The sequence below is a fragment of the Argopecten irradians genome, chromosome 7, assembly GCF_041381155.1.
Source record: "Argopecten irradians isolate NY chromosome 7, Ai_NY, whole genome shotgun sequence".
Taxonomy (NCBI): domain Eukaryota; kingdom Metazoa; phylum Mollusca; class Bivalvia; order Pectinida; family Pectinidae; genus Argopecten; species Argopecten irradians.
In genome coordinates this window covers 45,935,606-46,056,209 of record NC_091140.1, presented here as the reverse complement: position 1 = coordinate 46,056,209, position 120,604 = coordinate 45,935,606, and the positions used below count along the sequence as shown (strand labels likewise).

Genomic DNA, 120,604 nt, shown 5'->3' with positions numbered 1-120,604 from the left:
CTACTTGTAATAGAGTTCTACATGAATTGTAACCAAATTCTGCCACAAACATCCTTGGGGGAAGGGGAACAGAACTTGTATTAATTTTGGCTCTGACCCCCTGGGGGCAGGAGGGGCGAGGCACAATATGGGAAATAGAGGTAAATCCTTTAAATCGCTACTTGTCATAGAGCTCTGAATGGAATGTAACCAAATTTGGCCACAAACATCCTTTGGGGAAGGGGAACAGAACTTGTATAAATTTTGGCTCTGGTCCCCCGGGGGCAGGAGGGGCGGGGCCCAATAGGGGTAATAGAGGTAAATCCTTTAAATCGCTACTAGTCATAGAGTTCTGAATGGAATGAAACCAAATTTGGCCACAAACATCCTTGGGGGAAGGGGAACAGAACTTGTATAAATTTTGGCTCTGACCCCCCGGGGGCAGGAGGGGCGGGGCCCAATAGGGGAAATAGAGGTAAATCCTTTAAATCTCTACTTGTCATAGAGTTCTACATGGATTGTAACCAAATTTGGCCACAAACATCCTTGGGGGAAGGGGAACAGAACTTGTATAAATTTTGGCTCTGATCCCCCGGGGCAGGAGGGGCGGGGCCCAATAGGGGTAAATAGAGGTAAATCCTTTAAATCGCTACTTGTCATAGAGTTCTGAATGGAATGTAACCAAATTTGGCCACAAACATCCTTTGGGGAAGGGGAACAGAACTTGTATAAATTTTGGCTCTGACCCCCCGGGGGCAGGAGGGGCGGGGCCCAATAGGGGTAATAGAGGTAAATCCTTTAAATCGCTACTTGTCATAGAGTTCTGAATGGAATGTAACCAAATTTGGCCACAAACATCCTTTGGGGAAGGGGAACAGAACTTGTATAAATTTTGGCTCTGATCCCCCGGGGGCAGGAGGGGCGGGGCCCAATAGGGGAAATAGAGGTAAATCCTTTAAATCGCTACTTGTCATAGAGTTCTGAATGGAATGTAACCAAATTTGGCCACAAACATCCTTGGGGGAAGGGGAACAGAACTTGTATAAATTTTGGCTCTGACCCCCCGGGGGCAGGAGGGGCGGGGCCCAATAGGGGTAATAGAGGTAAATCCTTTAAATCGCTACTTGTCATAGAGCTCTGAATGGAATGTAACCAAATTTGGCCACAAACATCCTTGGGGGAAGGGGAACAGAACTTGTATAAATTTTGGCTCTGGTCCCCCGGGGGCAGGAGGGGCGGGGCCCAATAGGGGAAATAGAGGTAAATCCTTTAAATCGCTACTTGTCATAGAGTTCTGAATGGAATGTAACCAAATTTGGCCACAAACATCCTTGGGGGAAGGGGAACAGAACTTGTATAAATTTTGGCTCTGGTCCCCCGGGGGCAGGAGGGGCGGGGCCCAATAGGGGAAATAGAGGTAAATCCTTTAAATCGCTACTTGTCATAGAGTTCTGAATGGAATGTAACCAAATTTGGCCACAAACATCCTTGGGGGAAGGGGAACAGAACTTGTATAAATTTTGGCTCTGACCCCCGGGGGCAGGAGGGGCGGGGCCCAATAGGGAAATAGAGGTAAATCCTTTAAATCGCTACTTGTCATAGAGTTCTGAATGGAATGTAACCAAATTTGGCCACAAACATCCTTGGGGGAAGGGGAACAGAACTTGTATAAATTTTGGCTCTGACCCCCCGGGGGCAGGAGGGGCGGGGCCCAATAGGGGTAATAGAGGTAAATCCTTTAAATCGCTTCTTGTCATAGAGCTCTGAATGGAATGTAACCAAATTTGGCCACAAACATCCTTTGGGGAAGGGGAACAGAACTTGTATAAATTTTGGCTCTGGTCCCCGGGGGCAGGAGGGGCGGGGCCCAATAGGGGAAATAGAGGTAAATCCTTTAAATCGCTACTTGTCATAGAGTTCTACATGGAATTGTAACCAAATTTGGCCACAAACATCCTTGGGGGAAGGGGAACAGAACTTGTATAAATTTTGGCTCTGACCCCCCGGGGGCAGGAGGGGCGGGGCCCAATAGGGGTAATAGAGGTAAATCCTTTAAATCGCTTCTTGTCATAGAGCTCTGAATGGAATGTAACCAAATTTGGCCACAAACATCCTTTGGGGAAGGGGAACAGAACTTGTATAAATTTTGGCTCTGGTCCCCCGGGGGCAGGAGGGGCGGGGCCCAATAGGGGAAATAGAGGTAAATCCTTTAAATCGCTACTTGTCATAGAGTTCTGAATGGAATTGTAACCAAATTTGGCCACAAACATCCTTGGGGGAAGGGGAACAGAACTTGTATAAATTTTGGCTCTGACCCCCGGGGGCAGGAGGGGCGGGGCCCAATAGGGGAAATAGAGGTAAATCCTTTAAATCGCTACTTGTCATAGAGCTCTGAATGGAATGTAACCAAATTTGGCCACAAACATCCTTTGGGGAAGGGGAACAGAACTTGTATAAATTTTGGCTCTGACCCCCGGGGGCAGGAGGGGCGGGGCCCAATAGGGGTAATAGAGGTAAATCCTTTAAATCGCTACTTGTCATAGAGTTCTGAATGGAATGTAACCAAATTTGGCCACAAACATCCTTGGGGGAAGGGGAACAGAACTTGTATAAATTTTGGCTCTGACCCCCCGGGGGCAGGAGGGGCGGGGCCCAATAGGGGAAATAGAGGTAAATCCTTTAAATCGCTACTTGTCATAGAGCTCTGAATGGAATGTAACCAAATTTGGCCACAAACATCCTTGGGGGAAGGGGAACAGAACTTGTATAAATTTTGGCTCTGGTCCCCCGGGGGCAGGAGGGGCGGGGCCCAATAGGGGAAATAGAGGTAAATCCTTTAAATCGCTACTTGTCATAGAGTTCTGAATGGAATGTAACCAAATTTGGCCACAAACATCCTTGGGGGAAGGGGAACAGAACTTGTATAAATTTTGGCTCTGACCCCCCGGGGGCAGGAGGGGCGGGGCCCAATAGGGGTAATAGAGGTAAATCCTTTAAATCGCTACTTGTCATAGAGTTCTGAATGGAATGTAACCAAATTTGGCCACAAACATCCTTGGGGGAAGGGGAACAGAACTTGTATAAATTTTGGCTCTGACCCCCCGGGGGCAGGAGGGGCGGGGCCCAATAGGGGTAATAGAGGTAAATCCTTTAAATCGCTACTTGTCATAGAGCTCTGAATGGAATGTAACCAAATTTGGCCACAAACATCCTTTGGGGAAGGGGAACAGAACTTGTATAAATTTTGGCTCTGGTCCCCCGGGGGCAGGAGGGGCGGGGCCCAATAGGGGAAATAGAGGTAAATCCTTTAAATCGCTACTAGTCATAGAGTTCTGAATGGAATGTAACCAAATTTGGCCACAAACATCCTTGGGGGAAGGGGAACAGAACTTGTATAAATTTTGGCTCTGACCCCCCGGGGGCAGGAGGGGCGGGGCCCAATAGGGGAAATAGAGGTAAATCCTTTAAATCGCTACTTGTCATAGAGTTCTGAATGGAATGTAACCAAATTTGGCCACAAACATCCTTGGGGGAAGGGGAACAGAACTTGTATAAATTTTGGCTCTGACCCCCCGGGGGCAGGAGGGGCGGGGCCCAATAGGGGAAATAGAGGTAAATCCTTTAAATCGCTACTTGTCATAGAGTTCTGAATGGAATGTAACCAAATTTGGCCACAAACATCCTTTGGGGAAGGGGAACAGAACTTGTATAAATTTTGGCTCTGGTCCCCCGGGGGCAGGAGGGGCGGGGCCCAATAGGGGAAATAGAGGTAAATCCTTTAAATCGCTACTTGTCATAGAGTTCTGAATGGAATGTAACCAAATTTGGCCACAAACATCCTTGGGGGAAGGGGAACAGAACTTGTATAAATTTTGGCTCTGGTCCCCCGGGGGCAGGAGGGGCGGGGCCCAATAGGGGAAATAGAGGTAAATCCTTTAAATCGCTACTAGTCATAGAGTTCTGAATGGAATGTAACCAAATTTGGCCACAAACATCCTTGGGGGAAGGGGAACAGAACTTGTATAAATTTTGGCTCTGACCCCCCGGGGGCAGGAGGGGCGGGGCCCAATAGGGGTAATAGAGGTAAATCCTTTAAATCGCTACTACTTGTCATAGAGTTCTGAATGGAATGTAACCAAATTTGGCCACAAACATCCTTTGGGGAAGGGGAACAGAACTTGTATAAATTTTGGCTCTGACCCCCCGGGGGCAGGAGGGGCGGGGCCCAATAGGGGAAATAGAGGTAAATCCTTTAAATCGCTACTTGTCATAGAGTTCTACATGAATTGTAACCAAATTTGGCCACAAACATCCTTGGGGGAAGGGGAACAGAACTTGTATAAATTTTGGCTCTGACCCCCCGGGGGCAGGAGGGGCGGGGCCCAATAGGGGAAATAGAGGTAAATCCTTTAAATCGCTACTTGTCATAGAGTTCTGAATGGAATGTAACCAAATTTGGCCACAAACATCCTTTGGGGAAGGGGAACAGAACTTGTATAAATTTTGGCTCTGACCCCCCGGGGGCAGGAGGGGCGGGGCCCAATAGGGGAAATAGAGGTAAATCCTTTAAATCGCTACTTGTCATAGAGTTCTGAATGGAATTGTAACCAAATTTGGCCACAAACATCCTTTGGGGAAGGGGAACAGAACTTGTATAAATTTTGGCTCTGGTCCCCCGGGGGCAGGAGGGGCGGGGCCCAATAGGGGAAATAGAGGTAAATCCTTTAAATCGCTACTAGTCATAGAGTTCTGAATGGAATGTAACCAAATTTGGCCACAAACATCCTTGGGGGAAGGGGAACAGAACTTGTATAAATTTTGGCTCTGACCCCCCGGGGGCAGGAGGGGCGGGGCCCAATAGGGGAAATAGAGGTAAATCCTTTAAATCGCTACTTGTCATAGAGCTCTGAATGGAATGTAACCAAATTTGGCCACAAACATCCTTTGGGGAAGGGGAACAGAACTTGTATAAATTTTGGCTCTGGTCCCCTGGGGGCAGGAGGGGCGGGGCCCAATAGGGGAAATAGAGGTAAATCCTTTAAATCGCTACTAGTCATAGAGTTCTGAATGGAATGTAACCAAATTTGGCCACAAACATCCTTGGGGGAAGGGGAACAGAACTTGTATAAATTTTGGCTCTGACCCCCCGGGGGGCAGGAGGGGCGGGGCCCAATAGGGGAAATAGAGGTAAATCCTTTAAATCGCTACTTGTCATAGAGTTCTGAATGGAATGTAACCAAATTTGGCCACAAACATCCTTGGGGGAAGGGGAACAGAACTTGTATAAATTTTGGCTCTGGTCCCCCCAGGGGCAGGAGGGGCGGGGCCCAATAGGGGAAATAGAGGTAAATCCTTTAAATCGCTACTTGTCATAGAGTTCTGAATGGAATGTAACCAAATTTGGCCACAAACATCCTTGGGGGAAGGGGAACAGAACTTGTATAAATTTTGGCTCTGACCCCCCTGGGGGCAGGAGGGGCGGGGCCCAATAGGGGAAATAGAGGTAAATCCTTTAAATCGCTACTTGTCATAGAGTTCTGAATGGAATGTAACCAAATTTGGCCACAAACATCCTTTGGGGAAGGGGAACAGAACTTGTATAAATTTTGGCTCTGACCCCCGGGGGCAGGAGGGGCGGGGCCCAATAGGGGAAATAGAGGTAAATCCTTTAAATCGCTACTAGTCATAGAGTTCTGAATGGAATTGTAACCAAATTTGGCCACAAACATCCTTGGGGGAAGGGGAACAGAACTTGTATAAATTTTGGCTCTGACCCCCCGGGGGCAGGAGGGGCGGGGCCCAATAGGGGTAATAGAGGTAAATCCTTTAAATCGCTACTTGTCATAGAGTTCTGAATGGAATGTAACCAAATTTGGCCACAAACATCCTTGGGGGAAGGGGAACAGAACTTGTATAAATTTTGGCTCTGACCCCCCGGGGGCAGGAGGGGCGGGGCCCAATAGGGGAAATAGAGGTAAATCCTTTAAATCGCTACTTGTCATAGAGTTCTGAATGGAATGTAACCAAATTTGGCCACAAACATCCTTGGGGGAAGGGGAACAGAACTTGTATAAATTTTGGCTCTGGTCCCCCGGGGGCAGGAGGGGCGGGGCCCAATAGGGGTAATAGAGGTAAATCCTTTAAATCGCTACTTGTCATAGAGTTCTGAATGGAATGTAACCAAATTTGGCCACAAACATCCTTGGGGGAAGGGGAACAGAACTTGTATAAATTTTGGCTCTGACCCCCCGGGGGCAGGAGGGGCGGGGCCCAATAAGGGGAAATAGAGGTAAATCCTTTAAATCGCTACTTGTCATAGAGTTCTGAATGGAATGTAACCAAATTTGGCCACAAACATCCTTGGGGGAAGGGGAACAGAACTTGTATAAATTTTGGCTCTGACCCCCCGGGGGCAGGAGGGGCGGGGCCCAATAGGGGAAATAGAGGTAAATCCTTTAAATCGCTACTTGTCATAGAGTTCTGAATGGAATGTAACCAAATTTGGCCACAAACATCCTTTGGGGAAGGGGAACAGAACTTGTATAAATTTTGGCTCTGACCCCCCGGGGGCAGGAGGGGCGGGGCCCAATAGGGGAAATAGAGGTAAATCCTTTAAATCGCTACTTGTCATAGAGTTCTACATGAATTGTAACCAAATTTGGCCACAAACATCCTTGGGGGAAGGGGAACAGAACTTGTATAAATTTTGGCTCTGACCCCCCGGGGGCAGGAGGGGCGGGGCCCAATAGGGGAAATAGAGGTAAATCCTTTAAATCGCTACTTGTCATAGAGTTCTGAATGGAATGTAACCAAATTTGGCCACAAACATCCTTGGGGGAAGGGGAACAGAACTTGTATAAATTTTGGCTCTGGTCCCCCGGGGGCAGGAGGGGGGGCCCAATAGGGGAAATAGAGGTAAATCCTTTAAATCGCTACTTGTCATAGAGTTCTGAATGGAATGTAACCAAATTTGGCCACAAACATCCTTGGGGGAAGGGGAACAGAACTTGTATAAATTTTGGCTCTGACCCCCCGGGGGCAGGAGGGGCGGGGCCCAATAGGGGAAATAGAGGTAAATCCTTTAAATCGCTACTTGTCATAGAGCTCTGAATGGAATGTAACCAAATTTGGCCACAAACATCCTTGGGGGAAGGGGAACAGAACTTGTATAAATTTTGGCTCTGGCCCCCCGGGGGCAGGAGGGGCGGGGCCCAATAGGGGAAATAGAGGTAAATCCTTTAAATCGCTACTTGTCATAGAGTTCTGAATGGAATGTAACCAAATTTGGCCACAAACATCCTTGGGGGAAGGGGAACAGAACTTGTATAAATTTTGGCTCTGGTCCCCCTGGGGGCAGGAGGGGCGGGGCCCAATAGGGGAAATAGAGGTAAATCCTTTAAATCGCTACTAGTCATAGAGTTCTGAATGGAATGTAACCAAATTTGGCCACAAACATCCTTGGGGGAAGGGGAACAGAACTTGTATAAATTTTGGCTCTGACCCCCCCGGGGGCAGGAGGGGCGGGGCCCAATAGGGGTAATAGAGGTAAATCCTTTAAATCGCTACTTGTCATAGAGCTCTGAATGGAATGTAACCAAATTTGGCCACAAACATCCTTGGGGGAAGGGGAACAGAACTTGTATAAATTTTGGCTCTGATCCCCCGGGGGCAGGAGGGGCGGGGCCCAATAGGGGAAATAGAGGTAAATCCTTTAAATCGCTACTTGTCATAGAGTTCTGAATGGAATGTAACCAAATTTGGCCACAAACATCCTTGGGGGAAGGGGAACAGAACTTGTATAAATTTTGGCTCTGGTCCCCCGGGGGCAGGAGGGGCGGGGCCCAATAGGGGAAATAGAGGTAAATCCTTTAAATCGCTACTTGTCATAGAGTTCTGAATGGATTGTAACCAAATTTGGCCACAAACATCCTTGGGGGAAGGGGAACAGAACTTGTATAAATTTTGGCTCTGTCCCCCCCGGGGGCAGGAGGGGCGGGGCCCAATAGGGGAAATAGAGGTAAATCCTTTAAATCGCTACTTGTCATAGAGTTCTGAATGGAATGTAACCAAATTTGGCCACAAACATCCTTTGGGGGAAGGGGAACAGAACTTGTATAAATTTTGGCTCTGACCCCCCGGGGGCAGGAGGGGCGGGGCCCAATAGGGGAAATAGAGGTAAATCCTTTAAATCGCTACTTGTCATAGAGTTCTGAATGGAATGTAACCAAATTTGGCCACAAACATCCTTGGGGGAAGGGGAACAGAACTTGTATAAATTTTGGCTCTGTCCCCCCGGGGGCAGGAGGGGCGGGGCCCAATAGGGGAAATAGAGGTAAATCCTTTAAATCGCTACTTGTCATAGAGTTCTGAATGGAATGTAACCAAATTTGGCCACAAACATCCTTTGGGGAAGGGGAACAGAACTTGTATAAATTTTGGCTCTGGTCCCCCGGGGGCAGGAGGGGCGGGGCCCAATAGGGGAAATAGAGGTAAATCCTTTAAATCGCTACTAGTCATAGAGTTCTACATGAATTGTAACCAAATTTGGCCACAAACATCCTTGGGGGAAGGGGAACAGAACTTGTATAAATTTTGGCTCTGACCCCCCGGGGGCAGGAGGGGCGGGGCCCAATAGGGGTAATAGAGGTAAATCCTTTAAATCGCTACTTGTCATAGAGCTCTGAATGGAATGTAACCAAATTTGGCCACAAACATCCTTTGGGGAAGGGGAACAGAACTTGTATAAATTTTGGCTCTGGTCCCCCGGGGGCAGGAGGGGCGGGGCCCAATAGGGGAAATAGAGGTAAATCCTTTAAATCGCTACTTGTCATAGAGTTCTGAATGGAATGTAACCAAATTTGGCCACAAACATCCTTTGGGGAAGGGGAACAGAACTTGTATAAATTTTGGCTCTGGTCCCCCGGGGGCAGGAGGGGCGGGGCCCAATAGGGGAAATAGAGGTAAATCCTTTAAATCGCTACTTGTCATAGAGTTCTGAATGAATTGTAACCAAATTTGGCCACAAACATCCTTGGGGGAAGGGGAACAGAACTTGTATAAATTTTGGCTCTGGTCCCCTGGGGGCAGGAGGGGCGGGGCCCAATAGGGGAAATAGAGGTAAATCCTTTAAATCGCTACTTGTCATAGAGTTCTGAATGGATTGTAACCAAATTTGGCCACAAACATCCTTGGGGGAAGGGGAACAGAACTTGTATAAATTTTGGCTCTGACCCCCCCGGGGGCAGGAGGGGCGGGGCCCAATAGGGGAAATAGAGGTAAATCCTTTAAATCGCTACTTGTCATAGAGTTCTGCATGGATTGTAACCAAATTTGGCCACAAACATCCTTGGGGAAGGGGAACAGAACTTGTATAAATTTTGGCTCTGACCCCCCGGGGGCAGGAGGGGCGGGGCCCAATAGGGGAAATAGAGGTAAATCCTTTAAATCGCTACTTGTCATAGAGTTCTGCATGGATTGTAACCAAATTTGGCCACAAACATCCTTGGGGGAAGGGGAACAGAACTTGTATAAATTTTGGCTCTGTCCCCCTGGGGGCAGGAGGGGCGGGGCCCAATAGGGGAAATAGAGGTAAATCCTTTAAATCGCTACTTGTCATAGAGTTCTACATGGATTGTAACCAAATTTGGCCACAAACATCCTTGGGGGAAGGGGAACAGAACTTGTATAAATTTTGGCTCTGACCCCCCGGGGGCAGGAGGGGCGGGGCCCAATAGGGGAAATAGAGGTAAATCCTTTAAATCGCTTCTTGTCATAGAGTTCTGAATGGAATGTAACCAAATTTGGCCACAAACATCCTTGGGGGAAGGGGAACAGAACTTGTATAAATTTTGGCTCTGGTCCCCCCGGGGGCAGGAGGGGGGGCCCAATAGGGGAAATAGAGGTAAATCCTTTAAATCGCTACTTGTCATAGAGTTCTGAATGGAATGTAACCAAATTTGGCCACAAACATCCCTTGGGGGAAGGGGAACAGAACTTGTATAAATTTTGGCTCTGACCCCCGGGGGCAGGAGGGGCGGGGGCCAATATAGGGGAAATAGAGGTAAATCCTTTAAAATCGGTTCTGTCAGAGTTCTACATGAATTGTACCAAATTTGGCCATAAAACATCCTTGGGGGAAGGGGAACAGTTTGTATAAATTTTGGCTTTGCTCTGGTAACCAAAATGGCCACAAAATTGTTTAATTGTATGTAAATCGCTTTAAAGGATTTATTTTGCAAGTAATCAGACTTGTATAAATTTTGGCTCTGATTTCCCCCACCAGGATATTACAGGTATTTTGACTTTAAATCGCTACTGTTCTAGAGTTCTGAAAGGAATCAAACCAAATTTGGCCACAAACATCCTTCTAAACATGGTTTTATTGTATCCTGTAATTTTTTACCACCTGGGGGCATAAACAAGCAGGAGGGGGGCCATTTGGGAAATAAGGTAAATCCTATTAAATCGCTATGTCCAAGAGTTCTACATGAATGTGAAAACCAAATTTGGCCACAAAACATCCTTGGGGAAGGGGAATTGTATGTTTTGGCTCGTATAAATTAGGGGCATATTTGAAGATAATCCTTTAAAAATTTCTGAGGAAATTTGATGTACACAAATTGCAAGGTACATGTAATTTAATTGGAAAACAGGAAAAATACATTTATAGATTTGGCTAGAATATATTCAGGAAGCGGGGCCCTTAATAGGTAATCAAAACCAATATATTAGGCCACATATTACTCCATCCTAAAAGGGGAACAGAACTTGGTACCTTGGCATGAAAAAATCCTAATTCAAAAATAGGCTACATTTATAAACTTTTAAATCATTCTGAAGTGAAGGCAGGAGGGGCGGGGCACAATAGTCTAGGTAAAAAAATAGAGGTAAATCCTTTAAATCGCTACTTGTCATAGAGTTCTAATGAAATTGTAACCAAATTTGGCCACAAACATACCTTGGGGGAGAAGGGGAACAGAACTTGTATAAATTTTGGCTCTGGTCAGGGAGGGGCGGGGCCCAATAGGGGAAATAGAGGTAAATCCTTTTAAATCGCTACTAGTCATTAGTTCTACATGGATTGTAACCAAATTTGGCCACAAACATCCTTGGGGGAAGGGGAACAGAACTTTATAAATTTTGGCTCTGGTCCCCCGGGGGCAGGAGGGGCGGGGCCCAATAGGGGAAATAGAGGTAAATCCATAAAACGCTACTTACATAGAGTTCTCAAAGAGTAACCAAATTTTAGTATAGGTACTTTGAGAACCAAATTTGTGCCACAAACTTAACAGTTTTTTAGGTAACAGAACTTTATAAATCCAAATTGGGTCTTTTACCCCCTTTGAGAATTTCAAAGTCCAAATAGGGGAAATAGAGGTAAATCCTCATAGCTATTGTCCTAGAGTTCTGAATGAAATAGAGGTAAAAATTGTAACCAAATTTGGCCACAAACATCCTTTGGGGGAAGGGGAACAGAACTTGTATAAATTTTGGCTCTGACCCCCCAGGGGCAGGAGGGGGGGGGCCCAATAGGGGAAATAGAGGTAAATCCTTTAAATCGCTACTTGTCATAGAGTTCTGCATGGAATGTAACCAAATTTGGCCACAAACATCCTTGGGGGAAGGGGAACAGAACTTGTATAAATTTTGGCTCTGGTTCCCCCCCCGGGGGCAGGAGGGGCGGGGCCCAATAGGGAAAATAGAGGTAAATCCTTATAAATCGCTACTTGAACTAGAGTTCTAATGGAACACAAAAAAAAATTTGGCCCACAAACATCCTTGGGGGAATGGGAAAAGAACTTTATATCCAAATTTTTGAATATGCATACCGCGCCATTTTCGCTCTGATCACATAGACAAGATACATCGTACAAAATATATTTGGCTAGACAGAGACAAAAATGGTTATCTACATGTAAATCTCTGATGATACTTTTTAAATAAATATCTCAGACGATATTTAAGTTGCCTTGGATAACCATTTATTTTATAAAGGTCCAAATGAAATACAATAAATAAATCAAGTAAAATAAGCACGGAGAGCAAACTTGACATTATATGCAATTTTGTTCAAAATCATATGTGTATACATGTATTACATATCAATGTGTGATAAAAAAAAAAGCTCCATTGTTCGTTGAAAACATGATGATAAATTTCTGGTGAATCTATAAAACATTTGGTTATATGATTTCAAGGATTACAGAAAATTAAGAAAAAAACAAAAAAGAAAGAAAGGGGTTGAGGTTGAAATAAGACCTGTTTAGTGTGTGTTATAAGTTCTGAATGTCCTAATATGCAATTATGTATACAATTTCTGTGTAGATAATGAAGACAGCTCTCTTGGTTTAATTTGTTGTGATATACATGTACTTGTACATATAGTTTGCCAATGAAACCATATAGCTATCATATTATATGATGTCCAGAATTTGCCTCTGAATCAAATGAATCAGAAACATGCATGATGATGAAGACCTCGGTTGTTTCTCATACAATCATAATCATACACAAATAGCACATACATATACATTGTATACATGTACACATATTATGCATTGAATTTTAAGTCAATAAAAAATGACTGGAGTTCAAAATAGCATATAGTAGTAAATAAGCTGACCATAGCATGTGATTCTCATGTCATCAGAGTAATTGCAGTATTTTAATTTTTTAGTATGTATATAGTCTAACCTGACGGAAAATCTAACTTTATTAGATTATTTTGTTACTTTATTTTTATATATTCAAGCAATCATAATTCCTTTAGTGTGATATTGCTTCAAACACTAAGTGGAGCTGCTAAGAGCTTTTTCCTGTAGACCTTGATTGACCTGGACTAATTAAAGTTAATCAAAACTTTGCAACTTAAAAATAGTTAATAATGAATAATGCAATTAAACAACATGCACAACAGGCTATTGTCTCTACAGATATATGGATATTCTTATATATGTGCAATATGTGTATTACACAACAATTTATAGCTCACCTGGCCCGAAGGGCCGGTGAGCTTATGTCATGGCGCGGCGTCCGTCGTCCGTCCGTCTGTCAACATTTAATTTAAATCGCTACTAGTCATAGAGTTCCACATGGATTGTGACCAAATTTGGCCACAAGCATCCTTGGATGAAGGGGAACAGAACTTGTATAAATTTTGGCTCTGACCCCCCAGGGGCAGGAGGGGCGGGGCCCAATAGGTGAAATAGAGGTAAATCCTATAAATCACTACTTGTCCTAGAGTATTGCATGGATTGTAACCAAATTTGGCTACAAACAAAAGGGGAACAGAACTTGTATATATTTTGGCTCTGACCCCCAGGGGCAGGAGGGGCGGGGCCCAACAGAAATAGAGTAAATAAATCGCTACTTTATAGAGTTCTACATGGATGTAACCAAATTTGGCCACAAACATCCTTAGGGGAAGGGGAACAGGAACTTAATTTTGTAATTTTGGCTCTGGCCCCCGGGGGCCCCCAATAGGGGAAATAGAGGTAAATCCTTTAAATCGCTACTACAGTTATAGCAAGCTAAACTTGGTAGTGTGAGGTGCACTGGAGTGCACATGTAAAGTTAACTCCGGTTCACTCTAGCTAGTGCACTAGAGTTAACATCGTAGTGCACTAGAGTTAACATCGTAGTGCACTAGAGTTCACATTGTAGTGCACTAGAGTTAACATCGTAGTGCACTAGAGTTAACATTGTAGTGCACTAGAGTTAACATTGTAGTGCACTAGAGTTAACATCGTAGTGCACTAGAGTTCACATTGTAGTGCACTAGAGTTAACAACGTAGTGCACTAGAGTTAACACTGTAGTGCACTAGAGTTAACACTGTAGTGCACTAGAGTTCACATCGTAGTGCACAAGATAAATGAACCTGATACTCCTACTTATTGCATAAATTGTACAATGTATAATCTGTTCATTGTATATATTTCATTGAATGGTTTTAAATATCTTTCAATTATTTCAGATGAATCACCAAATGCACTAAGTATTTAAAAATTAGCATAACTAAATTAGTGTGTAAATAACTAATTTATTAAAGAAAATGGTTACTTTTATTGGTGTAAATTATTATATATGGGTTTCATCTGAGTAATTTAGCCTAATATGAGATTTAATATCAAAGTAAAGACTATACCGTAAACTGGAATATGGCTTTACCACATGCATCTTTTCTTTAGATAATTTTTTTCAGAAAATATTTGAATTTATTTATTTATTAGGATCAAATATTTTATACTTGTTTATAATACATTTACTAATAGCTACATTTATTACTCAGATCAAATATTAGGTATTCTAGATATAAATAGCTATATTTATTTTAATATATTTCATGTATTTAATTTTTTTTTTTTTTGATTTTATTATTTATTTATTTGAATCATATATCTTTGTTTTTGCCATTCTAGAAATTAACAGCTATATATAATTGTATTTCACATTTAGAATGTCAGATTTTGTACATTTAGCAGTTTTGTCATTACACTTTTATTATACCCTCATAAGTCGCTTGGTGAATTTTACCTGTACTGGCCAGACTCCAGGCCTAGGGCAATAACCAAGCTTGAGTCTATTTTCTATTCGTGTCATAAAAAAAAAGCTAGGGGTCACCTGTCTTGTCATGCATGACTGCCCCTCCCCTAATCCTGTAATTACACCTATGAAGCCAGTTCAATTATACAGGTGAACAGGTGCCCTATGAGTTTTGATTTTTGAAAAGTTACAGAACTTTGTATTTTTGTCAAGAATCAACAATATAACTGATATATTATAAATTAAGTTGAAATTTATTAAAAAGTTCTTATTATTAGCTACCCTTGTATCCAAATAACTCTGTCAGAGACATACAAATATAGATTTTATATGTCTCTGACTCTGTTAATTAATTCTAGCAAGAAATTTATATGGTTGTTTATTATTCCATATGATAAACGGACCACGTTGATGAGTCTTATTATTTAATCAAATTCTTATTTTTGTTTAAACATATATTTCTACACATGTAATATTACATCATAATATTTGAAATATATTTTGATTGAAATATTAAATTTTGATTTATTTCTATATACCGTATATTTATGTATAAACATATGAAATCTATATCAAAATTAAGCAGCAAAAGTTGTGTACATTTATTAAAAGATTATTAACTAAAAGTGATGATCATCGACCTGCATGTACATTAAAATAATGAGGAGTGTCGCATATAATTCATTTGTGTTTTAGTGTGTACACATACACATAATATACAATATTTTTATCATATACATATCAAGGATTTACACTGATATACATGTACTGTACATCATACATGGGGATACAGGTATACACTGTACCCGCATACATAAATGACTTGTATACTGTAAACTCTTGGCACACTGTTATTGTTATAATATTGTTTTTTTTCCCTCAAAATGAGGATAATGTATTCACATTGTTTTGTGTCTTGTTTTTATTAGCTCACCTGGTCCAAAGGACCGAGGTGAGCTTATGGGATACCGCAGCGTCCGGCGTCCGGCGTCCGGCGTCCATCGTCCGGTGTCCGTCAACAATCGACTTCTTCTCCATAACCGCTGGTCGGATTTCAATAAAATTTGACTGGTAGCATCCTTATGGAGCTGATCCCCCGGGGGCCTGAGGGGCGGGGCCAAAAGGGGTCAATTTGGCTATTTCCATATAAACGACTTCTTCTCTGAAACCAAGCATGGGATAGCACCCATAATGCAATGGTAGCATCCTTATAGGGTGGGGATTCAAAATTGTACAAATGATGGGGCTGACCTCCTGGGGGCCTGAGGGGCGGGGTCAAAAGGGGCTTTCATATAAATTACTTTGTCTCTGAATCTATGTATTGGATAGCATATTTGTATGGTATCAATAGCATCATTGTATGGTTGTGATTCAAAATTAAACTTTGGGAGTCAATTTTGCTTAATTTTCTTATTGTCAGAGTCTTGTGATGATAACTAACAAAAAACCAGGTGAGCGATACAGGCCCTCTGGGCCTCTTGTCTACTTATTTCAAAATGAATATAAGTTATACCACAAATTTGAATATACTTGTATTTGTAAGGTTATACTGGAACATGTGTGTATCACGTACAGGCACTGTAAAACTGAAGTGCACTACCTAGTGCACTAGAGTTAACATTGTAGTGCACTAGATTTAACATTGTAGTGCACTAGATTTAACATTATAGTGCACTAGAGTTAACACTGTAGTGAACTGGAGTTCACATCGTAGTGCACTCTAGTGCACTAGATACCAAGTTTAGTTTGCTCCCAACTGTAGTCATAGAGTTCTGAATGTAATGTAACCAAATTTGGCCACAAACATCCTTGGGGGAAGGGGAACAGAACTTGTATATATTTTGGCTGTGACCCCCCTGGGGCAGGAGAGGCAGGGCCGAATAGGGGAAATAGAGGTAATTCCTATAAATCAATACTTGTCCTAGAGTTCTGCATGGATAATAACCAAATTTGGCCACAAACATCCTTGGGGGAAGGTGAACAGAAGTTGTGTAAATTTTAGCTCTGAGCCCCCAGGGGCAGGAGGGGCGGGGCCTAATAGGGGAAATAGAGGTAAATCCTATAAATCACTACTTGTCCTAGAGTTCTGCATGGATTACAACCAAATTTGGCCACAAACATCCTTGGGGGAAGGGGGACAGAACTTGTATAAATTTTAGCTCTGATCCCCCGGGGGCAGGAGGGGCGGGGCCCAATAGCGGAAATAGAGGTAAATTTTTAGCCCACCATCTCTATTCAATTCGCCTTTCGTCCGTGGTCCGTCCATCCGTCCGTCCGTCCGTCCGTTAACAATTCTTGTTACCGCTATTTCTCAGAAAGTACTGAAGGGATCATTCTCAAATTTTATATGTAGGTTCCCCTAGGACCCTAGTTGTGCATATTGCATTTTCGGACCGATCAGTGAATATGATGGCCGCCAGGCAGCCATCTTGTATTTGGATAGTTATCGATATTTTTCTGCAATTACTGAAGGGATATCTCTCACATTTCATGCATAGTTTCCCCTTGGGCTTTAGTTGTGCATAGTACCTTTGGGACTGATTGGTCAACAAGATGGCCAACCTGTCGCCATCTTGGATTTCACCGCTGATTCTCAGAGAACAATAAAGCGATTTGTCTTTAATATCATATGTTGTATATTTGAAAAAGTTTGAAAAGCAGGGAAAAGATCCTTCTTTCCATTGTCAGACATAGATCATTCTATGGTGGGCGCCAAGATCCCTCTGGGATCTCTTGTTTGAATTGCTACTATTTAGAGTTCGATCTGCATGGATTGTAACCAAATTTGGCCATAAACATCCTTGGGGGAAGGTGAACAGAATTTGTATAAATTTTGGCTCTGGCCCCCCGGGGGCTGGAGGGATGGGGCCCAATAGGGGAAATAGAGGTAAATCCTTTAAATCGCTACTAGTCATAGAGTTCTGCATGGAATGTAACCAAATTTGGCCAGAAATATCCTTGGGAGAATAAGAACTGAGTTTGTATAAATTTTGGCTCTGGTCCCCGGGGGCAGGAAGACGGGGCCCAAATGGGGAATTACAGGTAAATCCTATAAATCGCTACTTGTCCTAGAGTTCTGCAAGGATTGTAACCAAATTTGGCCATAAACATCCTTGGGGGAAGGGGAATAGAACATGTATAAATTTTGGCTCTGACCCTACGGGGGCAGGAGGGGTGGGGCCCAATAGGGGATTTAGAGGTTAATATTAAAATTCCTTCAGAAAAGAAACAATGAACCTGTATTCAGAGCATTACTTGGCATTACAAACTAGGTGAGCGATACAGGCCCTCTGGGCCTCTTGTTTGTGATATGGGACAGCAGTTCTACCCTGTCTGTCTATAAATCTTGGAAGGACAACTCTTAAACCTGATATTCAATTTTGATCAATCTATTCAGGAATTATATGAAACACTAGTACTGACTGTAAATCAATTTCAGGTGAAAAGAAGGATGAAGACGATGAAAAGAAAGATGAAAAAGAAGGGAAAAAGAAGAAGAAGAAAGGAGAGAAGGAAGAAAAGAAGAAAAAGCCAAGAGCAGCTGTAAGATGAATTCAGATGAATGACAGACTGTAGATATGTTTAATATAAAAAGTTTTGATGGGGAAAAAAAGATACTGTATTTTGGCCCAATAAGCACTCAGGGCACTTAAACTTGAAACAAAAAAGGGAGTGCTTAATAGAACCAAATTTGGACGAGCCTTTCATAAAATTACTGCACAAAGTAAGCCATAAAGTAATTTGCAAAAGAAATCAATATAAAAAACTACCCAGTTTTCATCATTCCAGTCTGCATTTAATTTAATTTGATATAAGTGAAAATAAGGCCAGAAGGAGTTGTGGTTGAATTTAATGGGTTGTATATGGTGTGTTTTTGTTTGTAAAAAGTGTAAAAAAAAATATAAGAAACCAGCTTTAATAGTTACATTCTAGCTGAAAGCTTTTACAACTGGTTTATCTACAGTATGAAAACAGATAAAAGATACATAACAATAACAGAATGACAAATGGTCAAAAAATATTTCACCACAATTCTGTAATGGCTAAAAGCCAGTTCAGTTTCTTTTAATTAAATGTTTTGTCAGATCATATTATTGAATGATTGAACTATTGACATGAATAAAAATGATAGTAGAAGGTTGTCAATTTTCATTGCTACATTTGTTCATTTAAATATATAGGTGGCTGCAATCAAGGCTCAATTAGAGGCCATGAGGTTGGAGGAGGAAAGATTACGAAAGGAGGAAGAGGAGAGAGAGAAAAGGGAAGAAGAGGAACGACTAAAGAGGGAAGAGGAGGTAGGAATCCAGTTTGTTTGTGACTACGTCCATGATATTAATTTGAATTTAAAATTCAGATAACTGTGACAATATGTCTTTATACAGTAGTCTTGTTTTGGAGTGTTGACTTCTTATGAAGATGACTACTGAAGTGTGTTGTAAATTTGCTAAATTATCAATTTATCACTGAAAAATTATGAAATGATGTGTCAAGATTTTGATGCGACAAGCATCTTATTTGAAAAGTATTCAAATTCACATAAAAGCAAATTGTCTGGACACAACTGTTTAAAGTCCCTTAATTTTCCAAAAACATTTAAACATAGATGATACATTTTCCATATTTTTCTTATCTACAGGGTTCGCACAGGCTTGAAAAGGCCTGGAATTTTGAGTGTCTGCCTTGAAAGGCCTTGAAATTGATATATGGCCTTGAAAGGCCTTGAAAAATGGTCGTATAGCCTTGAAAACATAATTATAGGCCTTGAATTTACTTAATCTATCACAGACACCTTCTAATTTTGGTGATTAATTGCAGAAAAATCGTTAAAAAAAAAAATCTTAACCCTTAGATGTACCAAGCTTATCACGGCATATTGACAAGAAAATTAAAATGACGTTTGTGGAGTCTCTAGAATGTACCACCTGTTATCGGTAATATGATATTCGGAACACATCTGGTTTTATCAATATTTAATAAGAGAAGAATCAGGGTCTTCTGTGGGTTTGTTATTTATGAGGGGTTAACTGAGCTGGATCAGTCAGCATCATTAGCCGGCTACAAAAACATGGCGGGGAGCCTGGCTATCGTCAGCAGGGGAGGACAATAATGATGACTGCATTTTGATATCATATTAAATTCTGACAGTGAATTGGATTGGTTTAATGGTTTTCTTTAGATATTGTTCAAGGCAATTTATAGTTAAAGATCGGCAGTTTGAGATGGTAAAATCATAGTTAAATATCGGTATTTTGAGACGGTACAATCTTCAACAACACGTGGATATTTAAAGATAAAACCGGAGAGGTACCGTGAGCTGACTATATATTAGGCACAAATTTTTTTTTTAAAAAGCCTAGTAATATAGGCAGGTTTAGCGGACTAAATCTTCAAAAATTGGGGCCTTCTTACAGATGTTGAGATAGGGTGAGGAGGGATGGTTATGAGTTTGATATAGCGATGTATGGGGAAGTAGAGGAATTGAAGCATCTGTAATGTCAATCTTGTTCAAGCAAATTGAAGTTATAACGAAAGACTAAGAGTATGGCTTTCTAGTTTTTATTTGACAATGATGTGATGGTTAGATTGAAATTTCTCAAATAATTTGTTCACTTAAAAATTTCTGAAAATTCATCAGATATCACAAGGACGTATATGAGACTTATAAATCCTTGGATATCAGCTATATAAAGGATTAATGTGAGAAGAATGAAAGAAACATTTTTATTTTCTTGTCAATATGAAATTCTTATGCTTATAATATGGCTATAAATGCCTTGAATTTTATCATCAAAAGCTTTGAAAAGGCCTTGAAGGCTTGGATTTCATATCTTGATTTCTGTATGAACCTTGATCTAGAAAATAAAACCTTCAAAATATCTGAACAAAAATTACACTTCAGAAACGTATCGAGGAAGAGAGGAAGCAAAGGAAAAAGCAAAAAGAGAAAGAAAAGAAAGAACGTTTGAAACAGGAGGGTAAATTGTTGACAAAAACTCAGAAACAGGATCGCCAACGAGCCATGCAGATGCTGGAGGAAATGAAGGCCAGAGGTATGCATATCTGCATAGATATTGGATTAGAAATCTATTTTTTTTTGGTGTTGGGAAATATTAAAGGATGAAAAAATGAAATGGAGAAATTCAAAATGCAAAGGGGTCGGTTTGTACTTGGCTTTTCTTCGACAACTTACATTGATTTCTGCCTTGATATGGATATGTGCAATCATTTTAGGGGTAAAACAAAGGATTTTGAGTATGGCATTAGATCCAATTGGCAAAATGTACTTGTATGATTAAGCTCGAAAGTCTTTACTGTTCTCAATCAGCTCTTGTCTTAAAAAGACAAAAAAGATTACAGAGTCCAATGGAAAATTATGTACATGGTAATCTTGAAAGATTTTGAAATTAGATGACATTTCACTTTTGATTGAAAATGTTGATGCCGTTGTGTTACATTTAGGTATTGATGTTCCTAACAAGGATGAGATTGTGAAGAAACGTCCGGTCTACTCAAATCGTAAAAAGAAACAACAACATCACACAGGTAAACTTTTGTATCTGTTTTTTTTTTTTTTAGAAAGAAAAATATCTAAAAATATCTAAAGTCAGATTTCTGATAACTTTGAACAGTAAAGCCTAGGCCGTTTTCGTTTATATGTTTGGACTAGTTAGACCGTTTGTAAAAGCAGTTATTACAAGAATAAATCCAGATTCATCAAGGCTTGTCTGAAAACAATATAAAATCAACAGGTCTGTAATTAATTCACAAAAGAACAACAAGGTCCAACCAGTCAAACCTATATATATAAACTAAAACAGACCTACCTTTGTGAAACTATGCACTTGGAAAAAATATTGAGATGTAGTCAGAGTTGTTTCCCTTGGTACAGTCTGGCTGACATAGAGATGTATGCCTGAAAAAATTGTGTACATGACTTTTGAAAAGTCATAAGTAAAGAGTTTCTTTAAAGCGTGTTTTTCATGAAAATGGAGATATTTAATTTTAATAGAGATTCATTTCACTTTTACGTTTATCTTGATATATCAAGATATCAAATTTATAAGCTTGACCTATTTTAAAAGATGTCTGATCGATGTAGAATGAAGCTTACCTTTGACCTTGACCTATATCTCAAATTTTGACCTAATTCTCTGTTAAGCAGAGGATACACCTTCGCCTGTAGAAGAGATGTCGCCCTCAGCTTCTATAGAGGAGAAAACGCCCGAACCAGAAACGAAAACCAACGAAAAACCAACAGAGGAAACAGACGATGTGGCTGACGTTTGGGATGCGGAGGATGATACCAAGGATGAATGGGACGCAGAAGATGAGGAGGAAGTGAAAGAAGAGAAGAAGGGAGAGGAAAAAACTGTAAAACCAGGTCAGTGTTGATAAAGTTAATTCTGTCACCCCAGAAATTTCTTCATGGACTCTTCCATTCTATAAAATAGAAGAGTTAAAATGCTCAAATTTGATCAATAGTGACAAAAATAACATCATTCTCTTGTGAAAGAACTAAGATAAAAAAATACTTAAAATATACTTTGTGATCTCAAATTGTCTTAAGACATCTCACAAATAGAAAATTTCAAGTTATTCAAGTGTCACAAGTATTTTTCATTCTTTGGCAAGTTTAATGTTTATAACTTATCTTACAGTTGTAGAAGAGAAAAAAGATGACGAAGAAGAGGACGAGGAGGAGGAAAGTGAAGAAGAAAGTTCAGACGAAGATGATGAAGATGAGGATGAAGACGAAAGTAGTTTAGAAGAAGAGAGTGAAGATGATGATGATTTGACTCCCGTAGAACGTGCCAGGGAACGCATTATGGTTGGTCAATTATATAATGGTGGTAATATGGCTTGAAACCTGCTTTCTTTCTTGTGATATTTACGTTAGTGAATTTTGCAAATCAATATTAACTTGTATCGGAGAGTATTTCATAACTTTTATTCTACCAAAATAAACCCAAAAATTTGTTTTTGAATTTGGGAATGTAAATATCCATATCAGTATTATCTCCATCTACATGTATTATTTTAGATAAAATAGAAAACAACACTGTTGAAGTTAAAAAAGTGTTAACACCCATTCTTAATACTACTATTTTATTTCTGTATGTCTATAGAAAAGGAAAGAAGAGGCAGAAAAGAATCGTACTACAGATGTGCTCCGATCTCCAGTTGTGTGTGTACTAGGGCATGTCGACACTGGGAAAACAAAAATCCTTGATAAGGTAATGTTAAACTGCTGTTGGTGCAGTCTGCAAGTGTCAGTTGAAATTATGTGTCGTCTCAATTATCTAGCTCATTTGTTTGTCTGTAAATACAATGGTAACCATTTACATAATTAGTAACAACTAATTAGTAACAACTAAATTTAAAAGATTATTACAAGAAATCATTATTAGGCTTTTTTAGATCTCCTTCATACACTACTGCAGGATATGCCCTTAAATCACCATTAAATTGAGCACTTAATTTTCTCTGAAATTTTTCTTAAATTTGTCATTAATTTTGTCTTAATTTCTGCTCTTAATATTGATATATCAAGGGTCCTTAAATTCGGATCAACCAGACTTATTCTTTAAAAGTTAAGGACACTTAAATTGGAGGTTTTTAATTTAAGAATCACAATATGTACTTAAAAAGAAAAAAATAAGGACACTTTAAAGATGCTCCACCTCCGACAGAGCATAAATGATATTCATTATTTGAACAATAATTGGTGTTTTATCGTGTATATATATGTCTAATTAACACAAAAAATAATGTAAAATGATTAATTTTGCCTTTGTTGCATGCGCAATCAGTACTTCATTCCATATAGGATATAGTGCCACGGATTTTTTCGGGATGCAATTAATTATTTTTCATATTTTTAACTTGAAGTAAAATTAGAAGCTCAAAATTTTCAATGTTGGTAATGGTGTAAAGTACCTAACTTTTGTAACTGAAGAAAAATACTAAATCGTCTGCTCCTGTTTTTGATAGTCAAAAAATACCATATGTCGGCGGTGGAGCATCTTTAATTTTGCAATTTTTAGATAAATTTTAAGTGCTCTTAAATAGTTCCACACTTAAGAATAAGGGTGTAAAAACAAGTAAGGACACTTAGACTACACTTAAACTATACAATATTAATGGTACTTAAAAATCTTATTTGAAAATTACATATATATTGAGAGCAATTTAAGGACAAGAACTCCCCAACTATGTGCACTTAAAATATCCAAAAGACGTTTCTTTCAATGGTCATATAATTTTAATTAAGGGTTCTTAAAACATTTTGCACCCTTTTTAAGAGCACTTAGAATAACCCAATGCATTTCTTTTTGTGGTCACTTAATTTATTTAAGTAAGGGTACTTAAAGTGAATAGTTGGGCAAAGGAAACCAGTCTAAATACGTTCTTTGGCCTTCCAAAAGTCATTGTATACCATAATGATCGATGGTCAAGTTCTGCTTATGGTGTCCAGTTTTGACCATTGAAATTTTGGGGAAGCCCCGTGTAAATTTAGCACAGTTCTAAATATAAATTTGCCAAACTCTTTGAAAACGAGGCTGCGTGGAAATGTCAACATGGACATGTGTTTCTCAGTCGTGTCGGTTTTGTTTCGTGAGATAAACCACTAATGCGGTATGCAAATTGTTGTTTTGAGATGATACATTTGATGCAAATGAAGTATTCTTACATTAATGACAATGCTTTGTAATCATTTTTCGATAAAAGCATCTTGTACATGGAAATTGACACAAATATTCGGCCGATGCAGAGATGGGGCCCCGGCAAGGGGCAATTATTGCAGCATCGCATTCGTCGTATTTTACATCAACCGAATCATGAAGGTTAAATACAAATAATCGTAACATAATTTCCCATTTAAAACCACACGAAAACGTTCCATAGAACGTCCATGCATGTAGCTGTCAAAGATGTGAAAATAAATTAGCTCATACATAGATATTTTACAAGTACAATATATGTGTTCAATTATTCGTGTAGTTTTTTGCAGAGATTTAATTAAATTATCTATGTCTCTGGTTGTTTTTATTTGTAAACAATATTTGAGTTCTGGAGAGAGATGACATGAATGTCCAGCTGGAAGGAAAGAAACTTTTATGATGTATATGTATCGTACAATGTATATATGTAAACGTACATTCCATGTAGCTGCTATAGAATTACAACTAGGCGTACATTCCATGTAGCTGCTATAGAATTACAACTAGGAAATTCTCTCAAACATTGATAATATTTAATTCTTCACATTCATGTATTTCCAGAAAACAAATAGGCCTACATGTATGTTACTTTCCTTTTCTGTTGTTTCCTGTTCTTTTTTGTGCTCTGGAGAAAAAGATGATTGAGTTGAAGAAAAGTAATTAATTAAGAGAAATGTGTACCACAGTACTTTGTCTGTAGCCGAGGGGTTCTATACTGTTTTAATAGTCCAGTAATTAATAATTAAATTGAAAATTTTAAAATTAAGATGAAATTGTAAATTCCATTTTTGAATGAAGTGGTTCCCCTCCTTTGAGAGTACACAGTGTGTATACCCGTTTTGGTTTTTAGGAATAATACCTGAATAGGAACCTGAAATAACATGACAATCAATCAGGTATGTGTGTGTTGGGGGGTGGGGGTGGGGGGGGGGGGGCTAAAAGACAGAAGAATCATGAGGTTGGGAAGTTGTAACTTGAGTGGAGGGTTGAAATATAGAAGAAATAGCTACACATAACTGGAAGTGGAAGGGTGCTTTATCATTGATCTGGTCATTGCATATTTGGGGTTTACATGGCTTTTTTTTTTGTTATTTAGTCTCATTGATTTTGGAGCAACTTTGAATACATATGGTACTGTATATCTTTCTTTTTTCCATGTGTAGCTATTTCTTCTGTATTTCACCCTCCGCCCAAGTCACAACTTCCCAATAGGTACCACTTTTTTGTTTAGAACTCAAATCAAAGACAGATGTACATAGTACTACATACTACATTTTAGTCTATGTGTTTGTAATCACTGTTACTACAGTATTAATACATAAATGGTCTATGTACAAGTTACACATAGACAATAAATGTGAAATTTGGTTCAGACAAAAAGATTTTTAACATTTCAGATAACTTGCTAGTTTTATGGTTTTATTTATATGTTGAGTCTACTCTCTTGTAAAGTAGAATTTAGAAATCCTAAGACAATGGTATCTATATTGCTATATGTAAAAAAAAATCCTTATATTTTAAAAGTAATTGAAAAGCTATCTCACAAGCCCTGACAAACAAATGGGCCGGCATATGGATGCAAGAATTATAATCACTGGATCTAGAGGACTAATATAAACAAATATTTCTACAAAGTTAAACAATGAAAAAGTATTGCATCATAATTTTATTAAATGATTACAGTTGAAAGGAACATTTAATAAATTAATACTGTTTAAATGTTCTGTTCATGATCTTCTAGGTCCATATTGGAAAAGTTTACTTTCAAGAGCACTCATATCAACATTCTTCAGTCTTCATATGATGCTAATTGTATGTATATGTATACATACACTTGTATACAGGTCCAAGGGATGAACTTTCTGTATTCATGTCACTATGCATGCATGGTGCCTGAAAAAAAAGAGCCAACAATTTTTTATATCTGTTGAATATGACAAAAATTGAAATGATCAATTTCAAATATATATAAATGAATAAATGTAGGTTCATTCTACAGGTTTTTTTTAATTTAGAGAAAACATTTTATAAGTTGTGAATGTGTCACTGATGCATTTGATAGAATCAAATATTGTTTCAAAAAAGATACAAAATTCATTATCTATAGTTCCAACAAAAATTCAGAATAATTATAAATGATACATGGCTGCAGTACATTTCAACTCTGTAAAGTTTGTCATATACACATGAACCAGGTACAGTTGTAATAAATATACAAACACTATTTATTATTATGACCAGAAATAATACTGTATGTGTCCTCCAAATATATCTAAAGAACAAGCTAAAACCTACATGTACTTATATGTATGTGTGTATATCAGAACATATACAATACAATTTTACCAATTAACCTACAATGTAAATCCTATATACAATGTATATGTATAACACTACCAGAACATGTACAGAACAAAAATTTACAAATTAAAAATCTATAAATATATACATCAGAACTGTATGAATTGACCGGTAGCATAATATTATAGATTAATTGAAACAAATCTTAGCTTGATAATGCACTAGCGGTTACATTCTAACTGTACATGCATTACAACGGTACATTTTATAAATATACAGGGCATTCATTACCCCTAAAGAGGCCCCACGAAAGAACCGCTATTTACCCCAGGGTTACGTTTTACGCGATTGGGGAACAGGTATGAAACATGTGACCATATGTGACCACTCATTTATGAAAAAATACTGCTAGGGACTATTTACATAATGATCAAAATACGAAGACTCACTCACTATCAGCTGAGCAGGGAGTACGGGGTAGTAGGCCTAGGTACGTACAGTAGCGGTCCGGAGCCATGTGCTCGTTTGAACTGTTCTCTTCACTATAACAAGTTGTGTTAACACTCTCCATGCGTCGTAATGTTTACCGAGTCAGTTGTTGGGATTGTCGCTGCTCCATTGCCTTTCCTTTCGCATTTTAGGTGAGTCAGTTGGTTGTTTTGGCGGAAACCTTTTGGTTCAAAACTACGATAGCCATGTTTTGTTTACTACGGAGAGTGGTGGATGTTGCGCATGCGTTAAGATTGAACTGCACTCATAGCCGGTCGGGAGGACTTTTAGGATTCCCATAGATATTACAGCGATTTTGACGGAAAGTTTTATTTTTCTAATTCATAAGAAATTATACTGGATATATTAATACCATTTTTACCGATTTTACAGTCACTTGCCCGACTATTCGCTTTAAAATTTCATTTGATGTACATATGCATATTGTAATTCCTAAAAATAAATCTGATATATATATATATATGCTGCCAGTGGCAAAAAAAAATCTTCACTTAATTCCGGTGGAATTTTCCTTGGAATTTCAGTGGTATATTCAGTAAAATTCCTGTGGAACAGTGGTAAAATTTACCAGAATTTCGCTGGTTAAGTAGAATTCAAGTGGTAAATATCTATGGAATTTTCTATCAATCCAATGGAAATTCTCTTGGAATCCTGATATTATTACTCAATTCAATATTTGTTGAAAAAAATAGTGATGGCAATAGGTATAATCCATATATTGTATGTATAACAACAGAAGAGTTTTACTTGGAATCATCTGCCAAGAAAACTTTTTCAGTTCATTCCACTACACCCTCACGAAAGAGACACAACTCTTAAATCCAATGAAGTAGACACCTACAGGTACATTGGTGAATATTGCACAGAGAGATTGTTGGGGACCCATTTAAGTTCCGAAAAGATAATTCTTGCAGATTTCCACATTTGTGTATTTTACCAGCTCCAGTAGAGAGATTATTTAGTGTTTGCTGGCAAAGTATTCCGACCAGACAGAAACAGAATGCATATATGTCTGATGATAATTTTCAGACTCTGATGATGATAAAATGCAATTTATAAATATGAATACCTGGTACCATCATATATTTTAAATTGCATTTTATCATCATCAGAGTCTGAAAAGTTTTAAATGTACATTTTTATTTGACCTAGGTCTAATAAAAATGCACATGTAAAACTAATACACGTACACCCTACCAATACTCAATTGTAACATGTGAAGCATGTTCTATCAGAACTTACTGATAGTGACTTATATACTATACAATTGTGTATATATTTGTAAAAATAAACATCTTAAGAAAATGTAATGTGTAATTGGTAATTAATAACTTTTTGAATGTAATTGTAATTGTAATTAATTACATTTACAAAACTGAGTAATTGTAATTGTAATTGTAATTGAGTTTTGACCAAGTAATAGTAATTGTAATTAATTACATTGCAATGTAATTGACCCCAACCCTGGAATCATCAACATTTTACTGTGCATGTTCATTATGTTTTAATACTACTACAGATAAGTGCTAAGAAAATCTTTTATCAGAGATATGCAGCAATTGATTTCATAATATATTCCAAGTAAATTAGTATTTGTCTGAAATAAACCTGTAGTTATAAAGCATGATAGCTTATATGGACAATATAACTCAATTAATGAAACATGGTCAGTAATTAAGCAATGTCATCAAATCTAGATCGTGACCATTGCCAACCATGGTCTCTATAACCATGGTCATTTTCATTTTTGATGCTGTGAAACAGCATTCTTAGGTATGCTCGGAGAGCCTGTGCACCTCTAAGCAACAAAACCACTCCGCGATGAAAATTTAATGTTGTTTAGTTCATTTTACATATTACTTGATAGTATGAATAAATCGAACATCAGTATTCAAAAACACAAACATTGAATTTGTACATACATATGCACCATAGATGGTGTGTTTTAAGTGTTCAGTTGGGACTCTATGATTTTTGTATTACTCCGCCATATGTGTATTCCCAAAAATCACGAACAACGCATTCTTCGATGTCTTCCTCCGCGGCAGACTTTCGGTGGATTTTGGATTGTGTATGGTTTTTTCAATTTTACGTAATTCATGCTACTGAACGATTAATGTAATGAAATGATAGGAAGATAATTGCAAAAGAAAGTTCTTACAACGGTTATAGATGTTTTTGTTCCGGTTGCATTAACGAACTATATTTGATGATATTATTGCGCAGTAATTGTTAATAGTTTTGAGGTTCTTCCCTTGTTCTGTCACTGGGAGCTAGTTGTGCCTTTTGTTTATCGACAACTGCGTTATATTGAAAGGGAAAAAGTACAAAGTTGGGAAAAAGTACAAAGTTTATCAACATAAACTTACAAAATATAATGATATATAGATCTATATATATACGAGCTACTAAGAGTGACAAATGAACTTATATTGGCGTAATATAATGTAGGGTAGCCTTACGAAGACTTGCTAAAGTCTGATGCATTGCATGAAGTTTTCTTGACGTTATCGTTCTTATGAATTCAAAAGAAATTTGATTGTTATAAGTAACCAAATAATGTACCTTTTATTTGGCAAAAATATCTGGCCATGATTTATTATTATTCAAAAGTCGGCAAAGCAAAAATCATGATAATATGTTCTTCACGATAATATGTCGCCAACCAGTACTGGGTCGCGACCAGTTATCGTGCTTTCTTCGTTGTGTTTTTGGATTTATTCAAAAAGTAGCAACCTTCGAAGACTTAAAATTCACATAAACTATCTGTTAGTCCGAGAAGTTTCGGAAATAACATTCATTTTTAGGTCACCTGAGACGAAGTCTCAAGTGACGGTCCGTCGTCGTCCGTAACGTCCGTCGTGCGTCGTGCGTCGTGCGGTGTGCGTCGTCCGTCGTATGTCCGTAAACAATTTACATTTTTGACTTCTTCTCCAAAACTGCTGAAGCAATTTTTTTTGCACAAACCTTCTTAGGCATAAGGCCAATAAATATTGTGAATTATATGGTCCCCACCCCCCAGGGGGCTGTGGGAGGGGCCAAAAGGGGTAAAATTGAGTAAAATTTCAAAAATCCTCTTCTCTACTCACAGATGTGGTAGAATCAAATACTCTTCATAGATAGAAAGGTCTTAAGGTCCTTTACAAAAATTGTGAATTATATGACCCTGGGGTCTCTAGTTTTCCCCCTGGGGGAGGGGGTTAAGTTTACTATAGTTTATATTGGGAAAACACATTTTTGCTTATTATTTTGGTCATTTGTAATAGGAAATGAGTCAAATGTTGTCAAAATTATCAGTATGAGATTGGCCATTTAATCCTATAACAAATTTTCTATGACTGACCCCCAGGGGCTTTAGAGGGGTCGGCAGAGTGACATAAGGGGTCAATCATAGGCTTAAAGAAACGCTTTATCACATATACTTGTCTGTGTCGAGTGATACTAGAATGTCTGGTACAGATGGTCCACATAGTGTCGTCGCTAAGACGATATCCTTTTCGATACAAAAGAAAGAGTCCCTTAAGGGTGCTTTTACCAAATAAAGATTTGTGAATTTATATGACACCATGCGGGTGGTCTTCACGTTCTCCGCCCTGGGTGGCGGGGGTCCAGAGTCTTTACCATATATGTTTACTATAAGGGGACAGGAATTACTATCGAGATGAAGTAGATGATAATTGTTTTGGCTTTGTAAATTTTAGAGTCATTGGGAAAAGGAGACTTACGAACTCGTGTCAGTATCAGATGGTTTGTAAGATTTATTTATAGTCCGTGATAGAGATAAGCAGAATAGTTAACCTTTGTGATGTATCATATCCTAAGACTTGGGTCCCTTGCCGACCTACACATCCCCTGGGGGTCACGATGGGTGTGGATGCGAAATAACAAAGAGGTCTCAAATATGGCTTAAAACATCAATAAATCTTCATACTCTGCGCTCAATTCGGGTAGAATGTGCGCTAGAAAATTACTATACATATTCACTAAATAGAGAAAGGATCTTGAAAATGGTCCTTTTGTACCTAAAAATTGTGTAAATTTAAATAGAGCCCCTGGGGTTCATCACGATTTGCTCATGCCTGTCAAACCCGGAGAGGGGTTCCAAGTATTCACTGCAATCTAAAGCTTTATCTAAGTGGAGAGAAAAACACCTTTTTATGAAGACGTGTTTTGCTACTCCAAGTTTCACTTAGTAAACAAAGTCTGAGTTCAGAAACTGTGTTGTTGTAGATAGTGGTTTATTCTGCAAAGTCGCTCTGAGCTCGCACGTACATATATTGATGTTGATTGCTCTTTCGTGACTGTACGTGGTGCTGGCCCTCGCAACTCCCGGCTTTGGGACCATCCGGTTTGTAGTGAGTAGGACTATAACTTATTGGGTCAAAATAGGCTATAACTGCTTCAATATGAATCGATCTACTTAAATGTTCGTGGATACTTTGGCTGTCGATCTACGAGATTAAGTCACTTTAGATCAGATGAAAAAGGTCTTATTATATGTGGTGAGTAAAAATTAGTAATATTACGTATGACCCCTGTGCGAGTGTCCTGCTTACCACCCTTTGGGGAGGGGGTCGCAAGTTTAACTATCTAGTTCTTATATATGGCGAAGTAATGCCATTACTGTGAGCATTTTTTGCTCAGATTCTTTCATCGGGAAATGGCTAGTATACAAAACTATTGGTTAGTAATTGTTTAGCCTGAATATAGCCATTTGAACGATTCGTTATCACCAGCATTGGTCACAGGGCCCACGGACCCCCGGTATCCTGGGGATTTGTGTGGGCAGAGGGCGGCGGGCAAAAAAGGGCCAAATTAAGAGGCTTATAACACTTTCACAGTAAAATTTATTGTAAAATTCTGGATCTATTAGTATACGGAGATCCAAATAAGTATGAGATGGACTAGTGGTCTTATATGGTCGCTTGTTTTACTAAAAGTGTCGAGATTATATGACCTTGGGCGTTCCCCACGTTTACCATCCGCCCGTGAGGAGTGGGTCAAGTTTACTGTAGTTTATTATTGGTGATCAAAATCAGTATTTCCGTGAACATTATTTAGCCCCAATCTTTGCTAGGAGAATCTAAAAGTCACAAACTTATAGTGCTGTAAATATTCAAGCTCTTAAGAGTATATGTAGTTATTCTAACACACTATCCATATGCTGTCTTCATAATGACCCTTGCTGAGGGGCGCGCCCAAGGTGGCCCGTTGTGGGATGTGTATCCAAATGTACTAATGTTTGGTCTCTGAACTAATTATGTATAGAAGATTATACAAAAAACTCTACCACGTTCTAGTTAGCGAAGTTTTGAAATACCGTGGAATCAGCAATCTATAACTCTACAATCTAAAGTAGAGAGTCTAATGTTATACAATATCAGCTGAGACCAACTTGCCGAAGAGACCACACGCTTACGCACTGAATCGGGTGATAGTTTTGGTATGCGTCTGCGCGAAATTTACTGCCCGTTTCACTTATTTGCTTCCATTACTGTTACTATGTACTGTTTTGAACTCAGTGAGAGACCGCTGACTCTACAGGCCCACGTGAGATAGCATTCATTTTTTATATTCGAGATGAATCATACGAAATATTGGCAGACAATGCATGCATTAAATCGGACTTGTTCCCGACTTCGACTGTACCAATTATCGTGATTTTTCAACTTAGTAGAATTTTAAGATGCATATGAAGTAAGCTCGATCAAAATATATAATCTAAAAACAGATAGTGTTGTATAACTTCTCACAACAGATAACTTTGATACTCCATGGTAGCATTATAGTTCCTCTCGGCGAAATCCATCCCATGCTCCTTTGGGGTGTCTTCACCGACGTTCGAGCATTTCGGCAAAAAAGCGGACCACTGATTGAGCTTGATCACGGATCGATTATAACGGTAAACCAGAACAAGGATGCATCATTCAATCAATCAAAAGAGCTTGATATATCAATAAACAACAAACATACAAAGATTAAGGTTTACCAGGTATGTTAATAAACAACAAAAAACTTTGTGATTTGTGATCAATGTGTTATTATCATTTTTTCACTTTTCTTTATGTTTAAACCACAGCTACAAGTACAAAAGTTTTACTATTAGGAAATACTAAATCATACATCATCAAACATTTGCTAAGATAGGTGATTAAAATAATGCATGTATTTGAAATTCAAAATCATTGAAACAATAGCGACATTTATACACAATATTTGATTCAGAGACAGTCATATAAATTCATTTTCTGAAATAAATTAAGCCATTAAATTTGTTGGCTACAGATACAGGTATACAGATGTACATTGTTCCTAGTGTAGGAAGCTAAAGTTTGTTGTTAAGTTTTATTTTTTCAGCAAGTATATTATATGTTGACATCTGCATTTATGTATACACACTTATAGCTGCTAATAAATTATCCAGATTTAACATGCATTACAAACGATATTCTCTTCCTCCTCAATACACTCTACACACACAGTGTGGTACCACACATCACAATCATCACACATGATCTGGATCTAGTACAGTACAGTTCTTACGAAGACTTGCTAAAGTCTGATGCATTACATGAAGCTTTTTTTGATGTTACCGACTAGCGTTCTTGTGAATTTAAAATAAATCTGAGTTTTATATGTAACGAAATAATGTACCTTTTTTTTGGCAAAAGTATCTGGCCATGATTTATTAGTCATAAGTCGTCAAAGCAACCCATGTTATTTTCTAAAAAGAAAACCAAAATATATTCGGAAATCGTAATTTTTCTAATGTTATATTTTTCCGATAAATATTCTTAAATGTTAAGTGGATATGAAGATACGGCTATGTTAACTTATGATTTTTTTGTCTTTGAAGAGATGATGAAAATTTAACACTGCACACTTAATTAGTATACTGAATTCAATATTTAAATGAAAAACCAATTTCTTTATTCCTTTGTTTGAGTCCTTCATTCACAGCATCTATGAGTGACCTTGGCACTTTGATTCACCATGGTTAGAATTACAACCATGGTCGGGAAGTGAAACCATGGTCTACATGTACTCTTGCCTATATCAAATGGTTTCATGATATTAGATTTGATAGTGAAACACAGATGTGGGTCTGCATGATTGGCGATCAAGGTGAAGCTGGAAATACTGACAAATATTCTTTCATTCTTACAAAGAATATTTCTTTTCCTCTTGTTACTGCTGGAGATGGACAAACCCTATGGTTTCTCAATAGCAAGAAAATACCCTATCTCTAATTGAGAAATTATGATGAATTTATCACTGAATTGAATATAAATTGGAGCAAGATTAAACTCTCAAACTCAGTTACTCGTAATTCAAACTACATGTAATTCAATTAGAATTTTTATGTATATATAATAAGAGATCTGCCTCACATGATATTTGAACTCGACAAGTGATTACAAATTCAAAATCGTAATCTCGGCTTAACATATATCATAGTGAACAGTTGGATTAGTAGTATACAATGTACTTCAAATTGATGATTTTAGTTATGTGTACTGTATGTATATGTTGAAGATAACAGAAGATTTGAAATAATTTAAACACAAGTAATCTGTGACATACATACCTGGTACTTATATTTCATAACATTAAGAAATAGACTTTTATTCGGTGGATGTTTCAAATGTGTAATCACACATAATATAATAACATATACATGTAAATACAATGAAAACTTGATCATGAAATGCAGGAAAATAAAATTTTCATATTATATCAATGATGTTCATGAGTATCCTTTCAATTGGTTCCATAGAATTAAATAAGGATTCTGTAAATAAAGCCTCTGAAGAATTTTGAACAAGGATATCGCGATGATCGATCCACATTCATTAATTGATTGATTTAAGTACTCTTAAAAATGAAATTACATATATCCCAATACATCATGTATTTTAAGTGTCATTAAAATTAGTGAGGACTATTAAAACTTGCATGTCAAGTTACTGTAAGACTTAAATAATTTAAGGGCTATTAATTAGTGTTAACATAAAAAATAAGTGTCCTTAAACACACCTTAAACGAAAAGCAAACGAGATTTTAGTATTTAATAAATACTCTTAAAAATTAAGTAGATAAACATACGCTTCAATGCTTCTTACTTCTACAATTGAATATCCTTAAATGGTGATATTAAGGGAAAATTCAAAGCATGTGCTCTTTATCCTTAAAAATAGAGAAACAAATTTTAAGAGTCATTTTTAAGATTTTTAAGAAATTAAGTGCTGTTTAAGTGTATTTCAAGACAAAATTAAGGATTTTGTTCTGCAGTAGTGATACAATATTTCATTTCTTCGACAGCTTCGGAAAACTAATGTCCAGGACGGCGAGGCAGGGGGAATTACTCAACAAATTGGTGCTACAAATGTTCCCGAGCACGCCATCAAGGATCAAACAAAAATGTGTAAAGAGGTACGTATAGTTTTTAAGCCTCAAAATTAAAATGGAGAGGAGGACGAATCACCTTACTCACCCATTTTGATATATATAGCAAGTTGTAGTTCAATCTTGTAGAAGATTTTAGTTGTACTTACCTTACAAATTATACAATAGAGTACATATGCAAAGAGCAAATAATGGGAGCCCTTCAGTTTAAGGGAAAGCAGGGATTTCCTCTTACTTTGTTTTGTCATGCAACATAGAAGAGGCTTTGTGTTCTGAAAGTTCACTTTACCTAGCTGTAGGCATCCTAAAATGACTCGATGTATAGTGGTTTAGTTTCCTGGGGAGAACTTTTTCACAGTTTTCTCCTGTACATGCATGAGGAGAAATGTTTGTGCATTTGTTAATTTCTAACAGTAATGATCTATACGTGTTATCATACTAATCCTACTTTCTATTTTATTCATGGACATTTAAGTTGGAATGGGGGAATGTTAACCCCCTATACTATACAGTAACTTGGTGTTAAGTCTCATAGAAAATAAACATGTTAATTTCCCTATGATGTCTGTAAATTATTCCCAAGTCTTTTGACCTTATCATGAGTTAGAAAGGATTGTGAAGATGAGACAATTTTCTGCTGTTATATAATCATGTGTATGTATTAAACATCATTTTACATAATTTTGTATTTCAGTTTTCAAAGAAGGAATTGAAGTTACCAGGATTATTAATCATTGACACACCAGGCCATGAGTCTTTCAGGTAAGTTTGATGATTTTTGTGCATTATTTGAAATAATTACAATCTATTTAATTGAAGTTTCTCCTCCAGACTGGATTGAGAGCGAAACCTTTTATTCTGTGTTCAAGAAACTTCAAAATTATAAATATGGAGTGTTTTATCTTCAAATATTCTGAATTGGTCAGGGATTTTCATTGGAGCCAACATTGAGACCTACTCTAAATTAGATATATCTCCCATTAACACCATCCCCTGTTTACTTCTGAAAGTTTTTCCTTTGTAACACTCAAATTTTTTCCAAAGTGAACCAAAGTACCCCTAACAAAACTAATCAAAGAGAATACCAATAAAAAGCGATCAGAAAATCTTATAGATATCATGTAGCTGATTATTTAAGGATTAACTTGAATAGATTTTTTATGTTATGGAGATATAACACAAAAATCTGAGTGTACTCTAAATAAACCGCGAAGCGGTTTATGATGAAAGTACACTCAGATTTTTGTGTTATATCTCCATAACATAAAAAATCTATTCAAATTAATCCTTATAATTCAATTTACTAAAGATAATCTCTTCAATATTCAAAATTCATTTTGGGACTCTTTTGTCTATGAAATCATTACGCCGTCATCTCAACCAATCAAAAGCAACGTTACAAACGGCGACGCCATTTTTTCCTTTATGGGCTGATAAAGTAAATTTTTAAGCCAATGAAAATGCTCATAACAAGCAAAATTGAATTATTTTTTGAGGTAAACATTTTCGCAATTCAAACCCAAAATTAGGAAATTTCAATTTTAGCGATTTAACTTCAAGTGTATATTTCATTTAACCAATTCCGAATATTTCCTGACCACATTGATGATACACGAAATTGCGACTATAGTGTCAAACTGGCTATTTATTATGGTGTTCTGATGTGAATAAGTTTTATTTTTTGTTTCCAGTAATCTGCGATCTCGAGGTTCGTCTCTCTGTGATATAGCTATTTTAGTCGTGGACATCATGCACGCCCTAGAACCCCAAACAATCGAATCCATTAATCTCTTAAAACAGCGGAAAACACCTTTTGTGATCGCCCTCAACAAGGTAAAATCATTCACCAGGTTATAAATACGATAAAACCATGTTGCCTCCAAGTCAACAAAACCAAGAAAACATTCTATGTGTATCGTATTTTCCGGAGTATAAGCCGCAACTTTTTTCCCTGAAAATCAGTAGTGCAGCTTTTCCGTGGACGAAAACCAAAATCTGACGATGTTTTTGCATTAGTATTACGTCGTGATTCACATGTGAAAATCGTAAGTTTTACTCGCCAGTTTTGTTAAGTTATACATCGATCAAATCACTGTAAAAGTGTTTAAAAGATAAAATATGCAATGAAAATATATTAAAGATGAAAATAATTACTTATCAGATGCATGTGCATTCGTAAAATTGTTTAATTAACGGAAAATCGGCCGACTGAAGCGTGGTTATTTCCAGTCACAACACAAAGGCGGTTTAGTAAAGTTATACATCGAAAAAATCACTGTAAAAGTGTTAAATAATATAATATGTGATGAAATATAATAAAGATAAGAATAATAATGTACCAGATACATGTTCAATCGTAAAATTGTTAAATTCACGGAAAATCGGCCAACTGAAGCGTGGTTGTTTCCAGTCACAACAAAATGGCGGACTGATTTCGCTATTGATTTGCTGCAGGATTGTTAACAAGAAAACAATAACTAAAACGTTAAAAATCATCAAATATCAAACAATAAGTTAAATACATTATTTAAATATTATGTGTGTGCAAGAAATGTCTGCAGACAGCAAGAAAACGATCTTCTGAATTACTGCTAACTTGCACACATGTTACACTCGGTCAACATGTGTATTTTTCGGAATCCTGTCACTGTGATTTCAATGAAATAATCAGCAATCAATTTTATTCGCGTGTTTTACATGTTATATAGAACATTATAGCAATGTTATGAGCATCAAATAGTCTATAACACATCATTTTATCAATCTCTGCAGCGGCAAACACCACGAGGTCATAATCCGGAAGTTTACAAAAATAAGGCTTCGGTGAATTGCATCATGGGATACCTAGTTTACAAACAGTGGAAGAACACTTTAAACAAAGTTGATTGATACAGTAACTCTTTTCACAAAGATATATTGAATACATAAAATATATCAAAAAAGAAATATAATCAATTCCTATGCGTAACGTTGCCGAAGAAAGTATTTTAATGGCGTACTGAAATATGAGCAAAGTAAGCATGAACTCAAACTTGCACATGTATTTCACATATGTCGGTCAACAGGGGAATTTCCCGGAATCCTGTCGCCGTGATTTTAATGAAATAATCAGCAATCAAGTTTGTACACGTAAATCACATGTAATTTAGAACATAATACCGAGTGTAAAACATCGCACAGTCATATTAAAATCATTTAATTGATCTCTGTAGGGGCAAACACCACGAAATAATATCCGGAAATTTACAAAAATAAGGCTTCAGTGAATTGTATCATGGATGGCAAGTTACAGAGAACACCCTAAACGAAGTCAGTTTAAGGTTAATGATGCAAGCCTTGATAATTCTGTAATCCTTTACACATCAATATAATAAATACGCGAAATATATCAAAATGCAGATAAAATAAAATCATATGCATACTGAAGAAAGCATTTTAATCGGCATGTTGAAATATGAGAGAGAGTAAGAGTGAATTCGTAAGGCCGCCATGTTTGTTTACACGCAGGTATAGGCTTACATAATGGCAGAATAAACAACGATCAGAAACATGACCAAGTTTGTTTTGCTAAAGATATTTACATCATAGTGAGTTTTATTTGTTATATATTTACAGTACAAATTTACAGACAGTTTTCGTGATTCTAAACGATAGATAAGCATTACCGAACTTCACTAGAGATCGATCGTTTCTGATCGTATACACAGATGGTTATGTGGGTGCATGGGCCTAACTTTTGGGTGCGGCTTATATTACAGTGCGTCTTATACTGTACAAAACCTGAAAAATTGTTAAAAAAAAGGCCTCTGCGGCTTATACATAGGTGCGGTTTATTGTCCTAAAATACGGTACATGAAATTTTTGTTGTGTAGAAACAATGTTTTCGTGGTTGTTTTGACACCAGGAATATGTCTATCTACTTTTGAAAGTTCCAAACCATGAAAATTCTCTTACCAGTTTTAAGTGATGAAAGTAAAGTACAAAAAATGAAGAAATTATCATTGGAAAAAAATGATACAGTTTTCTAGTTCAGTATTTCAACAAAATTTTAAATGCCAATAAATGAAGGAAATGCAAGGTGCTGAATTATTAAACACTGTTTCATCGGTTGTTATGTTTGTGTTTCTGACAGGTGGACCGACTTTACCAGTGGAAACCCATGCCCCAAACAGACATTGTAAATGTCATTAAAAAACAAAATTCTCAGACTAAAGGCGAGTTTGATCGGCGATCCCGTGAAGTTATCACTCAGATGGCTGAACAGGTAAGTACTGAAGTGCCTGTTGATACTGTAAAACTGACTTGGCGTGCAAATTATTTTTGCACAATCAAAGTAAATACATGAAAACATTTCACCAACTTGCTGTGACAGATCATTAATTATACAAAATTATTATTCTGTGAAAGTTTTATTTCTGGAAACATGATTTGATATGACAATCAGAAATTTAGAAGCAGCAAAAGAACTTTTCTTAACAGTGTTTTAGTGTGCTTACAAAATCAGAATGTAATTGGATGTGTTAAAAATGTCTTATACCAATAGAATAGATTTAATGAGTTGGTACCAAACACATACTGTAATCGGTCAAAATCTTACATCGAGTACAAAATGTATTGAGTGAGTCATAAAGATCTTAGTATACCAAACACTAACATAATTGAATAGATTTTTCAGAATTAGTACCAGATATAAACTATAAATCAGTTGAGTATTAACGATTTTACACCTAAGAGAAAAAGCAATTGTAGGGATTGTAAAAATCTAATTTATGAATGATGATCACCAACAAGGGTAGACATTCACCACTTTTCTTGGTTATTTTTGTTCTGGCTGATATTACTAATCTGATGTCGATGTTGTATTTCTTCCATTACAGGGATTGAATTCAGCATTGTTTTATGAAAACAAGAACCCTAAGGAATATATCTCGCTGGTGCCGACGTCAGCACACTCCGGTGATGGGATGGGAAATCTGATCACCCTGTTGTGTGAACTGTCACAGACCATGTTAGCTAAGAGACTGTCATACTGCTCTGAACTTCAGGCCACAGTAATGGAGGTAAGTATCCTGAAATTCCATTCCATTCGCATTACCACAAACCCTTAGTCTCTGGGTCACGAGTTAGAATCCCATGGGGGGCAGTTGCCAGGTACTCATTGTAGTTTCAGTGAATACTAAATAAAAACTAGTAACAAGTAAAAATGGTGACTTTTCACATCAAGGCCCTCTATCTTTGCGAACAAAAATTAAAAGTTTCTAAAAAACAAAATTGTGGCGTCATTTATGATGTTTGTGATCCACATAAACCCAACACACTTATCAGCTTGACTGTATTCATTCTCCATCATAACAAGCACATGGTATACACAAAAACTGATGACATCATAAACCGGAAGTACCATTTTCAAGGGAGTGTCTATTATGGGGAGAAACCATTATTGTAGTTTCTATATTATCGTTACATCCCCTTTCTTTAGCACTGTTCATAACTCACTATATTCATCAAGATCAGAGTCTCATTCGCGATGGTGCCACTTTTACTTAATTCACAGTCTTCGCTGAAATTATTAACATTAACAAATGAACCATTAAAACAAGAACAAAAAAAAAAAAGTCTTTGGTAAATTGTCCCTTCAATCGAATGACTAGACAGACTAAGTTACTGAACTGTTTATCACTTGCGCATAAAGTAAACATATTATTCAAGGATAGTGGCACGTTTCACGAGACACACAAAGTCCTTCAAGTAACTTGGTCGATGTACTTCTCGAGTCGATCTCCCTAGTGGAACCTCTACGACTGTCTGTTCATGCGTCCTTTGTGGCGGCCTCTCATCTCCTTCATTGACGTTCGTCATCGCTGGTTCAGACACCTCCGATTCCAAAATGGGTTGATTGTCATCCTCAGTGAAGACCTCTGGGGTCTTCTTGAGATGATGCCGATTTCTACGATATACTGACCCGTCCTCTGTTTTGACTGTGTATGATCTAATGTTCACCTTATCTTGCACGCTTGCTTTTGTCCATTCCTTTCCGAACTCAGTTGGTTTAATTCTGACTGTCTCACCAGGCATTAGTTCAGCCAATGCCTTGGTACCTTTATCATAATATTGTTGTTGTTTGTCTTTCCTTCGCTCAATTTCCTTTCGAGTTTGTGAGTTTGGAACCACATTAGGCTCCAACAGCTTTGTTGTTAGCGGTAACAGCGTACGGGTGCGTCTTCCATATAGCCGTTGGACAGGGGACGACTTGACAATTTCCCCTGGTGTGTTCCTCCAATCCAACATGGCCAAGTAGGGATCTGTCTTGTCCTTCTTGGATTTTTCAAGAATACGTTTGGCGGTTTTGATCGCGTTTTCCACTTTCCCATTAGATTGCGGGTATCTTGGCGAACTAGTGACATGTTGGAACTCATAGGCCTTTGCAAAGTCAGAAAATTGTTTCCCGTTGAAAGGTGGCCCATTATCCGACATAACGACACACGGTAGACCATAGTGCGAAAAATGAGCTTTCAACTTTCTGATTACCTCAGTGCCTTTCTTGTCATGGAGACGGTCGACTTCAAAAAAATCTGAATAATAATCAACGGTTAGAAGGTAGTCTTTCCCATCCAAGTAGAACAGGTCAACGCCGACTTTTTCCCATGGTCTACTTGGTGTCTCATGTGATATCAGAGGTTCTCTGCTATTCTCCTGCGAATATGCATTGCACGTGTCACATGCCCGAATAAACTCTTCAAAGTCACGATTCAGATTCGGCCAATATATTGACTCCCTTGCTCTTCGTAAACATCCCTGGAGACCGATATGGCTTGAATGTGCTCTTTCCATCATGTTACGGCGTTCGGAAATTGGCACTACTACACGGTCGTTCTTGAATAACAATCCGTTGTGGACAGTCAACTCTTCTCGAAAAGGGAAGTACTTCTGGACCTCTTGAGAGAGTTGTTCTTTGCTCTCTGGCCACCCACGTTGAACAACTCGCATTAATTCTATAAGACTTGCGTCACTTTCAGTGGCCTGTTGTAGCTTATGAAGCGTTTCAGACGACACTGGCAGATGTTTCACAGTGTTTACGTGTTCAAATTCAGAAAGGCAACTCGCAACACGTGTCTCTTCATCAGTACTTGACAAAAATGCCCTGCTTAACGTATCCGTCATGTACATTTCCGTGCCCTTCTTGTAGACGATTGTGTAGTCAAAACGCTGAAGATTTAGCAACATACGTTGTAAGCGTTTAGGAGCACTAAACAGGTTTTTCTTGTCAATAATCTCTAATGGCTTGTGGTCTGACTCGACAACAACATGTGTTCCATACGTGTATTGTTCAAATTTTGTCATTCCAAAAACCACCGCCAGAAGCTCTTTCTCAATTTGGGCATAGTTACATTCTGTTGCCGTGAGCGCTCGCGACGCGTACCCCACAGGGTGTCCTTCCTGAAGGAGACATGCCCCTAGTCCATTTTCTGAAGCATCACATTGCAGTACCGTTTGTTTTGATGGGTCGAAAAATTTCAATACCGGCGCATCAGACAGTGCTTTCTTGATTTCATCAAAAGCCTTGCCTTGAACAGTTGCGTCCCACATAAATTCTGAATCCTTTTTCAAAAGGTCACGTAACGGAGTGGTCATCTCTGACAATCGCGGTGCAAACTTTTGCACAAAGTTTATCATGCCTAACAAGCGTTGTACTCCAGCTTTGTCTTTCGGAACGGGCATTTCGGTGATGGCTTTCACTTTAGCCGGATCCATTTCCAGACCTTTCGCCGAAATCACATGTCCCAAATACGTCACAGTGCTTAGGCGCAACTTTAACTTGTCTCTGTTGATTTTTATGTTCTCATCACGACATCTGTCAAATAAAGCCTGAAGTTTTCGATCGTGATCATGCTTTGCTTCTTCATCTGTGTCACCACATCCGAACACAACAATGTCATCGTGTATCGCCTTAACTCCTTCTAATCCTTCAAGTGCCTCGTCCAATCTCCGCTGAAATTCCTCTGGGGCAGGTGAAATGCCAAAAGGCATTCTGAGCCATCGATACCGGCCCCAAGGGGTTCCAAATGTCGTCAAATAACTGCTCTCTTCGTCTAACTCAACATGCCAAAACCCGTCCTTCGCATCAACTACCGAGAATATGCGTGCTTTGTTCAATTCGGGAAGGATGTCTTCTATGGTTGGCATAGCATAATGATTCCTTTTAAGTGCCTGGTTTAATGGTTTGGGGTCAATACAAAGTCTCAACTTTCCGTTCGGCTTTTTCACGACTACGATTGATGAGATCCAATCTGTTGGAGTGTTTACAGGTGCAATCACACCAATATTGGTCAGCCTATTGAGTTCAGTTCGAAAATCATCCTTTATCGCCACAGGGGGCCGGCGCACAGGTATTTTCGAAGGTGTAACATGAGGATCTACTTCAAGATGCAGTTTTCCTCTCAACTTTCCGAGTCCTTCGAAAATTGTTCTGTCAGCTTTCACTTTTGACACATTTTCAGTCGATGAATCCGTTGTCAATGGTAACTGACTTGTGACTTGTGATTCAATATCCACTGGCAATGAAGCATTTGATGTGGAGACGATCGGCACGTGAGTGGATGACTTAAGTTGTAGAACTTCCTCCTTTGGAACCTCAGCCCTCGAGTATAGGTTTTGTGTGTTCACTGTTATTAAGTCCATTGCTTGTATAACGCGGGAACCTAAAATTGGCTTCACTTTTCCATCTACAATTACAAACTCGACCGAATACCGTCTCCCATTTTTTGGGTTGATGATTTGAACTCGTCGGGCCCCGACCGGAGACATTTCAGAGTTATTGAACATGACAAGCGTTACATCTTTCTCTACTAAGTGTTCCAACTGAGGATCCTCAAAAACTTCCATATAGATAGATTTGGGCAACGCGTTCACGCTTGATCCGCTGTCGAGTTGACATTCAATTAAAATGCCCTTTGTTTCAATTATGGTATATAGCTTGGTCGGTATCTCCTCATGTTTTATGGTGTTTACCTCCTTTCGATCGATTGTGAAACAAAAGTCATTATCTGAACTGTCGTTTGTAGCCTCCACGTAATATACCTTTGGTTTTAATCTCCGACCAGGACGTCCATTTCCTTGATTTTGTCTTTGACCTTGACCTTGACCTTGACGAGGTCTTGACCTACATTTCTTTGCAAAATGATTCAGCATTCCGCAGATCGCACACGTTTTCTGCCATGCCAGGCACCGTTCGCGCTCGTTTACATGATTGTATCCACAATTGCCACAATTCACTATTTGTTTTTGCGAATTTCTCTTTCCACTACTTGTTTGCGGACGGTCCTGTGGTTGAGCGTTATCAGTTGCTTTCTTTCCGCATACCTTAACCTCTTCATTTGTAATGTCTTTCATGTGTTGAACTGATTTTTCAAATGAACGGCAAATGTCAATACACCTATGCAATGTCAGTGACTGATCCTGCAAGAGTTTTTTTTCTTGTACATTTTCCCGAACCCCCATAACGATCCGATCTCTGATAAGACTTTCCTCTAATGCACCATAGTTACATGTCTTTGCAAGGGACCTTAATGCTGCGACATACGCATCTATTGTTTCTCCTTGTTCCTGACTCCTGTTATTAAAGAGGTAACGTTCATAAGTCTCATTAGTCTGTCCAATGCAGAACTTTTCGAATTTGTCCAACACTTTGTCTACATCTGTTTTGTCGTCATCGTTGTCAAACGTGAGCCCATCGTATATTTGTAATGCATCTGGCCCTATACAAGTTAGCAGAGTAGCATTTCTCAGTTCTTTAGTTTTGTGTTTTAAGCCACTCGCGATCTCATAATTGTCCCAAATACGACGGAATTTTTTCCAGTTAGCACATAAATTGCCTCGTAAGTCTAGCGCTGTGGGAACGGGAAGGTTTGCAGGAGCTTGTACAACAATGGGAACGGCATTTATTTGGGCTTGGGAAGTCATGGGAATTGTAGTAGAGGCTGTGTTTGTAGTACCAGTAGACATTTTCACGGACACGGTGATGTTTGCACTTGAGTTAGGTTTTACCGTTTCACTTTGTGTTCATTATTTGACATTCGTCACTTCGTTTGAATCTCCCAGTCTTACCACACACTTCTGACACCATGTGGCGTCATTTATGATGTTTGTGATCGACATAAACCCAACACACTTATCAGCTTGACTGTATTCATTCTCCATCATAACAAGCACATGGTATACACAAAAACTGATGACATCATAAACCGGAAGTACCATTTTCAAGGGAGTGTCTATTATGGGGAGAAACCATTATTGTAGTGCCTATATTATCGTTACAAAAATGATATACGAAAATGAATACCAATGGCCTAAAAGGATGTTATAACACTAACCAAATGCAAGATTTCCTATGTAAACTATGTTAACAGTACAGATTCATTTCAATGTTTTGCCGTCTGAGTGATAATCAACCGACGGGCGGTAATTAGGACGACTGCGGGAAACATAAAACGACCTGCATTATGAAAACAAGCATTTAATTTTTATCCCCCGCCCAACGCAGTTGGCGGGGATATACAAATGGGTTCCGTCCGTCCATCCGTCCATCCATCCGTCCGTCCGTACAAATGGTTTCTGGAGCATAACTCTAAAACCAGTAGAGATATTTCCACGAAACTTCATACACACATTGGTCTTATGGTCTAGTAGTGCCTTTTGCTATTTTTAGGTTTTCATTTTTTGCATTTTTTCCTTAACCATGGAAACATTGCTGAAAATGGCAGATTTTTGTGTAAGAATCGTTTCCGGAGCACAACTCTAAAACCAGCAGAGATATTTCCATGAAACTTCATAGACACATTGTTCTTATGGTCTAGTAGTGCCTTTTGCTATTTTTAGGTTTTCATTTTCTGCACTTTTTCCGTAACCATGGAAACATTGCTGAAAATATCATATTTTTGTACCAGGTTCATTTCCGCAGCATAACTGGAAAACCGGTTGAGATATATGCACAGAACTCCATAGGCACATTAGTCTTATGGTCTAGTAGTGCCTTTTGCTATTTTAATGTTTTCACTTTTTGTACTTTTTTCTGTAACCATGGAAACATTGCTGAAAATTGCAGATTTTTGTGTAAGAATCGTTTCCGGAGCACAACTCTAAAACCAGCAGAGATATTTCCATGAAACTTCATAGACACATTCTTTTTATGGTCTAGTAGTACCTTTTGCTATTTTTTGGTTTTCACTTTTTGTGCTTTTTTCTGTAACCATAGAAACGTTGCTGAAAATATCATATTTTTGTAGCAGGTTCATTTCCGGAGCATAACTCTTAAACCAGCAGAGATATTTCCACGAAACTTCATAAGACACATTCTTTTTAGGCCCTTTATGACACTGTCATTGTACTAGTTATAAACAGGTTAATAGTTTTTCACCTATATGCTTCACATTCATAAAACTATTCACCTTGCTGTATCTGCCCTTACTTAATTAAGAGATATTTCCACGAAACTTCATAGACACATTGGTCTTATGGTCTAGTAGTGCCTTTTGCTATTTTAAGGTTTTCACTTTTTGTACTTTTTTCTGTAACCATGGAAACATTGCTGAAAATGGCAGATTTTTGTGTAAGAATCGTTTCCGGAGCACAACTCTAAAACCAGCAGAGATATTTCCACGAAACTTCATAGACACATTCTTTTTATGGTCTAGTAGTACCTTTTGCTATTTTTTGGTTTTCATTTTTTGTGCTTTTTTCTGTAACCATAGAAACATTGCTGAAAATATCATATTTTTGTAGCAGGTTCATTTCCGGAGCATAACTCTTAAACCAGCAGAGATATTTCCACGAAACTTCATAAGACACATTCTTTTTAGGCTCTTTATGACACTGTCATTGTACTAGTTATAAACAGGTTAATAGTTTTTCACCTATATGCTTCACATTCATAAAACTATTCACCTTGCTGTATCTGCCCTTACCAGAAAAGAAAGAAAAACATTTGGATTATATTCGTGGCAGTGTTATTTGGTGGATGAAAGAAAATACGAATTTAAAACTGCAGTCAAATTTCAATGATACACTGTATATGTATCTTAAGACATTAGACAACACAGACCTTGAATTTAATACTGCGTGGAGTATAATATTAAAAAAAAAAACGGGAAAATTAACAAAATTAACAGCAAATGTCAAGGCTGTATACCTGATTCAACAATTGAAGCCCCGCTCTACTTGAATTATACTCCATCTTTCTTTAGCTCCACTTCTTTTTTTACTGTTTTTTTTTAACACATAAGTCTCCACAATCAAACTTACTTCAGCTTTGATATCTCTATTGGCGGAGGATCTAAATGACTATGTCCTTGTATATAAATTAATTTGTTGAGAATCTGATGGTATGTGTAGTATTAACTGTAAATTGATAGCTTTTGTGTGTCTATAAAATTATCAATTTCATTTTCCATTCCCATTTTAAAAGTTTTAAGTCGGTTCAGAAAGGTCCCTTTAAGAGTTTGAGTGATTACTGAAAAATGCTTTGTCTGGTTGTGGTTGTTTCTCCACAGGAATTTATTTAATTGCACAGCTTTAACAAAGCCAGTGGAATTCAGAAGTAGTATAAAGGGTAAGATTTTAACATAAAAGCAGTAGGCAGCAGATTGCTTTTCAAAGCTATAATACCAGGTAGAGTAAACATTTATGGTAGTTCAAACAACTGTCTGTGGTAATTACACAGAACCAAATATAAGCAAAATGGTCTTCAAGAAAGTTTAACTTCCCTGCTCTGTGTTTTTGTCTTGTGTTTGATGATTACCTAGGAAAGGAAATTGAAGAAGCTCTATTTCCAGTGTTGACAGTACCAAAATTTGCATTTAATAGTTGTTTTGTTGAAAGTTCTGGTTTTATGTGGTTTAATGAAACTTGACAAAATTTCTGCTTCAATTATGCTGAACACCAAAACTCATTTTGCACAAAGATTTTTTTCCATAGTTCAATTTCATTTCAAAATTGACAAAAATATGTCTTTAAGATTGGACTTCAGCAGCATGTGCTATCCTAGTACCGCAGTACAATTAACTTTATTGTCAGACAAAAATTGAACACACTAATGAACCTGTTGTTTTATACTTTATGGTTGATGGGTCTGTCTTATATTTGTCACCCAAAAAAAATGACGTTCAATCATTACTGTAAACTTACATTTTATTTGCGGTAACTTAATTTTGCGCTTCCTATATAGATATCAAATCAAACTTGAGGTTAGTCTTGAGGGACATCTTTATTGCAATTAAATATTTTCTAATGTACCTGAGATAGATACCATTTTACTGAGATAAAACTTGGCGATTTTCAATTTACTTATTTGATCACAGAATTGTTACATACAAATCACATGCCAACAAAGGTTTGTTAACAGTATACTAATATATACATTGGTGTGAGACGTATGTTATGCCATGGCTGCATATAAGACATTTTTAAAACAGAAGTACTGGTGTACTGATGTTTAATCCCTTTTCAATTTGATTTAATTGAAATACAATTTTGTTGAAATGGTATTTGAAGTACTGGTAACATTATTTTGTTTTCGATCATGCTTATCTATACATTATTTGGTGTGATTTTACTGCATCAATTAATTGATCAATCTGATCATTTGGATTTTCTATTAACTTACAAACTAAGATGGGTTCAATTATTATTGTTTTGAAATGAACTTTAAAAAGTCGCATGTGATAAATTATCTCCCTTTAGGTCTGACTAGAAATGTTCGTTAATGTTTTTGGGGTTATCTCCCTTTTACCATTATGACTGCATATTGGCTGAGTGATTTATGTATTGAGGTCAGTCTGATTTCTTATCACAGCTAGAGAAAGTTTATCAGTATGTGGACAGCCAGATAGTGGTCAAGAACTGGACATTGTGTAATGTTGTTTAGACAATGATAATCTGGTCTTCTTCAAACTGACCACTGGGAGCTAAGATAAGAAGTAAACAATACCTGACCCCAAGGGAAATCACACATTTTGAAAATGTATACAAGGCTGTGTAAAAAGTGAATAAAAAAGGTGCATTGGAACCACTATCATGTATTACTGATAACTAATCGCCAATTTATATAATTACTGGTGTGGAAAATCATCAACAAATTTAAACACATTTGTAAATTACAGTATTTGGAAATATATTATATACGCGTGCTTGCGTGAAACACTCGCTGTTAACTCACCGTTTTTACACATCAAAATATGTCATTAATTCAGCATTCCATGATAAGAAACTTTATCAATGCTTATGTGGAACGTTAAGTCTGCATCCTTCTGCCCTCCTATACAATATCCTGCTTATTATGCTTGATGAAAAATGGAAAATATTTCCCAGTACAATTATACTTCATAAAGCTGAAAATATATAATTATCCCCCGCCCAACGAAGTTGGCGGGGGATATACAAATGGTAAATGGTAAATGTTACTTTGCAAAACTCCACCCATCTTTGTGTATATAGTCTAATATAAATGTCAAGGCTGTATACCTGATTCAACAATTGCAGCCCCGCTCTACTTGAATTATACTCCATCTTTCTTAAGCTCAACTTTCTTTTTCCTGTTTTTTAGCCCACGCTCCGTTAACAATTCTTGTTATCGCTATTTATCAGAAAGTACAGAAGGGATTTGTCTCAAAATTCATATAAAGGTTCCCCTAGGGCCCTAGTTGTGCATATTGCATTTTGGGACGGATCAGTCAACAAGATGGCTGCCAGGCAGCCATCTTGGATTTTGATAGTTAAAGTTTGTTATCACTATTTCTCAGAAAGTACTGAAGGGATCTTTCTCAAATTTCATATGTAGGTTCCCCTAGGGACCTAGTTGTGCATATTGCATTTTGGGACCGATCGGTGAACAAGATGGCCGCCAGGCAGCCATCTTGGATTTTGATAGCTTGAGTTTGTTATCACTATTTTTCAGAAAGTACTGAAGGGACCTGTGTCAAATTTCATATGTAGGTTCCCCTAGGAACCTGGTTGTGCATATTGCGTTTTGGGACCGACCGGTCAACAAGATGGCCGCCAGGCAGCCATATTGTATTTTGATATTTAAAGTTTGTTATAGCTATTTCTCAGAAAGTATTGAATGGATCATTCACAAATTTCACATGTAGGTTCCCCTAGGGCTCTAGATGTGCATATTGTGATTTGGGACCGATCATCAACAAGATGACCGCCAAGGAACCATCTTGGATTTTGATAGTTACTGCTATTTTTCAGAAAGTACTGAAGCGATCTGTCTCAAATTTTATGTGTAGTATATGTTTGAAAAAGTTTAAAAAGTAGAGAAAAGATCCATTTTTCCATTGTCAGACATAGATCATTCTTTGGTGGGTGCCAAGATCCCTCTGGGATCTCTTGTTTTCATACACATAAGTCTCCACAATCAAACTTACTTCAGCTTTGATATCTCCATTGGCGGGGGATCTGAATGACTATGTCCTTGTTTTTGTTATAAAAGAATTCGGGGACTGGTTTCATTCTCTTCAATTGTTAAATACTGTCATAAAATGAAATATTTGTGGGTACTTTCTTTTGTAGTACGTCCGCTTCTAATCACTTTGTGGTAGAAATATTTGTGGCAAGGCCTATTCAGTATAATTTTACCGTTTTAAAAAATGGGCCTGAAATTGGAAATTTGAAGTCATTAATGATGAATAGTATTTAATGTGTCAAAACACGAACAGAGTAAAAAATAATTTTCTTCTGTTACAAAGTCTCTTACTTTACACCATTACCACCGATGAAAAGTTTGAGCTTCTTATATTTTACTTCATTTAAGAAAATATTAAAAATAATTAATTGCTTCCCGAAAAAACTCTATGGCACTACACTCTATATGGAATGAAGTACTGATTGCTCATGTGGTGGTCGAGTGGTTAAGATGTCTCGACATATTACCACAAGCCCTCCACCACTGGGTCGCGAGTTTGAATCCCATGTGGGGCAGTTGCCAGGTACTGACCGCTGGTCGTTGGTTTTTCTCCGGGTACTCCGGCTTTCCTCCACCAACAAACCTGGCATGTCCTTACATGTCCTGGCTGTTAATAGGACATTAAACTTATAAAACCAAACCAAACCAATCATGCACCAAAAGGAAAATAAATTATTTTATATTATTTTTTTGTTTATTAGACACATATGTACACTATTTAACATTGGTTATTTTTGAAATGGTCAAATGGTCAGTTGCTGAAAATAGGGCCTGGCCTCAATTTACAAAGCTATAAGTTATGAACCCTAGCATTATGAATTACTTCTCTCCACAGCCTCAGTGATCCCTGCTGTGTGTCCCTATTTACTGTTCCCATTACACAGAGGTCCCTAATGGCCCAGCTAAGTCCTGACCTAGTTATCCCACCAGGAGTGGCTCACCGACTTTCAAGTGTTATTGACTCCTGAATCGGATGACTCTTTTATCACATATCAAATGTTATTGATGGATAAAAGTAGCTGATCAACTTCCTATTTACTGGATGTTATTGGTCTTAAAAGGTGTTATGTCTTCTGATCCTGCTATAAAATTTACACCTTCCCTATCATTCAGGCCTGCTCATACATTTTACACAGGTATTGCACATGTTGCTTTCTCTACATGTCATTTTATGCCGATCGAACACTGACCAAATCATGGATTCATGAATTGATATTTATTAGTTACAAGATCTCCATGTTAATTTTTTTTTTTTTTTTCGTAAGGGTTTTCTCATCAACTGATACATCAGTAAGTTATCAAAGAACGTCAGAAATTAATTATTCATAGTGATTAAAATCTTCAGCTAATTGGCTAATATAGGCCTGATAAGTTTTCATGCACACCAAAAATAGAGATAATTCTATGTTGTTGTTGACAAAAAAGCCTAAATTGAGATTGTTGTGAAACTTTCTGTTTTCATCTCTGTTCAAAGGACCCTATTGTTAAGGTCCTTAACAGGGATTGGTCTTCCTAGTCATCCATTGGTTGTTGTTGACCCATGTCAGAAGTGACCCACTTACAGCACAATGAGTGATAATGACCCCCTAATTAGACTGACCTACATTTCAACCCCGCCTCACTGCTCATTTCATTCAGATGTTTTATGCACACAGGAAATCAGTATCCTGTTGTATTCGTTTGATGACCTTATCCTTTGAAGATACACAACAAAAAATCTATTATAGAAAGGATCAGTTTATCATGTTATTTTAGAAGCCAACCAAGAGACAAAATAAAAATGGTCTAGGCTATAAATTGCGAGTCAAGGTCTCTGGTTAAACATCCTATTAGCACTTAACAGCTAGGGTTATTTAAGGAAGTGTCAGGTTGAGGAGGTGGAGGAAAGCCAGAGTACTTGGAGAAAAACCACTGGTCAGTACCTGTTAACTGCCCCACATGGAATTTAAACCCATGACACAGACATGAAGTGCTTGTGGTAATATATGTCAGATGTTTCAACCATTGCGGCCTCAAACTGTAGCAAAGTGGTCTTTTTATGCAGGTGGTCATATATTATACAGGTGATATATGGCCTTTCACCTAGCCGACTGGGGTTCGATCCCCGGCACCGACGTGAAAAGGTTAGGGATCACCTGCCCGATCGTGTGAATTTTCTTCTCCCACATTAAGTCCCTTTTGGGCTTATATCCCGGCCATCGAGAGTGAATTGCATAAGTTGTATAACTTATTTCGTAATCAATGTAAAATAAATATAGTTTATATTTTTATATTTTACAAAGGTAATGGTAGCAGGTCTTCCTGTAGCTTAGGGAACGTATATGAAAATATGTATTTAAAAGCTATAAATGACCTAATTTTGATTGCCTTTTTAATCAAATAAATTTGTGGAATGTGTCGTCTACAGGGGTCAGGAAGTGATTAAGGCATTATAGACCTTCGGTTTAGGGGCTTGTAGGGACCATGATTTGTGGGTTAGATATCTGTGGTTCTGACCCCTTATAGTTATAGTCCTGGAGTGGTTAGGACATAAGGGGAGGAAATCCAAAGGGTCAACATAGAGGAGGTGTATTACCTCACATTCAGCAATAATTGGATTAAGTGTACAGATGGACATTATGGCAGGCCATTCATCTGACCATTGGCCACCAGTCCCATTTCCTGTCCAGATAGTGTCCAGCCAATTTGGCCAGGAATGTTGACCATCATCCATAAATCTGCTTAGATCACAATATGCTCTAACAGATTCAAGGTCAAACCCTTACATGAAAGGGAACTTGCATTGTATTTGTGGGGGAATAAATCCCATAATACGATTTGTTATATCAGGGAATTATTGAAGATGTATGATATCAGCTATACTGAGCAAGTATTACATGTGATATTTGTTAGATTGGTCGAGGGTGGGAGGATTTGTAATAGATTATTAAACGGAAATAGTCAGCCATTATCATTGATTGAGTTTTTATGGATGTACTTTGGACCCAATTCAAGGAGAAATTGCCAAAGCAGAGCGTTATCTCTTCTTGTTTAAGTAGGAAAATACATCACCTATATATATCAAAACTTCTTTTAATGTTGAATTCATCAGATAATGTATTGGCTCACTTTTGAGATATGATATAATTTTTTTGCCATTAGATTTTACAGGATTAAAACTTATCGTGTAGTATTTTTTAGTTTCCTCATTTCCTGTGAATGTCATTAAGCATGATTAGTTACAGAATTAAAAGCATCAAACTGGGTTGGTTTGGCTTACTGTTTTTAAGCTTAACATGTTGATTATGTTGTGGATAATTTACTTAGAAGATTCTAAGAAATATTCTACGACACACTATATGGTAAAGTGTTTCTAGAAACATTATATAAGTTAAAGATAAAGGGGGGGATGAAAATTTCATTTGTTGTCTATGTAAATCTCATTCATTCATGTATTCATTCATGTATTCATTCATTCATTTGTTCATCGATCTATTAATTGATTTATGGAGTGGAATGTCCATGTTCCAGTGGTAACCAATACTTAAAACATTTGATTGGCCTATAGAACAACAGAAAAAGAAGAAAAGAAATCTAACTGGGAATATTATTTGTTGTCCGTGTATTGTGGGGTTGTTATGTATTCTGTACCCTATATACCTGGTAGGGTTTGTAGGGCTGCAGTGGGCGGAGTGCCAGTTGGCAGACGGCACAACTATACAATCTCCATTCATGCACTGCCATCAATGAAGAACTCCCCACTGTGTAGCGGCTGCCAGACTCTGTTTTACAATTAAGCACATAGACTTGTGTGCTAGTATGTGGATTCACTATTGATTAGCTTCCAGGCTCTGACGTAAAAAACTACTCAAACACAGGCGATAAATTAACATTCTCTGGTACTGATGTTGGGGCCACAGATCCTGGTCCAGGTTAGCAGGGCATCGCCCACTGAACTATTTTGTACCAAATCAGAAATATTTCATAACAGAAAAGAAAATCAGGAATATTTCATAACAGAAAAGAAAAATAGAAATGTTTCATAACAGAAATAAAAATCAGAAATATTGCCAAACAGAAAAGAAAATTGGAGAAAATCATATGAAATGCAATAAAAGTCCCTGAAAACCTGGTTTCCACCCAAAGTATTTAAGACTGGCCACTATCACGATAATACTTATAAACAACCGAAATTTTATCATTTTTTACTAAGGATGAGAGAAAAATATTCAGAGATGGATAGAGATATCTAAACCCTTTAATAAGATTTTTGCTTGTCAACACTCGGCAAGCCTCGTGCTGACCAGCCGAAATCTTAATTCATTTCAAGATATCCCTGTCAAGTTAATGGTCATGATTGGTCGAAAGGCTTTACAAGTGAATAGTGTGTAGAAATGAAGTGTTTTAGTATGATTTGTTGGTGTGAGCTATGATACGTGGTTGCCTGTTCAAAATCTAGTCCAGCTTTAGCTGTACTGACAGAGATGTCATACAAAGGAAATGGAGCTTACTACAGGACACCAGGCTTCAGGTGGCAGGTCAGGGGGTCATAGGTCAGGGGGTCATAGCATTGGGCTGCAATAGGTAATGGGATTTATTTGGCTAAAGTCTTCAATTTAAGCCCTGAACACTGGATAGGATACCACATTGTAAAAGTCTTACAGGAGCGTCACACTATATTGGCCTTTTGTCTTTTGTCCTGTACCTTGATCCCTCCTTGAGATCAATTGTCTATTGACCTGTACCTTGATCCTTCCATGAGAGATCATTTTTCTATTGTCCTGTACCTTGATCCCTCCTTGAGAGATCATTTGTCTATTGTCCTGTACCTTGATCCCTCCTTGAGAAGTCATTTGTCTATTATCCTGTACCTTGATCCCTCCTTGAGAGATCATTTGTCTATTGTCCTGTACCTTGATCCCTCCTTGAGAGATCATTTGTCTATTGTCCTGTACCTTGATCTCTCCTTGAGAGGTCATTTGTCTATTATCCTGTACCTTGATCCCTCCTTGAGAGATCATTTGTCTATTATCCTGTACCTTGATTCCTCCTTGAGAGATCATTTGTTTATTATCCTGTACCTTGATCCCTTCTTGAGAGATCATTTTTAGCTCACCTGGCCCGAAGGGCCAGTGAGCTTATGTCATGGCGCGGCGTCCGTCGTCCGTCGTCCGTCGTCGTCCGTCCGTCCGTCCGTCCGTCCGTCCGTCCCGTCCGTCCGTCGTCTGTCCGTCAACATTTCCTTTAAATCGCTACTAGTCATAGAGTTCTGCATGGATTGTAACCAAATTTGGCCACAAACATCCTTGGGGGAGGGGGAACAGAACTTGTATAAATTTTGGCTCTGACACCCCGGGGGCAGGAGGGGCGGGGCCCAATAGGGGAAATATAGGTAAATCCTTTAAATCGCTACTTGTCATAGAGTTCTGAATGGAATGTAACAAAATTTGGCCACAAACATCCTTGGGGGAGGGGGAACAGAACTTGTATAAATTTTGGCTCTGACACCCCGGGGGCAGGAGGGGCGGGGCCCAATAGGGGAAATATAGGTAAATCCTTTAAATCGCTACTTGTCATAGAGTTCTGAATGGAATGTAACAAAATTTGGCCACAAACATCCTTGGGGGAAGGGGAACAGAACTTGTATAAATTTCGGCTCTGACCCCCCGGGGGAAGGAGGGGCGGAGCCCAATAGGGGAAATAGAGGTAAATCCTTTAAATCGCTACTAGTCATAGAGTTCTACATGGATTGTAACTAAATTTTGCCACAAACATCCTTGGGGGAAGGGGAACAGAACTTGTATAAATTTTGGCTCTGACCCCCCGGGGGCTGGAGGGGCGGGGCCCAATAGGGGAAATATAGGTAAATCCTTTAAATCGCTACTTGTCATAGAGTTCTGAATGGAATGTAACAAAATTTGGCCACAAACATCCTTGGGGGAAGGGGAACAGAACTTGTATAAATTTCGGCTCTGACCCCCCGGGGGAAGGAGGGGCGGAGCCCAATAGGGGAAATAGAGGTAAATCCTTTAAATCGCTACTAGTCATAGAGTTCTGCATGGATTGTAACCAAATTTGGCCACAAACATCCTTGGGGGAGGGGGAACAGAACTTGTGTAAAATTTTGGCTCTGACACCCCGGGGGCAGGAGGGGCGGGGCCCAATAGGGGAAATATAGGTAAATCCTTTAAATCGCTACTTGTCATAGAGTTCTGAATGGAATGTAACAAAATTTGGCCACAAACATCCTTGGGGGAAGGGGAACAGAACTTGTATAAATTTCGGCTCTGACACCCCGGGGGAAGGAGGGGCGGAGCCCAATAGGGGAAATAGAGGTAAATCCTTTAAATCGCTACTAGTCATAGAGTTCTACATGGATTGTAACTAAATTTTGCCACAAACATCCTTGGGGGAAGGGGAACAGAACTTGTATAAATTTTGGCTCTGACCCCCCGGGGGCAGGAGGGGCGGGGCCCAATAGGGGAAATAGAGGTAAATCCTTTAAATCGCTACTTGTCATAGAGTTCTACATGGATTGTAACCAAATTTGGCCACAAACATCCGTTGGGGAAGGGGAATAGAACTTGTATAAATTTTGGCTCTGACCCCCCGGGGGCTGGAGGGGCGGGGCCCAATAGGGGAAATATAGGTAAATCCTTTAAATCGCTACTTGTCATAGAGTTCTGAATGGAATGTAACAAAATTTGGCCACAAACATCCTTGGGGGAAGGGGAACAGAACTTGTATAAATTTTGGCTCTTGCCGGGGGTGGAGGGGTGGGGCCCAATAGGGGAAATAGAGGTAAATCCTTTAATTCGCTATTAGTCATAGAGTTCTACATCGATTGTAACTAAATTTTGCCACAAACATCCTTGGGGGAAGGGGAACAGAACTTGTATACATTTTGGCTCTGACCCCCCGGGGGCTGGAGGGGCGGGGCCCAATATGGGAAATAGAGGTAAATCCTTTAAATCGCTACTTGTCATAGAGTTCTACATGGATTGTAACCAAATTTGGCCACAAACATCCGTGGGGGAAGGGGAACAGAACTTGTATAAATTTTGGCTCTGACCCCCCGGGGGCAGGAGGGGCGGGGCCCAATAGGGGAAATAGAGGTAAATCCTATAAATTGCTACTAGTCGTAGAGTTCTGCATGGATTGTAACCAAATTTGGCCAGAAACATCCTTGGGGGAAGGGGAACAGAACTTGTATAAATTTTGGCTCTGGCCCCCCGGGGGCTGGAGGGGTGGGGCCCAATAGGGGAAATAGAGGTAAATCCTTTAATTCGCTACTAGTCATAGAGTTCTGCATGGAATGTAACCAAATTTGGCCAGAAATATCCTTGGGAGAATAAGAACTGAGTTTGTAAAAATTTTGGCTCTGGTCCCCGGGGCAGGAGGGGCGGGGCCCAATAGGGGAATTATAGGTAAATTCTATAAATTGCTACTTAATTGTCCAAGAGTTTTGTATGGATTGTAACTAAATTTTGCCACAAACATCCTTGGGGGTAGGAGAGAACAGAAATTGTATAAATTTTGGCTCTGACCCCCAGGGGGCAGGAGGGGCAGGGCCCAATAGGGGAAATAGAGGTAAATTCTATCAATCGCTACTTGTCCTAGAGTTCTACATGGACTGTAACCAAATTTGGCCACAAACATCCGTGGGGGTAGGGGAACAGAACTTGTATAAATTTTGGCTCTGACCCCCCGGGGGCAGGAGGGGCGGGGCCCAATAGGGGAAATAGAGGTAAATCCTTTAAATCACTTCTTCTCATAGAGTTCTGCATGGATTGTAACCAAATTTGGCCAGAAACATCCTTGGGGGAAGGGGAACAGAACTTGTTTAAATTTTGGCTCTGGTCCCCTGGGGGCAGGAGGGGTGGGGCCCAATAGGGGAAATAGAGGTAAATCCTATAATTCGCTACTAGTCATAGAGTTCTGCATGGAATGTAACCAAATTTGGCCAGAAATATCCTTGGGAGAATAAGAACTGAGTTTGTAAAAATTTTGGCTCTGGTCCCCGGGGCAGGAGGGGCAGGGCCCAATAGGGGAATTATAGGTAAATTCTTTAAATTGCTACTTAATTGTCCAAGAGTTTTGTATGGATTGTAACTAAATTTGGCCACAAACATCCTTGGGGGTAGGAGAACAGAACTTGTATAAATTTTGGCTCTGATCCCCCGGGGGCTGGAGGGGTGGGGCCCAATAGGGGAAATAGAGGTAAATCCTTTAAATCACTTCTTCTCATAGAGTTCTGCATGGATTGTAACCAAATTTGGCCAGAAATATCCTTGGGGGAAGGGGAACAGAACTTGTATAAATTTTGGCTCTGATCCCCCGGGGGTAGGAGAGGTGGGGCCCAATAGGGGAAATAGAGGTAAATCCTTTAAATCACTTCTTCTCATAGAGTTCTGCATGGATTGTAACCAAATTTGGCCAGAAATATCCTTGGGGGAAGGGGAACAGAACTTGTATAAATTTTGGCTCTGATCCCCCGGGGGTAGGAGAGGTGGGGCCCAATAGGGGAAATAGAGGTAAATATTAAAATTCCTTCAGAAAAGAAACAATGAACCTGTATTCAGAAAATTATTTGGCATTACAAACCAGGTGAGCGATACAGGCCCTCTGGGCCTCTTGTTCTATTGTCCAGTATCTCGATCCTTCCTTGAGAGATCATTTGTCTATTGTCCTGTACCTTGATCCCTCCTTGAGAGATCATTTGTCTATTGTTCTGTACCTTGATCCTTCCTTGAGAGATCATTTTTCTATTGTCCAGTATCTCGATCCTTCCTTGAGATACCATTTGTCTATTGTTCAGTATCTCGATCCTTCCTTGAGAGACCATTTGTCTATTGTCCAGTATCTCAATCCTTCCTTGAGAGACCATTTGTCTATTGTCCAGTATCTCGATCCTTCATTGAGAGACCATTTGTCTATTGTCCAGTATCTCAAACTTTCCTTGAGAGACCAATTTTGTGTCGCCTGCAATGCAATGGTGACACTTAGGTATCACTATGTCGGCGTCGGCATCTGTATTGATTGTAACCAAATTTGGCCACAAACTTCCTCTAGGGAAGGGGAACAGAACTAATATATATATGTTTGTATAAATTTTGACTCTGACCCTGGAGCAGAATGAGTAGGGCCCAATAGGGAAATTAGAGGTAAATATTTAAACTCATAAGTTTAACATCCTATTAACAGCCAGTGTCATTTAAGGACATGCCACGTTGAGGAAAGCCGGAGTACCCAGAGAAAAACCACCGGCCAGCGGTCAGTACTTGGCAACTGAACTCGCGACCCAGAGGTGGAGGGCTTGTGGTAATATGTCAAGACATCTTAACCACTAGGCCACTGTGGCCCCTTATATCAATGAGATCTCGGATGAGTTTAATAATTGTCAAATTCCGTCAATATTTGCAAGAGTTACGGGACTTTAAAATCGTCAAAACAGATAAATCCATGGTTTCCGCTCGATAACTTAAGTATTTATTGTCCGATTTCAATCAAACTTGATATATATTGCTTTATATCAGTGAGATCTTAGATGGGTTCGATATCGGTCGAAATCCAATTTCAACCAAATTTGGTGTGTTTGACCCAAAATTTTGAATGTAAACCAACTATAATAATCTCCTATCTTTGAAATACAGTTTATAGAACAAGAATTCCACTGATTGAAATTGAACTGGTTGAAATTGGACAATTTTCAACCAAATTTGGTATGTTGGACATCAATGAGATCATTAAATGGGTTCGATACTGGTCAAAATCCATCAATTTTTGCAAGAGTAACAGGACTTGATAACTTCATTTAATTATTAACAATATTTTCAACTGTAAATGGCTATTTTTTGTGATGCTGTGCAGGCGACACATCCACTTCAGTGGAATTACTATTTTTAGCTCACCTGGTCCAAAGGACCGAGGTGAGCTTATGGGATACCGCAGCGTCCGGCGTCCGTCAACAATCGACTTCTTCTCCATAACCGCTGGTCGGATTTCAATAAAATTTGACTGGTAGCATCCTTATGGGCTACTAACTGAAAATTGTACAAATGATGGGGCTGACCCCCCGGGGGCCTGAGGGGCGGTGCCAAAAGGGGTCAATTTGGCTATTTCCATATAAACGACTTCTTCTCTGAAACCAAGCATGGGATAGCACCCATAATGCAATCATAGCATCCTTATAGGGTGGGGATTCAAAATTGTACAAATGATGGGGCTGACCCCCCGGGGGCCTGAGGGGCGGGGTCAAATGGGGTCAATTTGGCTATTTCCATATAAACGACTTCTTCTCTGAAAGTAAGCATGAGATAGCACTCATAATGCAATTGTAGTATCGTTATAGGGTGGGGATTCAAAATTGTACAAATGATGGGGCTGACTCCCGGGGGGGGCTGAGGGGCGGGGTCAAAAGGGGTCAATTTGGCTATTTCCATATAAACGACTTCTTCTCTGAAACCAAGCATGGGATAGCACCCATAATGCAATGATATCATCCTTATAGGGTGGGGATTCAAAATTGTACAAATAATGGGGCTGACCCCCCGGGGGCCTGAGGGGCGGGGTCAAAAGGGGCCAATTTGGCTATTTCCATATAAACGACTTCTTCTCCGAAATTAAGTATGGTATAGCACCCATAATGCAATGGTAGCATCCTTATAGGGTGGGGATTCAAAATTGTGTAAATGATATGGCTGACCCCCCGGGGGCCTGAGGGGCGGGGTCAAAAGGGGTCAATTTGGCTATTTCCATATAAATGACTTCTTCTCTGCAACTAAGCATGGTATAGCACCCATTATGCAATGGTAGCATCCTTATAGTGTGGGGATTCAAAATTGTGCAAATGATAGGGCTGACCCCCGGGAGGCCTGAGGGCGGGGTCAAAAGGGGTCAATTTGGCTATTTCCATATAAATGACTTCTTCTCTGCAACTAAGCATGGTATAGCACCCATAATGCAATGGTAGCATCCTTGTAGGCTGCATGGGGATTCCAAATTGAGCAAATGATAGGGCTGACCCCTGGGGGCCTGAGGGGCGGGGTCAAAAGTGGTCAATTTCCATATAAATGACTTTTTCTCTGCAACTTAACATGGGAATGCGCTCATAATGCAATGGTTACATCCTTATAGGGTTTGGATTCAAAATTTTGCAAATGATGGGGCTGACCCCCCCGGGAGCCTGAAGGGTGGGGTCAAAAGGGGTCAATTTAGCTATTTCCATATAAACGACTTCTTCTCTGCAACTAAGAATGGAAGAGCACTTATAATGCAATGGTAGCATCCTTATAGGGTTGGGATTTGAAATTGTACAAATGATAGGGCTGACCCCCGGGGCCTTAAACGGCAATAGATGCAAGGTCAAAAAGGTCAATTAGGCTACTATTTTCATATAAATTACTTTGTCTCTGAACCTATGTATTGAATAGCATATTTGTATGGTATCAATAGCTTCATTGTATGGTTGTGATTCAAAATTAAACTTTGGGAGTCAATTTTGCTTATTTTTCTAATTGTCAGATTCTTGTGATAATTACTAACAAAAAACCAGGTGAGCGATACAGGCCCTCTGGGCCTCTTGTTTGTGATGCTGTGCTGGCGACACATCCACTTCAGTGGAATTCTTGTTCTATAAACTGTATTTCAACGATAGGAGATTATTATAGTTGGTTTACATTTAAGATTTTGGACATTAGACCAATATATAGTATGGGCCAGCACCCCAATTTAGACCTGTTTACCCTTACGCGTTTTGTGTAATTGTTATGCATTTGACACCTATTTACGCCATTAAGCGCAAACGCGAAAAATTACGCATTTAGCTCATCTGCCGGTAAAAGGTAATTAGTCGAACGCACCTTATACTGTTAATCGGGCACAATCGAATGCACCCCGCCTAATTCACGTCATTGGAAAGCTTCACATCGTGTATGAGCACATGGCAATCAAACGTTTGTAGCATCACGATTTCATAACGAAAACGACAGTAAACGACAGTAAACACGAGGGAGGCTAAGCTGAAGCGGTTTATGGCATGTCTAAACGAAAAAACGAAACTCGAACTGTCAACGCCACAAAAGGAGTGTGGACAATCATTTAAATCCAGTTACACCATCCAGTTGCAATTGAATGAAACTGTATTGTTGCCTCACCAAGAGGAAATCATTTTGTTCATTACATCGTCTGCAAGCCTTACTTTAGATTCAAAGTACTGTGATTATTGTAATTAGCAAATTGTTGTTGATGTAATTATGATAAGGATAAGAATTATTTATTCGTTTACTTATAATTGAAATTCATTAATTAAGTAATTTTGATTATTTTAGTAAGGTCATGTTTGATCAATATCTAATAGGCCGGGATCTAGGGGGGGGTCCACGTGCAACCAACCCCCCCCCCCCCCCCCAACTACTTTACGAACCAATGTTTTTCTGAAGCCTTATGACCCACTGATAACGAAATCGAGAGGTAACATTGTATAAACTGGGATGAACTTCCTGGTATGACGTCATCAAGATGGCCGCCATCTCGAATTTCACTAACAATTGAAAAATAGTCATAACATTAACATTTTTCAACTGAAGTAGACAAATAAGGAATCAAAATGATCATAATAGAACAACAAATTCATATCTGGACCACATAATTCAATATGTGTAGTGATTTCTAGGTAGGAAATGAAATAATCGGATTTTAAGCTCAAAAATGATAATTTTTTAGCAAATTTTTTCATATTTGGCTTGACGCAGCAAAATTTTTTACCAACAACAAATTATTATTCGTTAACAGTTATTTGACCTCTAATCACTCAGTGAAACAATAAAAATATATAGAGATACAAAAAAGAATTATTGTTATACCATTATTAAGTTTACAAAACATCACCGGGTACGTATACTGGGTATATGCTATTTTTCTAACTCCAAACCGCTGACACTACAGTTTCCTGGTGTATTGTAAGTTCCTCAAATAAGTTTGACTATTGGCGATTTATAAGTGGGAAACATGAATGTAAAGTTGACAGAATATCTTTGTAGGACAAGTCACAGTTTCGTTTATTTCCTATGCATAGTATAAGCAAAATGTCAGATGGTTGCCAAAATGTCACATATTTCTTTCACTGGTCCTCAATTATAACCATTATCATTGTGCGTGCTTTCCCGCCTCACTGCACTATCCTCTGACGTGACTCGGCATGTCTGGTAGCTGGTACATGCAGTCCGAATCAGAGTAATCGAGATATCAGTATCCAATTTGTCAAAGCCAGAGCGTCGTCTTCGATGTCGATGAGCTGATGTAACACTACATTCTAGCCTGTCATCTTTCATGACCCATCCATGGCCAGAGTTTATATCAGGAACAACAGGTTCAGGGATGTGGGATCTCCTTCAGCTTCTAACATATCGTATATGCTGTTTCAGACCTCTCAGAAAATTACACCAGATCCAGATTTTTCGAATGGTGGAATGATTCAAGCACCACTCATCAACCTTGTGGACACTCGTGCGACTATAGATGGCACAGGTGATATCGTCGAGGTCTTTAATGAGGTCATAAATGTTAAATTTCATTGGTCAGACTTTCCCCAGTCCCTTGAAGGTACTGGTTGTGTCGCATCTGGTGTATGCGTGGATACACCATTGAAGAATCTCCAGAAAAAGTTTTCTACAGTGCTCTCCAGACTTGGCATAGAGAGGAACTTCACTGTAAACCTCATTTATGACCTCAAAGAATCCACCTGTGCCATCTATGGTCACTAAGGGTTCACAAGAATGAGGAATTGTGCTTCATACGAATTAAGGAAAAGCAACTCAACCCTTCACAGAATGTGGCTCTGGTGTATTTTCCTTCCTACCGGAGAGGTCTGGAACATCATATACGATATGTGAATCACTAGGTTGAAAACAGGATGAGCTCCCACATCCGCGAACCCGATGTTATTGATGTTACCTCTGGCTATGGACGGTTGACATGTTAGAACTACGATGGTAAACCGGTAATGTAATGTCACATCAGCTCATCAACACTCAGGCGAGAAAGCACGCACAACGATAATGCTTATCATTAAGAACTATTGAAAGAAATATGTGATACTGCAGTAACCATCTGACATTTCCTTACGTTATACACAGAAAAATAAAGTTAACAGTGGATGCGCTATTTCTAAAAGAAACAAATTTCGGAAAGTGTCTTAGTATTAATGGAAACAAATGCTTTCTTCAGTTTTAATTTGATACCCTATTAGTTGGCATTGTGCTGTAAAAATTCATTTTGAGACGCTACTAGTCTACAAACTTTCGAACATGAAAATGGATTATGTTAGGAAATTGTCAAGTCCCACTTAGATATTAAGCCAACTGAAAATTCAAATGTGTTAAGATATGAATCGTCAATTGCCAATGTTATCTTCGGGAAGTTCTAAGACATCCGGAAACTGTAGTGTCAGCGGTTTGGAAAAACATATACCCTGTATACGCACCTGGTGATGTTTTGTAAACCAAATGATGGTATAACAATAATTCTCTTTTACATTTCTGTATATTTTTGTTGTTGTTGCTTTTACTAATTGATAAGAAGTCAAATAACTGATTACAAATAATAGTTTCTTTTTGGGAAACAATTATAGCTGCGTCAAGCCAAATATGAAAAATTTGCTAAAAAATTATCATTTTTGATTATTTCATTTCCTACGTAGAAATCACAACACATATTGAATTATGTGGTCCCGATATGAATTTGTTGTTCTATTATGATCATTTTGATTCCTTATTTGTCTACTTCGGTTGAAAAATGTTAATGTTATGACTATTTTTCAATTGTTAGTGAAATTCGAGATGGCGGCCATCTTGATGACGTCATAACCGGAGCTTATACAATGTTAACATTGATTTTTTTTGTTGGTGTTGTTTTTACTGATTGATAAGAGGTCAAATAATTGATTAGAAATAATAGTTTGCTGTTGGCAAACATTTTTGCTGCGTCAAGCCAAATATGAAAAATTTGCTAAAAAATTACCATTTTTGAGCTTAAAATCCGCTTTTTTCATTTCCTGTGTAGAAATAACTACATATATTGGATTATATGGTCCTGATATGTATTTGTTGTTCTATTGTGGTCATTTTGATGCCTCATTTGTCTTCTCCGGTTGAAAAATGTCAATGTTATGACTATTTTTCAATCTTTAGTGAAATTCGAGATGGCGGCCATCTTGACGACGTCATAACCGGAAGTTCATCCCAGTTTATACAATGTTACCTCTCGATTTCGTTATCAGTGGGTCATAAGGCTTCAGAAAAACATTGGTTCGTTAAGTTGTGGGGGGGGGGGTGCACGTGGACCCCCCCTAGATCCCGGCCTATGTTGAACGTAAGAAAATGAAACTTGCTTTTCAAAAGCTTGATTCTGTTTTGATAGTCATGTAAATTCTTTAAATCTGATTCAGTGCATATTGTCAAATGCTATTGATATGGTTTATTTTCGTTTTTGTTTTGGCTTATCGAAAAAGTTGTAATGTTCAGTATGAAAAACATTCTGAAAATCAACAATAATGTGTTTATTATTTAGATATGCAATATCCAATAATATCTTTGTGTCCTGAATTCAGCTGGGGCTCTTTGAAACACTAAAAACTCTATAATGATCTATTATAGAGTATATCTGTATGTACCTGACTGAAGGAGATATTTTTCAAACATAACTTAGTAAAACGTTCATTTCCACAATCAATGGGAGAAGAACATGCACATTAATAATGATTAACAGTAAATGCCTGAAATATGCAAGTTTTATGATATATTCAGATTGAACAGAGGGACATCAATTAGCTAATGAACAAATCTGAAAATTACACATTGGAGGTTAAAATTACACATTTCAATCGTGGCTATTGCACATGGACAATTTTTCGGGTAAACAGGTCTGAATTTATACTGTATTGTCTAGTGCCTTGATCCTTCCTTGAGAGATCATTTGTCTATTGTCAAGTATCGTTACTAGAGAAACCATTTGTCTATTGCTGAATCCCTTGATCCCTCCTTGACAGATCATTTGTCTATTGTCTAGTACCTTGACCCTTCTACTTGCCCCTACCCCAAACCTGTCTTTAGAGACCATCTTTCATTGTCTTCATTACAAGACCACTAATCTATGCCCTAATTGGACATCTCTTTATTGACAAAATCCCTCTTTCTAAAAAAACGATATTTCTAATTAATTTAAATCTGCCCTTATACAGACCATATTTGGATATTTCATTATCTGTTCTTAGGTATAGAACACACATGTCTGCTCCAGACTCAGATTTTTTTATCAATTCATAAATGTTATAGAGAAACTTTTCATGAAAACATTCACTCTCTAAAACAGATGTTTCTAAGTTTTCTGCATTGGTTTAAGATTTCATTCCCTGGGCAAAACAGACAAGTAACAGAATACATGTAATAGAATCATGAATCCCTTGAGTGGTTTATGTTTAAAACACATGTGTTAACAATAGGCTTAGAATTAGACCCACGACCTTACAGGGGATCTGGGGTTTCTGTCAGGGCAGAGCTAGATGTGCTACAGATACACAGGTCAGGCCAGGGTCCCAATCCTGTAACATAATAAAAGTTATATATTATGTAGATGTAAGAGGTTGTAGAAATCCGAGTAAAATACATTTCCAATAAATGTCCATCTCAATTTTATAAATATAAAAAGGGACAGTCTGCTGATTCATTGTATCTCCCAGATACTGTCACAAGCGGGAACATTATCTTACCCATTAGCTAAGTCATTTCTTCACAAATGTATCATTATATATGTTGATATATACTTGATTTGGAGGAAAAATTTTAGAAATATACAGATCTTACAAAAGCACAGGGTCTTGTACCTATAGTTCACAGTCTAATGAAAGTGGAAGTTAAATAGCTTTTCACGGCATACACTCAAACTTGATAAAGAGAAGACGTATATAGAAAAAACTAGTTTTGGTTATTGTTTATCTCTATAATTATCCTCTTTGCAAGTATGTAAGAATTCTAGAGATGGATGAAGCCCTGAGTTCCACCAGAAAAACCATAAACCTATCCTTAGCAACTGGTTTTCTTACCGGCTAGTGGTAAAATGTCAAACACCCTACCCTGTCGAAGAGCTGTAATACAACAGGCTAATCTCAAGAACTGCCCTTGTGAATTTCACAAAATTCATAATCATCATGTTGCTTTCTGAATTTGTATATGTACTTGTCATTAAATGGGTGGAGAGAGAGCAGAAAGTATTACCATTCTGCCCCATTTTGATATTACTTGATAAATGTAGAAAATTTGTTTTTGTTCACAGGTAAAAGCACTCCATGGTTTGGGAACAACAGTTGATGTGATCTTGGTCAATGGAAGGCTTAAAGAGAGTGATCTCATTGTAGTACCTGGAACTGAGGGGCCTATAGTGACACAAGTTAGAGGTTTACTGATGCCACAGCCAATGAGGGAACTCAGGGTCAAGGTCAGTATATAGTCTTAGGGGTCAAGGTCACTATATAGTGTTCGGGAAAGACCTATAGTTACACAAGTTAGAGGATTACTGATGCCCCAGCCAATGAAGAAACTCCAGGTCAAGGTCTATATACATATAGAACTGGAGGGTCAAGGTCAGTATGTCTATAGTTTTTGGGTTAGGCCTATAATAACACAATATAAATGCCCAAGCCAAGGAGTGAACTCAATGTCAAGGTCAGTATATGGTATTAGAGGTCAAGATCAGTATATATATAGTGTTGGGGAAAGGATTATAGTCACACAAGTTAAGAGGATTACTGATGCCCCAGCCAATGAAGGAATTCCGGGTCAAGGTCTATATACATATAGTACTGGGGGTCAAGTTCAATATAGATATACATGTATATATTGTACTGGGAGTCAAGGTCAGTATATAGAACTGGAGGGTCAATGTATATAGTTTTGGGGAGAGGCCTATAGTAATACGAGTTAGCAGATTGTTGATGCCCTAGACAATTAGAGAGCTGAAGGTCAAGATCAGTATATAGTATTTGAGATAAAACCCAGTAAAAGTAACTTCAGTTCTTCATATCTAATCAGCATCAAGTTACTTGTTTCTTATCCATAGCAAAAATAGTGATGTTTTCAAATTTCAAAAATCATAATCGTAAGACTATTGTGTCCAACCTAAAATGATGTAAATGTTGACTTCCAGAGTCAGTGGGAGCATCATAAGGAAGTGATGGCCGCCCAGGGTGTGAAGATCATAGCCAAGGACATGGAGAAAGCCATCGCTGGGCTGCCCCTCTATGTGGCCAAGAACCAGGATGAAGCAGAGTATTATAAGGTAAGGCTTTATCATCTTGACTGGTCTCCATGTTACAATGCTAAGGGATGTTATTATTAGGATTTTTCAAGGCATTATTGCCATAAACAGTAAGATTTAAACCATGAAATAATAAGTGAGGGTTAATTAAATTAGGTCACTGGCTAACAATCTTAAAATCTTCAAATTACTTCTTGTGAAGTTCTGAAATGGCAAAGACCTGGAACTGGACGTGTAGGACGTCGACACAAAGCGCTACCAAGTTTGTTAATATGAATGACCTTGACAGGAATACCTTTTAGGTGAAAAGCCCGTCAAATTGTCCCGGTGACAATTTCTAGTTATTATTATTTATATTCTTATTTCTTCCACTTTCTTCCGCCGGAATGGTTTCCGACATTTTTCTCAGAAACTACTGGACCGATGATCATGAAACTTGGTAGACAGACTCTATAGGGTGAGGGTGGTACATAAAGGCTTTATTTCCGGGATCGGAAGTCCAAGATGGCCGCCAGGGCCCATTTCCATTTTCAGGTTTCGGTCTCCGATCTCAATGAAAATTGGTCTATGGGGGTTTTAAGGGATGGCAAACATCCTGAAAATATTTTTATGAAGATTTTTGGTATTCCAAGATGGCTGCTGGCCCACTTCCTGTTTTTAACTTTTCGGTCTCCGATCTCAAAGAAAATTGGTCTGTGGGGGTTTTAAGGGATGGCGAACTACTTGCAAACATTTTCTTAAAGATTTTAGTACTCCAAGATGGCCGCTGGCCCACTTCCTGTTTTCAGGTTTCGGTCTTCTATCAATGAAAATTGGTCTATAGGGGTTTAAGGGATGGCGAACAACAAGCAAACATTTTTGTAAAGATTTTGGTATTCCAAGATGGCCGCTGGCCCACTTCCTGTTTTTAGGTTTCGGTCCCCGATCTCAACGAAAGTTGGTCTATAGGATTATTTAGGGATGGTGAACAACATGCAAATGTTTTCGTCAAGATTTTGCTATTCAAAGATGGCTGCTGGCTCATTTCCTGTTCATCAGGTTTCGATCTCCGATCTCAATGAAAATTGGTCTATTTAGGTTTCGGTTTTAACCCTTTGCCATATGCAGGTCAGTTGACTTCAGCACTCAGTACAGATGGCTCAAACATACAATGTTCGTTTACAACATTATTGCGCTCACTGGAATATGTGTACACTATGTCAATGGCACTTTTTGTAAAAATTTGCAATGTTTTGGTAAATGTTTTAAAACTTAATTTTGAGGATTAAAAAGTTGTTTTAGACATTATTGGTTAATTACAACTTTGTTGAGAATTTCCTAAATTTTAATTTTGTGCTATTTTCCAAACGAAAAATCTAAAAGACAAATCATGAAATAAGCCTTACAAGTGGAGATCAGATAAATATCAATTTATTTTGATAATTTGATTCATGATTTAATCAATACATGTAAAGGAATGATTCAAAATTGATTTTATCATTTCCATATACAAATTAAGAAAATAAATTTTTAAAATTCTGATTAAAAATTTGTCAAAAGTGTTCATTTTAAGTCCATTTGATGTCTGCATGTATGCAGGAAATGTAATCCAAGGCACCCTTTTTTGTAAGTTAGCACACTAAAGAATCCATAAGAATAAGATTTTAAACTCTTTGTAATGAAATTGTCACACAAAGAATAACATAAACACAGTAAAATGTTACTGAATGTTACTATCGTATTTAAGTGAGTCACTATCCAGGTCACAATTCACAACACAAGTTAATTGTCTCTTCTTGTAGAACACTATTTCTGCATGAACACGAAGTTACTATTGAATGTGGAACTGATTGTGACACCCATCTTTGCACAGATGTACACCACACACAACACATCCATAAGCAGTTTCTTTTCTTTGCTTATGAGCTGTAAGGTGGTAGCGACATCTACGATTTGGACCAGACAGTTGAGACTTAATGTTGCCACAAACATTTTCTTCTGGAACAACACCAGGATTTTCCATTTGCTGGGATCTTCGCTTGCGAGTTGTAAATTCACTGATCAAAGCACGGACCAATTAATTTCGAAAATCAAGTCTGACGCCTCGATACCATTTTATAAACAATGAAGGCTTTGACGATAGAACAATTGATCAAAAACCAAAAAATATATCTCCACCATCTCTTGGAGGCCCCTCCGACATCATATGCCATTCGTAGCTGGTCATGGCGGTTAACCCCACCCATATATTTATTGTAAGTACATACAGTGTCAGGTTGGGGAAGATCCAATACATTTGGACCAACACGACGTGTAGCCCTAGATACTTTTTCTGGATCACTTAGAGTGGACAAATGAAAAACAGGTTTTTTGTCTTTCCAGACAGTTGCGGTCAAAATTGATTCACCCTTTTGTAAGATTTTGAAATCCCCTCTATTCATTTTGCCAGGTTTTTTTAATTCTTTTGGAAAGCCTGAGCGGTAGGGCCGGCATGTACCGCAGGCATAAATACCGTACTCATGTAAATCCTCCATGAGTTTTACACCGGTAAAAAAGTTGTCGAAGTAGACATGGTGGTTGAGAAAATGGATATTATTATTACAAACATTATAGCCTAAACCATGCTCTACCCCATCCTCTTTTTTCCCGAGGTAAATCTGAAAGCAAGAGAGGTAAGCAGTTTCTGCATCACAACATATCCATACTTTGATGCCTCGCTTTATTGGTTTGACGTGCATATATTGACGGAATGATAGTCTGCCTGTGTATTTAACCATGGCTTCATCTATAGATATATTGCATGAATGCCTGTTATTGTTTGAGAAGTTTTGAGACACATGTTCAATAGTTATCCCCCGCCCAACGAAGTTGGCGGGGGATATACAAATGGGTTCCGTCCGTCCGTACGAATGGTTTCCGGAGCACAACTCTAAAACCAGCAGAGATATTTCCATGAAACTTCATAGACACATTGTTCTTATAGTCTAGTAGTGCCTTTTGCTATTTTTAGGTTTTCATTTTTTGCACTTTTTCCGTAACCATGGAAACATTGCTGAAAATATCATATTTTTTTACCAGGTTTGTTTCCGGAGCATAACTCTAAAACCAGAAGAGATATTTGCACGGAACTCCATAGGCACATTAGTCTTATGGTCAAGTAGTGCCTTTTGCTATTTTAAGGTTTTCACTTTTTGTACTTTTTTCTGTAACCATGGAAACATTGCTGAAAATGGCAGATTTTTGTGTAAGAATTGTTTCTGGAGCACAACTCTAAAACCAGCAGAGATGTTTCCATGAAACTTCATAGACACATTGTTCTTATAGTCTAGTAGTGCCTTTTGCTATTTTTAGGTTTTCATTTTTTGCACTTTTTCCGTAACCATGGAAACATTGCTGAAAATATCATATTTTTTTACCAGGTTTGTTTCCGGAGCATAACTCTAAAACCAGAAGAGATATTTGCACGGAACTCCATAGGCACATTAGTCTTATGGTCAAGTAGTGCCTTTTGCTATTTTAAGGTTTTCACTTTTTGTACTTTTTTCTGTAACCATGGAAACATTGCTGAAAATGGCAGATTTTTGTGTAAGAATTGTTTCTGGAGCACAACTCTAAAACCAGCAGAGATGTTTCCATGAAACTTCATAGACACATTGTTCTTATAGTCTAGTAGTGCCTTTTGCTATTTTTAGGTTTTCATTTTTTGCACTTTTTCCGTAACCATGGAAACATTGCTGAAAATATCATATTTTTTTACCAGGTTTGTTTCCGGAGCATAACTCTAAAACCAGAAGAGATATTTGCACGGAACTCCATAGGCACATTAGTCTTATGGTCAAGTAGTGCCTTTTGCTATTTTAAGGTTTTCACTTTTTGTACTTTTTTCTGTAACCATAGAAACATTGCTGAAAATGGCAGATTTTTGTGTAAGAATTGTTTCTGGAGCACAACTCTAAAACCAGCAGAGATGTTTCCATGAAACTTCATAGACACATTGTTATTATGGTCTAGTAGTGCCTTTTGCTATTTTTCTGTAACCAAAGAAACATTGCTGAAAATATCATATTTTTGTAGCAGGTTCATTTCCGGAGCATAACTCTAAAACCAGCAGAGATATTTCCACGTAACTTCATAGACACATTCTTTTTATGGTCTAGTGGTACCTTTTGCTATTTTTAGGTTTTCATTTTTTGCACCTTTTCCGTTACCATGGAAACATTGCTGAAAATATCATGGTAAATGGTAAATGTTACTTTGCAAAACTCCACCCATCTTTGTGTATATAGTCTAATATAAATGTCAAGGCTGTATACCTGATTCAACAATTGCAGCCCCGCTCTACTTGAATTATACTCCATCTTTCTTTTGCAAAATAACATTTACCATTTACCACGATCTTTGATCAATCTAAATATTTCAACCTGCAGGCAGATTATAAACAATCAGGTAAAAAGTGGTTTCGAAAGCATTTAGTGTTTCATGTACATCGACAAAACACATCAAATTAAGAGAATAATTAAAACAGATGACATGGATCGTTTAGCTGTACTTTTTTTAGTAGATTTACAACTTTATCCTTGCGTGTTCAATTGATACAATCATGCGTGCTAAAATTCCTTTCACGGTAAAAAAAATAGTGAGTCCATATTCTTCATATCTTCTAGGTCCAAAATCTGCTGCATAAAGTCCATGAATACATTATTGTTTTTGTCAAAACTGCATCCTACTTTTAAGTTAAATAAGTATCGTTTAGTACAGTAGTTGAGTGATGACATGCTGTGAGAACACGTGGCGACATTACATCTTTTGTACATCTATCTGTAAGAAGTCTACAAATAGTCAATTAAAGAAGTTGTATCACCTGACTGGATATAATGTTTAAAATTGCCTGAAAAATGAACATTATTCTTTATGAAAATGTCACCGTGCCTCATGGGCTATGTCATGAATACTATTACCCAATCACATAACAAGCGATAACAAGTACCTTGATTTGTATTAATTGACTCCGCCCCTTGTCATCACTTCTCTCACTGACAGCTATCCGACTTCAGTAACAAGCGGCCCTTTACTAATAACCTGGGGCCCAGTTGGGGGTCGTTTTTTCTGTGGACTTAGTCGTCTATCTTCATAATTTTGAAGGGGGACTTCTAACACGACCATGAAGATTTGTCTCGTACCATTTTAGAGCTAATATTTTGCGATGACATAGTGACCTTGATGATGCAACATTTCGATTTGATATGGTCCAAACCTAGCTTGTGGAGTGACCGCATTTGTGTTAGGTATTTTAACACAACTAGAAGTGACTGCATGGTTAGCTTGACAAATTTAGACGTGTATATACTAGCCTAAGAATACGGATGTAACCAGTACTAAGGGTCTATTTATACAGGAGGTTTTCGCAGAGCCTTAGCTATAATAATATATATTATATCTAAGTCTTTGGTCTTCGTAATTAAAATATCTTTGCACTATGAAACTTGCGATGTCGATCACCTCACCTTGGTACTCGCCGGCGGAATATGACCAATCCGATACCTGTCTACAGAAATGAAGTTTTACGACAAATAATATAATGAACTTTTTTATTGGTTTCAAAACGAATATAAATCTTTGGCTGTAGCAGTTACGTAATGTTTTCTTCTGCTCTGATCCTACGACATCTGAAACGAGAACTTAAAAGTAGAAAAAAAAATGGAACATTTAATTGACTATTTACGGGAAATACTTTTCATACAAAAAAACGTTGTATAGATAGAAACAGAGACATAGATAATTTAATCATTACTATCTAAATCTATGATAGAAATGAAGAAAAATTTACCAAACCGCAACCAAGGATTTATAAGTCAGGATTCGTCACTGTCCCTTTGTAAACACTACTAAACACCGCGCACGATGTCTATGAACCGGGAATAATAAATATTCTCAACAGATAATTAAACTCTTATCAAGTCAAAAGAAATACCAAAGAAAATTTTACAACGTTTAGTACTTGCTTAAAATAAGGAAGATTCAGAAGATTTTTGTTAAGTTTTTCGTTAAAAATATGACAGCTCATGAATTGACAGCACGCTTCAGAAAGTAAGACAGTAACCCTCGCACCCACAAGCTACATCAAATGCTGCGCCGCAGGATATCAAAGGAAAATCAGGCATCGCTTAACGTCACAGTCAGTGCAAAAAGACAAAAGCTCCTGTACCGTACTTGCCCAAAACCCAGTGTGACTTATCCACCTCATATACGTCCTTGCCACAACCAATCGAAAAATTATCAAGTAAGGTGAAATAAAGGAACAGAATATCAATCTAGTACAAACTAATCAAGATAAAGAGACAGATACGTCTTAATCACAGAACGAAGCCATGTATACAAGGTGGGTAGACAAGCTTTACAAATTGGAAATTGGTAAAAATTAACACGTGAACTTGTGTCATATAATTTTATTTATTTCTAGATTAATGCTCTTCAGCTGATAAGTTTTGCATAATAACGTCAGCCTGGTATTTTCATCGATCTTCTTCTCTGGTCATACAATATCTGAAACGAGAACCTCGGACAGCATTTAGTATCAACACCAGTACAAACAGTAATTCATATTTTACCGCTCGTATCGGAACTCTCCTGAAAAAAGGTTGAAAGATGCATGTTTCGCCAGGTAGCAAGAATGACGAGAAGTGTGGAAAAAAAAGCAAGTAACTGTATATTTGGAGAAAATAAAGTAATTTTAGTGCATGCATGACGTAAACATATATATCACAGGGGTAGACTACAATCGGATAGCTTAGCCCGTTCCACACACCTAATGTTTACCTGTGCAAGCCGTGTGTACTCAGCGCATCCACTCGATAATTACCAACGTCAGTCAGAAAAATCTGTTAATCTTAGCGCAGAAAGTATTAATATAACCGACGAAATACTTAATTCTGTCGCCGAATCTGTTAATTTCACCGTCGCATCGGAAAATTTGACCCCGACTATGTAGCATTAGATAGCCGTGCACGTAAACAAAGGTGGGTACTTGTAACTGATAGCCTCTGATGGTTTGTTAGTCGGCCGTCACTGCGCCAACAGTGGACAGAAAAATACTTAATTTACCAGCAGAATACTTAATTTTTCTGATCGAATTGGAATTCTGAGGAAAAGTGCTAATAACACATATGCTAATTCTGCCGAAACTTGGTAAAAATTAAATATTCTGCCGTTATTCTAACAAGTTTCGGCAAGATTAACACATTTTAGGTTACCAGTGACTGTACTGCTGCAGATTGTGAGGTATTTTGAGTTCATATTTTACTAAGTCACTGTACTACTACAGATTGTGAGGTATTTTGAGTTCATATTTTACTTAAGTCACTGTACTACTACAGATTGTGAGGTATTTTGAGTTCATATTTTACTGAAGTCACTGTACTACTGCATATTGTGAGGTATTTTGAGTTCATATTTTACTAAAGTCACTTTACTACTACAGATTGTGAGGTATTTTGAGTTCATATTTTACTGAAGTCACTGTACTACTGCAGATTGTGAGGTATTTTGAGTTCTTTTTTTACTAAAGTCACTTTACTACTACAGATTGTGATGTATTTTGAGTTCATATTTTACTGAAGTCACTTTACTACTACAGATTGTGAGGTATTTTGAGTTCATATTTTACTAAAGTCACTTTACTACTACAGATTGTGAGGTATTTTGAGTTCATATTTTACTGAAGTCACTGTACTACTACAGATTGTGAGGTATTTTGAGTTCATATTTTACTGAAGTCACTGTACTACTGCATATTGTGATGTATTTTGAGTTCATATTTTACTAAAGTCACTGTACTACCTGTTATTGTATTCAGAGTATGGAGAATTGTCACCGGTGACAGCTGGTGATGTCTAAAATACTTTGCTTTAACAGTTGGAACAGAGAGAAATCTGCTGACGTTTTCATGAGTGATGTGAAAAACAGCAATAATTCATGTGCACTTTCAAGCTCATGACTGTCATGACGAAGTAGAAAAAAGAGTATTGAGAAATGGAGCTTGATTTTGTGTGGTGTATTCTATTGATTTTGACTACTGCACCCATGTTTGTATAGGAATGAAGTCTATGGCTAATGTCCTACTTCTAAACCCGGCTGAAACTAAACCTAAATTGTCCTAAGTTCATTGTGACAATGATATTCAGTCTAGTAATCTATATGTGGAAAGATGGCAAGTTCTGTATTCTTTTTAGCGAGTGTTATATTGTTGTAAACGGAGAAATGCTGCAAGGGCTTACAAAATCCACATACCGTGACATAACTACACTAGGTCAGTCGGGACCTCAAAACCGCAGACTCGTGATACACAAAATTGCCACGGCCTTCTGTTGCTCTTTCAACTTTTCCAAATAAAATAACTTCTTACTAGATATAGGTAGACACAAAAACCACAAGTTTGGGTTTCAATTATTACTCTTTAATTAAAGGTAAATGTTTTCTGTTTAAACCACAATATTTATTTTTCACTCCTCAAAATGAATCACAGGAACAATTTGTATAATAGCTCAGTGATGTAGCAGTTTTTTTGCCAAAGAGATTGTGGGTCTTTATCTAGGAGAGTCGGCCTATTAGCAGTATTGTCTTGCCCGATAAGTGTTATCACATTCGTAATCTATCTAAGGACGGCCCCTAGTGTTAAAGGGGGGGGTATTTGTTGGGAAGGTTGTGAAAGCCGCATTTCAAAAAAACATTTTTTTTTAAATCTTTAGGTAATGTTATGTGTTTGACGGTAATTGATTGTTTATATGAAATATACACCCACCGCTAACGAAAATACAGGTGTGTACTAGTAATTATTTGTACCTGTATTTATGAGGTGTGTCAGTGGTTCTTTATTATAACAGGTATATACTAAAGTACCTTTATTTACAGGTGTTCAAATGGTGACAAGGTCGTAATTAAGGAATCTTTTTGAAAATAGATACTTGAAAAAGAAAATAATTAAAGTCACAATCAACTGATTAGCTAAGTAAGCAAAATTGTAAATGATTGCACAGCAAATAGATAAACAATGTAATTTTCATTGGTAACTTTATTAAGTAATTTTGATAAAATCTTTAGCTTGCATGTATAATTGATATATAGGGTAAATGTGTAATTGTGACTGCATGTCTTACTTGGATAAAAGTTGTAAACTACAGGTGTCTGTATACAGGTGTAGTTGTGTAAATTATCCTGGATATAAGTCGTTAACTACAGGTGTGCGTATACAGATGCAGTCTTACCTGGATATAAGTCCTTAAGTACAGGTGTGTGCATACTAGTGTAGTTGTTTCAGATTTACCTGGATATAAGTCATTAACTACAGGTGTCTGTATACAGGTGTAGTTGTGTAAGACTTACCTGGATATAAGTCATTAACTAGAGGTGTCTGTATACAGGTGTAGTTGTGTCAGTCTTACGTATCTGTATACAGGTGTAGTTGTGTCAGTCTTACTTGGATATAAGTAGTTAACTACAGGTGTGTGTATACAGGTGTAGTTGGGTCAGTCTTACCTGGATATAAGTCGTTAACTACAGGTGTGTGTATACAGGTGTAATTGTTTCAGTCTTACCTGGATATAAGTTGTAACTACAGGTGTCTGTATACAGGTGTAGTTGTGTCAGTCTTACCTGGATATAAGTCGTTAACTACAGGTGTCTGTATACAGGTGTAGTTGTGTAAATCTTACCTGGATATAAGTCGTTAACTACAGGTGTCTGTATACTGGTGTAGTTGTGTAAATCTTACCTGGATATAAATCGTTAACTACAGGTGTCTGTATACAGGTGTAGTTGTGTAAATCTTACCTGGATATAAGTCGTTAACTACAGGTGTGCGTATACAGATGCAGTCTTACCTGGATATAAGTCCTTAAGTACAGGTGTGTGCATTTTAGTGTAGTTGTTTCAGATTTACCTGGATATAAGTCATTAACTACAGGTGTCTGTATACAGGTGTAGTTGTGTAAGACTTACCAGGATATAAGTCGTTAACTAGAGGTGTCTGTATACAGGTGTAGTTGTGTCAGTCTTACTTGGATATAAGTAGTTAACTACAGGTGTGTGTATACAGGTGTAGTTGGGTCAGTCTTACCTGGATATAAGTCGTTAACTACAGGTGTTTGTATACAGGTGTAATTGTTTCAGTCTTACCTGGATATAAGTTGTAACTACAGGTGTCTGTATACAGGTGTAGTTGTGTCAGTCTTACCTGGATATAAGTCGTTAACTACAGGTGTCTGTATACAGGTGTAGTTGTGTCAGTCTTACCTGGATATAAGTCGTTAACTACAGGTGTCTGTATACAGGTGTAGTTGTGTCAGTCTTACCTGGATATAAATCGTTAACTACAGGTGTCTGTATACAGGTGTAGTTGTGTCAATCTTACCTGGATATAAGTTGTTAAATACAGGTGTCTGTATACAGGTGTAGTTGTGTCAGTCTTACTTGGAAATAAGTCATTAACTGCAGGTGTCTGTATACAGGTGTTGTTGTGTCAGTCTTACCTGGATATAAGACATCAACTACAGGTGTCTGTATACAGGTGTAGTTGTGTCAGTCTTACGTATCTGTATACAAGTGTAGTTGTGTCAGTCTTACCTGGATATAAGTCGTTGACTACAGGTGTCTGTATACAGGTGTAGTTGTGTCAGTCTTATGTGTCTGTATTCAGGTGTAGTTGTGTCAATCTTACTTGGATATAAGTCGTTAACTACAGGTGTCTGTATACAGGTGTAGTTGTGTCAGTCTTGCCTGAATATAAGTCGTTAACTACAGGTGTCTGTATACAGGTGTAGTTGTGTCAGTCTTGCCTGAATATAAGTCGTTAACTACAGTTGTCTGTATACAGGTGTAGTTGTTTCAGTCTTACCTGGATATAAATCGTTAAATACAGGTGTCTAAGTTTACAATTGTAATAGTGGAGGTTTCGTTGATTTGTGGGGATGAAATGTGATATGGCAGCCTTTGTTGGGTGTGTGACTATAGCTTTTTGTGCTGGTGAATGGAATCTGATATTTCCTGTCAGTTATGTACAGGTACACCCGCAGGCCAGGTGTGCAGACTTTGTTAGCCTCACTCTACAACACAGGCTTTTTCATTCATCTAAACCTACACTGAAGAAATGTCTACAAAGGCATTATTTAAGAGCTACAGATATATACAAGGTTTCTGATGGTCTATGTCAGGTGTATCACGGGATGCAGACTGAAAAACACAACGGATCAGCAGATACAGGGATTTTGTGTTGGTCTGTACTGAAGCTGTCCAGGCTGAGATCAGTGACTTAACAATGACACCTGGAGAAAAGCCGTCTCATACCTGTCAAAATTACATTGGTCCTCTCTCTGAATTTTGTATTAAAGGGCTGTGATTAATTATCGACAGTCAACTGTAGATAGATTTTATGAATGAAGAAACTGTCTGGTCGGCTGCCCTGTGTGAAGGCCAACAACATTGGGCCTTTTCATCCTGATACAGAGTATTCTGTAGACCCCATACGATACGCTAGGATTAGTATTGTATTTTAGGTAAAATTTGCTAGCACCAGCTGAATGTTTAGTTTTTTTGCGTTATAAATTATTGAAATGTTGAGACAACTAATTACAGTCTGTTGCTTGAGGTGTTTTAGAAACTGACCCATCTATTTTTCGTAATTACCCAAATTAGTTATACCATTACTGAGGAAGGTACTAAGTTTTCCCAAATAGGAGATAAAGTTATGAATTCAGAGTAGCATTTTAGTTGTAGATTGGGAATGAGAGAATAAGAACATCTTTGAGAGAAGAATAAAAATTTAATAAAGACCTTCAATAAAATTTTGGCACAAGGATTATTATGATCTCCGTAGATATAAAGCTTGACAGACAAATGACAAAAACAGAGTGATGTCATATGGAAGGGGATGGAGATTTAAGTGGGAGGACATATGAACTTTTTATTTGGGAAGAGTCCACTAAGACCTTGTAGTTAGTCGTAATATAAAAAAAAATTGTATGAATAAAATAAATATAACATGTCTCTGCCAAAATCAAATTGACCAAGAAAGAATGATTGTATAAGATTGCTATTTCTTGGTATTACCTATTTTGTGGTATCGTGGTATTACCTATCTCATGGTATTGCCTAACTTACCACTAAGCTAGTTATCACACAGTTTGATATAGTGTGGTAATACAAACTATACAGCAGGTGTGAGACAGGTGTATCTGGGCTGGCACTCTAACAGGTACATATGGAGGTCACTCAAGGTCATCCCCGATCTCCACCACCACCACCACACGGCCCTGTGTGTGTGATGGGACTCCCATAACATGTAGGCCTGCATTATAGTCAAAATTAAAATATGTCAGCATGTGTGATTTATGATAGAGATGTGATAAGGAATACACTGAATGGCCCTGTAGACATAATATATTGTACTCTGTCACACATCTAAAGGAGGCTGACCAGGTGTCAAATAATCTACTACCAGGGATGAGAGGTACTTTTGGTTATTCGGGACACTTAACTTTCCAAATAAGGGAAGTAAACCATATAGTTTTTTGTTATCGTGGTTTGAAAATTTTCACCATTTTACAAAAAATTAAAATCTCACTATCTGGCTTTCAGGGTATTTTGCTGATCAAATTTTCACAAACGTTTAATTTATCTGAAAATGACCCTCACAATTTTTCAGGTCAAAGGTTGGGAGCTATTGTTCATATATGGTCCAGAGGTTGGGGCTGGTACGTAGTAGGATGTTCTATAACTAACCACTCTGCCATCAAAGCCTAAAGAGTCTAGTTGTAGACTGTCCCAACTCCTAAACCACTCATCGTACCCTTGTGCCATCCACGTTCTATATACACATGTTTGTGTTTTAAATAGTAGGGGTTGGAGAGCCTACAATCGTCAAATAAAAGAGAAAGTACACTCCACCCTTGTAGGTTGTTGACGTTTCCCTACTCAGGGGAAGTAATATATTTTTAACGACCTATTTTGGTGATGGTTTCCAGGATGTTTGACTGTCTTTGTTTATGATTGTATCATGCTATTGTAATGAATGAAACGGGAAGCATTATGAATTATGGGAAATTTTCCCGTCTTTAAGATGGAAATTTAATTCAACAATATGTGGCAGATCACAAATGGGTTTTTTTTTTTTTATAAAAGAAGAAAAAATCAGAAATTTAATTTTGATAAATGAGTGTTAAAAAAGCGAAAGTTGCACGTGGCAGAATAAAGGTGTAGGGCCTTGTAAAAGACTTTTTAATATGTTTGACAAATCTCAATTGACAGTGTTTGTATTGGGACAGAATCGCAGGTAACGTCCCGGCCATTGCTAGGGCTGCTCCCTACTTATATCATAGGCTGAAGGGTGTCAGGTAGGCTTCAATCTCGGTTGGCCAAACCAGTCATTTCCTCTGCAACATGATACATTGTCATAAATGCAGAATGAATTGAAGCACACAGTACTCGGTACAAGACTGCTACTATGTATACTAAACAATACTTCTCAAATGGTCCCTTTGTTCTTGCTTTCACAAAATTTCTTCTCCATTCTATAAACCAAGTTCCTTTTGCAGCTAATATGCTACTATTTTTCAAGATTTCTTTTCAATACAAATTCGACTTTTGCAGATTTTTAGAAGTTACTGACAATTCCTATCAATACAAACTATCTTTCTTGTTAATGAGCAATGATAAACTTAAGAAAATTTTGACATGGATTAATTACAAAATTTGCAAAAGAAATCCAACATCAAAGAAAGTTGGTTGAATTCCCTGAACTCAATCCCCAAAAAATATTGTTCTAGGGACAAAGCATTAAGGGTTTATATTTTTAGCTCACCTGGCCCGAAGGGCCGGTGAGCTTATGTCATGGCGCGGCCGGTCGTCCGTCCATCCGTCGTCCGTCCGTCCGTCTGTCCGTCAACATTTCCTTTAAATCGCTACTAGTCATAGAGTTCTGCATGGATTGTAACCAAATTTGGCCACAAACATCCTTGGGGGAGAAGGAACAGAACTTGTATAAATTTTGGCTCTGACACCCCGGGGGCAGGAGGGGCGGGGCCCAATAGGGGAAATATAGGTAAATCCTTTAAATCGCTACTTGTCATAGAGTTCGGAATGGAATGTAACAAAATTTGGCCACAAACATCCTTGGGGGAAGGGGAACAGAACTTGTATAAATTTTGGCTCTGACCCCCCGGGGGGAAGGAGGGGCGGGGCCCAATAGGGGAAATAGAGGTAAATCCTTTAAATCGCTACTAGTCATAGAGTTCTACATGGATTGTAACTAAATTTGGCCACAAACATCCTTGGGGGAAGGGGAACAGAACTTGTATAAATTTTGGCTCTGACCCCCCGGGGGCAGGAGGGGCGGGGCCCAATAGGGGAAATAGAGGTAAATCCTTTAAATCGCTACTTGTCATAGAGTTCTACATGGATTGTAACCAAATTTGGCCACAAACATCCGTTGGGGAAGGGGAACAGAACTTGTATAAATTTTGGTTCTGACCCCCCGGGGGCTGGAGGGGCGGGGCCCAATAGGGGAAATATAGGTAAATCCTTTAAATCGCTACTTGTCATAGAGTTCTGAATGGAATGTAACAAAATTTGGCCACAAACATCCTTGGGGGAAGGGGAACAGAACTTGTATAAATTTTGGCTCTTGCCCCCCGGGGGCTGGAGGGGTGGGGCCCAATAGGGGAAATAGAGGTAAATCCTTTAATTCGCTACTAGTCATAGAGTTCTACATGGATTGTAACTAAATTTTGCCACAAACATCCTTGGGGGAAGGGGAACAGAACTTGTATAAATTTTGGCTCTGACCCCCCGGGGGCAGGAGGGGCGGGGCCCAATAGGGGAAATAGAGGTAAATCCTTTAAATCGCTACTTGTCATAGAGTTCTACATGGATTGTAACCAAATTTGGCCACAAACATCTGTGGGGGAAGGGGAACAGAACTTGTATAAATTTTGGCTCTGACCCCCCGGGGGCAGGAGGGGCGGGGCCCAATAGGGGAAATAGAGGTAAATCCTATAAATTGCTACTTGTCGTAGAGTTCTACATGGATTGTAACCAAATTTGACCACAAACATCTGTGGGGGAAGGGGAACAGAACTTGTATAAATTTTGGCTCTGACCCCCCGGGGGCAGGAGGGGCGGGGCCCAATAGGGGAATTATAGGTAAATTCTATAAATTGCTACTTAATTGTCCAAGAGTTTTGTATGGATTGTAACCAAATTTGGCCACAAACATCCTTGGGGGAAGGGGAACAGAACTTGTATAAATTTTGGCTCTGGTCCCCCGGGGGCAGGAGGGGTGGGGCCCAATAGGGGAAATAGAGGTAAATTCTATAAATTGCTACTTAATTGTCCAAGAGTTTTGTATGGATTGTAACTAAATTTGGCCACAAACATCCTTGGGGGTAGGAGAACAGAACTTGTATAAATTTTGGCTCTGATCCCCAGGGGGCAGGAGGGGCAGGGCCCAATAGGGGAAATAGAGGTAAATCCTTTAAATCACTTCTTCTCATAGAGTTCTGCATGGATTGTAACCAAATTTGGCCACAAACATCCTTGGGGGAAGGGGAACAGAACTTGTATAAATTTTGGCTCTGATCCCCCGGGGGAAGGAGAGGTGGGGCCCAATAGGGGAAATAGAGGTAAATTCTTTAAATCGCTACTAGTCATAGAGTTCTCCTTGGAATGTAACCAAATTTGGCCAGAAACATCCTTTGTGGAAGGGGAACAGAACTTGTATAAATTTTGGCTCTGACCCCCAGGGGGCAGGAGGGGTGGGGCCCAATAGGGGATTTAGAGGTTAATATTAAATTCCTTCAGAAAAGAAACAATGAACCTGTATTCAGAAAATTATTTGGCATTACAAACCAGGTGAGCGATACAGGCCCTCTGGGCCTCTTGTTCTAAAGGGGCCTAAGGTTTTTCATATCTGAAGGCTCACATTTATTTAAGCCACTCTGTGTCCTTATTAAAACATACTTGACAATCCCCCCCTATTTAGGGGAGATAATCCTGATTTTGAACGCTTTGTAGGCCATTTTAGTAAGTCCAAATTCTTAAATATTCAAAGTGTCAAAAATTTGACTATACATCAGAAAGAACAGGTCAAAATCAACCTTTAATTTCTTTATAAGGAAATAACAAGTAGACTATTTTGAGGTTGAAAGTTTAAACATGTGAACTTACTCCCAGGGAATTTCAAAAAGGTGGCAAGTATGTGAAAATGTAAGAATCTAAGTACTGATGATAGTAGTCATGGTAGCTAGTCTATAGCATACCAAATACCTCCATCATAAAAGAGTTCCATTTTTAGCAGTATCTGATTTAACATCAGGCAAAACTTTAGGGTTCAATTTCAATATAAAAACAAGCATCCCTCGAGTGTGTTGTGTGTTGAGTGACATATATACACTGGTGCTGACCCTAGTGTGTAGGACTGAAGTGACACTAATGGCCCACGGCCTTATATGGAGATGTATCACTAAACTACAGGACACCATCCATTCACAAACCCCTTCAATTACATATTGGATCTCATGAAGTATATTTCGAAATTGAATTTAAAAAAAAAATAGGCTTGGACATCGGGGGGGGGGGAAATATGGGGGTGAACTTACACAATTGTGTGAGATTTGTACATGACAAGGGTCAGGGGAGTGTGATATGGTAAAGAGATAGAAACAGGCTTATGGTGAAAACTGGGTCAGGAAATGAAGTCAAGAGGAAGACTGTAGGAGCCCCGCAGTGTAATGGGGTAACTTCTCATCAGATATATATTTTCTGGACTTATCAAATACCAACTCTAGTTTGTTTTTCTCAAAACCTTTTCATATTCTATGCCATATATCATATTAAGAATTTCACATACACTTACAAAATATCTATATATAGCCAATGTTGACATCCTCATAAAATCTAAGCATCATTACACCCATACAATCCTATAAGACTCTTTCATATGTGGATATGAAGGATAGGGATATTCTACCCGAGGGTCACAAAATGTAGTAAAACCCGAGGCTTGCCGAGGGTTTTGCAACATTTTGTGATCTCGAGGGTAGAATATCCCTATCCTTTATATCCACTTATGAAAGAGTATTTTTCTTTCATACCTCGACGTTTAATTGCAATTTTACAACTATAATATCCCGCCATTTTGAAATTAATTCGAAGAAATCAATTCGAAGAAATCCACGACTGAAAGTCAATTTCCCATACATGAAAAATTACGTGATATTTTCAACACAAATTCCGTTGTTTGCATCTTTTATAGTAAAACCAGACAAGTTTGTGAACAAGGAAATAGAAATTTTGTTGACGCCGTGACGTCACGAGGCTTTATTGCATGGGTAGCCATGCAATATAGCCTCAGGCGACATGAGTGTGTTGTCCTGGACCAGCCAGTATTACACCCGTAGGTATGAAAGAATAAATTGTCCACATATATCTTTGTAGATATTAAATCCTAAGTTGATTCAGGATTCAAGCGCTAGCAAGAAATTTCAATGTTTTTGTTATTTTTCTTATACCTTTTTACTCTTTTTGGATTCAAATATTTATGTATATATATTTTCTGTAGACGTGCCATCCTAAACTATCCCCATACATCTTGTCCAGCAGTAGAAACTAAGGGCAGACAACCCAGGTATAAAGTATGAATAAAGAGGGAGGGTGGACAAGTCAATTAATGTTACAGAAGTTTTGGAACCAGCATATGGAAAAGATATATTAGTGTGTGCTATCTGTATTACGTAAAGGGAAAGATGTTTTGGTTGATTGTATGTAACATTATGCTTCAGGGCTGAGAATTCTTTCGTACTAATCGGAGGATAGGTAGGGTGGTTCCCCTGGTAATTACAAGGTAAAAAGATCAATTCTCTATAGGGTCTGAAAGAAGGGATCAGAGCTTCCACTAGCTCCTTGTTTTCAAATATGATAGGCTTATATGTGCAGTCTTTAGAACAAGCGTAATGTTTACTCTTGGTGGCAGTACAACATTTTAGAGCAAAGTAATATTGTGATAAGGAGGTATGGAATCCAAATGATAACAGGGCTATGAAAACATACAGGGGAGTGTGGAGGGGGGAGTGTGAAGGGGGAAGTGTGAAGGGTTCATGGGTAGAGGTGAGGGAGGAGGTTATATACTGAATATGTTGATGGACTGATGATTAAAATTTAAAGTACAAAACGGACAATAAAAGATATCACCTCATATATGGGTACACATTATAAAGCTTGTATTAAGAAGTACACACACACCCTTTCCCTCCCAATATTAACAGAGTTATTGCCCCTTATTTTAACATCAGTCTGTAAATTGACACTGTGACCAAATCGTGTGTAAAGGATTGACAACATTGTTTATTATACATCTAGTTTTAGTATAATCGGATATATACAAATAGCTGTTTCCCTTTGTTTCGTTTTGATGATATAAAATTTTTGTACCATTATTATATTCAGACTTGTTGCAGTTTGCTTCATGTTCAACACTTGTTTAGTAATCTATATTTACAGAGTTGTTGTCCTTTATTTGTTTCATGTATACAGAGTTGTTTCCCTTTTATCATTTGATAATAAATAATTTCACTGAAAATATTTTCTCTTGCAGGAGGAACTGTCAACGGCCCTGAAAGAAGTCTTGAATGCCATCAAGCTCTCTGAGAGAGGGGTATTTGTACAAGCTTCTACACTAGGCTCCCTTGAAGCTCTTCTGGAGTTCCTCAAAACTTCTAATATTCCAGTAAGTAGAAACAGCCTTCCTTTGTCCCGCTCTGCTGCAGGTTAAGCATGAAAAAATATATCAAGCATTTAAAGTGACATTTGGTCTATGCTCACACATTGTAAGATATAACTTTGTTTTAATTCTGAATTACAGTGTGTAATCAAATATTTATTTAAATGGACAATTCAGTGTAAGAGTATATTAAAATTTGCATATATATGGAAACAAACCAGTTTAGATAGAAATTAGATTAGTTGGTTTTAGGGGGATATGCCAGAAAAACCCACTGTAGTGAAATGTATATGAAATGTTACTATGTCACTTACTGTACTATCCACCATTACACATTGTGGTCGAATGTCTTGTATGTCGAACCCTGGCCCTTGCCAGTGTAGTAAAGAAATTTTTCTCTAAAACTACTCAAATTGCTCTCACAGTAGTGTGTTTACGTTATCAGGTGCATGTTCTTGTCAAAATATAATTTCACCATTCCTCAGTGGTTATGTATTGCATTTGATTTACATACATGACTTTGGTTCCGTATGGGTACAGCATGCATGTTGTTCCTGTTTATCATATTGATCAACAATTTGGAATTTCAACGGTAACAATCAAAATGCATAACAATGTTGTGGAATTTGTCAATATTTCTTGTTATATGTTTCATATGGAATATAGAACAATACATTTGTAACAGAATAAGCCTCATTGAATTGTCCCTTTAACTAATAATATCAGTAAAGGTATCAATGATTTACATTTAAATATTGATAGTGTATTAAATTTTAATTTTCCATTTGTGGCTCTGTATCAAAGTTTACTGTTCAATGGTGACGGTATAACAAGGTTTCCATATACAAACATAAAACACTGATCATTTGCTCCTCTGTTTCAGTATGCGGGCATTAATATTGGTCCTGTCCATAGAAAGGACATCATGAAAGCATCCATTATGTTGGAACACGACACACAGTGAGTATTTCTGATGGATTGAATTTAAAAGTCTTATTGGATCTTTATATAGAACTGATTTCTGTAATTGATGTTTAAATATCTGGGTAGCATGCTTGCTTATTAATACTCATTCTTTTATAATGAGGGAAAAAATATGGTCAGGAAGATGAACCCCCACCCCACTACCCACCCCACTACCCACCCCATCCCTGTCATCCCCAACACACAGGAAATTGGGAACTCTGTATAGACACCCAAATCTGAACATCCTAAATATCACTTGTTAGTCATCATTCAGTGTGGTGCATTGTATAGGAGAATAGGAGGCTCAAAAAATAGATTCAAAGTATAAAACATTTTCTGATAAAGAAAAAACAAACTACCAAACTTCCCAGCTATTGTTCCTTATAAAAACCTATACTGAGAAGTACAGTGTAAAGAACATGTTGCTGACTGGCAGACTGACCAAACTGTTTGATACTGGACCTGTGGTTGACCACAAAAACGCTAGCTGCAGACGGAAGAGTTAATATAGGCCATGTGGAGAATGTCTGTCTCAATTAAAAAAGCAACAGCTGGGTTCTTGTACAGAGCGCTATCTTAAATAAACCAAGCTCAGAATATAATTATAGGGATTTCGAGCGGCCATGGCAGCCAAAAATAGAAAACCTAAATGGCATGTTGATGGAACCAAAGTGGTGAAATCAAGACAAAACTTAGCCAGACAAGCATTTCAGGATTTGGTGGTCTCTAGTGTTAAAGGTCAAAGGTCAAGAGTCATCTTATTCATGAAGGTCATATCGTTTACTGAAAGGCTCAACATTGGACTGATTTAGATACTGTTTCTTTCAGTTCTCAAGAAATATCTAAAAAAAAAACTATTGTAGTCTGTTTCATAACTGTCAGGATTGTACTCAAATCGTTTTGCATACCAGGACTTATTTGTTTAAAGATGAATGTACAGCTAAAGAAAATAAAATAAAAGTTTTTTTCGATGCTGTTAATGATTGCTTGTTTTAATTGACCCTATATTAGAAATTGCTTGTTAAATGTGACAATGAAAAATTGATTTAAACTAATGGTGTTTATTCTTTTTCTCTGGCTTTCTTAACATTTAAGTTATAAAAAGTTGTATTATATACTCTATAAAAGTTGTATTACATACTCTATAAAATTTGTTTAAGATGCACAAAATAAATTCAGCATTCATGATATCAAGGTTTGAATTGAATGTGAATTTTACCATAACAGTCCAAACCATAGAGTACACAATCTCTCATTGTCTTTTGTTGTCATGGTTACTGTACACATGGTTACTGTACACATGGTTACTGTACACATGGTGACCTGTGGTTTTATATCGAGGTTACAAGTAGTTCTATGGGTGAGGACTAACTGGATATCTGATGTTATTGGTTGTTGTACAGTAGTTCAGTGGTTTTAGGTACCAGCTTCATCACATCCACCTAAGTAACCTAACAGACAGAAATAATCTGTCTTTCACCTTCCCAACCAGAGGTGGCCATCATAAATGTGACCACAAAAATTCAGAATGAGGTCACACTGCCTGTACCGACTAACTACAAGCCTGGTGGTACCTAAAGACCTTCATCCCCACTGCTCTGCCAGTGGTTGCCTTACATTATCACCATCCTCTTGGTGCAGATGTACCAAAGCAGCTGGTTACCAAACCCTAAGATTTTCTCAGCATAATTTTAATACTAGATTATCTCCCCCTAGTTTGAAACTTAGGGATGTCCAGAGACTTTTGAAGAAAGGAAAAAGAAGAGGAAAAAAGATTTTCACTCTATTCAACCCAGAAGGCAGTACAACTGGGAATGCCATATACAGTAGTTAAGGCTGAAATAATTGTATGCAAAGAAAATATCATATATCCAAGCAATATGACCGGATTTGATGCTAAATATTTCTAATATTATAGAGAGCTCTACAACAAAGTATAGATGCAGAATGTAGGTGGTTATTTAATTTTGCAAGAAAGATAATTTTACGATTTTATGATGGATTGCCATGATCACAAAAATTTGATCTACGAAATATTGAGAAATGAACAAAACGTGTATACAAGCTACATATATAGACGATTTTAAAATTACTAAAATTTCATATTTTTTTTTATAGTCAAAATAACTGGTTATACTGACCAACTATCAACTGATTTCAAAGTCATTTAAAGTTCAAAGGTTCAAATTATTGCATCACAATATCGTAATTAAATCAAAATATATTTTCAATTTTGTGATTCATTGATATTAATATGATGATTTTCCTTTTCTTTTCCGCAGGTATGCTGTGATTCTAGCGTTCGATGTGCGGGTTGAAAGAGAGGCTCAAGAGATGGCGGACAGTTTAGGTGTAACGATATTCACAGCAGACATTATATACAACTTGTTTGACAAGTTTATAGCATATAGAAACGCTATCAAAAAGAAAAATCAGGACCTGTATAGACATATAGCAGTTTTTCCATGTAAGGTTAAAATTCTGCCACAATATATCTTTAACTCGCGTGACCCGATAGTGTGTGGTGTCGTCGTAGAGGACGGATTCCTCAAGGAAGGGACACCACTCTGTGTACCAAGTAAAGAGGTAAGAATCTATTTATATATAAAGGTGTTTCCACTGTCTGCCTCATGTCCCGTGTCCCTGCCTCATGTCCCGTGTCCCAATTTCATATGACTTCTCTGCTGGTAGGGTGTTCTAATTGTACCTGCTGCCCCTTCTTTGCATAATCATAAAAGACGACATTTTGTAATTACATCTTTTCTCCTCTTTTTAACCGACTATCTCTTTCCTAATGTCTCCATTGACACCACCTCACTTTTGGCCTAGTTTCTGCTCCTGCTTAGCACTCAGCATAAAAGGAGTGGGACAACTGGTTTACCCTTTGTCAATAGAATGTGACTGAGTAGGGTGTGTGTGTTGTTTGATGTCTTTGGCATCATGCTTCATTGAGATAGCACTGTAAAAATGGCAAGGTCCAACTAGAGACACAACATACTACAGCCTCCCAAAACACACTCATCACACACAACACATTGCATACATGAGAGTCTTTCTCTCTATGACCTTAGCCAACTGTAGACAGAACATTAAGCCCAATCAACCAATGTTTGTTACAGACATTTTAGTCAAGACAAAAATTCTATATTAAAAAATAGATTGGTAGTACATCATCAGTTTTGTGCGAAAAATTTTGTTGATTTCTGAAAAATTATGATACCGAACTGACACAGAATGTAAATACAGATTTGTGCTACATACTCCAATTGTGCTGATGGGTAAAGAAATTGATATATATTACGGAAGTTGAATACACCTTGAGAAAGCATGTTAAAAGAGAACTGCCGTAACCTCTGTATTTATTTGATTCCTCAAACTAATGGTACCTTGGTAGCCCACACAACATACTTCTTACCATGTAATCTGGTTATTTCAATCCAACTTTATCCTTGAAAACAGTAAGATACTTCACTTCTGGTAAATTTACACATTTGCTGGGGTTTTGGGTTTTTTGGGAATTTTTTTTTTCAGTACACCTTAAAAATATAGTTGAGCATTATGATAAATAGGGTAACAAGAAGATACTAGACAAAAAGATAATTACATCAGAAAATCTGATTATCAAAAAAGGTGTTGATTTTTTTTACTGTTGAAAAAGAAATTATCAAAAGATTGCAGAGAAGAAAAATTATGAAGCGACTGATTTGTAAATAAACAGCAAGAAGAATTTTGGCTAGGCATGTAATGGAGTTTGAGTCTTGATAAGAAGTGTAGCTTATAAGATTTCTGAGTTTTTGCGTTTCATTTCTGATTGGTCAACTTCATGCTTTATATACAGCACAATCATTTTTTACATCACAAAATTTAAATGCCCTAATTTTCTGGATAATTTCTGAATATAACAATTTAGAAGTTCAATGGACGAATTTATTTATTTTTTGTGCAGATTTGATGTCAGTATGTTAGTACGGTTATTAGGGTTGTGTTTTTGGTGGTGTGGGATGAGCAAGGCTGAGGCTACACAGATTTGGCAGTGGAGATTTAGTGGTTTGAAGTATATTCTGCCTCCTAGGTGCATACTGTTACTTTGTCAGAGCGATAGAGCCAATATTAGCCACGTGCTGTAGCACTGGGCGGGGCCCTCTTTCTGATGTTCGTCTTTGGCGTTCTGTAACGCATGACCTGAAAGTCTGGATTCCATGACACTCCAGTGTTTACTTTCACCGTCGTTATATCCACCCCTGGAATATCCCATAGTAAAACTGATGGCAGTTCAGGATAAAACAAATGACCAATCACAGGCCTGCAGAGTTTCTGACATTATGACCAAGTTTACATGCAATGTTCTTTAAATTTAAAAAATCTTTTATCTTTAATTTCATATTCTCTTTATAATTGTATCAGTTCTATCAACATTCATGAACTTTAAAAATCCCTTAGCTTTAATTTCAAATTCTCCATAACAAAGCATTACTGGGTCAGATTCATCTATATTCCTTAGCTTAAATTCCCCATGCATATAGGGAAGAATTACAGAATGGTTTTTCCTTTTAAGGTCATCTGACCCGAAGGTTCCGGATGACCTATTGTCATCATGCACCATCGGCCCTTCGCCGTGCGTAAACTTTTCATTCAAACGACTTCTCAAAAGAACCAGAAGGCCCAGGGTACCCATATTGGGCCTGCAGCATACTGGGATGAAGGGCTACCAAGTTTGTTCAAATGAATGACCTTGACCATCATTTAAGGTCACAGGGGTCAAATAGGCTAAAATCCTTTTAACAACTTCTTGTGAATAATTAAAAGGCCTAGAGTCCTGATATTGGGCCTGTGACGTGCTGGGATGAAGGACTACCAAGTCTATTCAAATGAATGACCTTGACCTTCACTCAAGGTCACAGGGGTCAAAAAGGCTAAATTCTTTAGACGACTTCTTCTCAAGAACCAGAAGGCCCAGGGTACTGATATTAGGACTGTAGCATGCTGGGATGAAAGGCTACTAAGTGTGTTCAAATGAATGACCTTGACCTCATTTACAGGAGTCAAATAGGCTATAATCTTTAAACGACTATTTTGTATTAAGCCAAGAGTCAGATGACCGTTAAGGCCCATGGGCCTCTTGTCTTTTGGCCTACTAAGTGAAAAAATTTAAGTTAAAGAATTTTCATAAATGCCAACCAGCTCTCAGGTCGGTGTTATACATATTGAGTTTTCTCTAGTACAGTCTAGATTGATGGTTTTACTTCAAAAGCTCTGGCTTTCTTTCATCACTTAATTAAAGAAGGCATGTCTTTTAAGACCAACATGTCCTTGATTTGAAGGGCAATAGTTGTTAATAGCACATTGAGATTTTTGAATTTTCTTTATTGGATTTAACACTGAAGACAAAATCTGCGGAGAACTCAATCCATGTTTTCCAGCATCCCAACATACCAGTCGATCTCATTTCGTGGAAGAACACCTGAAGGATTGGCTCGCTGTTCGTTTGTTTTGATTTTTCTCCGTTGCCAAGTCATCGAATTTAATGTTTCATAACTGAAAATTTGTTTGGTATGAAGTTGACCTCAATGGAGGTATTTCTTCAAAGTACAGCAGAAAAAAATGATTGAAACATTTAAGAAAAAATGTGAAGTTGAAATTTTTATCTGGACTGTTTAAGAAAAGATATATGTATTGTAGACTAGTGGAACTTGTCTCAGTATACAGGCGGTGTTGTGGAGCTCTGCTGGCAAGGCGGCATGCCTGCTTTCTGTGTAATTAGCATAAATTTTGTAAATCTCTTCTGTAAAAGATTAATCTAGCAGGAAAGAGGCCCCATTTCTGGAGGAGTTATAATTATGAAGACTAGAACGTATGTCGTACACAACACTTGCTAGTTCCCATCTTAGGGCAAAGGTCATTGTAAATGTCATCCCATAATTCACAGTTCACGCTGCCATTCTGGATGACAAAAGCGTTTTATTTCTTATGCAATTTTCAAGGTGATATCTGCAGTTTTGTTAATTTCTTGCCGAGTTGACAGGTTTTGTTGCAGTAATCGTTCTAGTGTGCTGTTGATTGCGGGTCGCGGCGATGTCAAATTTTGTGCCATTGGTATGACCATGGGAACACATCGACCTTTACTGAATAAGTATACACACTATAGTTCTATCTCCTGTATGTACACATTACAATGTATATTTCCTGTCTATAGAGGGGCCACAGTGGCTGAGTGGTTAAAATATCTTCATTTTAATATGTACCATCTCTCCTCCTTTAGGCGGAAGGTGTTGCCCATATGTACATTTGTAAGGTACTAGCTGTTGGTTGGTAGATTTTCCTTGAAAGCATCCCTTCAAATAAAAACAATTCAACCTTTTTTATTTGATTGCATGTCCTCATGTATAAGGATTCAAGCTTCAACAAACAATAAACACATACTCCTGGTATGGATTCAATCATAACTTGTATGCTGTTGTGAACAATTTTTTACTATAGGTACATTTGGAAAACTTTTTCTTTTTCCTTGATGCAATACAAAAGTGATTAAAGCAGCATTTCATAAAAATACATTATGTGGTTATCATCATTTAGTATTAATAATGTTGTGGTAAATCTTGAAAATATGATAAAATTGGCAAATGGGCAAGGGGGAAGGGAAATGTTTTTAAGTGAGCAAAAGAAAAAAACAGATAATGTTTAGGACAAGTCCTGTTATATACAGTTTCCTAGTTCAAGTTTGTCAAACTTTTTATTTTTTACCCGATACACATCTTGGTTCACGGACGGGAAAAGCAGTTAAATTCTTAATGACTGGAAAATCAAACCTTACATCTAAAATGCTGAAGATATTTATCATTTAAAATATTCTGGAAAATCCAGAAAAAAAACACAAGTATAAAACTAAAAAAAGAAAAGAAAAAATGTGAAATAAAATAACTGATTTTCTAGCAGAAATAAACTTGTTTAATGCAAAAAAAATCCCGCAAAAAAGGGAAAATTTTATTGCATGAATGCAAAAATGGAGTTTTTAGTAAGACGATCAGAAAGTAAAACCTGAACCTAGAATTATTTTCTAAGATGAAATATATATTTCATCAGTATTAAATATTCAGGTAATATCCTAATAACATATTCCAATGTTTACCTAGACTAGATAGGGATTCACTTTGATATTTTGAGGTATCGGACATCATGGTTCACGTGAGATCACTACAATTTAAATGTGTGTAATAGGACTTTATGGGCTGGTGGAGGTGTGTGCATGTGTGCTGATGTGGAACGCTTTATTCATCACCTCCTAAGTAAAAACCTGACAGTATAGATTGATTTGGTCGGTGGGGGTACATATTGATACATTGAAATAGACGCCACCACCATATCAATCATTGGCTCCAAGATTTACCGAGATAAATTACCAGCCTTGACCCATCACCCTTCTGTATAAACTGGGCCTGTTTTGGTTATGAAAGTTGAAAGAGGTGAATTAAAAGGCATATCAATGTTGATAAGATATTATGTGTTATATGTTTACTGACAGCACAGATAGATGACTTAACGAAATTGTCCAAAATCCAGCCCTTGTATAAAAACTTAAGACTACTAAAATTACTAATGTTTTTGCTACACTTAGATAATCACCTTTACCCAGTTTCCGTATGAGGTCATACTGATACAAGAACCATTCCTCTCCATCTGTCACAGATGTCTACCCACCCTCTGTATCTTTCCCCTACCCCATTTTGATTGCCACCACCCTGGTGTTACTACCCTCACTCCCCCACTCCCCCCACCCCCACCTGTCAACTATACCTGTAATAAGCCTCTCCACCCCTACCCCTTAATACCTACAACAATACCCCCAACACAAAACCATCTTCTTTCCAGATCTCTAACAATTGATGAACTGCTGTAAAGGGAAAGTAAGATGTCTATTCATTAATATAGGGAATGAACTAAAAAGAAAGTGTACTTAGGTCGAGTAAGGATGGGTAGTTCAGAATGCAGCTTTGACTGAGGCAGATGCCTCCCTGTGTATTTGTATACCCATGCAGCTGTCTTCTCTCAGAGCCAGCTTCATTGACGTCAGAAACAGTGCCGGATATTGCTGGCAATGATAGTACAAGTCTCTCACACACTGCTAGTTCTGGCACTCCCCCAATGCCTCACCTTAGGAGCTGGCACAGAGTCATATCCCTGGGGGAGGGGGTCATAAAAACATACCTGAGGGGGGAGGGCACTGTGTCATATCTCAGGGGGAAGGGGATCATGAAAAGTTAAGCCTATTGGGGAGGGGCATTGTGTCATATCCCAGGGGGGGAGGGGGATCATAAAAACTTTCCTGCGGGGGAGGCGCACTGTGTCATATCCCAGGGGGGAGGGGGATCATAAAAACATACCTATAGGGGGGAGGGGCACTGTGTCATATTCCAGGGGGAGAGGGGGGGGGTCATAAAAACATACCTAAGGGAAAGGGGCATTGTGTCATAGCTTAGGGGGAGTCAGGGTCATTAAAACATACCTAAGAGAAAGGGGCATTGTGTGATAACCCACAGACAGTGGACAGGGACATCATGAAACCATACTTAATTGGAGGGGGGGGGCACTGCCATAACTAGGGAAATCATAATTAATCATTTCGGCATAACTTTAGGAAATGGGATGATAATGTATGCTTTAGACTGGGCAATGTCATAATCCAGGGGAATTCATGATATAACCGGAGGTATACAACAAAACCTGTGGAAAGGGGTCAGTCAGAAAACCTCTATCATTGTAAAGTTAGCAGGAAGTTTTCATATTATTGTCTCTCTTATATGGATAAGACCACTGCCACTGCAAATCCCTGGGGTCAGAAGGCTCTATTATTGCCAGGGGAGGGGGAATTCCCTAGGGTCAGGAGGCCCTGCATCTACTGGTTGAGGGGGAAATCTCTGGGGGTCAGGATGCCCTGTACCTCATGATGGAGGAGGGAAATCCCCGGGGTCAGAAGGCCCTGTATCTACTGGTGGAGGGGGAAATCTCTGGGGGTCAGGAGGCCCTGTATCTACTGGGGGGGGGGGGGGGGATACCTACACTAGGTGGACACTTATTGTTATACATACCTGGGGAGAGGCCTTTCATGTTACGGTATGGGAGGGGTGGGAAAGGAAGTACACTGGTGCTGCCCCTGGCTGGGTAAACAGATAAGATACCGAAATCTTGATATTACATTTTCATAACGTAGAAGTGTTACAGCTAACTTTATAGTTTTTGACGGCTCTTCACAGGGGTAGTACATTTTTGACTGGTTCTAATCTGCTCATGCTAGCTGTTAATATTGGGAAGCAGATACTATCGCAGGAGGAACTCCTTATCTGACTAGGAATCATAAGATGAACTCTAAAATGTTCCTACAATACTGGTACTGCACTTTTAAACAGGAAACCACACATCTTGCTTAATCAGATGATTTGTGTTGGAGGAAAGATAGTGGGGTCTGGCGGTCTGCCCACACCTGTGCTTGTCCTGCCTCTCTCCTCCCCCCTCTATCTATAGTCTACCTGTTGGCTTGTTGTGGTCTTAAGCTATAGCATGTAGTGGTCAGAAATTTAAAACCTGTGTAGTCTGACTAAAATCTGTAGTGGTCAGAAACAAAACCTCAGTAATCTGACTAAAATCTGTAAAGGTCAGAAATATAAAACCTGTGTAGTCTGACAAAAGTCTGTAGAGGTCAGAAATATAACACCTTTGTACTCAGACTAAAGTATCTAGTGTTCAGAAACATAAAACTTGTGTAGTCTTACTAAAGTCTGTAGTAGACAGAAACATAACACCTTTATAATCTGACCATTTACGATTATCCAGTCCCATCTAATACTCTCAAAACAGTGTAGTATAACTTCCTGTGTATCCACTCTCATGTTTTGTCGGATCGTATAATCAGAACTGTATAGTCAGACCCTTCCGTTTCTGACATCCCGTCTAATCTGTCATCAGATCAATTAGCATTCACATAGATCTGGCCACTGCTGATTCTGACATGCTGCTTTGATCACTTGGATGAAAACTGTTTGATCCAACGACATAGGTTTCTGACCTACTGCCTTATCCATCCTTACGATAAACCCTGTTTGTTTGCACTCCATCAGAAATTGTACAAATTTAGATTGAAAATTGCCTGCCCTGACTCTGAGGGTGATTACAAACTGTTCTGACCCAGGTCGCTGAGATGAAAGACAAGTGTTTTAAACCACAATTCTCATCCATCATTTCTTGGGAGTGTTTGTGGCCAACTGGATAAGATGATTCGACATATTGTCACAAACTTTTCATATCTGGATTGCGAGTTTACCATGTACTGACCACTGGTCAGTGGTTTTTCTGTAGGCACTCAGACTCTCATTCACCATTTAAACCTGCCACGTCCTGAAATGACCCTGGCTGTTAATAGGAAGTTAAACTAATGAAACCAAATTCTTAGGTGCAATTGATTAACAGAGGTATTTTATTTTTCAGTTTCTGGACATCGGGCGGGTTACAAGTCTCGAAGCCAACCACAAACATGTGGACATCGCTAGGAAAGGTATGGAGGTGTGTATAAAGGTGGAACCCATTCCAGGTGACACCCCCAAGATGATTGGCAGACACTTTGATGAAACAGACATGCTTGTTAGCAAGGTAAGTTAACAAAACCATTTTAATGTATGCATAAAAGCTGACTTGTAAAATCCTATCTTTTCATATTACAGAGTTATTGGCCCTTGGCAGATAGGTATTAATTGTGATGTTGTTAGCTTGTGAGTAAAAGTTTCACCAAATATGATGTAACGCTAAGAAACGCATAGTATAACAATAGACCTATGCCTACCTACAAGGCCATACAGGTCTGTGATATTCAAATATGGATTTGTTAATGTTATGTGAAGCATTTTATACGAAAACAGGAAATGGTAACTGCCACTTTATGTTATATTTTTTCTATCTCTCAAATTTTTTTCAGGTTTGAATAAATCTATTTGAGGTGTAAAACTCTAATCTCTGTTACATGGTTCTAATGTGACAGACCATTATGCCAGACACCAGTGTAAGTTTGTGACGTCTGGCATCTGTCAGTTCTTTCATCCGTTTGTCATACTATACTCTCACCTGCTAACAAAAACAGCTACACTTCAGTATTTTACAGAACGGACATTATTTCATCCATGTAATCCGTTACTTTTGTACAGATTTTGATCAAATTTGTGCAGTTGTCGTGTGTTCAGAGGGATAAGGTCAAATTGTGCATGTCATGTGATCAGAGTTAAAAGGTCAAGATCATTACTCTTTCACTTTTCTCAATAACAAGACCTTCTGGATCTATTTCTCTATAGATCTATCTATCTGTATATCAGATATGACTCTATCTGCCATTTGCATCTTGAGAGGTCTATTGAAGACAAGAATTGCCTTAAATTAAGTATTCATGTGGCGAGTTTAACTGTTTTTGTCACATTTTTAGCTCACCTGGCTCTGATCCCCCGGGGGCAGGAGGGGCGGGGCCCAATAGGGGAAATAGAGGTAAATCCTTTAAATCGCTACTTGTCATAGAGTTCTACATGGATTGTAACCAAATTTGGCCACAAACATCCTTGGGGAAAGGGGAACAGAACTTGTATAAATTTTGGCTCTGACACCCCGGGGCAGGAGAGGTGGGACCAATAGAGGAAATAGAGGTAAATCCTTTAAATCGCTACTAGTCATAGAGTTCTGCATGGAATGTAACCAAATTTGGCCACAAACATCCTTTTTGGAAGGGGAACAGAACATGTATAAATTTTGGCTCTGGCCCCCTGGGGGCAGGACGGATGGGGCCCAATAGGGGAAATAGAGGTAAATCCTATAAATCGCTACTTGTCCTAGAGTTTTGCTTGGATTCAAAGGACTAGCTAATTGTGACCAAATTTGGCCATAAACACCCTTGGGGGAAGGGGAACAGAACTTGTATAAATTTTGGCTCTGACCCCCTGGGCGCAGGAGGGGTGGGGCCCAATAGGGGATTTAGAGGTTAATATTAAAATTCCTTCAGAAAAGAACCTGTATTCAGAACATTACTCGGCATTACAAACCAGGTGAGCGATACTCGCCCTCTGGGCCTCTTGTTTTTATATATTTGGAGATATTTTACCAATCACAAGTGTAGGCTAAAATCCTTGTTCCTCCAAATTCAACTCAAAACCTACACCTCTATATAGTTATTAATTGTTACTGAATATCCATACTTTTTCAACATGAAATATTTAAAATTTATTAATAAAACTTATATTTCTGTTTTTGAGGAGCTTAATTTGTTGCTGTCCATATATAATTCGGTGGATCCATCTAATTGGAGGTTGCAAAGACATAATTATTTATGTTTCTGAATGACTTATCCCTATCATTGAAAAGATTGTCTTCATAGGAAAGCAGTTTTAAGGTATTTCCTGAACTTCTGTAATGTTTTCAAATGAAAATATTATGTTAAAGAATTCCTTGAAGTTGAAAAATGTACGTGAAACTGACCTCCGAACACCACGGCCTGTACTCCTGAACTACAGGGGATGATTTTGGTGGAGTATCTCTGGTGACACAAGGTAAAGCAAGTGTAGATACAGACTTACAAGGCCTGTGGTTGAGCTGTCATCTGTGAAAAGTGATTTCCGGTGACAACCATTATCACTGTATGTTCTGCCTGTAGTTAAAGTGTCACAGCCCTCTACTTCACCAGTATCAGGCCAGTTCAGGATGAATAGTTCAGGACAAGTATCGTAGTGGACAAGTACAGACCACAGTGTATTGAAGTCATTCAATAAGTACTGGGCAGCTTTTTTATTAAAGTCTGTAGGTTATAGTACTGACAGATCTCACATACTGTATCTTAGTGTATGTTCATACCATCCAATCTTGTCCTGTTTCCATATGTATAGCACCGGCTTCTATATCTAATATCATAGACAGTTCTACTTTAATTATTTGCTTCCTTGCTCTCACGGTCTTCTGCTTTAATACAATTTGTCAAAAATTTTAAATAACATGTGTGATACAGACCCTCTGGGTCTTTTTCTGTTTGTTTTTGTCAACATGTATATGAACAATCTAAACTTGGCAAGTATACAACACTTAAAGCCTGATGAGTTCAAATTGTTTTTTTCTCTTATCATAATTCTAAAAGTGTGTTTGTTTGTTGGTTTTTTGTGTCATATTTTAAAAAGCCTAAGGTATCATATACATAAATGAATTCATGTATGTATTGACTGTCAAATGCTTCCTCCAAATTGATTTAAGCTTGAAAAGTAAAATTACAATTTTGAATAAATCTTTAGCTGTTTACGAGTTTGAATAAATCATCTTCAGTTGTTTACTAGAAAGCACCAAGATGACCCAAGTAAATCTAGGTGTAGGTCATTTATAAATATAGGATTCTTTTCATTCAGATTGATGATTTGCAAAAAGAAATGAAGAAAAATGATGTTACAAGATATGACGAAATCGTAAGGAATTTACGTAGATAGTAAATAGAGGTGGACAAGTGATCCGCACTAGTGACATGTCAGGTTCACCTTTATATTTACAATTCAATTAGGCAGGGGGGGAATATTTGGTTGTTTGTTGATCCCTGGATCAGAAAATCAGGTGTACGCTGACAGTGTTGTCCTGGGCTAAGTATGAAGGAGTGTTGGTGGGTAACAAACTGACCTCTGGTCATCAGATAATTTTGGCTGCTGGTCAGCTGGTTATACTGATTCAGAACATCTGTTTCCGTCCCAGCCATCATTCATTTCTCATAAAATCTTTGCTAAAAGGGCAGGTTTTATTCGTCTGCCAACAGCTAACTTGAGTAAAGAAATGAAAACAGAATGTTCAAATGATTACGAAGAAGAAGATGATGTAAAAGTTATTGCTGGTATAACCCCTGATGTGATGAATACAAAATTTAAAGTAGGTTGATTTGAACCGATGTAAATTCTTCCGCTCATCAGGTAGTAAATTATCATAGAATTGAGCAAATCACAGCGGGGCATCTTTTGACATTGACATCCCTATAAAGTGTAGGTAGCGAGGTCACTGGGTACAAAATGTTGAGGAATTCCTTAGATGTTGTTTACAACAAACCTAAGTTCATTTTTCCACGTAGTAAATACACTGTACTGTAGCTACTCGTAAATTACATTATTACTCCATAGCTCAAAAGGATTTGTACATTTTTTCGCCTGTCATCTGCCAAAGAAATATGTATATGTACGCAGTTATGAATATGCCAGAATAAATTGATAATTCAAAATCATTATCATATCCTTATAAATATATGTAAATGTTTAGACATATGAAAAAGAGTAAATACATTATTAATGCTATAAGTCTATCTTTTAAGTGTTGACTCTACTTTTCAGTGACTTGGTTTAAGTAAATAAAATTAGAATTGTAACTTAGAGTCCTATAGCGTTTCACTCTATATCTCATGTTGACACTTTCAGCCATTCTCTTGTCCCATATCTAGAGCTTTCACTCAATGCTGAATTAAGCTTTCTCTTTTAATTCTGACACAATATAAAGACAAGTATATAATCATAAAAGAAAATATCTCCTTTTTGGGGGGTCGAAATTATAAAAAGCTTTGAGATATTTTCCAACTTTTGAATTTGACATTTATTTTAAGCTTTGTTTGTAGAATGGATTACACTGGATATAACCTGAGTTCATGTTTTAATTACTCATATAGATATAAATTACAAAGACTTGTCTTAAGTTAAAACGCTACCCTACAGTAAGTGTGCTAATTAAGTGACTGTAGTAGGCACAACTATTCATTTATGCATTTTTATCCATCCCCAAAAAATGAGTGAAATTAAGATTGATATTGAAACCTTGAAGGGAAATGGAGAATACTATGTAACAATTATTAATTTATAGTACATTTGTCAGCTATAGTTGTACAAGAGAATGTTTTACTTTTGTAAATTGTATCAAGATTCAAGAAATTTTATTTAAGTCACATAACAGAACAAATACAACATTAGCACTGTAGTGCTATTCTTGTGACAAACACATGTATATTCATAATTATACACTGATAGACTTTACAATGACAATGACACAGAAATATTACATTAATTGAAGTAAGCATAGTCACTTTGAGTAAAACAGTAAGTTAATATTGAACACTAGTATATCACACTGGTGTTACTATAGAGTAATAAGACACTGCAAGAGTGTAATATACATATATGCTGATATGGCAAAAAAGAAAAAAATTGACAGAATAAACACTTACATTGTGATTATCTAGCTCACCTAGCCCAAAGGGCCGGTGAGCTTATGTCATGGCACAGCGTCCGTCAGTCAACATTTTCTTTAATTTGCTACTAGTCATAGAGTTCTGCATGGATTATAACCAAATTTGGCCACAAACATCCTTGGGGGAAGGGGAACAGAACTTGTATCAATTTTGGCTCTGAACCCCTGGGGCAGGATGGGCTTGGCCCAATAGGGGAAATAGAGGTAAATCCTATAAATCGCTACTTGTCCTAGAGTATGGATTGTAACCAAATTTGGCCACAAACATCTATGTGGGAAGGGGAACAGAACTTGTATAAATTTTGGCTCTGACCCTCCGGGGGCAGGAGGGGCGGGGCCCAATATGGGAAATAGAGGTAAATTATATAAATTGCTACTTGTCCTAGAGTTCTGCATGGATTGTGACCAAATTTGGCCACAAACATCTATGCGTGAAGAGGAACAGAACTTGTATAAATAAATTTTGGCTCTGACCCCCGGGGGGGGGTTAATATTGGAATTCCTTCAGAAAAGAAACAATGAACCTTTATTTAGAACATTACTTGGCATTACAAATCAGGTGAGCGATACACGCCCTCTGGGCCTCTTGTTTTTATTAGCTCACCTGGCCCGAGCTTATGTCATGGCGCGGCGTCCGTCGTCCGTCCGTCCGTCGTCAGTCCGTCAACATTTCCTTTAAATCGCTACTAGTCAAAGAGTTCTGGATGGATTTTAACCAAATTTGGCCAAAAACATCCTTGGGGGAAGGGGAACGGAACTTGTATAAATTTTGGCTCTGACCCCCCGAAGACAGGAGTGGCAGGGTCCAATAGGGGTAATAGAGGTAAATCCTATAAATCCCGGGGGCAGGAGGGGCGGGGCGCAATAGGGGTAATAGATGTAAAACATATAAATCGCTACTTGTCCTAGAGTTCTGCATGGATTGTAACCAAATTTGGCCGTAAACATCCTTGGGGAAAGGGGAACAGAACTTGTATAAATTTTGGCTCAGACCCCCCGGGGGCAGGAGGGGCAGGGGTAAATAGAGGTAAATCCTATAAATCGCTACTTGTCCGAAAGTTCTGCATGGATTGTAATCAAATTTAGCCAGAAACATCCTTGTGGGAAGGGGAACAGAACTGGTATAAATTTTGGCTCTGACCCCCTGGGGGCAGGAGGGGCGGGGCCCAATAAGGGTAATAGAGGTAAATCCTATAAATTGCTACTTGTCCTAAAGTTCTGCATGGATTGTAACCAAATTTGGCCAGAAACATCCTTGTGGAAAGGGGAACAGAACTTGTATAAATTTTGGCTCAGACCCCCCGGGGACAGGAGGGGCAGGGGTAAATAGAGGTAAATCCTATAAATCGCTACTTGTCCTAGAGTTCTGCATGGATTGTAACCAAATTTGGCCAGAAACATCCTTGTGGGAAGGGGAACAGAACTTGTATAAATTTTGGCTCAGACCCCCCGGGGGCAGGAAGGTCGGGGCCAAATAAGGGAAATAGAGGCAAATCCTAAAAATTGCGTCTTGTTCTAGAGTTCTGCATGGATTGTAATCAAATTTGGCCAAAAACATCCTTGGGGTTAACAGAATTCGTATAAATTTTGGCTCAGACCCCCCGGGGGCAGGAAGGGTGGGGCCCAATAAAGGAAATAGAGGTAAATCCTAAAAATTGCTACTTGTTCTAGAGTTCTGCATGGATTGTAACCAAATTTGGCCAAAAACATCCTTGGGGTTAACAGAATTCGTATAAATTTTGGCTTTGACCCCCCTGGAGCAGAAAGAATGGGGCCATATAGGGGAATTAGAAGTAAATATCCAAATTCCTTCAGAAAAGAAACAATGAACTTATATTCAGAACATTACTTGGCATTACAAACCAGGTGAGCGATACAGGCCCTCTGGGCCTCTTGTTTTATTTACATTTTTAGCCATATTGGCATATATGTATACATGATACATGAACATATAGATATATCACTTTTATTCCTAAAGTTACCGCAATATATTCATCCGTTACTTAAACTTCTGGTGATCATAAGGGAGATTGAGGTAATTAACTCACAGTTTAAATGTGAAGAGGAACATTTGGTTTGGTTTTCAGATTATAATTTCAAATTTGGATCCTGAATTACTGTAAACCTATATATTGTAGCACAGTTAAATTTCAGCCCAAGTGCAAAAACAAATGTAAATTATGTTTATTGTTGCAGATATAGATTAGCGTAATTCGGGTTTTCAATACAGGAAATATGTACCTTTTTTAAAAAAGTTTGCACTGTAGATGAATTAGTGCTTCGAAGACAGTGCAAAAAGTGCTAAAATAAAAACTACCGCAATAATTAGTATGTTTACAGTAAATCAAAGTTTAAATATAGTGTGAAAAAAAGAAATGTTTTGTTTAGTTTCGGTACTCTCCACCCGTTTGGCCTTTTGTGACTCTATATATACCTTCAACCCTATAGGCCTTTTGTTTCTCTATCTATACCTCTGACCCTATCTGCCTTTAATCTCTATCTATACCTTCGACCCTATGGGCGTTTTGTTTCTATATCTATACCTCTGACCTTATCTGCCTTTTGTTTCGCTATCTATACCTCCCACCCTATTGGCCTTTTGTTTCTCTATCTATACCTCAGACCCTTTGGGCCTTTTGTTTCTCTGTCTATACCTCCGACCCTATAGGCCTTTTATTTCTCTATCTATACCTCCGACCCTATAGGCCTTTTGTTTCTTTTTCGATAACTCCGACCCTATAGGCCTTTTGTTTCTTTGTCTATACCTCTGACCCTATAGGCCTTTTATTTCTCTATCTATACCCCCGACCTTATCTGCCTTTTGTTTCTCTGTCTATACCTCTGACCCTATAGGCCTTTTATTTCTCTGTCTATACCTCCGACCCTTTAGGCCTTTTATTTCTCTGTCTATACCTCCGACCCTATAGGCCTTTTTTTTCTCTGTCTATACCTCCGACCCTATAGGCCTTTTATTTCTCTGTCTATACCTCCGACCCTATAGGCCTTTTATTCCTCTGTCTGTATTGCCTTTTATTCCTCTGTCTGTACCTCTGACCCTATAGGCCTTTTATTTCTCTGTCTATACCTCCGACCCTATAGGCCTTTTATTTCTCTGTCTATACCTCTGACCCTATAGGCCTTTTATTTCTCTGTCTATACCTCCGACCCTATAGGCCTTTTATTTCTCTGTCTATACCTCTGACCCTATAGGCCTTTTATTTCTCTGTCTGTACCTCTGACCCTATAGGCCTTTTATTTCTCTGTCTATACCTCAGACCCTTTGGGCCTTTTGTTTCTCTATTTCTTCCTCCCACCCTATTGGCCTTTTGTAACTCTATCTATACCTCCGACCCTATAGGCCTTTTGTTTCTCTGTCTATACCTCTGACCCTATAGGCCTTTTATTTCTCTATCTATACCCCCGACTTTATCTGCCTTTTGTTTCTCTGTCTATACCTCCCACCCTATCGGCCTTTTGTTTCTCTGTCTATACCTCCGACCCTATAGGCCTTTTATTTCTCTGTCTATACCTCCGACCCTATAGGCCTTTTATTTCTCTGTCTATACCTCCGACCCTATAGGCCTTTTATTTCTCTGTCTATACCTCCGAACCTATAGGCCTTTTGTTTCTCTGTCTATACCTCCGACCCTATAGGCCTTTTATTTCTCTGTCTATACCTCTGACCCTATAGGCCTTTTATTTCTCTGTCTATACCTCCGACCCTATAGGCCTTTTATTTCTCTGTCTATACCTCTGACCCTATAGGCCTTTTATTTCTCTGTCTGTACCTCTGACCCTATAGGCCTTTTATTTCTCTGTCTATACCTCAGACCCTTTGGGCCTTTTGTTTCTCTATTTCTTCCTCCCACCCTATTGGCCTTTTGTAACTCTATCTATACCTCCGACCCTATAGGCCTTTTGTTTCTCTGTCTATACCTCCGACCCTATAGGCCTTTTGTTTCTCTGTCTATACCTCTGACCCTATAGGCCTTTTATTTCTCTATCTATACCCCCGACTTTATCTGCCTTTTGTTTCTCTGTCTATACCTCCCACCCTATCTGCCTTTTGTTTCTCTGTCTATACCTCCGACCCTATAGGCCTTTTATTTCTCTGTCTATACCTCCGACCCTATAGGCCTTTTATTTCTCTGTCTATACCTCCGACCCTATAGGCCTTATATTTCTCTGTCTATACCTCCGAACCTATAGGCCTTTTATTTCTCTGTCTATACCTCCGACCCTATAGGCCTTTTATTTCTCTGTCTATACCTCCGACCCTATAGGCCTTTTATTTCTCTGTCTATACCTCCGACCCTATAGGCCTTTTATTTCTCTGTCTATACCTCCGACCCTATAGGCCTTTTATTTCTCTGTCTATACCTCCGACCCTATAGGCCTTTTATTTCTCTGTCTATACCTCTGACCCTATAGGCCTTTTATTTCTCTGTCTATACTTCCGACCCTATCTGCCTTTTGTTTCTCTGTCTATACCTCCGACCCTATCTGCCTATTGTATCTCTATCTATATCTCTGTCTGTACCTCCGACTCTATCTGCCTTTTGTTTCTCTGTCTATACCTCCCACCCTATAGGCCTTTTATTTCTCTGTCTATACCTCCGACCCTATCTGCCTTTTGTTTCTCTGTCTATACCTCCGACCCTATAGGCCTTTTACCGATAACAGTACTGTTCAGTCAACATTAGGGTAGTGGTGACGTTGAGCTGTTTGAATCAGTTTGCTATTTATCACCCAGTTTGTACTCTCCAAGATCAGACCACCTTTTATGATTATAAATACCAACTCAAGTGTTCATTTCATTAAGCTTTTAGTGTTTTTGTTTTTACTAAACTCTGTTACTGTAATATAAAGTCTAAAATGAGTGATTGGGTAGTATAGTGGTTAAACCACATACCATTCACCTAGTCATCTGGGGTTCGATTCCTGACACGGATGTGAAAAGGTCAGGGATCACCTGTCTGATTACTTGGTTTTTCTACGGGCGGTATATTTCCTTCAAATTTAAGACCACTCACACACTTACATGTGGTATGTAAATTCAATAAAGTTTATGTTACGTCTGCTTTACAGAGGTTTGATTTGTAATAGGTTTCTGATGGACTGAATGTGGTTACATGTATAACTTTATAGAATCCTTCTGACATGGTTCTGTTTTTGACAGCATAAATATAGCGCTATGAGTTGCACAGGGTTCTGTTTTTGACAATATAAATCTAGTACTGTGAGTTGCACAGGGTTCCGTTTTTGACATAGTTTTGTTTTTGAAAGCATAAGTATAGTACTATGAGTTGCACAGGGTTCCATTTTTGACATGGTTCTGTTTTTCACAGCATAAATATAGTGCTATGAGTTGCACAGGGTTTTCTTTTTGACAGTATAAATCTAGTACTATGAGTTGCACAGTGTTCCATTTTTGACATAGTTTTGTTTTTGAAAGTATAAGTATAGTACTATGAGTTGCACAGGGTTCCATTTTTGACATAGTTCTGTTTTTGAAAGTATAAATATAGCACTATGAGTTGCACAGAGTTCTGTTTTTGAAAGTATAAATATAGTACTATGAGTTTCAGAGAGTTCTGTTTATGACAGTATAGATATAGTACTATGAGTTGCACAGGGTTCCGTTATTGACATAGTTTTGTTTTGACAGGGTTCCGTTTTGACATGGTTCTGTTTTGACATAGTATTGTCTTTTACAGGGTTCCGTTTTTGACATAGTTTTGTTTTGGACAAGGTTCCGTTTTTGACAGGTTAAGATGTAGTACTATGGGCTGCGTTGTTGGTATCAATGACCGGGTCAGGAGACTTTATCGGATGTCACCTAAATACCTCTACATACTTGTCATATCTCCCTGATGTATTGGCCCTGTGTCAGGGATTACAGAACGACAAAAGATAATCCCCGCTGTCATGTACCTGTCACAGGGGCAAGTCCAGACTCCCCGGGGGGTGGGGACAGGATCTACTACAGATTAAAGTGACGACTTGATTTCAGTCGGGCTGTACTCCAGAAATATTGGTGACTAGTGCAAACCAGTACACCTGTTTTAGTTCGGGCAGGAACACTCACCCTGTCTGTATATTGTCATAAAATACTGCATGGATTTTAACAAAATTTGGTCAGAAACTTCCTTACGGGAAGAGGATCAGTTTTTGTAGAAATGGTGACCCTGACCCCCCTGCCCCCTATTGGGTCCCCTTCCCGCCCCTCCAGGGGTAGGAGGGGTGGGGCCCAATAGGGGAAATAGAGGTAAATCCTATACATTGCTACTTGTCCTAGAGTTCTGCATGGATTGTAACCAAATTTGGACACAAACATCCTTGGGGGAAAGGGAACAGAGCTTGTATAAATTTTGGCTCTGACAAGTAGCGATTTATAGGATTTACCTCTATTACCCCTATTGGACCCCGCCCCTCCTGTCTAACATCCTTGTGGGAAAGGGAAAAGAACTTGTATAAATTTTGGCTCTGACCCCCCGAAGACAGGAGGGGCGGGGTCCAATAGGGGTAATAGAGGTAAATCCTATAAATCGCTACTTGTCCTAGAGTTCTACATGGATTGTAACCAAATCTGGCCACAAACATCCTTGGGGAAAGGGGAACAGAACTTGTATAAATTTTAGCTCTGACCCCCCGGGGGCAGGAGGGGTGGGGCTTAATAGGGGAAATAGAGGTAAATCCTATAAATCACTATTTGTCCTAGAGTTCTGCATGGATTGTAATCAAATTTGGCCACAAACATCCTTGGAGGAAGGAGAACAGAACACGTATAAATTTTGGCTCTGACCCCCCCCCCCGAAGACAGGAGGGGCGGGGCCCAATAGGGGAAATAGAGATAAATCCTATAAATCACTATTTGTCCTAGAGTTCTGCATGGATTGTAACCAAATTTGGACACAAACATCCTTGTGGGAAGGGGAACAGATCTTGTATAAAATTTTGACTCTGACCACGGGGGGGCAGGAGGGGCGGGCCCAATAGAGGTAAATCCTGTAAATCGCTACTTGTCCTAGAGTTCTGCATGGATTGTAACCAAATTTGGCCACAAACATCCTTGGGGGAAGGGGAACAGAACTTGTATAAATTTTGGCTCTGACCCCCCGGGGGCAGGAGGGGGCGGGCCCAATAGGGGAAATAGAGGTAAATCCTATAAATCACTATTTGTCCTAGAGTTCTGCATGGATTGTTACAAAATTTGGCAACAAATATTCTTGTGGGAAGGGGAACAGAACTTGTTTAAATTTTGGTTCTGACCCCTCATTGGCAGGAGGGGCGGGCCAAATAGGGAAATAAGAGGTAAATACAATGAACCTGTATTCAGAACATGACTTGACTTTACAAACCAGGTGAGTGATACAGGCCCTCTGGGCCTCTTGTTTTCTTTCAACAAGCTATTGTCATTTGTCATTTAGAACTCAACATGTAATGCAGAGTTCTTTCCCATCTTTTTCTGCAATTTTGTTCATTTCTAGCTCATCTATTCGAAGAAAAGGAGGAGCTAATGTTGTCACCCCTGTGTCGGCGTCAGCGTTGGTGTCCCATTTCACGTTTAAGTTTTTGAGCAAGTTTCTGTTTAGTCAATTGTTTAAGCTTAGGCCATTCCAATTTGATTTGTTGTTCTTTGAATTTTGGGATTTTAAAATAGGAGCGAGCGAGCGAAAAAATTTTAATTCTAAAAATATTTTGAAAGCGGAAAAAATTGGAGTGAGCGAATATTTTCACAATATTTTTTATTAGACTTTTATGTTTATTTCTTGAAATAATAATTACTAGTAATAACCGAGTTTTTATGTTAAAATTTGAGTTTTGCTGTTTTCTTCAGTGTTTTCAACATTCATAACTGTATCAAAGATGTAAAAACAAGGAAGTCTAATGTTAAGGTATTTGTGCAGCTATTGAACATATGCTATTACACAAAATGCTTTCAATGCATGATATACATGTATTTCAATTTTAAGACAAATCTTGACAATTTTAACATTAAATAGCAATGTTTAATACTTAAAAGGAAATAGTCAAGAAAGTTTAACTTCTTGTCAATAATTTCAATAATTAATTTGCTGTTGACAGAGCTATCAGCAAAAACCAACAAACAAATAGAAACAATCAGGGATTAGCAATAATGGAAAATATTTAAACCAATATAACCTCACCTGACATGTACATTCTTTCTTAGTTGTCACATAATATTGTATGGAACTGACTATTTTTGTTTAGCAAGTTTCTAACTTAGCTGCTCAAACTTTGAATGAGATAATGCATATGTTTATAAATGTATAACTACAACAGCGTACAACAACATAATTCATTTTAATCACATTAATTCATTGTCTCTAAAAAGTATATTTTTAAAAGAATATATGGACAGTACGACTCTAAAGTTTCACATGTATATCAGCATTCATATCATAAAAGAAATATTCTAAATTTATAATTGATGATTTTCTCATGAAACGCTTTGAGTAAATCAAACGCAAACATTCATATAACCTATAACACAAAAATGAAGGCAAATGTATGTTATATTGTCGTAGAAAGTAACACTAAAGTAACACTAAGTTTGGATCTCAGTAAAAATGTATAATTTACTACCGATGTTAATTTGACCGAATAGCAGACGAATCGTCACCTAGCTAGTTGTAGTCATGCAGTCAAAACATGTTTGCAAATGCAAACTATGTTGGCCACGTGTCAAAATTCACATTGACGAGGTCTTAAGATATAAGGCAACTGAGGTGTTAATTAATTAGCGATTGCCTTCAAATAATGGACATGCTTGATTACCGTTATTCGTTCGTACGTCGGCCAGTCAAATCACCTGTCATGGTCGCCATTTTTAAAGTGAGATCGAACGCAAAGTCTTTTAAAAGAGTTGCAGACATCGGCAAAACAGACTGAAATCAGGACACGTCCTATTAAAAAAGTATGCGTCCCTCAGTCTCTACCTCAAAGTACCACTCTGCACGTGGTGGCGGAAAAACTTGATATTTCTGTTGTTGTAAAGGTTTGCAAGACGCTTGCGGGTTTGAAGACACAATGTACGAATAATTCAAACATCTGAGTGACCAGGAAATGATGACTAGTAAAAATGAACCCTATGAAAATTTGCCTGGGTTCGTCAGATTCCCGGACAAAAAAATGAGGAGCGGTAAAAAAAAAAAAATTTATTTCGTTTTCGGAAAATAGGAACGCGAAATCCGACGAACGAGAAATCAAATTGGAATGGCCTTAAGTCATCATAAATGTTTATGATTTTATTTTCCGAATGTGTATGGATGCTGAACGTGATAATTAAACCAATTTGGGGCCCTTTAGGGGTTTTTTGAGTCTGTTAATTTGTCATATTTCCATGTTGAAGTTTTTGAGCAAGTTTCTGTTTCGTCAATTGTTTAAGCATAAGTCATCATAAATGTTTATGATTTTATTTTCCTAATGTGTATGGATGCTGAACGTGATAATACAACCAATTTGGGGCCCTTTAGGGGGTTTTTGAGTCTGTTAATTTGTCATATTTCCATGTTTAAATAGTAAATACTTGAACATCAACTTCTTCTGAATAGGCGAGCTTTGCTGTTCTCCAACAGCTCTTGTTATCAAAAGTTGTGCATGGTGGGAGGGGCAGACATAATGACAGAATGTGACCTATATCCAGTTGTCTGTTCTTCATGTCTTACAAATATTTTTCAGGTTTATCAGAAATTACAAACCTGTTGTCACGAAAAATGTATATCAAGTTGTGAACAGAAATGTCGTTGTATGACTTATTGTCATATTATGTTTATAATGAGGCAGTTGATGAGATGATCAAGGCAGTGTGATGACAAACTCATCATCATTATGTAAATAGATTGCAATCCACCATTTGAAAGTTTAAAATACTTTCTTGCACACATAACTTTTGAACACTTCATTTCAGCTAAGAGTTCCAGCTAAATGGTATTTTGAAAAGTTTGGAAAATAAAGAATACCTTTATTGTATATTTCAGATCTCCAGGAACTCGATAGACGCCGTGAAGAACTACTTCAGGGAGGATATGTTGAAAACGGACTGGCAACTCATGGTAGAACTTAAAAAGAAATTTGAGATTTTATGAAATCCCCTAATGTCTGGATGTGCATGACAGAATGGAAGACATGATCAAGACAATAGAGAGTAGGGGACGCTCATCCTAGAGAACAGCAAGTCCTGTATGTCATCAAGATCTGAATGGCGCTGTGGAATTTGTTGAGGAAACTATTGAGTGCTTATAAGAGAATTTCTCGCTTTTTTTCTTGGGGAATAAAGAAGAAACCCAGAAAACTGTGTGAAAGTGCTTGAAGCAAAATTGGTGCAGGATAGTGACTCTGTATAAAGGCATGGTATTTAAATTCATCGTGACACAGTAGAATGAACATACATGTTGTCATAGATGGGGTATATACTTCGTCATATGGTATAACCTGCCAAATATCAGACATGATTCAGTGATTTCAATAAAATCATCTATTTTTATCCTGGAATCTTAAAAAAAAAGGTGAAAAATTGCCTTGGATTATTTAAAGATGTATTAGATATTGAAGGTTTGGTCATTTTCATCCAAGGTTCAGATATTTATTCTTTGATGGAAAATCTATCCTACCTATACATACCTCTGGGAGGTCTGTGGAGGGGATTTTCAACTGTGAATTCTGTTCCTTGTCCAAATTTTGTTTTCCGCAAGGGGGTGTCAAATGCTTTTGAAAGTGTGACAAATGTAGGGGAAATCATGTTTTTCATAGAACAGGGGGGGGGGGGGGGGAAGAAAAATGTTCAGAGGATTTATTTTAAAATGTTGAGAAATGAAATTCAAATGTGTTTACGGAAACACCTCTAGATGATCTGATATTGTTGGTTAAGCATTTTCAGTTAATGTTTTCAGTTAAATAGCATTTATCTTCTTAACATTTTTTTCAGATAAGATAATGAAATTTGTTTAGCTAAGATTATGAAATTTGTTTAGCTAAGATTATGAAATTTGTATAGCTAAGATTATGAAATATTTCAGCTAAGATAATGAAACTGTTCAATTAAGTTCATGAAATTGTCCAGTTAAAGGTAGGTTTTGTTCAACCAAATAATTATTTATTTTCTAAATCCGATAAACGGAAGAAAATGTGGTAAAACATATCAAAAGTACCTCAATTTGATTTCTTAATACGTATGATATTGAACAAATGTGTCTTGAATAAAAAATTGAAGGAAATCCTTGATTTATTACGATCGTAAGGCTGACAGGATTATATAGAGATTGAACAGTGTTTTGATTGCGTTAAAGGTGGTATGAACGCAATGGGATACAGACATATTCAATGTAGCGCGTTAGCGCTACATGTAGAATATGTCTGTATCCCATTGCGTTCATACCACCTTTAACGCAATCAAAACACTGTTCAATCTATATATTTACATAAATAAATCTACCTTTACGTACAATTTAAAACGGTGATGGTTGCTAAGTTGGGTAACTACGGTAGTCAGGATGACCGAAGATATAGTTCCGATTGTTGAATGTTATAGCTGCAGTTTGGTTTGAAATACAACAATGACACTTTTCAATTATTTTCAACATATATTTTTTTTCATTTGATAATATATATTAATAATGTCCGTTTCGAATAATATTGAGATAACCAAGGCGGAACGACTACCGGTATGTATCGTTGTCAGGGTAGTGATGCGGTCCGAAGTGAAGCGAGCCGCCATATTTGATTTTCAACCGAGGAAAGTGACTGTGATAAAGCCTATTGATGGTATGACCGTTGAGCTGCTGAATGTTTGTCATGTATGTATCGTTCTAAGAATGCGATATACACTAAATTCTTCGCAGTCATGACTTTTATTTTATTGTACGGAGGATAGACAAGTGTTTGCGTGTGTGTAGGCCTATTTTGAATGCAAAGACGGGGCCATTTAAGCTGATGATACTGTTTCGGATAGGCTACCTGTAATGTTTTTTTTTCTGGAAACCTGTATATGATCTGTTAACCTATTGTTCGCTTAGACGCTCCCAGAATTATTCACCGACAATCAGATGTTCTGTATATTTAGGTGAGATGAGTGACCGTACACACATGTATATCTGACGTAACTATGGGATTCCCCGAACATTCCTGAGGAAAGCCCCCCCGGTTGTAGCCCCGACCAGCGATTCATTTTGTAGTTTATTACCGTTACAATGCTTGAACACATGTTTTGTTTTGATGTCAAATACATATTTAATTGGATCTAATAAAAACTCTTTATTGTTATTTTAAAATCCGTCAACTTATGACGCAAAATCTTATCGAAGCGTGAACTAGAAGTAGTCCGAACCTGCACTGCGTTTGTATTCATACGTCATTGCGTTTACGCTAATTTGAACGCAACTCCCCTCCCGTTGACTATATAGGGGCATATGTAAATATATGCAAATGGAGCTGCGATGGATCGTGTTGTTTAAGTTTCGCGCATGCGCATTGTTACGCACTAAAAGTAAACGAAATGGCTGAACGAAAGCGTGTGAGAAAAAAACATGTATCAGAATCGGCATCAAAGAGTAGGAAATTAGAATGGAATCGGTAGCATCCTATGATATCTCCAGGGAATGAAACTCAGAGATGGCATGTAGCAATAGAAGAAACAGAAGCCACATCTCAAGCAGAACTCGCCTGGATTCTGTTGGGTCGTGTTGCATGTGGCAGAAAAATTTCAACACATATGCCAGCGCACATACAGCGGCAGACTAACTACATATATGTTTGGTGTACTAAGCTAGCGAGCGTATGTCAGTAACTTGAAATGTTATAGATTATATGACATGTAGGGTATTTTTAGAGGAGTATTTTCCTGGTCAGGCTAGGCAACTGACCACCCATATTGTTCGCTGTATGCATTGAAAATGATCTGAAGATTATATCTATGAACAGGATAAAGGAGAAGGTAAGTTAAGACTCGAATATGGCCTCAAAATTAATTCTCCAGTAAAAAACAACATATTTTGCCATATAACAGCTGAATACATTTGCTTACACATTACATCCCGAAAATATCCCGCATGTGCCAATTATGTTCACTATGACGTCATCAACATGCAGTTTTCTGCCATTTTTCACAAAAATCATTGAAAAATCATACTTTTTGAGCGGTTTTCTCTAAAAATGAATGTGGCCGCCTTCGTGGAGCAGAAAAAGATTTTCACACGTTGTGAATCGTGTATTTACGCAAATCCATGCAAAATGTAAAGTTGCTCCAAGGTGGCGGCCAAATGCATTTCAAGCCTTTTCTAACCTAAAGATGATGAATTTCTAGCAAAATTTGGCGAGAAGAGGAAAATCATCAATTTGATGACATCATAGGTGGGACACATCGTGTACACGGTTATAAAAAATTATGTTTTGATGAATGGCAAGTATGAGAGTATTTATTGATATGAAATTGATGGGGATCAGAGGTAATTTTTTTCGGCCTGAAAAATTAAGGCCAAATACTGGTCCTATCATATCTACTCCTTTCAATTTCATAAACTTTATATTTCATTGGGCGAAACCTACCTAACATAAAGAAATTTGTTCAGCTAAGATAATGAAAATGTTCAGTTAAGATAATGATTTTTTCAGTTCAGATAATTGCCATCTTATTTTTTACCAATAGATGAATCTTTGTCTTCACTGTGTACTGTATGGTATATTTCCACAATTTTTAAAATGATAAAGAGTATTACCTGGGGAAGATGTATTTTTTACAAAAGACTCTCTCCCAAAGTGCTTCATTTGCAAATGCTGTGAATTAAGAATTAGGACAAAGGTATGAGGAATAAAATTTATTTCTTCAGTACAAGGATGTGTCTGTTGTTTGTTTAGATCAGGTACTGTAATTGTACATATTTTAGCAGTGATCTTTGTGTTACCTACACACTCATGACTATATAGTATTACATAGCCACTTTCTGTATCCGACCCAAAAAAAGTGCCCCCATCCCTATAAGCACCCCTCCCTTTTTTATCCCCCGCCCAACGAAGTTGGCGGGGGATACACAAATGGGTTCCGTCCTTCCGTCCGTCTGTCTGTCCATCCATACGAATGGTTTCCGGAGCATAACTCTAAAACCAGTAGAGATATTTCCACTAAACTTCATACACACATTAGTCTTATGGTTTAGTAGTGCCTTTTGCTATTTTTAGGTTTTCATTTTTTGCATTTTTTCCGTAACCATGGAAACTTTGCTGAAAATATCATATTTTTGTACCAGGTTCGTTTCCGGAGCATAAACTCTAAAACCATATTTTGGCTCTGGAGGGGAACAGAACTTGTATAAGTTTTGGCTCTGGCCCCCAGGGGCAGGAGGGTGGGGCCATAGGGAAATAGAGGTAAATCCTATAAATTGCTACTTGTCCTAGAGTTTTGCTTGGATTGTGACCAAATTTGGCCACAAACTCTTGGAGGAAGGGGAACGACTTGTATAAATTTTGGCTCTGAACCCTGGGGCAGGGGGGGGGCTAATAGGGGATTGAGTTATATTAAAATTCTCAGAAAAAAAATAACTGTATTCAGAACTTATTGCATTACAAACAGGTGAGCGATACAGGCCCTCTGGGCTCTTGTTTCCGTAACCATGGAGCTGAAATATCATATTTTGTACCAGGTTCGTTTCGGAGCATAAACTCTAAAACCAGAAGAGATATTTCCACGAAACTTCATAGACACATTGGTCTTATGGTCTAGTAGTGCCTTTTGCTATTTTAAGGTTTTCACTTTTTGTACTTTTTTTCTGTAACCATGTAAACATTGCTGAAAATGGCAGATTTTTGTGTAAGAACCGTTTCCGGAGCACAACTCTAAAACCAGCAGAGATATTTCCATGAAACTTCATAGACACATTGTTCTTATGGTCTAGTAGTGCCTTTTGCTATTTTTAGGTTTTCATTTTTTGCACTTTTTCCGTAACCATGGAAACATTGCTGAAATATCATATTTTTTTACCAGGTTCGTTTCCGCAGCATAACTGGAAAACCGGTTGAGATATATGCACGGAAGTCCATAGGCACATTAGTCTGATGGTCTAGTAGTGCCTTTTGCTATTTTAAGGTTTTCACTTTTTGTACTTTTTTTCTGTAACCATGGAAACATTGCTGAAAATGGCAGATTTTTGAGTAAGAATCGTTTCAGGAGCACAACTCTAAAACCAGCAGAGATATTTCCATGAAACTTCATAGACACATTGTTCTTATGGTCTAGTAGTGCCTTTTGTTATTTTTAGGTTTTCACTTTTTGTACTTTTTCTGTAACATTGAAACATTGCTGAAAATATCATATTTTTGTAGCAGGTTCATTTCCGGAGCATAACTCTAAAAGCAGCAGAAATATTTCCACTTCATACACACATTCATTTTATGGTCTAGTAGTACCTTTTGCTATTTTTAGGTTTTCATTTTTTGCACTTTTTTCTGGGTTTTTTTCATACACATAAGTCTCCACAATCAAACTTACTTCAGCTTTGATATCTCCATTGGCGTGGGATCTGAATGACTATGTCCTTGTTTAGACCTCAATTTCACTTACCTGGAATTAAATGCAGACTGCAATCATGACAACTGTGTAAAATTCTTCATTGTTAGCTTACCTGGCCCAAAGGGCCGGTGAGCTTATGTCATGGCGCGGCGTCCGTCGTCCGTCGTCCGTCCGTCCGTCCGTCCGTCTGTCCGTCAACATTTCCTGTAAATCGCTACTAGTCATAGAGTTCTACATGAATTGTAACCAAATTTGGCCACAAACAGCCTTTGAGGAAGGGGAACAGAACTTGTATAAATTTTGGCTCTGACCACCCTGGGGGCAGGAGGGGCGGGGCCCAATAGGGGAAATAGAGGTAAATCCTATAAATCGCTACTTGTCCTAGAGTTCTGCATGGATTGTAACCAAATTTGGCCACAAACATCCTTGGGGGAGGGGGAATAGAACTTGTATAAATTTTGGCTCTGACCCCCGGGGGGCAGGAGGGGCGGGGCCCAATAGGGGAAATAGAGGTAAATCCTTTAAATCGCTACTTGTCATATAGTTTTGCATGGATTGTAACCAAATTTGGCCACAAACATCCTAGGGGGAAGGGGAACAGAACTTGTATAAATTGGCATTACAAACCAGGTGAGCAATACAGGCCCTCTGGGCCTCTTGTTTTCTGTTGCAAATTCATTTAAGGCCTACTTTGTGCAACCATTTATGAAAGACTACTGGTAGTCCAAATTTGATTCTATTAAACACTTCTTTATATGATTCAGTATGGGGATTTTGAGATCCCAAAATGACGTGGGTAAAATACAATTTGCTGTCAATTAGTCCCACCTTATAGTGATTATGACATCACAAAATTCACTTCATAATCACCGGAAGATGGGACTCATCAAC

The 120,604-nt window shown here is 38.1% G+C and overlaps 1 protein-coding gene across 1 annotated transcript; it reads left to right on the top strand.

The window, feature by feature from the left end:
- Positions 1–17,907: 17,907 nt before the first annotated feature.
- LOC138326699 (eukaryotic translation initiation factor 5B-like) lies at positions 17,908–118,042 on the top strand. Its single transcript, XM_069272703.1, has 19 exons — positions 17,908–18,065; positions 18,704–18,820; positions 20,425–20,575; positions 20,985–21,068; positions 21,688–21,906; positions 22,184–22,353; positions 22,652–22,759; positions 35,381–35,491; positions 36,159–36,226; positions 37,156–37,297; positions 39,597–39,728; positions 40,342–40,524; positions 68,232–68,393; positions 69,102–69,233; positions 87,829–87,960; positions 88,838–88,914; positions 91,203–91,506; positions 99,397–99,558; positions 114,195–118,042. Exons 2-19 carry the CDS (start codon positions 18,734–18,736, stop codon positions 114,300–114,302), a joined length of 2,532 nt encoding a protein of 843 aa, XP_069128804.1. The 5' UTR covers positions 17,908–18,065; positions 18,704–18,733; the 3' UTR covers positions 114,303–118,042.
- Positions 118,043–120,604: the final 2,562 nt, after the last annotated feature.

What these genes read in the sequence shown, in the direction of transcription:
- LOC138326699 (XM_069272703.1), top strand. Translation starts at nt 18,734, where the DNA reads ATGAGGTTGGAGGAGGAAAGATTACGAAAGGAGGAAGAGGAGAGAGAG. An exon ending in ATGAAGCAGAGTATTATAAG is followed by an intron (nt 69,234 to 87,828) that starts GTAAGGCTTTAT and finishes TTTCTCTTGCAG; the next exon opens with GAGGAACTGTCAACGGCCCT. An exon ending in TCAAAACTTCTAATATTCCA is followed by an intron (nt 87,961 to 88,837) that starts GTAAGTAGAAAC and finishes CCTCTGTTTCAG; the next exon opens with TATGCGGGCATTAATATTGG.